Source organism: Malus domestica, chromosome 06 (genome assembly GCF_042453785.1).
Source record: "Malus domestica chromosome 06, GDT2T_hap1".
Lineage (NCBI taxonomy): Eukaryota > Viridiplantae > Streptophyta > Magnoliopsida > Rosales > Rosaceae > Malus > Malus domestica.
In genome coordinates this window covers 1,880,300-2,016,410 of record NC_091666.1, presented here as the reverse complement: position 1 = coordinate 2,016,410, position 136,111 = coordinate 1,880,300, and the positions used below count along the sequence as shown (strand labels likewise).

General features: G+C 37.9%; 7 protein-coding genes, 4 long non-coding RNA genes and 3 pseudogenes across 14 annotated transcripts in view; 11 read left to right on the top strand and 3 right to left on the bottom strand.

The window, feature by feature from the left end:
* Positions 1-25,668: 25,668 nt before the first annotated feature.
* On the top strand, positions 25,669-29,018 carry LOC103436796 (uncharacterized). Its single transcript, XM_008375249.4, has 4 exons — positions 25,669-26,649; positions 27,926-27,981; positions 28,075-28,264; positions 28,564-29,018. The coding sequence occupies exons 1-4, from the start codon at positions 26,056-26,058 to the stop codon at positions 28,915-28,917; spliced, it is 1,194 nt and encodes a 397-aa protein (XP_008373471.4). The 5' UTR covers positions 25,669-26,055; the 3' UTR covers positions 28,918-29,018.
* Positions 29,019-32,258: 3,240 nt separating this feature from the next.
* On the bottom strand, positions 32,259-35,337 carry ACBP2 (acyl-CoA-binding protein). 2 transcript variants are annotated; one of them, XM_008375248.4, is made up of 4 exons: positions 34,967-35,337; positions 32,802-32,919; positions 32,634-32,696; positions 32,259-32,506 (listed from the first exon to the last, which is right to left on the bottom strand). In XM_008375248.4, exons 1-4 carry the CDS (start codon positions 34,976-34,978, stop codon positions 32,427-32,429), a joined length of 273 nt encoding a protein of 90 aa, XP_008373470.1. In that variant the 5' UTR covers positions 34,979-35,337; the 3' UTR covers positions 32,259-32,426.
* Positions 35,338-35,445: 108 nt separating this feature from the next.
* LOC103420150 (probable polyamine transporter At1g31830) lies at positions 35,446-43,667 on the top strand. Of its 2 annotated transcripts, XM_070823937.1 has the most exons (5): positions 35,446-35,852; positions 36,365-36,417; positions 37,214-37,318; positions 42,413-42,580; positions 42,708-43,667. In XM_070823937.1, the coding sequence occupies exons 4-5, from the start codon at positions 42,442-42,444 to the stop codon at positions 43,313-43,315; spliced, it is 747 nt and encodes a 248-aa protein (XP_070680038.1). In that variant the 5' UTR covers positions 35,446-35,852; positions 36,365-36,417; positions 37,214-37,318; positions 42,413-42,441; the 3' UTR covers positions 43,316-43,667. The 2 variants fall into 2 exon arrangements, with proteins under 2 accessions (XP_070680038.1, XP_070680037.1); XM_070823936.1 differs by lacking the exons at positions 35,446-35,852; positions 36,365-36,417; positions 37,214-37,318 and having other exon boundaries at positions 41,579-42,580.
* A 9,811-nt stretch (positions 43,668-53,478) lies between these two features.
* On the top strand, positions 53,479-62,507 carry LOC103409428 (probable polyamine transporter At1g31830). 2 transcript variants are annotated; one of them, XM_070823935.1, is made up of 3 exons: positions 56,960-57,143; positions 57,677-59,160; positions 62,469-62,507. In XM_070823935.1, coding segments are annotated over exons 2-3 (1,443 nt in total). In that variant the 5' UTR covers positions 56,960-57,143; positions 57,677-57,718; the 3' UTR covers positions 62,470-62,507. The 2 variants fall into 2 exon arrangements, with proteins under 2 accessions (XP_028960228.2, XP_070680036.1); XM_029104395.2 differs by lacking the exons at positions 56,960-57,143; positions 62,469-62,507 and adding an exon at positions 53,479-53,660 and having other exon boundaries at positions 57,677-59,516.
* Positions 62,508-68,103: 5,596 nt separating this feature from the next.
* Positions 68,104-70,482, top strand: LOC139197171 (uncharacterized). The gene is made up of 3 exons (XR_011582307.1): positions 68,104-68,233; positions 69,621-69,750; positions 70,391-70,482. It is a non-coding gene; the product is annotated as an uncharacterized lncRNA (long non-coding RNA).
* A 1,367-nt stretch (positions 70,483-71,849) lies between these two features.
* On the top strand, positions 71,850-75,980 carry LOC139197172 (uncharacterized). The gene is made up of 2 exons (XR_011582308.1): positions 71,850-72,154; positions 75,576-75,980. It is a non-coding gene; the product is annotated as an uncharacterized lncRNA (long non-coding RNA).
* Positions 75,981-77,626: 1,646 nt separating this feature from the next.
* Positions 77,627-80,302, top strand: LOC103428164 (alcohol acyl transferase 2-like). Its single transcript, XM_029104393.2, has 2 exons — positions 77,627-78,258; positions 79,223-80,302. The coding sequence occupies exons 1-2, from the start codon at positions 77,818-77,820 to the stop codon at positions 80,123-80,125; spliced, it is 1,344 nt and encodes a 447-aa protein (XP_028960226.2). The 5' UTR covers positions 77,627-77,817; the 3' UTR covers positions 80,126-80,302.
* Positions 80,303-84,376: 4,074 nt separating this feature from the next.
* On the top strand, positions 84,377-87,795 carry LOC114825594 (probable polyamine transporter At1g31830; annotated as a pseudogene).
* A 1,662-nt stretch (positions 87,796-89,457) lies between these two features.
* On the bottom strand, positions 89,458-90,200 carry LOC114825595 (uncharacterized). The gene is made up of 2 exons (XR_003774328.2): positions 90,014-90,200; positions 89,458-89,944 (listed from the first exon to the last, which is right to left on the bottom strand). It is a non-coding gene; the product is annotated as an uncharacterized lncRNA (long non-coding RNA).
* Positions 90,201-97,974: 7,774 nt separating this feature from the next.
* LOC103436789 (alcohol acyl transferase 2-like) lies at positions 97,975-100,489 on the top strand (annotated as a pseudogene).
* Positions 100,490-102,480: 1,991 nt separating this feature from the next.
* On the top strand, positions 102,481-104,928 carry LOC103436790 (alcohol acyl transferase 1 allele RGc-like). Its single transcript, XM_029104392.2, has 2 exons — positions 102,481-102,982; positions 103,911-104,928. Exons 1-2 carry the CDS (start codon positions 102,542-102,544, stop codon positions 104,847-104,849), a joined length of 1,380 nt encoding a protein of 459 aa, XP_028960225.2. The 5' UTR covers positions 102,481-102,541; the 3' UTR covers positions 104,850-104,928.
* A 10,263-nt stretch (positions 104,929-115,191) lies between these two features.
* Positions 115,192-122,505, bottom strand: LOC103420148 (uncharacterized). The gene is made up of 3 exons (XR_003774327.2): positions 122,079-122,505; positions 116,546-120,113; positions 115,192-116,433 (listed from the first exon to the last, which is right to left on the bottom strand). It is a non-coding gene; the product is annotated as an uncharacterized lncRNA (long non-coding RNA).
* Positions 122,506-126,940: 4,435 nt separating this feature from the next.
* On the top strand, positions 126,941-132,310 carry LOC114825566 (probable polyamine transporter At1g31830; annotated as a pseudogene).
* Positions 132,311-134,453: 2,143 nt separating this feature from the next.
* Positions 134,454-136,111, top strand: part of LOC103420149 (uncharacterized) — a 2,894-nt gene continuing 1,236 nt past the window's right edge. The window contains exons 1-3 of the mRNA XM_029104391.2: positions 134,454-134,920; positions 135,318-135,413; positions 135,511-135,559. Of these exons, the coding sequence (XP_028960224.1) occupies positions 134,558-134,920; positions 135,318-135,413; positions 135,511-135,559 (508 nt within the window). The 5' untranslated portion in view covers positions 134,454-134,557. The remainder of the gene's footprint in view (positions 134,921-135,317; positions 135,414-135,510; positions 135,560-136,111) is intronic.

The window sequence follows — 136,111 nt, the reverse complement described above, 5'->3', positions numbered from 1 at the left end:
TATCAGAAATATGAATAGTCCAAAAACATAGAAATTTCAATAGAAATATCGAAATAATATCGATATTTTAGACCATGGTTTGGACTCACCGTTTTTTACTAGATTAGACTGGACTAAGTTTTAGTCCAGTCTTGTGCTTGTTCCCTACCCAGACTAAGTTTAGTGGGATTAGCAAGGACTCTCCTCGACTGAGTCCTTCGCTAACAGGTATCCCAATTCGTATAGGACAGTTAAGCCGCCCTCTAATCCCGTCATCTCCCTTCTCTTTCGCACCTTCGTACATCAACCGTAGCAACTGCAGCTTGCTCCGCCGTCCCCTTCACACCTTCGCCTTTTCCCTTCTCCTTACTTGTCGCATCACCTCGTAGCTGTCCAACATATAAACAATCAACGACGGACCTGTATCGCTAGCAATGGTCTTCGTTCGGTGCTTTTTGATGCGTCGTGAAATCATAGCCCCAACAGCATAAGGAAAAGAAGACAAACAAGTCTACGTTGGATTTAGGTGGCCTAGCTTTCTAATTTCTAATTTCATTTGGATTTTCTAGTCTTTCATGTCGATCTCTGTTGAATTGTAGTTGGGTAGAGATGCTTAACGAACTCAAAGGTGTTTGAACTCTAAATACCTTTTTTCTACATAATATTGATTTCTTAATTTTCATTTGCTAGGTTAGTGGATTGGATTGTCATCTTAGTTTGTGTAATTTAGATTTGCTTCATTTGAAATTTACAACTCTGATTGGGGTTGGATTTTAGGAATATCTTCCGTTTCCGTTTTTTCGTGTTGAATTTCGGTGAATTTCCTTCAGATTTGGGAAATTTCCATCTTGTCATTCATTTCTTTGATATTTGAAGGTTTTTTTTCCTGATATGATGCTGATATGAATCTTTGAAGCATAAAAGTTTGTGTGAATTCATTGATTTTGATGTTGAAATAGATCTTTCAAGGATTTTTTCTGATAACATACTTATGTTGGTTTTTTGGTAAGAGCTAATTCGTAATTCTGATCTGGTCGATAAATACTTATGCTGGCATTCAATTAACATAATCATATTATTTGTTATGTGTTTGTGTACAATATGAAGAATATATTTAGGTTTCGATATGACCGATACATACATAGGTATAGTCATTTTCTCCAACCAAACTGTATAGTGTCTATTATATAAATAATGGGTATTTTGCAATTTAGGATTTGATTGTGGGTTAGTTAATACACCATATTGGTGTATAGAATTCCTTTTTTGTGATTGTTCAAGTCCATTTTTACTGATTTTCATTATCTTACTTCTTAGTTCGACACTGCACTAAACGCTTCACTAAGTCAGTGGCCGACATCCAATCCCCAACTTTTGCTCATTGACATCCAATCCCCACTTCTTATGTTGCGCCGTCACGAGGGTGTCGCGATGCTTGCTCTTTTGTGGCCCAAGTCGGGGGGGGGGGGATTTGGCAACTATAGCTCACAGCCTAGGCGACGCCACTATCGGTGGACATCACGGCCAAAATCGGCGTGTTGGTGGAGAACATGCTCACATTACAAGCCGAGAAGCGAATTTCGAGTCCCTGGTTGAAAAATTGCATTGAATTTGAAGAACTCAAATGAGCGGCAAGTCTTCGAGCTCTGTGGAAATTTCAGTGCTTTCTCCCTCTTTTCTAGAAAGTAGATGTTTGGCTTCATGTTGCCCTGAGAAATTTGCAGGTTGGGTTGGATATTAAAATTGGGAAAAACGAAAAGGGGTTGAGTTTTTGGGGCATATTTGACAGTTTGAGGGGGGAGGGGGAGAGAGAGAGAAGTGGAGTTTGAAAAAGGGGTAATTTGGAAAATGAGGAAAGATTGAAAATCAATGGAAAGATGAGTTTGAAAGTTCGAAAAATCAAGTTCTTCTAATTCATATGAGTGGTAATTCAATAGAAAGATGAGTTCCCAATTGAAAAATTCCAAGGGTTTTCAGTTGGGCTTTTGGGTTCCATTGATTTATTGGAAAGTTTTGTTTTTGGGTTGAGAGAAAGTAAAATTTGAGGGTTCAAATCACATTTTTTAGAGAATGTAAAATTTGGTTGCTAGGTGTAGTTGGATTCTGTAGAAAATTTTGATGTTGGGTTCAGTTTCTTTGCATTAGAAAATTCTGGAGAAAGTATTGTTAACAAATTTTTTTTTTGTCCTTTTTGTCCTTAATTCTGCTTCTTAGTCCGACTCTGCACCAAACTCTTCACTAAGTCAATCCAGCTTAGTCTAGTCTAAGCCAATCCAACTTAGTCTATAAAGCTAATCCAGTTAGAGATAGTCCGGTGCAACAAACGCACCCCAAGGTGCAAATTGGATTAGAAATTTTGATTCCTACCACTTTAAGAAAAAAGTTTGTTTCCAACTTTTAAAAACCCAATTTAAATCCGAAAATTTTGAAATTCCAAAGAATGTTGAAATGAAATTGAAATCTATATTAAATCTAAATTCTACAAAATACTGGAATTTTTATAAGCAATTAAGATGTAATTATTTGGTCATAGCCGTCTCGACAATCTCGTTTACTAAGGTAATGATCATAATTGTATTTTTTTTGTCGCAATTTTTCAGGATTTAATCTTCTTTTTTTCGGTATCAGTTTGTCTATCTTGTTATTTTGTTATTTTTTCTAGTTTTAATTCGTGGTTTTTTTTATTGGAGTTTCAACCTTGAATTATCGAGAATGACTAAGTTCAACCAAATATTGTTTCGATCGGATCAAAGATGACATAGATGTCGATGCAAATTTCCGCCGTCTTTAGTCTTGACAAAAATGCACCTGCAAAACAATTAAGGACCTAAGCCTCGCCCACGAGGTGGGGAGGGGGTTAGGGCAATGGATCTCCAATGCTATGCCTAAGTTAGTTTCTCTGAGAGAGTAAAGTGTTTAGGGTTTTTTTAGGGTAGCAAAAACTTATGAAATTTGGTAGAATATGGCGTATATACAAGGGAGAGGGTCGGTCATAGTGTTAGGGTTTTACCCTACACATGGCGACATCCTATTAGCCAATGTTTATGGAGAAATATTCTCAAGATATTAAATAGAAATAATATATTGAGATAATAGAGTAATTATCCCTAATTGATTTAAATTGAGATTACTTACTTGATTGAAGTCAATCTTCAATTGGGAATATATAAAAAATAGGATTTGGGTAATTAATCATTATCTTTAATGCTTTGACTTTTCCTTGCTAATGGCAGGTGAGTTGTGGGTAGTCGTATTCAACTGCTGAAACCTTCAGGAGTGTGAGTTGCACGTGAGAATACATGAAGGGTCCGCCTAGTTACTGAGGGCAATCTTATTTTTCTTGAACAAAAGTCCACGTGTCGCCTCTAGAATTTTTGGAATTATTTTGGGCTCCATAGTAGACGTAGAATTAATAAATAGTACTGTAATTTTCAGGATATGGAATCCCTAAACTAAGGAAAACTAACGAAAAGTTTAAAAAAAACTTTAGTTTTAATGAAAAATGACAAATAAATGTGTAGTGAATAGTATTAGGAAAAGGTAAAAATACGGTTTTTCGTTAAAAGTGAACAATAGCAAGAGTGTTTCGTTAAAACTCTCAATAAACTAATCATGGATAAATTCAAATGAATCTTTCTTAAATCCAAGCGATCTTTTCATACATGTTTGCATGCTCGTATATGATGGTTTATTTATGTTTCTAGTGTGGATATCAATCTTAACCTTGTTATTGGTAATTTGGTAGACATATTAAACATTCTAGTTAATCTTTTTTAATTTTTCATTTTAAAAGAATTTGAAATAGAAAGTTTTAACGAAAAATCCGTGGTACTGTTCACTTTAACGAAAAACCATATTTTTACACTAAAAAATCAAATCTGGTACTATTCATTTTACCCTTTATTTTGTTATTATCGTTAAAACTCAAAGTTTTCAAGCCATTTTCATTAGTTTTTCTTTTGAAATATTGAGTTCCATGAAATTGCTTGAAAAATTTTAAAATTTTGAAATTTTCGAAATTGAAATGGATGTTAATAAACCAAAACTCTTTGGAATTAATTGTAAGTCATTTCTCATCCAGAAGATTGGAATGGGACCCCTTAATTTCCATCCCATCCGTTCAAACATCAGACTTCAGCTCCTTTAAACTGATCAAATCTAATTTATCATGTCATTATTTTTTTTTAGTCGTGTCATTTTCTTATTGGTTATCACAATGCAACTTTATAATTTTCAAGATCAAATCTTTTGTACCTAAAATGAGTGTGACCTCTTTATGGCTCCAATTAATGATTGAAATATATTAAGTTTCTGACAACAAAGTTAAAAAAAATTAAATTTGTAAAAAAGTGTTAATCACTGATTGGAACTGCAGAGATGTCGCACACATTTTAGATGTAGAAGATTTGATCTCTAATTTTTCTAACTACACAGCACTCTTATCTGATTTGACCCACATTTTATAACCTTTTTTGTTGTGTAAAATGACTTTCAGAACAAATTGTTAGATTTTTTTTGTGTTAGGACAAATTATTTGGAATCTAGGATAGCATTTCTATCTACACCCATCACAAGCTATCGTGTCACGCCTCAGATTTGGTCCAAACAAAATCCAAGTAAGTGACTTTTCACATCATTTTCAAGAATTAATTTTTGTGTTAGGGAAAAGAGATAGCTACAAAGTTTAATATTTGAATATCTTTTTTCTTTTGATATTACTCTTTAGTAATATTTAATGTAGAAATAGACTTTTTTTTATATATTTAGCGAAGTAATTTTTATACATATCAATGTATAAAGGGTTGAGGGTCAGAAAACTCTGAAGCCCCACTTCAAAGGTAACCTTGGGCGCCTAAATTTATACAGCCGGCCCTAATGTGGTGGAACACTCGGTGAGAGTCTGGCTGCAAAAACCAAAGGTACAATTAGCCTATGAAATAATGTTTCGTGCACAAACTTCTTGACATTAGGTTTATATCCCTAATTGTTGCTGTTTAGCTATATCGCATCCGAGTTCATGCACTGATGTATTTACTTACTTAAAAAATGAAATGCACTTGATTTATAAAAATCAATGGTATAAGTTGTAATTTAAACATTAACTATGATATTTTTGATAAACGCAACTGAAAAATCATAGTTGATAGAGAGATTTTCTAGTCTGTTGAGAAATGGCTTGATGAACTAAGCGTAACAAAAAATAAAAAGACGATTTCAAGATAACAAGGCTTATCACTTAGTATTAGGGGTGGGCACTTGGAACCGAAAACCGAAACTGAAACACGAATCGAATCAAACCGCACCGAATGGTTTGGTTTTACGGTTTTGAAACGGTTTCGATTTCGAAACCAAACCGCGGCAAAGAAACCGGTTTGGTTTCGGTTTTGGGTTTTCAAAGACGCACCGAAACCGCACCATATAATAAAATTAATAAATAAATGTTATATTTTAAACTTTTAATTAGTTCAACTAGGTTACTAGACTATCATTATCATCTAGTTTTGAATCTTTAATATGGGGCGAGATGAAACATGTTCTTTGACCTTTTTTTTGTCGGTTGGGGAACCCTTATAGACAAGCTGTTACATTTTATAAATATGTGTTTATTGGGTTGGGAATCATACAAGTTTCATCATGGAGAATACACTAACTCAATGATAGGATTAAATGCACACCATAAAGTAGCACACAAATGTCCTATTGATTTTCCTTATTAACAAAAAGATTTGTCAATTGTAGCATATGAAAATAAGGGTATTTCCCGCAGAAGATTGTTTTATCTAACTACTTAAAATGTCACAAAAACTGGTTGTTGTCCTTACTGACCAGCCACCGAAAAATAATTATTAGACCGACTTACACTTATCTAAATTCTACGAAATTTTATATGCAGATACTAGACACAAGGAGCTATACTCACACAAATGTTTGGGATTTTTGGAGTTGATTTGTTATTTAAATTAAATCAAACAAAAACAGGACATAAACATATATTAAGTAGTTCACAAATTAAGAAAAACGAGTTAGGGGAATTGCTATCCACCACCAAATAATCATGCAAACATGTTATGTTTCATTCAAATTCCTTTTATTTCCGGATGAAGATGCTCAAGTTGGCTCAATGTTAGAACTCAACCTATTACTCTTTCTTACGTAGTATGTTAAGAGAATGACGTTTTCAACTTAACTTAGTCCCTAGCATGTAATCTAGAATGACGTGTTCATAGATTTAACAAGTAGAAATCATTAAGAACAAAAAGAGTTTGAGTCATCACAAGGCATCGTAAGTACTGGCGTTGTCTTACTTATCCTAGAAATTGGTTCACATGTTAATCGCAATTAACAAGTACTACTCTAGAATATATGTATGTCCTCATTCGACAAGGGCATGCACACACATATTCATAGCATTAGAATCCTATATATGCTTACTACGTATGCATCCATAGAAAACAAATAAAGAATTCATCAATGAGACAAGTAGTGAACCAATTTTTATCCATTCATAAAAGTAATTCAACGAAATGTCATAACAAACTTGCAATCATATTCGGGGCTTCAAAATAGCCCCTAACTACTAAAAATTTAGTTACACACAATCCTTAAGTTAAAACAAAAGATAGACATGAGTTTGAGAAGATAGAACCGAAAGAAATCGACCGAGGCCTCCTCCCCTCTTCCTTCCTTCCCTAATGCTGCTTTTAAACTAATTCTTGCTGCATCATTTTCTTCTCCTTAACTCACCCACTAATAGCCATTTAGTGATGACAATAAGTGAGAGGAAATGTGGTAAAACAATTGTAACACTTTAGGTAGCCTTTGTGCCAATTACTCCCTCTTAATCCTCATTTTTAATTCCATTTTCGGCTGACTTGTTCTTGGCTGCATCAGTTTTGGCTGCTAGTTTTATTGGATTTATTGCCTTCAATGCAGTTACAAACTGTTCAGCGTCTTGGAAACCTTTAAGTGTTAAAACGGCCATAACTTCTTCTAGAAAAATGATATTAACAATCCGCGAAATGCTCCAGAAAATAGACATCCGTAGCTTTCCAAGAATATAAGGCTCATTCTCTAATTCATTCTGAGTTGTTCGCAACTTGCTTCCAAAGTCAGCTGATCTGCACAGGCAGTTTTGACGAATTTGTTACTTAATATCCAACTTGTGATATTTTTCTTTTCTTTGCTTGACAAATCCTAGAAAACACAAAAACAAAGTAAATAACTCAAAAATATAAGGAACTAACTAAGAAAAGACAAGTGAATTTGATGTAAAATATATATAAATATGAGCTTATCACTCAAACAAATATTTACTGGATATGTGATTCAAATAAGCAACTCACTTTGAGCCTAAATAAACAAATATTTACTGGATATGTTTATTTCTGTTGTAAGCACTGAGTAATGACAATGAGCATTGGTCATATTGAATTTGAGGGGGCTGGAATAACAAAATAACATTAACACTTTCTTTCTTCGTTTGTTTATTTCTGTTTTGTTGTTCTCTAGTAGATTATGGCATTGAATTATTTTGTTATGTTCTATTTTGGAGCACTGGTGGATTATGGTATTGAATTCAACATGCCAATCTGACAAAAAAAAACTCATTAATATAATATGGCATTGAAATTCAAAGTTAGGATAGTACTTTAGTAAGTATTAATATTAATCAAAGTTAGGACATAAGACCGTCTTAATTAATATATGAGGAAAATAAGACCGTCTTATGCATAAATAAGTGTATATTTTAAATTGTATATTTTTTTCTCAAAAACCAAACCGAAACCGTTTGAAACCGCACCGAACCGAACCAAACGGTTTGGTTTCATTTCGGTTTTGGCTTCAAAATCGCACCGCACAAAATTTCAGTTTCGGTTGTGGTTTCACTCGAAACCGTACTGAACCGCACCGCGCCCACCCCTTCTTAGTATGCGGTATCGTGTTAGACTGATAATTTGCCTGTGGGACCCTATAACCGCACTAACAAAAGGGTATTTAGGTCTTTTCGAACATCATGCAAGAAAAACGATAGAAACTTGCATTTTCTCGTGAAGAAGAAACGCCATGTGCGTTTGCTCACTACCCTTCAAAATAGTTCATGTTCCACCTGATGAAATTGAGGTTTCACCATAAAACCAATTGGCAATATGGAGAGTAGCCCAAGACTATATAAGCATATAGCAAACCTTGTCCCTCACCAATGTGAGACAACTCTCAACACGCCCCCGCACGTGTGGCGGATTTTCAAGCCTACACGTGGACAACAACTGGGTGACGTGGAGCGCATGTGGCCGTTTGGCTTCACACGAGGGCAACCCGCTCTGATACCATGATGAAATTGAGGTTCCACCATAAAACCAATTGACAATATAGGAAGTAGCCCAATACCATATAAGCACATAGCAAACTTTGTCCCTCACTAACCTGGGACAACTCTAACACCACCACCGCCTCCAACTCCCCTCTCTCTCCCTCATTTCTCGTGAAGAAGAGGCACCAAGAGCTACCTTCCACCACCGCCTCCAAACTCCTCTCTAAAGAAACTCACGCATCACATCTTAGTCTGACTTGAAAAGAAAACGAAGCTCGCTCTGTTTTTTGGAAACTGAGTTTTGGACAATCCTCTATCTCTATTTTTCGAAACAGATTTTGAGAATATTTTCTGAGAGAGAATCGATAAGAGGTATCAATGGCGTCAGAACCAAGCAGAACACTGGCGTTGTCGCTGTTCTCGCTTCCTTCCCAGCCACTGGGGCCGCCGTGGATGCTAACTACACCGCTACAAACCTCCGCCTTGGTTCCATTCCAGTAGGAGAAAGCTCCGGGAAAGCCGAGGAACTACGGCAGCATCGCAGAATCCAAACCCATGTGCGCGACATCCTTGGAGCTGCCTCCGTCTAGTGGCGGCGGTGGCGGTGGTGAAACAAAGTTGATGATCATAAGAGTGAGGAGGAGAGCTAGTTTCTGTAATGTTTCCAACAAGATCACATCTCACATATGTGGGTAAGTAACCAAGTATCCAACTATCCATTATTGACTAGCTCCCACACGCTGAATTATTAAATTTGATTAAGTTTTTGCTTGAAATAAATAATTGTACTATTAAGGAGGTTAATTCTCAACCAAAATAACTTATTTTCATACAACAACATTAGGAAATTTTTTCTGAATCCAATCAATCATTCATAATCTAAACTACCTATTAATAAAACTCTGTTTATCAACCCAAATATCATAAAATTACTATTCTAACCCTCTCATCAAAACTACGCAAATAAAAAAACATGAACAATTTAGTAATTACATATATATATATATATATATATATATATATATATAAGAAGTCTTTAAGGAAAGGGATCCCCATTTTTCAAAAAAAAAAAATGAGGACAACTCTTGATCGTTAGACTTGGTTTTAATGAAATTCTGTGGTTGAGATTCTATGACCTATGATTTAATCTCAACCACATAATTCCATTAACATTAAAGTCAAATCTAATGGTTAAGAGGGTGTACCCATTTAAAAAAAAAATGGAGATCCCTTCCCTTAAATTAAAAAAAAAAATATATATATATATATATAATTGAAGTTGTACTTGTTTTATAAGTTTGTACCAATATTTAACTTTCAGTCCAATACAAGAAACATCGAGGACATAGCACCCTCGTCGTCGATCAATTAAAATCACTTAGCGTTGCCCTATTTCCTTCAATTTGGTCAATATCTACCATCGCCAATGCAACTAGTTCATAGTGTCTCACTCACCAATCTACACTCATTGAAAAATTACTCAGAAAACTAATTGATAATTGAAAATTCAAGTCAAAAACAAAATTTGCAACATCAAACACACCAAAACTGCATGTATCCTTCTCCGTGGTCTCATCATCATCATCTTTCTCTGGGGTTTCACCGTCCACACCCTCCGCCGTGGTCTCAGCATCCCACAATACCCTTCAAGGCGAATCGTTTCATCTGTCTATGACTTTCCACTATTCAAGGCGAATCATTTCATCAGTCTGTGACTTTCCACTAGGATGCGAACTGATTTCTCAGAGGAAAGTGTTTGGGTTAAAATTGGAATTTGGGCTCAAGGATGGAGTCGGCCCAACAGAAGGCCCGGACAAAACTTAGGGGGGCAGGAAAAAGGCCACTTGCTTACCTACCCCAAGGACCAAGTGGTGTAGACTAATCAGACTGTACAGCCCATAAAGTACTTTAGGGTGGCATTTATGTAATAAAGCTGATGAGTCATCACTCTCAAACCGTATTCGGGCAAAGCTGCTGCTACAGGAAGCCAAACCAAGTCCTCTATAAAAGGAGGAAGAGAAGACAGGATTAAACACACTCAAACAAACAAACAAATGCAAGCCAAAACTCTGCTCAAAAGCCAGATTTGCCTCCAAACGAAGCTGTAGTCAGCCCAAGCCTTCATCCCATTCGGGACAAGCCTTTATCCCCCGCGGGATAACCTTTTCTTCTAACCTCTGTAATAGCTCTGCTACCTTGTTCAAAACTTGCTGTAATATCGATTCACCTTTTGTATTCTCCTTTCCTCCCTCCCTCTAAGCTTTCAGACCTTTGACAGAAACACAAAGATAGGGACTTGCAAGAAGACCAGCCTTAACTGATAAGGTTTAATCTTGCCCGACCTGCTTTGTTCTGTCTTTGTCTCTTCTTTCTTTAAAAGTCTAGCAATATGTTGTATACTTCCAGTTATATGCAAGTTACTTCTAGCAAAATCATGATGATAAAGCTTTTTCAGTACTTGAACCCGATTTGAATATATCTTCAGTATTCAAATCAGATCCAAGTCTTAAGCCCTCGGGCATGTAAATCTGATCAGTTTAAAAGTCCTTGGCCTCAAGGCATAAAAAAGAACTTTATGTGGACTTAACCCATCCACGAAAATCCTTGATAAACGAGAAGTCCGAAGTTACTTGGGGCGCAAGTAATCGACCTACCTCTTGGTTTTGTTTCTATTATATCATGATTATCATAGAACGCTTAAGTATGGAATGAATTCTGATAGGAAGCCTCAAGGCCTACACCTAAGGCCCCACAAAGGCACTTATTTGGATTCATTCTATTCTGCGGTCTAGTTGGTTTGAGTATAAGAACGGACTCTAATGGGAAGCCTCAAGGCCTACACCTAAGGCCCCACAAAGGCACCTATTTGGGTTCGCTCTACCTCTCAGACTCGGATAATCTGAAATATAATAGTTATAAGACTCCGACAAACATGAATTCAAATATGATATGTTCAAGTACTGGTTTAGTTTAACAGGAAGCCTCAAGGCCTACACCTAAGGCCCCACAAAGGCACTTGTTATATCTAAACACGGTTTCTCGGGCATATGCGTATTCGCAACTAAAACTTGACATCTATTCAACATCTGCCATACTGAAGATGGCAGTGGCACGCCTGAGCACCTACAAAGTTAATCTTGACTGTGAGCCTCAAGGCCTATACCTAAGGCCCCACAAAGGCACCTTTCAAATTAACTTTGTCCTTCTCTTTCAGCACAGCCCGACGAGCCTTGCCCGAAGAGTCTTGCCCGATCAAGACCTGCCCGACTAAGCCCGATAAGAAAGCAGAAGCCCGACATTCTACTCCAAAGGATGCTCAAGGAAGTGGAATGAGTCAGGTTATCACGAGAAATGAGCCAATCATTCCCTTATTCCCATTACTAGAAGAAGAAAGGGATAGGGGAAAGAAGAAGGCGATTCCTGAAGAAAGTCAACCAGTGATAGAGCCAGTTCCGGAGAAGGAGTTTCCCAGCTTCCCATTATTATCATTTAATAATAGGAGGCAGAACGAACAAGAAAGAATAAGGTTCGGACTGCCAGTGATGATGGGAGAAACTAGTGGGAAGGGTACTACTACTACTACTTCAGATAAACCTCCACCCTATAGGCCAACCCCGATGGTCAATAAAGGTGGAGGATCTAACTGGAGAAAGCCCGAACCTAGGAGGGAAGTGAATGCAGGCAATGACCGAAGCCCGAAGATTGAATCAGCTATCATCGGTCATAATGATAATTTAGCCACTCAACAACAAAGGGAAGAATTGGCTGAGTTAAGAAGAACGGTGACTCAAAACGCCCAGCCGCGGGCTCGCCCAGTATTTAGGATTACTTATCAGAAGCCATATCCTGAATATATCGACGAGTTGAATCCATTCCCTCTCAATTTCAAGATGCCCGCATTCCCAACCTTCACAGGTGAATACAGCAGTGTGTCTTCCAGAGACCATATTTTCAAATTCTCTAATCATTGTGTGGCGTATGAAGACAATCCAAACTACAAATTGAGGTTGTTTGGAAATTCATTAGCAGGGTTGGCATCTCAATGGTATTCTCTATTGCCCCCCAACTCTATTGCCAACTAGGGGCAAATGGAGATGGCTTTCCATGAACAGTTCTATAGAATAAAGCCAGAATTGACCATCAATGATTTGGTGGAAGTAAAACAGTATGATCATGAGTCCACTGAAGACTTCATGATGAGGTTCAGGAGGACAAGGATGAGATGTCAATTCCCTATCAACCAAGCACAACTCATATCCATTGCTCAAAGGGCTTTAAAATTACCTTTGAGAAAAAGGTTTTATGATGCACAGTTTAATGAGCTGCAAGAACTCGTGATTGCTGCCACGAAGTATGAAAGGCTGTTGCAAGAAGAACAGCAAGTGAAACATACTTCCAAAGTCCCCCCTTCTACAAAAGCAAGGCTACTATTCACCATGTGGAGGTGGGAGAAACCAGGCCCGAACGCGAGGATGGTCATGAGGAAGAAAATATAGATGTATGTGCTGCTGAGATGACCACACCTTTCAAACCATTGACGATCAAAGGGTTAGTCCAACCTGTCAAGGATTAGAAGATTGTAATGAATGATGGTGGTTTCGTCCCCATGAAACCCCCAAAGTATCAGAGTTATTCGTTCGATTTAACCAAGGCACCGGAGATCTACGAAGAACTGGTGTGGGCAAGAGTAATTTTTGCCCGACAGTGCCAAAAAGATGCCCAAACCCGAAGAACTCAGGGGGAAGAAGTATTGCAAACTGCATTATACCTTCAACCACTCTATAGTTAATTGTGTCCAGTTTAGAGATTGGGTACAAGATCTTATAGTGAAGGGGAAACTGCTACTTGATTCACCCCAGACCAGTATGATGGTGGACACTAACCCTTTCCCGGAGGCTCCTATCAATATGATCAACCTCATTTTTTAAGGAGCCAGGGTTATCGGCTGAGTAAAAGTGCCATGAAGGGACCAGGGGACCAGGGTCAGATTCTAAGGTCGCCAACAATAAAGGTGGAGAAGAAAAACAAGTAGACAAGGGGGCAAAGAATTGCCCGAAGCCAGTTCAAACAGAGCAAAGCAGGGAGCAAATTACATATCCATTCCAATACAAATCATTCTTACAAATCATTCTATTCTAAAAACTTTACATCTTCACATAGAGTGATTATTCTAGAATGATATGTCCGCATGATGGCAAAAATCCTATTAGGTTCGGCCAAGATAGTATGGCTATTTACAAGTTCGGACTTAGCCTGCTCTAACTCCGAAGTTGCTTCTTCTACCCCTTCGATTTGGTGTTCAAGGGTATCTAGAAGAGTTGCTTGTTCTGCCTTAAGGGCAATCAATTGCTCTTCTAACTTCTGGATTTCAAAAGAAACCACTTTAACCCTTTCTTTGGTCTGCATACTTTCTTCCATTAGCCAGTTAACTTGGGTAGAAGAGTTTGATTCCTTCTCCATAAAGCATTTTGCTCGGTTAGCCTGTCTATCCGCTCTCTGGTATTGTTCCCTAAAAGCCCTCGAGTTCTCGAAGAATGAGAGAAAAGAATCGTGCTGAGGCTTGGACAAACGACCAGTTTTGAAAAATTTGGTTATGACCTTCTCAAGATCACAAAGAGCCTTGAGACTGAATGATGCAGTGAATTCTTTCTTTGCCCATTCCTGAAGGATTTGCCGTTGCTCTGAGGATATGGAGGTTGCCGAAGGCTACTTTGAAGATTTCAACCGCGTCTCAAGTCGCCCGAGCGCTTCAAAGAGTTTGGGCAACTTAGCAGGGTCAGAGGATGGGAAAGGAGGAGGGTCCGGCGTGACAGTTCCCTCCGATGAGATAATGCCTATTGAGGGGGCAATATCTGTCTGTTTAGTCTGCTCAACTCCAGAGGGGGAAGTATCAATACCTCCAGAAGATGAATGAGGATGAGAGCGCTTTGATTTACGGGCCAATGGAAGAGGGGAAGTTTCTTTTGGAGCTTGCTGCAAAAACCAAAGGATCAGGTCGAGATAAACTGAACGCAAGTCAAAGAAAGAAATGGGCTCTGGAGAGAAGAAACCTACCTGACTCAGCCCCGGAGTTTCAACAGAGAATATACTAACTCTTTGTTGAGGAGGAGATCCTTCACCACCAACAGGAGAGGAGAGAGCTGTGCCTGAACCTGTACCAGCGTCCTAGAAATATCCAAAGAAGGCAGTAATTGTCAGTAAAAAGGTTACCAGAGGAAAAAGCAAGAAGAAAAATATTCCAATACTTGAGCCTGATCATGAGAAGGAGAAAGAGGTTCATCAACAGCTGGGCAAGCGAACGTTTACGGAATTGCTGCATCTGAAGTAACAGGGATCTCAGGAACTATGGGTTCCTTATCCGAAACAACTAGTGAGAGAGGTGGCTCATATACTGGAGACGGCTGCAGGAAACATGAATAGGAGTTAATTGGGTAGCCATGTGCAGAGTTTCAATAAGGAAATAATAACTTACCAAGGTATCATCCTCATCCACAAAATGCAACATAACTCATGTGGATGGATCAAATTGAGAAGACGGGGTCGCATCCAGAGCAGTAGAAGAAGTCATAGATCTCAGAGGAGGTCCATGACTAGGCAAGGAGGCAGATGCACCAGCCTAGGAAAACAAAATAGAAGGAGAGAAAATACCTTAGCCGTTAGATCCATAAATTGGAGAGATATCCAAAAAGTAGAGAAAATACCTCAGCAGGATTGGTATGGGAGGAGGAAAGGTTTTTCTCTCGGGCAGGTTGTGGAGAAGCCTCGGGTGAAGAGAGTTTTTCCTCTCTTGCAACCTGAGTTAGAGTAATCAAATTTAGAGTTGTATGAAAGTAAGGAAGTATATAATAATATCAGCCATACCTCGAGTTCCCGGAGGGTGGTGTTTCGCAATTCTTCGGCCTTTTTAAGCATAGCGGCCCTTAGTGGTTCCTCCTTAGAAGCAAGGATTGGCCTTTTAGATGCTTGAGGTCCTGTTGATCGATAAAAGGGACAATTAGATAAAGGAGAAAGGTAGCAGTTTGATATAGAAAAAGAAACTCACTTGATGATTGTTGCTTATTTCTGCCTGCCTCAGGAACTGGAGCAGATGGGACTGATGATTCAAGAGGAATAGTAATCCTTGCCCGCTTACTCTTTCTAGTGAGGGTTGGTCTTGTGGTTGTTGGAAGAGGTGTAGAATCAGGGTTTGAATCTTTAGTCATGGCCGCTTTCTTTCGCTTGGGGGCTTTGGTGATTGCCTTGGGCGTTCCTTTGGCTCCTGAATCCCCAATGGATTCTGAGACATCCGTCCCCTCCCCGGCTTCTCGTCTCTCAGCCTCTGCGGCAGCACCATGAAGAACTACAGCATCAGCGGAGTCATTCTCAGATTCAATGGCTTCAGATTCAATATCCACTAGAGCTGCAGAATCAAGCAAAAGTAAGGAAAGATAGACATCAGAGGAGAAACAAAATCAGATGGAAGGAGATATACCTATCAGAAGTAACCGGTTTTTCTCTTTGATCATCTCCTTCCAATTTGCAAGCTCGCCCGAGCCAGGATATGATTTAAGAGAAAGCTGGTTAAAGATACGATCGTGAGCCGCATTCAAGTCTTCTCCATACTTTCTAGTCCATTTATCCTCCCACCAAGAAGAGAACAGCGAGGTATATTCAAAATTAAGAATGACGGAATTTCGGGTTGCTTGACTCATTACATCAAGGCTGCGTCGGGCGGCTAGGAATGTCACTTCAGTTAGGGTTTGTAACCGGAATGAGGTGCCACAATGGACAGAGTCGAAGAATGGGACAGGTATGGCTTGCCTAAATCCTAACTGCCTGCTGTAGAAGTTAGGATGGTACACTTCCAAGCCTCGATCATATCTATTGCCTCGAACCCCCCAGGCCAAGTCTCTCGGTTGAATGCAGCTGATAAACTTTTCCCTGCAAAAGGGTGTAGCATCTTCACCAGGGGCATCTTGGAGGGCTTGGTCAGAGAACCAAGGATATCTTCTCAAGACTGACGCACCCCATTCCAAGTCTGATCGAGTCCTGCAGACTCTGAAAAAGTAAAAGCAGGCAAAGGTAGAATGATCTACAAGGGGAGTTCCAGCCAGAATTCGGGCAGGAGCCACACCCTCTGGGAACTCCACATTAGCAGCCCGAAATTCTGGAAAATACCATTGCAGCCAGATTTGTATCATCCAGATAGGTCCATTCAAGTTGGTCTCGAATGGCTCATCTCGAGTCATTTCAAAAAGAAGGTGATAGAGATGGGAAAGAAGGAATGGACCTGTGGCTACATCATTAAAATTGTGAAGAACCTCTACCAAGGGGATCCATTCTACCCTCACTCCTTTAGATTTATTGGGGAAGACGTGCTTGTTGAGCCAGTATAGAAGAAAGTACATATGCTCTTGATCTTTGTCAGCCCGAGGGGAGCCTGCCCCAAAATTTTCCTTTACGAAAGGAATGAATCCTTTAAAGGAGGTCCCATAACTCTTGAAAGTGGCGGAGTTATAGCTCAGAGGAAGGAAGGGAGAGGATGAACTCGAGCTCCCGGTGGTAGGGGACGGAACCCAGTCTTGAGTAACGTCCACTATCCTGCCCGATGGCCTTAAACCGAAGACCTGGGCCATATCAAGAATGGTGGGAGACATGGGGCCCATACGGAAATCGAAGGTATTTGTGCCCGTATTCCAAAAGAGGAGGGCAGAAGTAAGCAATTCGGGCTTGGAGACAACGGAAGTCTTCGAAAGCATAATTAGTTCATAAATACCGTTACTCATCCATTTCTGCTTGAAGGAAGGCTCTAATTCGTCAACCCACTGGGTCCAGGTAGGATCATTCATCAAGGGTAAGCCTCGACGATGCAATGACCATTTAGAGGAAGAGATGCTCGACCCAGCCAAATAGGGATTTGGGGTAAACCAGTTCTCCCTAGGCATGTTGCTTTCCACTACTGATGGGACCCGAGAAATCCAGGCGGGACCCAATGACTGTACCCCATGCGTCTCAAAGAATAACTCAGAATGCAAACCTGCCCGCGGGCGATGCAGCCCATTAAGTAGACGGCGTAGAGTGGCGATTCCGTCGCCGGACTCGTAAGATGGTAGGGTTTGGCTGGATCCTGAAGCCATTTGATGAAGGTCGAGAGAGAGAAAAACAAGAAAGAAGAAGATGCAACCTTGTCGGGCAACAGAGAGGAATGGTAGGGAGAAGTAGGAAAGTTTTTAATCGCAGAAGGATTTCTTTCTACGGAACACGGAAAAATAAGAAGTTCAATCGCGAGGGATTCGTGGGTTTAATAAGGAGTCTCTTTCAATTAATATTGGCGCCTGGAATTCCAGGTTTAATATCAATTGAAGGTGGCACTGTTTGGGTTAAAACTGGAATTTGGGCTCAAGGATGGAGTCGGCCCAACAGAAGGCCCGGACGAAACTTAGGGGGGCAGGAAAAAGGCTACTTGCTTACCTACCCCAAGGACCAAGTGGTGTAGACTAATCAGACTGTACAGCCCATAAAGTACTTTAGGGTGGCATTTATGTAATAAAGCTGATGAGTCATCACTCTCAAACCGCATTCGGGCAAAGTTGCTGCTACAGGAAGCCAAACCAAGTCCTCTATAAAAGGAGGAAGAGAAGACAGGATTAAACACACTCAAACAAACAAACAAATGCAAGCCAAAACTCTGCTCAAAAGCCAGATTTGCCTCCAAACGAAGCTGTAGTCAGCCCAAGCCTTCATCCCATTCGGGACAAGCCTTTATCCCCCGCGGGATAACCTTTTCTTCTAACCTCTGTAATAGCTCTGCTACCTTGTTCAAAACTTGCTGTAGTATCGATTCACCTTTTTTATTCTCCTTTCCTCCCTCCCTCTAAGCTTTCAGACCTTTGACAGAAACACAAAGATAGGGACTTGCAAGAAGACCAGCCTTAACTGATAAGGTTTAATCTTGCCCGACCTGCTTTGTTCTGTCTTTGTCTCTTCTTTCCTTAAAAGTCTAGCAATATGTTGTATACTTCCAGTTATATGCAAGTTACTTCTAGCAAAATCATGATGATAAAGCTTTTTCAGTACTTGAACCCGATTTGAATATATCTTCAGTATTCAAATCAGATCCAAGTCCTAAGCCCTCGGGCATGTAAATCTGATCAGTTTAAAAGTCCTTGGCCTCAAGGCATAAAAAAGAACTTTATGTGGACTTAACCCATCCACGACAATCCTTGATAAACGAGAAGTCCGAAGTTACTTGGGGCGCAAGTAATCGACCTACCTCTTGGTTTTGTTTCTATTATATCATGATTATCATAGAACGCTTAAGTATGGAATGAATTCTGATAGGAAGCCTCAAGGCCTACACCTAAGGCCCCACAAAGGCACTTATTTGGATTCATTCTATTCTGCGGTCTAGTTGGTTTGAGTATAAGAACGGACTCTAATGGGAAGCCTTAAGGCCTACACCTAAGGCCCCACAAAGGCACCTATTTGGGTTCGCTCTACCTCTCAGACTCGGATAATCTGAAATATAATAGTTATAAGACTCCGACAAACATGAATTCAAATATGATATGTTCAAGTACTGGTTTAGTTTAACAGGAAGCCTCAAGGCCTACACCTAAGGCCCCACAAAGGCACTTGTTATATCTAAACACGGTTTCTCGGGCATATGCGTATTCGCAACTAAAACTTGACATCTATTCAACATCTGCCATACTGAAGATGGCAGTGGCACGCCTGAGCACCTACAAAGTTAATCTTGACTGTGAGCCTCAAGGCCTATACCTAAGGCCCCACAAAGGCACCTTTCAAATTAACTCTGTCCTTCTCTTTCAGCACAGCCCGACGAGCCTTGCCCGATCAAGACCTGCCCAACGAGACTTGCCCGACTAAGCCCGATAAGAAAGCAGAAGCCCGACAGCAGCCCTCAACCGGCGCCGACCTCCCAGGGGAGCTGTGTGCTCGTTGGCCAGGAAGTCATCCCCGACGGAAACTCCTGCGACGAACAGAAAGAAAGTGACAAGACACACCAATTTGCAAGGATTTCGTTCGAAATCCAGAAAAGAATTCGTCGCGTTTATATGACAACCAAATTCTTTCTTAGAATTCAAACAAAATCATTACAAATTGGTGTTTGATTCCTGTTTGCCACTTTCCTTCCTCTGAGAAATTGGTATGTTGCTTGGTGGAAAACCACTTACGGCTGAAAAACGATTCGCCTTGGAGGGTAAGACTGTTGTATGCGATGACTCTGCAGGATGCGACGGTAGACCACAGCAGAAAGTGTGAGCGGCGAAACACCGGAGTAGGATGCAGACAATGAAACCACGGACGAGGATGCAGACGGCGATTCTGGTGAGCTTGATATTGCAGATTCTAATTTTAAATTGAATTTTCAATTATGAATCAGCTTTCTGGGTAATTTTTCAGTGGGTTTAGAATGCGTGGGTGTAGATTGGTGAGTGAAGAATTGTGAACTAGTTGTTTTGGCGATGGTAGATATTTCGGATCCGGCGACCAAATTGAAGAAAATGGGGCAACTCTGGGGATCCAATTGGTCAACAGTGATGCTGCGATGCCGTCAAACGTTTCTCATATTGGGGTGAAATTTGAATTACATTTTTGGTTAATCTCTGTTTACCATCCTCATGTTTCGTGGTTTTCAATATTTTGTACATCAAGTTTTTTTTGTTCCAAAATCATATCTAAAGTCTTAATTTTGGGACAATTTCATACATCTTTTAGTCAAACTATTAATTCTCTCTTTCAGTAATGACGTGGCGCCCATGTAGACAATGACTAGACGCCATGTGTCATTAAAAAAATGAATTAAGTAAAAGTTAAAATAAAACCACATCTTTTCTCCCCCCTGCCCCCCAACCCAGAAGAAGAAGAAGAAGGAAAAAAAAACCCAGTCCCGCACCCAACCCAGAAGAAGAAGAAGGAAAAACACAAACCCAATACGTCCCACCCCCCCCCCCCCCCCAAAAAAACCCAAAAGAAGTAGAAGAAGAAGGAAAAAAAAAAGAAAAACAAAATAACAAAACTCAGTTCGTCCTTAAAAAACCAAACCCAGTTCGTCCTTTTACCCCCCCCCCCCAACCCAGAAAAAGAAGAAGAATAAGAAGAAGAAGAAGAAGAAGGAAAAAAAAAAGAGATGGAGATCGAAAACCAAACTCAGTTGAGAATTTCAAATATTTGATCAGGAACAAATAGAACTACTTCTGGAATTGGGGAAAGAAAAGAGGACCCAGATAACAATTACATGAGAAGAAGGGGGAACCCAAGTCACAACGGCGGGAGGGAGACTTGGCGAACGGATTGCAGAAGAGGATGGAAGAGAGAAGGAAGGGAACGGGTGCAGGTTGAAGAATAGAGAAGGGAGGGAGAGGGTGCGCCGGGGGGGTGGGGGGGGGGTGTTGACGTTGCAGAGTAAAGAAATGGGAAAGGTAGAATACAGGGAAGCTTTTAGGGTTTTTATTGTTTATTTATTATTTATAATGAATTAATTTTTAATTTTTTTTGAATTTTTAATTTCCACGTGGCGTCCAGTCATTGTCCAAATGAGCGCCATATCATCAGTTAACTGGGGACTTAACGGTTTGATTAACGGATGTATGAGAATGTCCCAAAATTTACACTTTAGGTATGACTCTGGGACGAAAATAACTTGATGTACTAAATGTTGAAAACCATGAAACATGAAGGTAGTAAACAGAGATTAACCCTACTTTTTTAATTTTGAAAATTGAATTTAGGCATCGACTCAGGACGAATTGGAACGATGAATTGGCGCAAATTTCAGACGGTCCTTTATTCTCTGGCAATTGAACTAGTGCAAATGAGGGAACAAGTTTCAAAATGGGTTAATTCAGCCTGAGTTTACACGGATTGTAGGATGAGATTTCAAATAGTCTGTAATGTTTGAACAATTTGGTGTTCGCGGTAGTTTTGGGTTATGCAGGAAAGTTCTCCGATTCCGACTCCAAACTCTTGATCAAAATGTTGGTTCAATATTCTCCTTATCCACCCTAATTTCTTTTCAAGGTAAAAATCAGTAATAGCGTTGTTGGATTCGTCACTTGACGAAGAGGAAGTCTCAAATGTACTATGAGACATTCTTGGAAAATTGGGCGAATTGTTACGATTCACGAAAAAACTAGCTTTGAGGCCAATGATGAAAATAGGGTAGTGAACAAGATTGCGAGACTGATCGATCACAATATGATATGAGGATATGAATAAGAGAGTGAGAACATTTATACATTGAAATTGAATGCTTTGACAAAAAAAGAATTTGGTGAATATATAAATATGAAGTACCATTTTTGGAGGAGTGGTAACTTCTCTCCGTTGAATGCCACTATTCAGTTATATCAAATAATCATATCCCTTAGAATGAACTAATTAAAAATATAATTTAACTAGAATCAAACGTATATTGGTAAACCATAACAATACACCAATATTGTTATGGTGTACTTTCACACATGATTATACATACTGTAGAAACCATGTCATCATAATTATATTCCAACAGCAACATGCACTCCAAGAGCAGCACAACCTTCCCCGCTACAGAGACTTGGTGTGTGTTGAGTAATTAGAAGGGTTGAGGGTTAGGTTGATAAAAGAGCAGATGAGATCGAGGGAGTAAGGGAGCGGGTAGGTGATTAATTTTTTTTTCTTCCAAAAATCATGTTTGCATAATTAAACCTGCTTCCAAACATAAAAGAGCAGATGAGATCGAGGGAGTAAGGGAGCAGGTAGGTGATTAATTAAATTGTTTTTTTTTCCAAAATTCATGTTTGCATAATTAAACCTGCTTCCAAACATACTGTTTGCATGATTATGCTTCCTTCCAAAGACCAAACAGTAAATCTTACACTAAAAAAATTTCTGATGGAACCTTCCGGAGTTTTCGATATTTTGAATTTTTTTGTTTCTAAGTGGCGAAATATTGAGATACTTTTCATTTGTGCGAGTTTAAGAATTTACTTTTCCGACTATTCGACTTTTGTGAGTTCTTATTCCGACAAAATCTCTTTAACTTAAACATACTCTATCTTGGAGTCTATCTCCGTAACTACTCGATTTTTTTTTGAACAAACGATATTATCTACACTAAAGGGAAAAGTGGGCTTAACCTCAATTGACTAGTAATAATGTATTTTAAATTCACTTTTGGCGAAATTCTAACCTAAAACTAGACCATAGTAAAGTGACAAATAGATGAGGCTTTTAAGTTAAGGAGATTTTGTAGGGATAAAAACTCACAAAAGTCGAGTAGTCGCAAACAGTGGCGAAGCCAGGAATTATTCGCAGCAGGGGCGAAATTTAAAAAGGTATAAAATGCTCCAAAAGAATTTAGACAATCATTCAAGGTCTCAGTCCAGGGTTTGCAAGAAGGTTGGCCGATAATTCATTCAACTGAGTAAGCTCATTTTATTGAGAAGCTTTGGACTATTCAAAATATTCAAAGGAGGATTTGGAGTTTTATCGAGAAGATTTGGACTATTCGAAATATTCAAAGGAGGATTTGGAGTATTCGAAACATTCAAATGAGGATTTGCGCACTAACCGTATTATTTGAAAGAGGATATAAGTATCGTCCCATTACGTAAATGTATAATGAGAAACGTCCTAAAAGACATTAGGCTTTACGAGTTTGTAGTGCTTTGGTAAATCTAATAGTATGAGATAAAAATTCAAGTGATTACGAGTTTGTAGTGCTTTAAGAAATATTTTTTGAATCTTGTATGAATTTATTTTATATTGTATATGTGTGACTTGAAACTTATATAAAACAAAAGGATATAGTGATTATATTTATATAATAGAGTGTACCAACAAAAATAAAAAAGAAATATAATTACAAAATTCAATAATATAATCTTTCCTTCTTTCTATTTTGTCGATTAGTATATCATTTTGTTTCAATTAGAGTGCTATCAGGATTCTACAAAATGAATGGCAGTAACTACTGCCACGTGTAAAATGTAAACAAAACTCAAAGCACTCAAACGGTGTCATGTAATTAAGTTATAATAAAATAGGGTTTTAACTTTTTCATCTTCTTCTTTCCGATGGTGGGTATGCAGACTCTGCAATCTGCTACCACAACAAGCTTTGCAACTGCAAACATGGCTGTCTTATTAAAGCCGAGATTCGTATAAGACCGGATGTTATAAAAAAAAAAAAAAAAAAGGCAATCAGCTGCTGCTGCTGCGCAAAACCAGATCATCGGAGAACAGGGAAGGGCTGAAGCCTGAACCAGTCGGGTTTTCCAACGAGGGGAGGGGCTGAACTAGCGTTCCAGTTGTGTTTTCCGGCGAGGGGAGTGGCGGCCGCCACTCCTCGCCCTCACGTGGCTTCGCCACTGGTCGCAGAAGTAAGTTCTCAGACTCGCACAAGTGAAAAGTATCTAGAAATTTCGTCACTTTGTAACTCAAAATATTAAAAAAATTCAGCGCCCTTTTCTCCAGAAGGTTAGCCCAAAAAATTTTAGCGTCGGATTTATGAGTTTGGTCTTGAGAAGGAAGTGTAATCATGCAAATCGGATGTTAAGAAAGTTTTAAGATTGGGAATATGGCGAGGCTTTTTTTTTTTTGGCGAGGCCAAGGCTTATTTCTTTCTAGGATAAATTACACTTTATCACCTCAGATTTGAGGTCTATTATAACCTCATACAACATCTTCAAAGCATTTCACTTTCATACCTCACATACTATTTTATTTCAATATAATACATCTGTTACATTTTTCATCTATTGATCCGTTAAGAGCTGACGTGGCAGCCACATTTGTGCCACGTGGCAAATTTTTTTTTATTCATTAAAAATATTATACTAATTTACCCTTAAAAAAAAAAACACACACACACACACAAAAATTGAAACCCACCTCCCCACAACCCCTCACCCCCGTAAACAAACCCAGAAACCTTCCCCCCGACCCGCCTCCTTCTCCTCCACTCTCTTCACCACCCCTCCCATCCAAAAACCCACCCCATCCCACCCCACCCCCACCTCCCCTGCTACCATTACATTACAAAAATACAATCCCAAGTCAAATGTCAGAAAACCCTAATTCAAAATTTCCAGGCAAAATCCAATGTCTTCTGCCTAGTTCACAGAACCCTCGAAAGAACAAATTTAACAACCAGAACCCCAAAATTTGAGCACAAATCAGATAAAAAAAACCCACCATCTGCAAGCTCCAAGCTTTAAAACCTAGCAACCAGAGGACCATGATTTCAGGTGGAGGTCAAGGAGGGCGATGTGGCCTTGGCAGTCGCCGACGATGAGGAGGAGGTGGGAGCTGGAGGGATTGGTGGAGAGGATATCGTGGCAGAAAAGGAGGGCTCGGTAGAGAGCAGATCGTGGCAGAGTGGGACCCACTGCCACTGCCGTTGGTGCGTCTTCTCCGAAAAGGTGGGGTGGGCTTTTGGATGGGAAGGGAGGTGAAGAGAGTGGAGGAAAGGGAGGTGGGTCGGGGAGGGGGAGGGGGGGAAGGTTTCTGGGTTTGTTTGCGGGGAGGTGGGTTTCAGTTTGTTTTTTTTTTTTTTTTAAGGATAAATTAGTATAATATTTTTAATGAATAAATATTTTTTTTTGCCACGTGGCACAAATGTGGCTGCCACAGCTCTTAACAGATCAATGGATGAAAAATGTAACAGATATATTATATTAAGATAAAATAGTACGGTATGAAAGTGAAATGTTTTGAAGATATTGTATGAGGTTGTAATAAATCTCAAATCTGAGGTGATAAAATGTAATTTCCTCTGATTTCTATTTTGCTTAACAATGTGTTATATCCAACTTTGAAGCTTGTTTTAATTCCCGTCATTTGCTACTTGCATCATCCTCTCTGCAAATACACTTGTTTTTACATGTCCCACTCAAAACTTATGGTTGTCAAAAATTAGAATAAGGGTAGGCCAAAAATGGAGGAGAAGACGAGATTAGCAGTCCTTTGTTTTTCAGGGATCTCGTTAAGACATTCTTTTTAATCTCAGTGAACTAAGTTCAAGCACGTAACAAACATAAGACTACACTAATATGTAGTCCGGTCTAATAAAAGTTAGTGATGTTAAACAAAAGCACCTAATCTTTGTTTTTGTTATGAGATAAGTCAAAAATAGGCTGAGAGAATAAAAAATACGTCAACAAGACGGAGACAGCTCTCTTTGAAGCAGGTGGCTTTTCCAAATTACAATGTAGAGCGATATAAATATTATCCTTTCAAACATGAAAAGATGAAAGAGTAAAGCTACTTACATTTACCACATTTTTCATATATCGTTTATACCATTTTTCTAATAAAAATGGAGCCGATAACATACGTGGATTAGCAGTAGTGTTGACTAAACTTGAAAGAATGAACTAAGTTTTATAATGAAGTAGCAATAATATGATTCAATTTGGAAGATAAAAAGTTTAGAAAGGTGAAGACATTACATGACATGTCCTATGCAGCTATGCCCAATCCCAGAACAGCTGAGTAGTGACAAAAGCAAAAAGCTTCCTCTCTTCCAAACCCACACAACCCCAGACCCCAGACCCCAAAAGCTGCTTTTCTTTTGGTACCCTCTCCCTCTCTGAGCTCTCACCTCTGTTACCCACATTACCAGAGTCTTCCTCTCAGTCACAAACACGCACGGACACCCAAAAGCGACTCACTTACCGGTCCAACACAATCCCAAAACCCAAAAGCGACTCACTTACCGGTCCAACACAATCCCAAAACCCAAAAGCTCTCTCTCTCTCGATCCCTCTCCAGTCAGTCATGGCTGAAAACGGGCACAAACTACAACAGCAGCCAGAAGAAGAAGATGACACGAAGAAGCTATTGTGCTCCTACCTTGGCCTGAGCCTGGGCATTTTCCTGGCTTTAGCTCCCGACAACTTCCAGGAGCTCCAGACCCAAGTGGGCGAGCTCTCTGCCCGGCTGTGGCAGGCGGAAGAGCAAGTCAGGCTCATGACTTCCCGCCGGAAAGAGGACTCCAAAGCCAACGCCAGGGTCGTCGAGATCTTCGCCAGCCACCGCAACGCTTGGCAAGCCGAGGAGAAGCGGCTGCTACACCAGATCGACGCCGCCCATCAAGAAATTGGCCACCTCCATGCCAGGATTCTGGAGCTGGAGAAAACCCAGGACGATTCCAGCGCCAGAATTCGGGATTTGGAGAGGGAGGTTGGGGAGAGGGACGACATGATTGGCTTCATGGCCACCAGAGGCGGAGGAGGAGCTGACGCTGAGGCTGTTGACGCCGACCACCACTGTCACCGCCACCAAGGCAAGGAGGAAGTCAATGTCTACGACAATGCCGTCGCCTTCGGCTTCGACTCCCACTTGGTAGCCGATGCTTCCAAGCTCTGGCAGGTTTGCCTCCATTACTTGCACACATTGGGGCTTCGATTTCGTATGGATTAAGACTTTTAACAGTTTGATTATTATGTTGTTAATTTAGCACTTGCATGAACGAAGACAGCAGTTGACTAACTCTTAAGCCATTATTATTAGGCTGTTTTTAGTCATGACACTCGAATTCGATTTTAATCTCATTTTGTTACTTATAACTCAAAAGTTATCTCTTTACTCCTTGAAACTCAAAATTCGCTTCACTTTGCCCTTGAAACTCGATTTTGATCCTATTTGCCACTTGAAACTTAAAAGTCGTCTCTATGAAACTCAAAATTTGCTCAACATTAGATCTGTTAATTTCTTATGTGGGTTTGATTTGGGTGAGCAAGCTAATCAATTTCTTTTTTATTTTTTTCATCTCTTCAATTTCTTTTAAACCTGATTGTTGAATGTTGATGCATGATGGAGATTTATAATTAAATTTATTATACATGTGGCATAGTCTTATTGGGTGTTAGGTCCCACATATGCTTTAGGAGGCGACCTATTAGTTCCAGGAAGAAGAGAGTTCACGAGTCAAAGTGGAATGAATTTTGAGTTTCAGGGAGTAAAATGGTGACTTTTAAGTTACATTGTAGAAATAGAGTTCTAGGGGGCGTAGCTAATAAGCTTTATTATCATTAGCATCCTATATTAGCAAACAAGTTACAATTTGGAGGTGCATCGTCTCCTTCATCACTACCAAACAAGTTGCAATACGGAGGTGCATTGTCTCCTTCATCACTACCAAACAAGTTGCAATTTTGGATTTGGAAGGCATGTGTTTGCTTCCATATGGAAAGCGAATCGTTATCCCGAAATTATGTAACTTGGCATCTCAAGTTCACCACTTTTTTGGCACTCATCGCTGTAGTAAAGTTCCAACACCAATATTCTCTGCAATGATTTGATCAATTGTTCTAGCTTTTTGGAGAAATGAAAGAAAGAGAAGAAAGCTTGTCCTTTTCTTTTCCCTCATGTCTCCTCAAATTTGTTTCTTTGTTCGTACTTCCTGTTTTCTGAAGTGAAAGTTTAACTTAAATTGCTTTTTAAGAGATTCCATCTGAGCAATCAAACGTCAAAGACAATTGGAAACTATTAAAACGCAATCCAGTGTGGTCTTCTTTCACCGCGTTGATGGTTTAGTTCTTTGAAGTTTTTCTTATTAAGGTTATGTTGCGTATGTTCTCTTTTCCGAATTTATCAAATTGGAAAGGTATGTAGCTTGATTTTATCCTTTGTCCTCCTTATGCAGGATGTACAGTATGAATCCCTTGAACCGTTGTATCACATGAAGCATTTTGTACCAAGGTATGTATTTGACAGCCTATTTACTGATCATTTCTAAGGTGGCTAGTTAATGTTCTGCAGCTAATTAAAGATCAACACGTCTTTATTTCATAGGGAGTCGCCTTGGAAGCTAGATGGTGAGTGGACCAGAATATCCTCGAAGCTAAAATTACTTGAACAGGAATTACTGAATTTGGAAACTATTGGAAAGAGTGATCTTTCCAAGGTACCTTCATTGATGAGGAAGCAAACCAAGAGGTATCAAGCTCTTGCGGGGAAGATAGACGATCTGTGCAGAAGAATGGTAGTGTTTTATGTTCCTTGTTTTACTTTTTCCATGCTATTTTATGTCTGCTAATAAGAATTAACGGAAGAATTAGTTAACCATAGACATCTTTTAGTTGATTTCACTTAGTTATCGCTGCACCCCGTGTGTAGGATGAACTAATTCTTCGTTGGGCAAGTACAAGTTCTGCAGTCGCCCCATATTCTACATTTTCTTTATCTGTTTTGAATTGTGGCATTTTCGGTACTTGTCTCCGGGGATGCTTGACAGGCTACAATTTGGGTTGTGTTGCTGGCTAAATTTTCTTGTTTTTACAGCAAGGTAGTGATCCCTCCGAACCCACACTCAGTCCAGAGTTTCGTACACAAAGACAAACAGAATTTTTACTCGAATCATTTAGACTTCAACAGCGTGCAACGGAAACCGGACAGAAGCTGATGGCAGTACAAACGGAGATTGGGAAGAGTTCTTATGGGGACGAGCTGGGGAACCAGGCCAAACACAACACACGACGGTCTTTGGATTCAGTCAGAAACAACTTGAAAGAAATACAAAGAAATTTGGAGATATGGCTGGCCCGAATCATCGGAGATCTTGAAGGTATTCTGGCTAGAGATGGCGCTTCTCGTGTAGGGGAATATTGTATCTCTAGATATCCTTTTGTTCAGTAGATCTGTGGATATGAACTTAAATATTTCTCCCAAATTGTTTTACACTTTGTAATTATCCTGGTTCCTGGTGCAAATGTAATCATTCCACTTTGTTTATGATAGCATCTGTGCATTCCCACGTCCAATGCGCCTCTACCACTATTACTGTTGCCACCAACCCTATTTACCACCATCATCTCCGCCGTCACCATCACATGGCCAAGACAGTGACACCATTATTGTCGTCGTCTTCGTCACCTAGCCATGACCATGAGCACCGCCATCATTCTCGTCGCAACCGCCACCACCCAACAACCATCACTGTCTTCATCATGACTGCCACCACCTCCACTTCCACTAGCATGAAAGCCAATTACCATAATTCATTTATAGATGGATGAATCTAAATACGCATTAAACTTTGTATTAGCTCCTTTCTATTTTCGAGTTAGCTTAATAAGAAACTTCACAAATTCTAAAAAAAATAACTTCAATATTTGAAATTCCTTATTATAAATCAATCTGTGATATCATTTTTTGTAAAAAATAAATAAAATATGAGATCTTTTAGCCTTCGGATTGTATAAAAACACGTCGAAATCGGTAAAAGTATAACAAACTGTCTCTCTATTATTACAGTTCATTCTAAACGACATTTGTTTTAGTTTTTTTTTTATATTTTTTATTTGTAGAGATAATATGTTCAAAATGATGTACAATAGTAACAAGTCTGATCACCAACACAGAATTTTGTGAATAAGTAAAAAAGCGCTTTGAGGAGGAACTTCTCATTCTTAGCGAAACATCATTCATAACATTATATATCTATCTATTTATTAGTCATTGATTAAAAAACATATTTTAATTAATTTTTGGCAAAAATTAATTTTACATGATGATATACAAAAGGGATTTTTGAAAGAAGATTAAAATTTAAAAAAAACCTGGTGTTAGATTAAATATTGATTTTAGTCCCTAATGTGTCCTTAATTCAAAATAATTAATGTGCATTTTATTTAATGTCTCCCATTAAATATTTAAATTTATTAATACACAAATTTTAATTTATTTTTTGACCAAAAAAGAGTTTTTTAATTTATTAATTTTATTTAACATTCTTCAAACTTGAAAAACTCAATTAATGTACCTAAATGTTAGTACTGAAATGTATCTACCTAAATATATGCACCGAAATGTATTAATATTAAATTAATGTACCTAAATATGTGTACCGAAATGTTAGTACCAAAAATGTATTATATTGAATTAATGTACCTAAATGTTTGTATCGAAATGTATGTACCGAAATGTGTGTATCTAGATGTATGTACCGAAATGTATTATAATGAATTTAATATACCTAAATGAAGATGATGAATTACATCGAAATATATTGTATAACAAAAATTAGTTTATCTAAATGTTCACAACAAAATATATTACGATGAATGAAATGAAAATAAAAATTATAATGAAATAAAATTAATACATTAAAAATTAGAAAGAAAAAGATAAATAATTAAAAAAATCAAAATATAATTAATAAATGAGGTTATTAATGCATCAAGGGACTAAAATTAGATTTTGATCTTACTCATGGTTTTAATAAAAAAGTCATCTTTGCCAAGGATTAAAATGAAGTTTTCTATATACAAAATTAACAATTTCTATCATAAGCACAAAATTCTATTAATCGAACGAGTAATGCTATTCATATCATGTTGTTGTACCACATTTTCATACTATGTTAGGTGACATTTGATGTGAACAGTTATATTATTTGAATTAATCAGATTTTTAAATTTAGTTCATTATTTAATAAATTAATAATTAAGAAAAGCTAGTTAATTAAATGACAGTATACGAGAAGTCTTTCTCCTTCATTTCCTTGTGTTTTGCAAATTCTTCTAATGATATGTCTATTCACATCAGATATCACCTACGGTAGTATAGAAATATAGTATAAAAACATGGTATGAATAACATTACTCTAATAAACCTGAAGATGACTCTTCTCGTTCAATTTACCCAGTAGGAAATGTGGACCACTACCCTGTTTCCCAGTTTTCGTTATCTTCGAAACAGTTATCAGTTGGATGGATGTTGACCCGTCAATCCTATCTTTCCCTTGGGAATCGACCAGTCCAACTACCTTCTTCCGGTTCAAGCTCTGTTATCTTTTTGGTAGCTGCGTAGCAATTATTAACAATGCTTAACATTATCCTTCGCGGATCACTTATTACTACGATCTAATAGTATTTTTCTTCACTTGTAAGTGAGAGGTTTAAAAAAAAAAAAAAAAAAATCCTCCGAAAAAAATTGACCAAAAATACAAATATCCTTTGGACTGTGGAGAATGAAACCCTTCATTTCTCCTTACCCTAAACATGTCATTTGTGATTTTTATACGTATCAAACCACGATTTACACAAAAAAATATGTAAGAGGGAAGAAATGACTCGTTATAAGGAAGGATCAAAGTAATGTTCGTTTTGTATTAGTGTACTTTCACCCGTTTTGCCAATGTAATAAGCAAGTTAAGAACAATGTCAGCTACTATTCGCTCTGAAGAGTTGCCCTGATCAACCCAACGTGGCAATCTTGATATTTTAGAACTTGGAAACTGCCTTCAGCCAGTGTTTAAAATATCGATGACAGTATAAGTGAAAATATCGATATGCAATTTTATGAAAATATCGATGGATATCGGTTGCTTTTGATGAAAATTAGAAAAAAATGCAATTGAACGGGTATATCAACTCATTCAAATTTAGACAAAATTAGAAGAAAAATAATAAAAAAATTAGAAGTTTGAAATTTGCAATGAGTTTGGCAAAGTTTTTGGAGTGAATCGGTAAATATCATTAATTTTTATTTTTTTTCCTATATCTTGCCGATATAGGGTGAAGTTTGTACACTTCCCCCTTTCCAAATCAATCCTTGCTTTTTTGGATATTTTGACGAAAATATTGAACACTACCTACAACATGATAGAATTTCACCTTAGTTACAAAGATGCAGCAATATTGATGGACGTGCAGGTTAATGTAATTGTGTGTATAAACAACCTAAAAGACAACTTTTTTCTGTTTAATCAAATACGGAGCGGAGATTCGAACTTATCTCTTCCAAAACTGGGAAAAGTATCAGAGTCCAAAAGCTAGTCCGTTACAAAACTAAGCATACTTAGAAGCATAGTAAAAGGCGCCTGGCCTTTACCATAGTGGTAGAAAGGTGTTGAGTTCTTACATGACGGCGTGAGTTCAAACCCCGTCGGTAGTTAATCTAACATTTAATCTAACAAAATTTATCGTTTAACAAAAAAACAAATGCATTAGTAAAAGCAATTTGGGCAACTAAAATTCACTAACACTGCAAACTCCTTCAAGCATTGTAAACCAACAATAAGTAAAACCATTCTACCGAAAGTATCTCGTAGATTTAACATTCACACACATTTAGATATAAGAGAGTACCAGTACGAAAGAGTACAATGTTTATTTTGATTCAAACACCATCTAACAAAAGCATCAAGTAGAAGCTCCGGCTTCTCCAAGCAGGTGCTTCACCTTCGTGATGTAGTCGCCCATAGCTTCCTCCTTGGATCTCCCTGCCAAAACGAAAAATTATACGTTAGAATTATTCTAGAACACACGGAAAATTATACCTTAGAATTATGCAAGATTATACGACGAAGATTTACATATAATAGAAAATGATATGCTCAGAAGTATCACCTTCAACAGCCTTCCATGCATCCCACATTACTCTGTCCTTCATATTGAACATTCCCGGGCGGCCTGCAAGTCAGCCACAAAGAAACTCATAAATGAAAAATTTGTATTGCAAGTGAGAGAACGAAAAATAGCAGATTCTCAAAATTTTCAAGGGAGCATTATACTAACTGGTGCTCACTGCTCCAACAGTGGCTTGCTTGTAGAGTCCATAGAGATTGAGCTTGTTCTCATTGGTTGTTGACTTTGGAAGGGTCTTGGCTTTCTCAGCATGTTCATCAAACTCCTCCTGCATGACCCCCAAATCATCAAATGTCATACAAAACAAAAACTTTCATCGTTGTTCCGATTAAAAGCATATAGAACAAAGTCATAGAGAAACTTTATAAACACGGATGCTAAGAACGCCAAAAACTGTGGAACTTCAGTTGACTAACAAGTAACCATCCATCATTGACAAAAGAAATCGGAGGATGAGCAAATGAAAATAAACGCTACGCATTCAACAAGTGGAGATTTTATCACCTAGAAGGTAGATATGCATTCCACATGTGCACATTGTGTTCAACTTTACTGTCAATGTAATACTAGTCAAAACAATGAAATTCTCTTGTAATTGATTACATTAGGAAGCAGATCATACATTCAGACTATTGTGAAGTGACAATTTATTGCCGCAAAAGCAAGCTTATAACTAGCCAGATCTATAACTGGACGTGTTTAACTGAACACAATACGCTTTACTTCCACGATAAATTTAGACAGTGTTCCAGATTTAGACAGGTATAACTAACTCACAATTCCCAAATCAATAAACATAAAAGGACCCGACCATATACCGAGCTTCTTTACTCTCTAGCCTTAAGAGTGTTCCAAAGTCGAAGTTGCCTACATTTGACACTAAAACTTGCTCGGCTTCCTCAAGCAATTTGGGATATGCAAACCCCATTCATTACGATAATTTTGAAAGTCATAGACATGCTAATGCAACACGAAGTATATGGAATTATGAATAATAACGTTATAGGTTTAATGTTTTAAAAGGTGAAGGCGAAGTCAAGGAGTTTCATGGATAGCCCCGCCTAAGTGAAAGCATTGAGGTGTGAGACGAAGTCACACGGAACCTAAAGTTATATATATATATATATATATATATATATATATATATATATATAATATATTATAATCAACAATAAAGTCAAAATCAAACATTATGGAACAATAATAAACAGTTGAATTATGAATAATAACGTTATAGGTTTAATGTTTTAAAAGGTGAAAGCGAAGTCAAGGAGTTTCATGGATAGCTCCGCCTAAGTGAAAGCATTGAGGCGTGATGCGAAGTCACAAGGAACCCAAAGTTATATATATATATATGTTATAATCAACAATAAAGTCAAAATCAAACATTATAGAACAATAATAAACAATTGAATTATGAATAATAACGTTATAGGTTTAATGTTTTAAAAGGTGAATGCGAAGTCAAGGAGTTTAACGTTATATATATATATATATATATATATATATATATATTATAATCAACAATAAAGTCAAAATCAAACATTATAGAACAATAATAAACAATCAAATAAAAAATTTATTCACTGTAGGTGAGATACCCTAACAAACAATAAAAAAGCCCCAGCTGACGCTTGAGGCTCCTCAGGGGCTTAGGCGCGCCTCGACCAAGCCAAGGCAAGTTTAAGCCTACTTCAGCTGGGCAGATGCGTTTTCCTCACCGTCCCCCGCCTCGAAGGCCGCCTAGGCACGCCTCAAGACTCCTTTTTTTAAAACACTTATCAAATGATGGCTTTTGATAAATATTGTTTGGGAAGCTCATTGGAAACTAGTAGATTGGACTTTAGATTTCAACCTGCTTATCACAGATCTTAGACACTGCGTCATTTCACATTCAGTTCAAGAAATCAAGCAAGCAGTAAGGAGGGAAAATAGTCGAAAACCCTCATTAGACGGCTATCTGTACGTTAATAACATCCGGATTTGAACTAATTGGTGTCACAGTGATAAACACTAGTTACAACTTACAAGAGCTCTGATCTACTATACCAGGATCAAAATCTTGATCCCAAATAAACGCAAAACAAGTAAAATACATAAATTAAAGAGAACCCACGATAATTAACTATAATTCTGGCTGCTTTACCTTGACCAATTCATAAAATTCAAAACAAACAAAGTAGAACACAGATCTGAACTAATCACACCACTGAAACCCAAGAAAAGTAGCAAATTTAACGACAAATGGATGATCTTTCATTGATAATATGAGATTGAATCGATGTTTATGGGAAGGGGAGAGAATGAGAGCATACCTTCAAACCCATCTGGTTGATCTGCAAGACGAATTCTGGTTCGCTTGGATAAACGTTGGAGTGTGAGTGGCGTGTGTGATGGGGAAGGAGGTGGTAAGCTGTAATATATAAGCATTCAGATTCTCCCTTCACGTTCTCCTACTATTTAATTAAGCGTAAAAGTAGATGAAAATTTTAAAATAAATCTGCAAATTACTTTAGTCTAAAGTAGGAGGGAAATTTGCACTATTTATATGAACAGTGTTTTGGACCACATTTCAGTTTATTTACAAGATAGCCACTCGGATGCTGTTAACCCACTTTCACTTAATTTACAAAATTGCCACATTTCATGTTTGACTCGGCGAGAGAGAGGGGAGGGGAACATCACGCCTGACAAATTGGAGAGAGACAATTGCTCTCATTTTTTACTCGGAGACAGTTGGGTGTGCCGCTGGCGAGCGGAGAGAGGGGGACAAAGCAAATAAATTATCTACTATATTTATTTCTACTGAGCAATATATCTTTGCACCTAGTAGGCTTTCATTTCGATATAGCCTTTCATTTTGTTTTATATAGGTTAGGCTTCTTTTTCACCATTAGCTATCTTCTGAGCATTGATAGTTTAATAGCACTTGGGAATTCAGCGCAAATAAATTATCTACTCTATTTATTTCTACTGAGCAATATATCTTTGCCGAGTAATATAGTTGCCCGTTTCTCTGTTTCGATTTTATCTGATAAGAACTCATAAGTTGCCTATGTTTAAAGCTACTTCATTTGATTGGTGCTTTGGTTTGTGTGGTTTACCCAGAAGGAATCTACATTGTAAGAAGCTGGATTCTGGTGGAAATTGGACAACTTTGTGGGGATTTCAAGGTCTTTCTGAGAGGTGAATGTTTAGAAGGTAATATATTGTGTGTGTTTATATATTCTCATTGCCATGTAATATTTTGTGTTTAATACTTTTTATTCTCCTTTATTTTTTAGTTGATTCTTACCCACTATCACTCTGCCCCAAACTTAAAATGCCTAAAATCAAGTCAAAACTTACGAAAACTCACATATATCACTATCTTTTTTGCTATGTTAATACCAATCTATGAGCATTTAACAAATACCTTCCTCGCTGCCAGTTTTGATTGTTGTTCACTTTTTGCACCAGTGCATACCAAAAGTACCATAGAGATTAAAATTTAAATATCTTAACCAAAGGCATCCAAGGTATGATGGGTGCATAACTCAAAGATTTAAAATCATAAATGTGAGCTTTTTCAGTAGGTGTGTTTTGTAATTCATCATATTTGTAAATTTCCTTTGTTTTTTGGTCTATCTTTGGTCATTTAGCTAAAATTTCTTTAGATTTGCTCTTTAAATTTGAAAGTCTCTAAGTTGCTAACAAATCTACATTGTTTGCAGATTTTATAAATTTGGATCATTCAAGAAAGAAGTTGGTTTCATCCTGTTTTGAGGTATATAATTATACGCCATCATTTTTGTTCAAAGCCTATTTAGCTATCTACCTTTTTTAATTTATATTTGTGAAGCTTTGATGCTTAGATTTTAAATATATAATTCAATTTTTGTCGTTTGAGCTTACATTGGAACTGAGTTTCTTTCTATTTAGTGTGCGTATCTGTATCTGTTTATTAATGTCAAGGCTGAGATAACTAAGCATCCATTGAAGTTTAACGAATGCTTATATATACATTTAAGATTTGAAAGGAATGAAATTGTTTTCTTATTTAGTAATCGCTATATATATATACACACACACACACTTTTGGTAGTGTGTCATTACCATATGCTTTTGGTCCAACGATTCTAACCTATATTATATCATTTATATACTTTTGGTAGTCTGTCATTGCCATTTACTTTTGCTGGAAATGATGTATCCCTCCTTGCTTTTACTTCAACTACTAAAATCATCTGCTACCCCATAATTTTCACCAACCGTACTCCACAGTGAACCATTATTTGCTCTATTTAACCTATTCCTTCTGAAACCAACGTTCTCACACTCTTAACCCCTGTACTAATTCAGAACCGACTGGGATACCTCATGCTTGCTTTGGGCCTTTAAATTAATATGGTGACAGATGATGCATTCCCATTGTTAGCAGCTTTTCTTTCGTGAAATGTAAATTTGTCGTACATTAAGTCCGTTGAACTGTCACAGGTAGAGTCCATTGCACTATCGCAGATTGGGTTACTTTTTCTGTGTCCATTTGGTTGTGCTTCAAATTCTGACTCTCAGTCTCACAGATTTGTTGTAGCTTAGATCAAAGTCTCATTACAACGTCGTGATCTGCTCTTCTTGGTGCCTTTGATCTAGGGGTTCGGACCTATTGCATTTGAATCAAGGCTTTGGTATGTCACCTAAACTAAGATGCATTGCTTCCCCATGCTTTCTGTTTGAGATAATGCAGATTTATAATTTTTCAATTGATTGTTTCATTTTATCAGCTTATGTCATTCGTTTGCTCTTTGCTTTGTTTCTCATTCTTGGTTATCTCTGTGATCCTTTGATACTTCTCAAGTTCATTGGTTTCTTTGTTTTTGTTGGTTTTAATTTAGTCTCAACCGTTCTATTATTGTTCAAAGGTGCATTGGTGTCATTTGTGATTTTGCTTTAACCAGGTGTTCCTAATTCTTAGTCAAATGTTGTTAGCCATTTTATATGTTTTTTTGTCAATTGCTTTCTTGGTTGGTGTTGTTGGTGTTTTCGTTAGGTTTTCCTAAGAGTCAACCCTCTCATCCCTCCCAAAGTACTTTAATGAGTGCTATTAATAACTTCTCTCTCCGAACAAACCTAACTTATATCCAAAAAACTCATAGCTTCTATATTTGAGTTTTAAAAATCTTTTACAATGTTATTTTAAGACCTACAAGCTAACTATATTTTTCTTTCTAAAATACATAAATATTAACATTCTATTTAATTTGTCATTCAGGGTTAATAAAATGGTGAAAGAGATTGATCGAAGCGAACAACAAATTCTAGGAGGCGTTTTGGTAAAAAATTTAAGGGAATTGATTAAGGCTCGACACGATGAAAATAATAAAGGAACGATAAAGAAATATTCCGATACTACCCCAAGACCCAATTTGCTTCAACACCTCATGTTCTTTGCTTTGCATGTTTGTGCTTGGAAACTTAGATGCTAGAATGAGAACAAAACAGTCTTTATCTTTTTGGTCAACTACTCAAACATGTACCTAACCGAGAAGATATATATTTTGTCACCTTGGCTACAAGGGCAACATGTCTGTGAACTATATGTTACTTCTGTTTCTTCTATATATTAGGGAACTAAAATGTTTCATTTCGTCCTGTTAATTGTACAATGCAGTTCAAGGTGATGCATTCAAGCCCCGCAGCATTGCGCGGGCATTTTTTCTAGTTGATACTAATAGAATAAGCACGTGACTAATTTAATAAAATCTATCGTTTGACAAAAAAAAAAAAAAAAATCAACACTTAAGCAATAATTTATTTATTAACAATCACATTGTCAAGTTGCTACCCCACGACATAAATCCAATTTTGACATTTTCAATATTTGATGTTGGAAAAAAAAAAGAAAAGAAAATATTTTGTCTTCAGTTTTCTAAGCAATAATAGAAAGGAAAGTAAGAACTGATTTAAGGTGATGGAAAAAAGTTTTTTATTTTATTTATTTTATATATTTTTAAAAATGGAAAAAGCATATTCCGTGTGATATTGATGGATAGATTTGAGGGATTCATGAATGGGTTTGGGAATTGCTATCTACTTTCTCAGGGTTTGGCATCCTTTGAGATGTGGTGGTGATATATGTTTGGTTTATGCCGCTTCAAATTAGGATTTTTCTTTTATATTTTTTTTTTTTGCTACCTTCGTGCCTATGTATGGGATTCTCATTGTATCTAGAGTTGCAATTCTCTTTTTGCTTGAGCGTTTACTTTATCGATTGTTTATGAGAAATCTTTTGGTCTATCTCTTGCTTGTGCTAGTTTTTTAATGTAAGTAATACAAGTACGTTATTGACCAAAGTTACTTTTTTAATTGTAGCTACTAACTACTACCTCTAAATTAATACAAGTACGTTATTGACCAAAATCATGACAGATTGGCCCCCATATTTAATACAAGTACGTTATTGACCAAAGTTACGTTTTTAGTTGTAGCTACTAACTACTACCTCTAAATGCCGATCCATCTACCAAAGATATTGCACATTGTTTTTAATTTAATTAATAAATAAAACAAAAAGGTATTGCATGTTTGACAAGTTTTTGCATACGTGTTTTGTTGGATCTAAATTTCTGCATTTTTACGTGTGAATGATAAATTTATTATCAATTTATTTTCTCACCGAATTTAAATATATCATCTTCTAAAAAAATATAAAATAGAAAAACTTGTATCTAAATCCAAAGGGGATTGATATTTTTGGGAAAATTTGTTTGCATAAATTCCGCATTGGTGCGTCTGCGTCCCTAACCTAATGACTATTTTAAGAGCATAATGTGTGCACGCATCAGATTCCCCGTACAACTAAAGCACCTTTACACCACTAATTCACACTGATTTAATGCTGTACAACAACCACCTGAAATTCGGTATCTACTTTTTGAGGTTTACTAATACGAAAGATAAAGAGAAATGTTATTGGCGTTTTAAAAATTTCACTCTACATTTCTCACACATGTATTTTTTAATTCTAAATATAGAAAGTTTGGAGTGTAGAGTGATAATTTTGGAGTGCCAATAACAATTCCCAAGATAAATGATGAGTGAATTCTCTTAAAACGGGATTTTTTTTATGAATTTTTTTACCGTTTACAGTTTAACGTCAATTATTGTGTTAATATTATAAAATATTGTGTTAAAAATATGAAGTGACAGAGAGATTAAAGAGTTCCATTTTTTAGAAAGTCTCTTAACATTTTTCAGAAAAAATTAGAGGTCATTAGGTTTTAGAGTTAGACCAATTGAAGGTTTGGTATGTGGACTAAAATTCGTGGTATTGGTTTATGAATTCATTAAAACATGAAGTATGATATACTTTCGGGTGCTAACACTAAAATTTTCGTCTAAAATAAAGAGTTTAATGGGCAAATAAGATAGGGAAGTTTTTAAACCAAAAAGACTATTGTTTAACACCATGTCGAGTTCATAGACCAGTACTTAATGATTTTAGTGAAATGATTAAAGCTCTAATTGGATAAAATCAATGTAATAATGCTCCAATTTTCTCTTTCTAGTAGTATGGGTGTATACCATACATCAACACATTCGTGTTTGTTAGGGTTTTTAACGAACATACAAAATGTTTCATTAATTCGATTATGCTGTACAACAAAAAATAGTAGAATTTTCATTGTTTTGTTGGAGCTGACTTTGTTATTTTCCTATTGGATGACAGAGCGAGTATATTTTTTTTTTCTCAAACAACGTATTGCTATTAGTACATTTCAAATTTTGTTTGTTATGTTAAAACTTTTATTTATTTTTTTATTTTTATTTTTATTTTTATAACAATAATACTATTTGTAAGCAAAAAATTGACACATTTTAACACATCCTCTATATAGATGAACACTCTCGTTGAAACGTGTATCAACATGTATATTGATTTTGTGTGTATAATTAGCGTTGTCGTTATGATAAATATAGGTTCTTTTACACACAAAATTGAGTCAATATTCTCTTTGGATCTTTGTATCTGGTGTCGAAGAACTTAGAGATCTAAACCATTGAAGAGAGAGAAAGAGATATCCGGACCCTTGGTTTGTGTGAAGTGGGCATTATTTAAATTTTAGAATGAGTAATTTAGATCTCCGAGTCCTTCGGCTCCAGACATAGAAATCCAAAATGGATCTCAATTCCACAAAATTGTCTTCAAAATGAAAAGTAGAGTTAATGGCCCTAATGACTGTATCTATAAGAGTTCAAACTTGAGTTGAAATCTAAACGCTTTAGGGTTGCTTTTGTTTAAGGGAATTGTTATTGGCACTTCAAAAATCTAATTCTACACTCCAAATTTTCTATATTTAAAAAGAAAAATACATTTATGAGAAGTGTAGAATAAGATTTTTAGAATGTTAATAACACTTCTCTTAAATAAAAGCAGCCCTAAAGCATCATCCTTCACAACCCCCAGCCAATTTGTTCCTCAGAAAAAAGAAAACTTACTAAAACCTTGAGTTGCACGACAAAGTATATAAATTGATAAACAAACAAAGTCTTCCTACTCATTTAACTAAAAAGTTATTCCACTCTCTGCCCTGGTCAAATCCCACCGCCACCTGCCTCCACAACCCCCAGCCAATTTGTTCCTCAGAAAAAAGAAAACTTACTAAAACCTTGAGTTGCACGACAAAGTATATAAATTGATAAACAAACAAAGTCTTCCTACTCATTTAACTAAAAAGTTATTCCACTCTCTGCCCTGGTCAAATCCCACCGCCACCTGCCTCCACAACCCCGGACTTGGATTGTCTGCCCTCTAATTGTGGTGCCCTCCGTGCCCTCATGTTTTATGTGGTCACGGTTAAGCTACGTCAATATTTTATATTATATTTTTATAAAAATAATAAAACAAAAAGAAATAATAATATAAAATGTTGACGTGACTTAACCGTGACCACACAAAACAGGAGGGCACGAAGAAGGCACCGAAATGGGAGGGCAGACAATCCAAGTCCCACAACCCCCAGCCAATTTGTTCCTCAGAAAAAAGAAAACTTACTAAAACCTTGAGTTGCACGACAAAGTATATAAATTGATAAACAAACAAAGTCTTCCCACTCATTTAACTAAAAAGTTATTCCACTCTCTGCCCTGGTCAAATCCCACCGCCACTGCTGACTTGTCGGCTGTCTCCGCTGATGTGTAAAAATTGGAGCTTCCTTTGTTCTTCAATGGTGGAAATTAGCAACCCCAACCCACCTGGAATTCAATGGCGTAGCCAGGAATGACTTGATGGGTGGGTTAAGCTAAAATTATTACTATGAAATCAGTTTTTCAATCTTTTGTTATCTACATAAAATTATATAATAGTAAACCTGAAAGTAACAATTGAAGCAAGAAATTTATACTATGTTTTCTAAGCTTCTAACCTCAAAACTTTCAAGTGAATAAAATAAGGAACAATTTGTAGTATAAAAGTTTTAACTTATTACTTTTAAATTATAACATTGGTTAAAGTGATGAATTTATTTAACATTTATTAGCTCTTATTTTCCTCAACAGTAGCATTCAAAATTTTCATTTCCCAAGTAAAATAACCAAAAGATTAATATTTAACATTGACAATGCTTTGTATCCGGTTCTGTTTCTGGACTATTTGAAGTCGGCAATCCCAGTGTTAGGTGGTGGCGTTCCAAGAGTTGCAGCGGTCTTAGTTTTGACATTGTTGCTCACTTACATGAACTATAGGTGTCTGACCATCGTGGGTTGGGTTGCTGCTCTTTTAGGAATTTTCTCAATCATTCCTTTTGTGGTTATGGGACTTGTGGCAATCCCCAAGGTGAAGCCCTCGAGATGGCTAGTTGTAAATCTACGCAATGTGGACTGGAATTTGTATCTGAACACTCTTTTGGAATCTCAACTGTTGGGACTCGATAAGTACACTTGCCGGAGAGGTAGAAAACCCAAAGAAAACTCTCCCAAAGGCTCTGTTTTATGCTTTGATATTAGTTGTTCTTGGATATTTCTTCCCGCTCTTAATGGGTACTGGGGCTGTTCCACTCGACCGTGAGTTGTGGACAGATGGATATTTCTCAGATATCGCTAAAATTATTGGGGGAGTTTGGTTGAGATGGTGGATCCAAGGGGCTGCAGCAGTGTCGAATATGGGGATGTTTGTTGCTGAAATGAGCAGCGACTCCTTCCAACTTCTTGGGATGGCAGAACGAGGGATGCTCCCTAAGTTTTTTGGTAAGCGGTCTCGTCATGGAACCCCAGTGATTGGCATTTTGTTCTCAGCTTCTGGAGTCCTTTTGCTATCTTGGTTGAGCTTCCAAGAGATTGTAGCTGCAGAAAACTTCTTGTACTGTTTTGGAATGATTTTGGAGTTTATATCATTCATACGGTTAAGGGTGAAGTACCCAGCTACATCTCGGCCTTACAAGATACCCTTTGGAACAGTTGAAGCCATTCTTATGTGTATTCCTCCAACTGTACTAATTTGTGTAGTTTTGGCTCTTTCAACACTCAGGGTCGTGATTGTGAGCCTCGTAGCTATCTTGATCAGCCTTGTGATGCAGCCATGTCTCACTTACGTTGAGAGAAAGCGGTGGATCAAGTTCACCGTCAGTGCTGACCTCCCAGATCTTCACGGTGCTAATCAGGAGAGTGTTGGCTCCATAAAACTTTAGTAAGTCCTCAAAATATGCAAAGCCATTGTATCCTCAATCCTGTAGGTCGTTGGTGTCGTTGGTGTTGAAGCGATGACCACGCTCAAGTCCATAGCAGATGTTGACTGATAGCTAGTTATCATCTGTGTTTTTTAAGACGATCGTCGATGGAAATGTTTGATTAGATATTGAACTATCTGTAACATTAATTGACTAGGGAATTATGTGAATTTGGTTTAAAAAATATCATGCTTGAAGGACATTTGCAGAAACTTTGAAATGTAAGATGCATGTTGTATTAAACTTAGTATTCAATAATGTTTTATTATCTATCTCTTGCTGCAATGGACAGCAGAGTTTATATACACTGTTACATACACGCATGTAATAAACAAATGCAACACAAGTGGTGTCCTTGCTGCCCACGATGCAGCAACCAGAACACAGGTGCAGAAACCATGTGGTAGTCTAGCTGTCAAGGAATGTTGTATCCATGTGCAACATTCCTTCTGTCTAGGCTGCACAACTAGTGAATTCTTTTTCCTTTAACACTCCCCCTCAAGTCGGAGCGTGAATGTCAACAACGCCCAACTTGCCTAGATGTGTATGAAAAATAGGCGCACGAAGTGGCTTAGTAAACAAGTCTGGGACTTGTTCTCCTGTTCTGACATAGGAAGTTTTCATTTCTCCCTTTTCAATCCTTTCACGAACAGTGTGGCAATCGATCTCAATATGCTTTGTGCGTTCATGATACACAGGGTTTGCAGCTATGTGTAAAGCCGCTTGGTTGTCACAAAATAACCTTGCCGGTTGGGGATGCTTAACACGTAAATTTGCCAGTAAATATCGCAGCCAACTTAATTCACAAGTAGGTGCAGCCATAGATCGATACTCCGCTTCAGCGGAGGAACGAGCTATTGTAACTTGCTTTTTTGCTTTTCCAGGACACCAGTGACTTTCCAAGGAAGATACAATAACCAGTAACTAATCGACAGGTAATGGGGCAACGTGCCCAATCTGCATCACAGTAACCAATTAAATGCAATTCACTTTAGGAAGAGAACATTAAGCCTTGTCCAGGGGCTCATTTGAGGTATCGAAGAAGTCGATACGCTACATCGAGATGGTGTTGTTGTGGATCTTGCATGAACTGACTTAACGTGTTGACAGTGTATGCTATCTCTGGTCTTGTGATGGTCAAATAAATTAATTTTCCAACCAAGCGCCTATACCTTGCAGGTTCATGTATTGAAGTGCTACCTACGGGAATTAGGACCAAATCGGCCTCCATTGGGACCTTCGTGGGTTTGGCGCCAAGAAGGCCAGCCTCCTTCAATATGTCCAATGTATATTTTCATTGACATATTGTGACTCCAGCTTTCAACTGTGCGACCTTAACTCCAAGGAAATATTTCAGAGGTCTAAGATCTTTAATTCGAAATTGACTGTTGAGGAAGGCCTTTAGGTTCTTGATTTCTGCCTCATTGTTGCCTGTAATCACCATGTTGTCAACGTATAATAATACAATAGTGAGTGAAGTACCCTTGACTTGAGTGAACAGAGAATAATCTGCCTTGGATTGGCAGAAACCAATGGTACATATGGCTTTAGAGAATTCTCGAAACCAGCTTCTGGATGCCTGTTTAAGACCATATAGAGATTTGTGGAGTTGACATACGACATTCTCCCCATGTCGATGACAACTCGGAGGAGGCAACATGTAGACGGCCTCATGAAGTTCACTATGAAGGAAGGCATTTTAAACGTTCATTTGATGTAAGGGCCAATTGCAGACAGCAGCCACAGTCAAGAGGCAACGCACAGTAATGAGTTTGGCTACTGGTGCGAAGGTCTCCTTGTAGTCGATACCTTCATGTTGGGTGAAACCTTTGGCAATAAGACGTGCCTTGTAACGTTCAAGAGTGCCATCAGATTGTTACTTGAGTTTGTAAACCCATTTGCAGCCGATGGGTCGTTGTCCTGACGGAAGAGGGACAAAACTCCAGGTTTTATTGTCTTCTAGAGCGGTGAGTTTGGCCTTCATTGCTGCAACCCAGTGAGGATTTTGACAAGCTTGCTCATAGGTAGTAGGCTCCACCAAGTGTGAAATATGAGAAATAAAACGCTGATATCCAAGAGATAAGCAGGAATAGGAAACGTACTGATGCAGTAGGTATCGTGTGCTGGACATGGACCGAGAGAGGGATTTTGAGGGCGTGAGCAAGGTGGAGTGATGAGCCACATAATCTTTGAAGTGAGCAGGTGGTTTGGTGGGACGAGTGGAGTGACGTATTGGAAGAGAGTTGCGGCAAGTGATAAGTGGCAGGTTCATGTGGTGTGTCGGTGGTGTCAGATTCATGTGGTGTGTCGATGTTGGCAGGTGTCACGGGGAGGCTTAAGTGGGGTCGAGAAGCTTCAAGGTTGGTCGGTGGGAAATACTCAGGTTCATTATGATGGAATGTTTGAGCAAGCACCGTGGGATGTGGGATTAATGATGAGTTGGTGTCATGTGTGGGATGAATAATAGGAGTAACGTGCTCATGAATAATGGGAGTTGGTGTCATGTCAGTTTGGTCTATGATTGATGAGGAATTGTAAAGGAAAACGTGCTCATGAAATACTACATCTCGTGAAATAAGAAATTTTTGTGTGGCTAGATCATATACCTTATATCCCTTTTGGCCAAGAGGATAACCAAGGAAAACACAACGACGAGCACGGATGTCAAACTTGTTGGTGGGTGTGAGATTGGTCGCATAGCTTAGGCATCCAAAAACGCGTAAGTGAGTATAGGTTGGTGGTGTGTTATGCAAAAATTCGTATGGAGATTTATGAGAGAGCAAGGGTGTAGGTAAACGATTGATTAGATAACAAGCGGTTTGAATACTTTCCCCCCAAAACTCTAAAGGTAAATTGGCTTGAAAGCGTAATGCATGACCAACATTCAAAAGGTGCCTATGTTTGCGCTCAACGACCCCGTTTTGTTGAGGAGTGTGGGCACAAGTATGTTGAAAAATGGTGCCATGAGTGTCTAAAAATGCATGCATTGATACAAATTCACCCCCATTGTCAGCACGTAAAGCTTTAATTTCTCGATTAAATTGTGTTTTGACCCAAGAAAAAAATGATTTCAACAAGGCTTGTGTATCGGATTTAAAACGTATGAGATGAACCCATGTGAAGTGAGTAAAATCATCTACAATAGTTAGGAAATAATGTGCTCCGGTGTGTGTATGAACTCTGTGTGGTCCCCAAATGTCACAATGAATCAAATTGAAGGGTGCAACCAATTTTATGGAACTTGAAACAAAAAATAAGTGAGTTTGCTTTGCTAAAGGACAAACCTCACAAACATGCTTGGAATCAAATATGATTTTTGGGATGACTTGGGATAAAGAGTGAAGAGGGGCTGATGATGGGTGTCCAAGGCGTTGATGCCAAAGTCCTGAGGTGCGGTTAACATGATTAACTAGGTGAGGATTTTGGCTTGATGTGAGGTAGTAAAGCCCATCAAAATGCTTGCCCAGGCCAATCACCCTCTTCGTGTCCATGTCCTGCATAACACAAAAATTGGGATAGAATGTCACTTTACAATGCAAAGCTCTTGTCAATTTACTAACAGACAATAAATTGACACGAAACTTTGGTACGTGAAGAACTTTATCAAGAGAGAGATCATGCGACAATTTCATGGAACCGATATGTTTGATTTCTGCTTGCTCCCCATTTGGTAAGCCAACGTACTCATGTTGAGCATCAATGATGCTGTGTGTTGGTAGTGAATGTGATATATGGTCGATTGCTCCGCTATCAACAATCCAATATATAGTCGAGTGTGGATCTGTTTGTGCTATGTTGCATTTGGGTGAGAAAATACCTGTTGCATTTGCAAGTGGTTGATCTTTACCGTTCTTATTGTGAAGGAGAGCCATGAGTTGACTGTATTCCTTGGTTGTGAATGTTGGATTGTTGGCGGTTTGTGATTGAGGTGCTCGTGACCATAGCCTTCTGGAGTGCTAGGTGACTGATCGGTTTGTCTATAAACTGCAGGATTTGCAAGAGTCTTTCGTGCTGGAGGTGCTCTATATTCAGTGCCATATGCAGGCTGAGCCAATGGTTGGCTTCCATAACCAGTTTGAGCAGTTGACTGCCCAGTTCTCTTGTTGTTTATGATGGATGTGATTTCTTGATATTGGGTATCAGAAAGTGATCTACGCCAAATAGAATGATTATCTCCATCGGAGACGAGAACGTGAATAGAAAAATGGATTGGATGCTTTTGGCTTGTATCAATCTTGTAAAGCTGATTTGGTTGCTGCCTGCTTCCTCCTTTATTTTCTGCTTTGGTGGCACTGGTTTGTGTGAAGCTGAGTCGGCGGAGCGGTGACGTAATGAATGCGTAGCAGGTAATGCAGCGACGATGGCTGTGTAGTAGCTGTGCGATGGCAAGGCAGTGAGTGTGCAGCTTGCAGTGCAATGGTTGTGCAATAGCAGGTGTCCCTGTGCATAGTATAGTAGCGGAAGAGTGAAGGTAGAGCAGAGCAAAGGATTAATCCTGCTCTGATACCATATTAAACTTAGTATTCAATAATGTTTTATTATCTATCTCTTGCTGCAATGGACAGCAGAGTTTATATACACTGTTACATACACGCATGCAATAAACAAATGCAACACAAGTGGTGTCCTTGCTGCCCACGATGCAGCAACCAGAACACAGTTGCAGAAACCATGTGGTAGTCTAGCTGTCAAGGAATGTTGTATCCATGTGCAGCATTCCTTCTGTCCAAGCTGTACAACTAGTGGAATTCTTTTTCCTTTAACATGTTGTGACTTGTGGGAGGGATGTACATTGCATGTCCTTCCTTGGAAATGACATACAAAAATAAGAAATTTCACAACTCCTATAACTTCTGAGTTCTAATTTTATAATTTCATCATTTAAAATTTCATGTTTAAATCCATCAATATGATTCAAACGTCTTGAATCAATATATTAAAGGGGTGTGCTATCCACACACCCCAAATTACTTCTCACACACCCCTTGTTAATTTCTGTCCGTTGATCTTCTTTAATTCATTCGATCTGACGGTCGAAAATTAAAAGGGTGTGTGAGAAGTAAAATGGGGTGTGTGGATATCACAACCCTATATTAAACTCATATAAGAATCATATTTCTATCGTAGGTTATAAAATTTGAGTGGTTGTTAATGCCAAAATCTAGTGGAGTTGACAAACAGTGGTTTTAGGGGATAAGGTGGTTCTAGGGGTTGTTGCCTAGTTTGATAGAGGGCTTGACAGGTTGGCATGTGGGTGCCCCAACTTGCGGAAGCTTGTGGTGATTGAATTGCATAAGTACAGCGACAATGAGCTGCGTGGGATTGTGGCGTGTGAGAATTTGCAGGTGTTAAAGCTGGTTGCAAATGTAGAAGGGTTTAGGTTTGGTGCTTCGATTCTTCTGGTTCTGTCTTGGGTAGTGAGGAGAGAGAGAAGCAATGAGATTTTTTTTTTTCATTAAGTTTAATTTTGTTCAGATAAAAAATTTCTTAATTTATAATATTTAATGAATTTTTCAATCTAGTTGGCTAGGGGCTTTGTCCCTGCCACCTTAGCAGCTAACATATAAATTGATAGACAATGAGATAAAGGTCTAACATTGCAACAAATTCGTAAGTTAATATATGACATTCTAATGTTAAAAAATAGTGTATGAGTTTGCTATGTGACAAACATTGAAGTAGTAAGATGTAATTTTATCCAAAATTAAACAAAGAGCAGAAAATAAGAGAGAAAATAAGGAAATACTCAACTGCATGCCAAATTTGTGAGTGCTTTATTACTGTCTCCTTGTCCTTAGTGCATGGCCTAGAGTAGGGAACAATGGATGAATTAACTAAGCACCCCGTGGCGGTTGGGTGACTCAGCGGTTGCAGACGAATTTTAGACTTGTGTTTTATACGGCACGTTTTGAGTTCGTTTTCTGACGCTGGCGAATCGCACAATAGTGATCAAAAGAGGCTTAAATGTCTCAGTGAGTCTTTTCGACCTCTAAAAGGGTGGACTGCCTAGCTGGTCCCTTTTTTTTTTTTTTTTTTTTAAGTGCAATAGCAAAACGACAAATTCATGCCAAAGCAAGATGGAGAGAGAGAGAGAGAGAGAGAGAGAGAGAGAACAAAACAAGTCCATCAACTTCCTTATATAAGTTGACAAAAATTTTTACTTGAAAGTCTCAAATCTATGAGCATATAGCTTCAATTCCTACTGCTACTCATCATGATGCTGCACAAAGAGAAGGAGAAGCCTAGAAGGAATCTGATTCCTGCTCCTGCTGCTGCTCAAGCAGAAGCAGAAGTTTGTCCTCCATCTCATGATTCTCATCCTAATTCACACCCTAAGACTACCGAGTGTAACTCTGACGCCACACTTGAGACCTAACCAGGTATGAGTCTTATATTTTTACTTTTCATACATTCTTCTGAAATTTTGGTCGTCAAATTGAAGGAATTGAAGAAGATCAATGACCAAAAATCAACAAAAGTGTGTTAGAGATAAAAATGAGTGTGAGAATAGCACTACCTAAGAATAACTTAACATAAGCATTACATTGGACCATGCTTTGCTATTGAAAGAAAAGTAGCACTTGCTGCTGCTGAAAAACCAATCACAAACGGGCACGTATTTGAATAATTAAAAACTATGATTTTGTTTAAACAAAAATTAAAAACTATGATTGGACACTTTGTGAAACCCCGTCCTCTATTTATCGTATTTTTTACTATCAGATTTATGAAATTACCATTGTACCTTTGAGTTGACTTTCGTTGACGATCTCATCAAAACATGTAGTTTTAATTTAATTAATTTATTTGTATCGTACTCATCATCATGAATGCATAGGCGTGAATAGATTCGAATTCTGATGTATAACGAAGATTCTACGTTCAAACCGTCAAACGTTTTCAGATATTTTGTGTTTTGTCTTATGCATTCTTATATTACGAACCAAGGAGACCCACTTGGGATTCTTGTCCCCTTAACCTTACCCAATCCAGATACTTCTCCCCTACGTTTCAGATTTTCTTACTTTCTTATCTCTCTCATCCTCACTTTCTCTCCCTTCCATTTTAACTCTCCTCTAGCCTTCTCTCTCCGATCTCCTTTCCTTTCTCTCTCTGAGTTCACTCTCATAACAACAACAACAACCCCAAGACTTAAGGCTTGGATGTTGGACCTCAAAACCCTAGGCCAAACTCGATACTTCAGCCGTGACAATCACGGTGCACCATTCCCCGACAAATTCCAATGACTTTTGTGAATTTTCCGACATGGTTAAATTCCTAGAAACCCTTGGGATATGTTTTAAGGTTAGATCGAGGCTTGTTGTAAGTTGTTTAAGCTTGTTAAACGCATAAATAGCTCATAGTGAGTTTTTTTACTAGCACTGCCACTTTCGAGGCGTTTTCTGGCAAATCCACGGTGAGTTAGCCATCATGAAATGTACCATTCTCTTTATCCTATTAAGAACTACAACTTTCATTTTTTGTATCACTTGATTTGGTTGAGCATTGAAGAAGTTATGAGCGCTTGAAAGTTTGCCCAAAAATTGGCCGATCCACGGCCTGAAATCGGGTCGACCTGACCCGATAACCCTAAAACTCAGATCCAAACCCAACTGCTACCCGACCTAAACCTTTGGGCCATGCTACCGGCCTAACCCAAAGACCCAGTCTACTGAGCCAAGCCCAAACCCAAACCCAAACCCTTGACCTAAGCCTATAAACCAAGCCTAACCCAAATTCTAGTCCGCACGTAGGCCTGCGCGTGGAGCACACGCGCCTCTACAGGAAGTACTGTGCTCTGCAGCCTTCCACAACGGCGCCGGCGACCCAACTCGGCGCGTAGCGGTGAGTGGCGGTCTAGGCTGCTGCTCCATGGCGACGCGTGGAGGTACCCGAGGTTCCCCCTTAGGTTTTTTGACATCCTAAATCCATTTATGAAGTTAGTTTTCCAAAATTCAATCGTTTTAGTATAGTTTTATTAATTGGTCCCTTTATGTGCTTAGATGTGTTTGTTAGTGGCGTTTCCGTCTTCCTTAGTTCGCAAGGTTCTTCAACGACGGAGTATCTGTGGGTGGACCCCTTCTAAAATGCATGATTTTACTATTAGAAATGAATACATGAAAAACATGATTTTTATGGATACGTTTTATGAAATGTTAATGAGAAAATTGGATTCATGCTTCACTAAATTTATGCTTATTTAGATATTCACGAATATGATTTAAGATATGATGTTTGAGCTATTGAGTTCCGTTGATATATATATATATATATATATATATATATATATATTTTTTTTTTTGGAAATATTATGTTCATGTTTTTATTGTGCTTATTAAGTGGTTACTTATACTATGTGCCTAAGGGCAAATGATATCTATATACGGCTTCGGTTGGGTGCTGTAGGGGCCTACGGGCAAATGATATCTATATATGGTTGCGATCGGATGATGTAGGGGCCCACAGACGAATGAGGGCCTATGGGCAAATGATATCTATATATGGCTTCGGTCGAGTGATGTAGGGACCTATGGACGAATGAAGATATTTATATGGCTTCAGTCGGGTGATGTAGGGGCCTACGGGCGAATGAAGGCCTTCGGGCGATTCTAATACCACTATTAAGCACACTATATATGATATATGTTTATGAAGTTTTATGGCATGCTAGGATTTTCGGAAAACCTATTACCTATTATACTATTGAGTTTTCATAAACTTTGGGGGTTAGTATATTGATGAATAACTGTTTTAGTATTACTTATATATCAACTTGATCCACTCATGTTTTGTTTTGCGCCCCCTCATGACCTAGGAATGAGGCATACGATCCGAGCTACGAGGCATTCCCATATCAGTGACTTTGTGTCCTTCTCTCCGCTTAGACATTCTTCTTTTAATAGCACCTTCTGTTACACCTTCCACTTGTATTTTGAATTAGTAGTATGCTCTGATCATGTCGTGCATTATCACTATTATTTTGTTGGCAGTTGAACTTATTATATTATTTTGTGAAGGTTGTATTTGAATATTATATTGCGTAGTTTGAAATTTTTATGCATGTTTCACATGTCCTCGACATATGCATTCATAAAATCGCTTGTGTCACCTCCGGTGTCGGCCAACACGTGGCCATCCCGTTGTCCTTCAGACACCGGAATCGGGGCATGTCATACTTAGTCCATTTGTGACTGGAATCGTGGTTCCATTACAATTGGTATAATATGGCTTACCTTGTTCTTGCTGAGCTTGGTACTCGGTAGAGGTCCAAAGGAAATTGGCTTAGCAAATTACACCCCACATTTACATTCGTTTTATTTCACCATTGTAGAGTAAACTTTATGATGAAAATTCTCTCCACACACTTTTTTTTTTCATGTGTGAACAATTGAGATTTAAGTAATTAAAATTTAATTAAATTTCAATTGTAACACGATTAAAAAAAATGCGCTGTTGAGCAAAACCGATTCTCTTATACACACATTAAATTAAGGCTTTTTAGCCAAAATAGTCACCGAGATTGGCATAACTCCTCACTTTGGTCCCTAACATAGAATTGGTTCCTAAGTTTGTTTACCATCAATCATTTTGGTCATTATGTGAAAAATCTCCGTTAAATAAAGAAAAAATAACAAAGTCTATTGTTTATTAAATTGATGGTATTTTAATCATTTTGATCTTTATTTAACAAAAATTTTTCACGGAATACTAAAATGATTGATGGTGTGTAAAGTTAGGGACCACTCCTATTAATTTCAAATCTCAATAATCAAAATGACGAGTTATGTTATTCTCAAAGACCATTTTAGATATAAAAAAAAAAAAACCTTAAATTAAAGTCCGTAAAGATCAGTAACGTTATTCATGTTCACAAATATTATAGCACTTTCATTCAGTCTCTTTAATAAATTGGATTTGATTCATAATATCGTATGTCAAACTCATCAGTATTATATAGTGCGATGATGAATGAAATAAACGTGTCTTTCCAACAAAAAAGGTCGAAAAAGTGGGAAATTTTAAGGGAAAACTTTGAACAGCATGCCAATTTCGACTTCTTAAAAAGTTGATTTGGAAATATGTACCTATATATATACATGTATATCGATCAGATAGGCAATTAACCAAAGTAGTCTTGTTCCTACTGCTGGTGCTGCTGCACAAGGAGGAGGAGAAGGAGCAGAGCAGCGGCAGCAACTCTCTCTCTACAAGTATTATTCCCACTGCTGCTGGAGAAGGAGAAGATGCTGCTGCTTCACACAATCAGACTACCGATCACCGTAACTCTGACGCCAGCCATGACCAGGTATACATGAGATTAATTGTTTAATTAATTCTGGGAAAATGTGATTACCTTATCGTTTCCGTTTACAAAACAATTTTTCTGTCTTTCTGGGTGGACAGTCGTTCCTCTTCAACATACTGCGTTGCTGTGCCATCATTTTCCATGGTGTCTCTCTTTTTTTTTTTTTTTTTTTTTCTGGTCAATTTCCATTTTCTAAATTTCTTGGCTCATCTTCTTTGCCAACTGAGATAATGTGATAATTTTAATTTAATACAAATTCTGAATAAATCCAAATGGAAAGGATACGTTTGGGTGAAACAAATAATAAATACACACATTTTTTGTTTTAGTTTTTGGCATTCACTTTAAATAAAACAAATGAAATCAATCGACAATATTAATAATAACACTGTGTGAGGGGTGATAAAAGGAGTGTAGTTATCGGTTCCCTATAAAAAATCTGCTTGCACTTTACCCTACTTGATGTTTTTTACCTTTACCGACAAAAACTATTTATTTTGAGCATGGATTTTTCTGATCTAAGTTCCTCTTGTTTTTACCATTTATAATTTTCCTTGGTTAATAGTTTTATCAATATTCGCGGGTTCCCTTATTTTCTTTCTCTCTCATAGAGGAAATATGATAATTAGGTGGTATACTATAGGTATATGCATAATAGAACTCCTTCTAACATAAATGCAAAAGGATAATACTTGCACGTATTCAACCATTTACAAATAACATAAATTTATTGTATAAATATTATAATTCAAATTTTAATAATTTTTGTAAATAATATTCAAATAATAATTATAAAAATTAAACTGTTCGAATTAATAAATTTATTAAGTAAATATACATTATTCGTAAAGGCTGGAATACACCCCATTTCTCATGAGATGAAAGTATGTGTCATACCCTGATGACTATTTTAAGAGCATAGTGGTGTGGATGCATCAGATTCCGCGTACAAACTAGGGCATAAGCTAATTCATAAAGATTTATGCTGTTCGGCAAACAGATGCTGAATTGGGCATCTATTTTTGAGATGGAAATTGATTTTCACGTCTATTTTAGCCTCTTGTACATTCTTGTTTAATTTTGGCTGTTAATTTTGTTTGATTGATTCAGACGATGACAATATATAAAGAGGTGTGTGTAAGAAGTTAAAAAGTATGTGTAAAAATCACTTCCTCTTTTGAGATTTTAAAAAAATATCTGTGTATACTATATAACAACATCTGTAACTATTAAATTACAGTTTGACTCTAGTCCACACATACAACGCTTTATATAAGAATTTTCACTATCCTTGTTGAAATGACGTTTGTGACTACTAATAGAATTTTCGCTATCTTTGTGTTTGGGCCGAAGGTAGGATCATCCTCGGCCCGGGAAGCCGTGCGGCGAGAGGGCCATGAATCGTTCAACTCGTGGGCTTCCAAGCCTAGGTCGGATAGATCATAACGCAAGTCGAGTCCTAGTACAATGAGGAGTCTTGGTGGGATCAGTAACCTAGAAAGCGACTTCGGCTCAGTTAAGGACTAGGTTCACAATCCTAGTGAAGATAGGACTGGTCGAGGTGGTGTTGATCCGGAGAGGAAGACCTAGTCCGAGTAGGATTTTAACTCGAATTCAAGATACAACGCTATAAATAGGGGAAGTTGTGCGTCAGAGAAACCCTTGCAAATCAATACAAAATTGCCCTGCGCAAATTCTCACAACTTGTGATTTTTCTTTTTCCTTTTTCGCTGACACATCTTCCGTTGGCATCAACAGCACTGTGGAAGCAACCGGTGATATCTTAAGTCGGCATAGATAGCTCTGTCACCGTAGAATCAGTCGGTCTCGCAGTATCTTCCGTTAGCATCAACAGCACTGCAGCGAGAACGATTGATTACCTATCCAAGTCTCGGTCGAGAAGGATTTCTGAATCCTTGTTGGTCGAGGTCATCTCATCAGCCTTCTCGGCGAAGTGAGGTGTCACAAGTAATTACATTCGGCACGTTGAAAGCCGAATTTGATATTGAACTTCGTAAAAATAGTAACCTTGTCTTCAGGTTCGAGAGCCCAAGAGGCCGAGACGTGTTCCTTTCTCGGCCGCAATCGCAAGACGCAGAGGTCAGCCGCGCACCCAACGCAACATCAATAAATTTACTCCTCGGCCAGACTCGGCCGACGAGTTGGCACGCCCCGCAATCATCGAAGGACGTAGTTAGCTTATAGATTACTCGGCCTGCGCGCCACGTAGGTTTTGTAGTTTCTAGGGTCAACACTTTGTTAAAGCTTTTACATGTTTAACGCTTACACTCAATCCACTACAATAGAATTTTCCCTATCTATGTTAGTGCTTTTACATATTATGTTCCACAAAAGCGTCATACAAAATGAAGTCTTTAAAAAGTTAGCTGACGTGTTGAAGTAAATGAGTTTAGACTCCTTAGAGTTGAAGAATATCTACATTGAAGACGATTGGATTTTAGCCAAAGCAATATAGTTTTAAAAAAAAAAAACCACGGTAAAAAAAACATGTGGGTGTTTAGTAAACTGCTTAAAGTATTTTTAGCAAAAAAAAAAATAAAAAGGGTAGTATTCACAATATAAAATTTTCATTAAATAATACCATTCTCCTATCTTCTATAAAAAAATTAAAAAAATGTTTTTTTTTTTTTGAAAAGTATAGGCAGAGCCGCTTTTATTTTCAGCCGATATACATCCATGATTTTGAAAAAAAAAGAGAGTTTTTTTTCCATCTACCAAACAATTTTCTTTTAAAAAAATTTGAGCAATCTCAAACCAATCCCGGATCTGCCACAATAATTTGTATTGAACTTCTCATTTCTATTAATTAATGAAACCTTTTTGTTAACCAAAACATGATGAAAAGATGGTGAAAAGACTACTTAGTCTTTTATCACACAAAAAAAAGATGGGCAATAATGTAATTTCATAGATCCAAATTTTTTTTTATTGAAACCTCATCTACAGATGATGTTAAAATACCTCAAATATTAAAAAAATATAACCAAAAACAAAAACCTCCCACTTCCCCACGTTCTATCTCTCACTCTCTCATTCTCATTTTCTAAAAAAATATGTTCATACATACAAAATGTGTAAGCAAATGCTAGTTAATTACTAATTAAAATCAAATAAAAAATGCCTAACTTACAAGTGAAATAAACTTTTTTTTTTTTTAAGAAAGTGAAATAAACTTTTTGGTAACTGAAACTAGCACGTGGAAAAGCATTAAAAGGTTGCATTTTCTCTTCTATCCCCCTTTTCTCATGAATTTAAAAAGGACTAAAATTTAAGACCTTGAGTTGCACGCACAATAATTTATATGCCTTCACTCGAAGCCTACCGCCACTGCTGACTTATCGGCTGTCTCTCCTCCCTGGGCCGCTGATGTGTAAAACCTGGAGCTTTCTTTCTTTCTTCTTCAATGGCGGAGATTGTCTACCCCAACCCAGCTGAAATCGTTGCCTTGTTTTCCTACTCCTGGTTTGTTTATTTTTCTTTCTTATGATCATCTATAATTATTTTTTTCTGTTCAAACATCTAATTTTGTTGCACTTTGTAAGCGACTCTTCCAACTTGGTTGTGTATTTTCATGTTACTGTAATTACCCATTTTTTTTATTTTGATTTATGTTGCTAATTAATTTCTTTAAATTGAAAACAACTCCAGAGTTGATTAATCTGTGAGTTCAACTTGGTAGATTAGGCAGAAGTTAGTGTTGAGAGAATGAATCCCATGGATTGATGGGACGTACTCTCCATATTGCCGATTGATTTTACGGTGAAATCTCAAGTTACTTCAGTTAGTGTCACCAGATTTTGAACCCCCGTCCTCTTAGTTTACTGTTATATAATTTACTGTAGAATATCACTTTTCAAAATTGGAACTTTGGTTTTGAACTTTTGATTGACGAGGATAGTTAATTAATGTATGCTCTTGTATATATAAACACCTTCAAAGTATGCCAGTGAAAACCGAATTAATATTGTTATGTTGAAAAATTATGAAAAATGCAGAAACTGAGGACCACAGAAGAAAATAGGCAATCTTCCATTGAAATGGGAGAGTCCAACGGCAACGGCAACGGCAACGGTGCTGAATTTGTTTCAGTTGGTGAAGTACATTCCCCTAGGCCTCGGGTAGACAACTTCAAAAAACTCTCACTTCTGCCTCTTGTCTTCATCATCTTCTATGAGGTATCTGGGGGTCCATTTGGGGTTGAGGATAGCGTCCAGGCCGCTGGTCCGCTTCTAGCCCTCGTCGGGTTCTTGGTCTTTCCACTCATTTGGAGTGTTCCGGAGGCCTTAATTACCGCGGAGATGGGTACCATGTTCCCTGAGGCTGGGGGTTATGTTGTTTGGGTTTCGTCGGCTTTGGGTCCCTACTGGGGGTTTCAGCAGGGTTGGATGAAATGGCTAAGCGGGGTTATTGACAATGCTTTGTATCCGGTTCTGTTTCTGGACTATTTGAAGTCGGCAATTCCAGCGTTAGATGGTGGCGTTCCAAGAGTTGCAGCGGTCTTAGTTTTGACATTGTTGCTCACTTACATGAACTATAGGGGTCTAACCATTGTGGGTTGGGTTGCTGTTCTTTTAGGAATTTTCTCAATCGTTCCTTTTGTGGTTATGGGACTCGTGGCAATCCCCAAGCTGAAGCCTTCGAGATGGCTAGTCGTAAATCTACACAATGTGGATTGGAATTTATATCTGAACACTCTCTTTTGGAATCTAAACTATTGGGACTCGATAAGTACACTTGCCGGAGAGGTAGAAAACCCAAAGAAAATTCTCCCAAAGGCTCTGTTTTATGCTTTGATATTAGTTGTTCTTGGATATTTCTTCCCGCTCTTAATGGGTACTGGGGCTGTTCCACTCGACCGTGAGTTGTGGACAGATGGATATTTCTCAGATATCGCTAAATTTATTGGGGGAGTTTGGTTGAGATGGTGGATCCAAGCGGCTGCAGCAGTGTCGAATATGGGGATGTTTGTTGCTGAAATGAGCAGCGACTCCTTCCAACTTCTTGGGATGGCAGAACGAGGGATGCTCCCTAAGTTTTTTGGTAAGCGGTCTCGTCATGGAACCCCAGTGATTGGCATTTTGTTCTCAGCTTCTGGAGTCCTTTTGCTATCTTGGTTGAGCTTCCAAGAGATTGTAGCTGCAGAAAACTTCTTATACTGTTTTGGAATGATTTTGGAGTTTATATCATTCATACGGTTAAGGGTGAAGTACCCAGCTACATCTCGTCCTTACAAGATACCCGTTGGAACAGTTGGAGCCATTCTTATGTGTATTCCTCCAACCATACTGATTTGTGTAGTTTTGGCTCTTTCGACACTTAAGATCGTGGTTGTGAGCCTTGTCGCTATATTGATCGGCCTTGTGATGCAGCCCTGTCTCACTTACGTCGAGAGAAAGAGGTGGATGAAGTTCTCCGTCAGTGCTGACCTCCCAGATCTTCACGGTGCTAATCAGGAGGGTGTTGGCTCCATAAGACATTAGTAAGTCCTCAATATACATGCAAACCCATTGTATACTGACTACTGCAGTCTACAGGACGTTGGTGTTGAAGCGATGACTGCTCGCTATGGTATACAATTGCATTGCTCGAACACAGATCCAGAGAGGACATTTGCAGAAACTTTGAAATGTAGGATGCATGTTGTGACTCGTAGGAGGGATGTATATTGCATGTCCTTCCCTGGAGGTGACATACAAAAATAAGAATTTTCACCAACTCCTAGTCTCCTATAACTTCTGAGTTCTAGTTTTATAATTCCATCATTTCAAAATTCATGTTTTAATGCATCATTTGATTCAAAGATCTTGAAATTATATTGAATTCAGAATTGCCAAATCTTTCTTGCAATCAAGGTCTAAAATATCGATGATATCGGAAATATCGATAGTCCAAAAACACGGAAATTTTGATAGAAATATCAGGATATTATTGATATCGATAAAAATTGAATAAAAACCACGGAAATTATAAGAAAAACTTGGAAATTTTTATTGAAACTATGCAGGATGTTTATTTAGTCAATTATCTATTAGTTTATCACAAAAAATTGGAAGGAAATGCATTGCATGATGGATTTAACTGATTTAAGTTGATTATATAGCGAGTTGGCAAACATTGTGAGTGTAAAAAATATGTAGTAATTAATGAAAGAAGTGTAAACACACCATAATCATTTATATATAATGAATTAGTACAATATTTTACAATTTATACATTGCATGATAACATACGAGACTGACTTAGTACCACATAGAGTTGTTATGAGGTTTAAAATTTTCACTATCTTCATCATCTCTATGTGTAGAGTATGTGTATTTTAGCATATTTCCACAAAAAACATAAGTGATATGGTGGTCAAGGTGTTGATGGAGTAAAATGGGAGGGGTTCAAATCCCCTTGGTGTTTTTTTAAATATAGAAATTTATCCTAGATAATAAATATTAGCTTGCAAGCCTTGCAGACATCTTAACGACCATATAAATATTACAGGTTGAATATGTAATCACAAACACATCTGTAGCGAGTTGGATAATCCCAAGTGTAGGGAAGTTTTTTTTATTGTATTTTTAATTTTTTTAATTTTTCATTTCACTTGTATAATGACATATGACGTATGTGCTCATATTCCGAGCACACCAAAAAACATCTTTGTATTGAGAAAGGAACAAATAAAAACGAAAAAATCATTCACATTTAGAGTCGTAAATCAATATACCAGCACTTGAGACAGAGATTAGCGAATCCACCAAATCGCAAAAGCCCAATCGTGTTGTGCCTTGGCATTTTCTAGCTAGAGCAAACCTTCAACTTTCTGAAAGATATCAAACTAGTGCAGATTGAGATGGTTCCGGCATGTTTCACCACAACAATGATTGGCATTCAGCAATCTCTTCAACGATTTAGAAGCATAAACTTGTCAAGGAACATAAAGCTTTTGCAGATCCCACTTCCCCATTCAATTTCTTGTTTCGAGCTCTGTCCTTCAAACCGAGTTAGGGAGGAAACTGAAAGATGATGCAGCCAGAAAGAGGACGAGAAAAGAGGACAGGTTGATCTCATGGATCAATCCCATGGCATGTTAAATTCCTGGTTGTTGGTGATAAGATGTAGTTTTGTGGTTTGATAGCTATAAGATGCCGTTACCTTAAAGTACGAAGTCAGAAATAGCACTGCAACTCTGCAAGAAAGCACAATTCTAGTCCCACATCAGCCAGCTGAAGAATGTAGGAGAGTTAAGACGTGTACAAAACTGAAAGCCCAACACTACCACATGCATAGCTTAATCGGTCTACGAGGGCCAATGGTCCACACAATATTATTGATAATATTGATAATATCGTGATATATTGACGATAATTAGATGGATAATTGTAAAAATATCGTCTTCTCACAAAAACGATATTATCGGTGAAATAATGCCGATAATATTGATATTTTATACCTTGCTTGCAATTGAAAAACTCCGTAGTTCTTTGAATTTGCAACACATTTTTCTTTTTGACAAAGCGATATTCCTTATGTACGAGAAATTTGAACTCAGGTGAAGGAGCAGACAAATTGAGTTCCCTCCAAATATGCACAAAACACATCTTTATGGTGTATCATTATGGTGTTTCAAGTACCTTCACTGTTATTAAAACAATATACCAAATACAATGTTACTCATGATGCACTGAAATAATAATAAAGATTGTTGAAGATATAATGTGATTCGTTAAATATCATCTGTACATTTTACTTTGCATCAAATGTAACGTTCTAGTGTAGATTTTGCAACTTCACCTTTTAGTTAGCAAATAATATCCAACAAAAGAAAATGATAAAATTCAATGAAGGTTGATACAATTATTATTTTTTATTTCTGTATTTTGTTAGCCCAAAATTTGCATATAAAATCCCGTACATATAAATAGACACCTGTCAAGGCGCCAACTCCATTTTCTTAGAAAATTTGAAATTTTCAAAACACAGAGCCGAGAGAGGAAAAACTGAAAGAAGACGAGTAAGCGACCGGAGAGATGAAGAAAAGCAGCGGAAGCGGAAGCAGAAGCGGAAGTCGAACCCGGAGATGCTTAACCGCGAACTTTCTGGAAACGCGGTTACAATTTCCAGTGGTTTCTTCCCCTGCAAACCAACCGTCACCGAAATCGCCAACTTTCAATACCAGCAGCAAGCGCAAGAGGGCGGCCGTCGCTGCCGGAGGAGGAGCCTTGGCCTCTGTTGCTGCAGCGCTCATGGAATCCCCCAAAAGTAACGCTTTAGCTTCGATTCCTGATCTCAGGCTCCTCGCCTCCTCTTGTCTCCACGATCTCAAGCTGCATGTCGACCGCTCCCACTCTGAGATCCTCAAGGATGTTGATTCCTCTCAATCTCGCCTCCACAAGCGATTCAAGGTCTCTCTCTCTCTCTCATATTGATTCTCTGTTGTCGTACTTTTGCATTATTTAGTCTCGGAGTTGGTGGATTAGTGTCTGTTTGGTTGCCGAGAAAATACCTGAGAAAACAGAAATTTGAATTTTCGCCAAATAATAACATTATGTTGATTTAATCTCACTTTCATATCATAATTAAATCTCATTACTGTTATAAGGTCTGCTAAAGCAAAATAAATGTAAATCCAATTAATTCTTAATTATAATTAAAACTTAATGTCTATTTAATATAAGGTTTTGTCTGCTGTATGATGAACTAGTACTCAGGGGTAGTAATAGTTAGGGAAGAGGAGCATTAGAATTCAGTCTAGGGCACGATTTTTTCACCTAATTATACGTCTCTTTGTGCCGTCAGATCCAGAGCCAGGCATGCCAACAAGTGTTGGATGAAGCAGATAAGGAATACAAGAAGATGACCCAAAGGATTACTGAAAGTCGGGAAGCAATGGCGGTATATTAATCTAGTCTTTCTTTGTTTCGTTTACTTACTTCTGATTGTATGTTTGTAGTGCTTATTCATCAAGTGCATCCTACTGCTTTTTTATCAGGCTTCATATGCAGAGTTCATGGCAGATGCACAGACCACCACTTCTCGTGGTATGTCTTCAGTTTAAAACCTCTCTGACATGCTTAAAATATGTGGATTTTTTGTAAGTTATGTCTGTTGGATTTATCCAATATAAATCAACCTTTAAGTGGTCTACTACATGTAATAGGAATGTAATATTGGAGAATAATGTTAATTGTGATTTGATCTCTTAAAGATATCAGTCCTATATAAGGTGTCTTATATTGGAAATAGGATTGATGGAATCCTTAATTGAATATGATTATGATACTTGACTTGGAGGCTAATAAAGTAAGTTTAGGTTTCCTTTATGGATGGAAACCCTAGCTTTTAGCCTATATAAAAACACCGGTCCCTATAAGCCCTAGAACACACAACATAATGCTTCCCATAAAGTAGTTGTATTCGGCTAGGAGTTTATAGAAGATCATGGTGTTGCCGTGCTCTGCTACTTTTGTGCTCAACTTCCATGGTCGCCATTGGAATTAGGTTAGTCACTCTTTCGTTTGTGTGTTAATTGTATAACCTTATAAGGCTAACAATTGGTATCAGAGCCACTGGTTATATGATTAAAACCTATTAGGTTTGAAGTTTGATTATATAATATCTTTTCTTTTGGACTGCGATTTTTTAAATCCAAATTGTGATTGCATTCGGCAACATCACCATGTTGGACTTGCTTGAAAACTGCATAGTACGGTTCTGCATATAATTGTATATACTTGGCATATTAGTATGATATGCACGGCACATGTTTTACATCAATTCCTATTTGGTCTTAGAGACCGAAATTATCAGTTAAATTAAACAATTACATAATTGGATAATCTGTTTTTGCGAGTGGTGCCAGTTGAGTTCAAGTTTTCTTCCACTGCCACCACCCTTCAATTCCAAATGTGGGCTTTTCTAATTGAAGCACTAAATGATGATATTGAATTAACTATAAAAAAGGAAGATTAAAATAGTTGGTTCATTATTTCATGGAATTGTATAATTGGAATTACCATGGTGCTTAACGTTTTCTATTTCAATGTTCATATTAATGTTTTGGTTCAATTGAAATAGTCATTTTGTTCTAACCATGCACCGGAGAATTTGAGTTGATCAGCAAAGCCAAATGAGGAGGTTCATATATGCATCGCATATGAGATCCTGATGGAGGTCGGTTCTAACCTTGCACTGGAGAATTTTGAGATATATCACTCATAAATTGGTAAACTAATAATTGTTGAATGGTAGGTTTTCAAGCACTTCAAGCTTCCTTTCTTGTATTCAGTTCTCATAAAGAAAGATTGGAACAGTTTGCTTTGCTCATCTTTACTGAATTAATTATGACTGGAAGAAGATGGCATGCTTTAAGCTTTCTTTCGATATTCATGCCAATGTTTTGGTTGAATTGATTTAGTGGTAGATACAACTTTTTGGCTAACGTTGTTGTCAATTTTGTAAGCATATAGAAATATGTACTTCTGTACTAATCTTGCCAAGGAAGACTATGAAGCATCTCAAGTCAACAAGCTCGGTAAAGTCTCCTATCAAAGCAAACAATATTGATCATTATATGTGTCAATTGCGAATTAATTAGTTGATCATGCATATGGTTAGTTTTGACTATTAAGTTTTAAACTTGGTTATCAAAACAAAGAGAAAATATATGTTTTGAACATGATTAATTCTGCATATAAGTGGCATACAGAACGAGGGAAAAGTAGATTTTTTAAGATATGCCAAGATGCATGCATATAAAAGTGCATATATATCTTGCTTGTTCGTGGCTTTTCGTTAGTAATATGCATGAGTGAGCCTATTGGCTGGTCCCAGCAGCTCCAGTCACTGCTTCCAGGGTGGAAAGGCAACAAGGGGACACTAAGCACCCCTCAAAATATAATTACATACCTTATAAGGTTTTTGGAATTACTTCTTAAACTCCAAATCTTTATTGCCTTTGTTATCCATTTGAATAAGGACTAATATTGTTTGCCATGAATTGCAATTGCATAAGTGCCAGCAATTGTTTGATCAAGCTAAGTATACGTAATTTTCTAAAGCCAATTATGTATCTAGAAGTTCACATTGCATGTGTAAAATTGTCATGACACCAGTATCTAAATGGTATGTATATGGTAAACATGCGGAGAAGCATATGTAAAAATGCATAAATTATTTTATTGTTTGAGACTATATTTTGTACAAATAGTCTGGGTGTTTCGGCATTAGTACAAGAGTTAGTCTATTGCTCTGTTTTTCATGGGTAATAACTAAAATGGACATATGGCATGTTTTATTAAAGGGATTGGGTTGTCCTAACACAAATGTGTTGATTAGTAATGCAATATACTAAGCATGATGGGGGATTAATTCAAGTACGGTTTATAATGATATTAACTCCATGCGGAATTTGCATGACTAATCAAATTAGTTTTGTCTACAATTTTGCTTTCCTATCTCAGTATAGTTATTTAATTGTACATGACTAATGCATAACTTATGGATTGACTGAGAATGACAGAAAGCATCCAATGACAAGAATAAGGGTATAATACAAGTGAATAAGGTTTGTAGTAATTATGTGACAATTCTCATTTGTATTTTAACTATTTATTTGAGAATTGTGGTTGGTCATGTGATTATAAATACGTTTATAAAGAAGTGGTGAACATATGAAGGCATAAGGTATGTATTTCATTCAGAGCATGTGACTAAATTGATAAGCATAAGTCTTCAAACTTGTATATAGTTTATTAGTTTTTCCCATGCCTAAAGAATTTAAACAATGCTTTAATCAATCAATTTTTATGTGCCATAAGGGGAGAAGAAAAGAAATTAATCAAGGCTAATGTATGGCATGTATTGGAGATGTTTCTTTTGGAAGAAAAGAATTTTGGTAGTTCCTTTATTTAATTTGGTATTTACAAGGCTAATGCACGATTTTGATGCTAATGTTTTAGGAGCCTTGTATTACGGAAAGAAAGGTACAAAAGAAAAGGAACCCGTTTGACTTAAGAAAACATTTGAGCAATTTAGTTTTTAAATTAAAGGAATGTATTGTTCTTTTGCATTACATAAAGTATTTCTATTTCAAACAATTGACTCCATAATGATAAGTATTGACATTCTTTTGGTGGAATAAAATTTGTTCTATATGTGATTAATCTCTTTCAAGTATGTTGTCAGGTTTCTTGAGATTAATTTAATGTCAAAGGGAGTCATGAAGGAATTAGTGTCATTTGTTGGCAAGACTCAAAACTCGAATCAGGTTATCATAATTTTGTCACTTACAGTTAATTAATCCATGTGACTTCTTGTATCGTTTCAGGGCGGAGTTGATCAATGCCCTTTCAACTAAGCAAGCCGCAACGGCTTAGTTGACGATGAAACTGTGTTTTTGAGTTACTTCGGTCAATTTTGCATCTTAATTAGAATAAAAGGGATAATCTTCTTGCCTACAGGTGTGGATTACTTCTTTTAGTTTAATTGAGATGGCATAGTATGAGTTTTATTTCACAGAAGTTGTGAAAACCTTCATCTTGCCTACAGGTGTTGAAGTTTTTCATGAAGGAACTTTTGTGACATAAAATCTAGTCCTAGAAACTAGTTAATTTTCTTGCCCACAGGTGTAAATTAATTTAGTTTCATGAAGTTAATTGGGATAAAGTTCCATGCCATTAGGGACAAATATTTCCACAATGAGCCCCATAAAAGGTTGTGGTTTGAAGGCATGGAAATCGGTTGCATCATGATGTATTTTGTATCTCTTTACGAGACTAGTTGATGCAAAGTATTGGACCCATGAAGGTTAATCAAGGATTGCTAAGGTACGCATTGTTTAAGTCTTATGCTTGTAAATCTTTTCAATTTGAACTATGATGTCTGTTTAGAGGATGAAATGTGACTACTAAAGTTTCCTTTGGACATTGAAATTGAAATGATATGAAATTGAATTTGTTATGGATGCATAAATTCATGATAGATGCACATAATTGTTTCTGGCAGATTGTGTGTCTTGATTTAAATCGGATGAATGACATGTCTAATGGTCACCAAATGACCTGAATTTTGGATATGTTCAACAGATAAATGTCTTCTATGTGTCTGCAAATTTTCGTAATTTTCTGCCATGTATGTTAATTATGGTGAATTTACTAGTAACCCATGATCGTATAGACAGTTTTACTGGCAGATTGTGTTAGTCTTTTTGAGACGTGACTTTAGACTACTATTTTGACCCAAAACGGCTCTATAATTTTATTTTATGAAGATTAGTATGTCTATTTTGATTAGTATAAATTTGGTAGCAATCAAGCTTATAAATTAATTATGATTAATTCTAAAGTAAGTGTAACTCGTTGCTGAAATTCTGTTTGACAACTTTATGTTGGTTGAGATGTCTATTTTATTATGTCTAAAATATAGAGCAATTTTCTTTAGGAACATCTTTGAAAGAATATATTAACGAGTGTTTGCCCAAGTGGGAGAATTAGTGAACGAAAATTGGGCTTCACACTCATTAACTTATTTGCAAGTATAAACTCTGAAAACTTAGTGGGAGTTGTTCTAAAATTTTGAGCATTAAGTGGACTTGCATGAATCTATTAAAGCATTATTCTATCTTCCATGAATTTGTGTTACTTGAATGTCTATAATATGTTTAAGTTGCATGAATGGATACTTGGTATATGCGTACATTTTCTATTACTTGCAATCATTTGGATTTCTTGGTTGATCATTTATTTTGGGGCTCATAAGGACTTAGCATAAATGTGGACTTATTAATACATATAAGATGGTTGTTGGATACATGTTTTGTGTAACAGCAGTGAATGCTTTCAAGCTTAGTTGTACCTTTCATTGAGGTAATACGCATTCATTGACTAAGTAAGGTTACTCCCAAAGGCATATTTTCAAAAGTATGATTTAAGTATTGATTTGCAAATTAAGTAACGATGTTGCAGATCAGTGGGAGTTTGAGTTTCGTGTTAGTAATGCCTTACAGTTGCAGATGACCTATAAGGTATGTATAGAATCCATATATTCATTTTAATCTCCAGTTGGATTCATTAAGTCACATTTTTTCGTGTGCTAGTCAATCATCTGATAAAATATATATAAGATATCAAATTGTTAATAAATTGCATATTAAATGGCATGACATGGTTTATGTACTACCTCAGTTGTGAGGATTTCCATCTTGCCCGCAGGTGTTGGAAATCACTATGAAAGTAACTGGTATGGTGCATAGATCAGTGTCAGAAACATATTAATTCATCTTGCTCACAAGTGTTGAATTAATTTGTTTTATGAAGTTTTTGGGATATTTTAGTTGGACATGTGCCTATTTGGTATTTTCAGTTGTGTTCGTTGGCTACAAACATTGTTTGTATTATTACTGATCTAATGAAAGTGATGCATGATTGTTTTGGAGAAGTATTCAGACCTGCAGGTTATGGTGGTTTCATTAGATGAAGGATATCTGCATTGGCAGATTTAAGGCTTCGAAGAAGCATAAAGTGTAACTTGTGAGTTACAATAAAGTGGACCTGAGATGATATAAAGTAAGACATTTTGGTTAATTTAAAGTTTATTTAAAGTTTCATCTCTTGATCATAATTTGTGTTTCATGTGAATGAGGATCTTAGCATGTGTGATTATGAAGGTTCTGGGTTGTGTCAACCCTACAACCTTGTTAGTTCCATGTTAAGAAATGCATTTGACAGAAATTGCATTAAGGACGAGATGTAATCACTCTTACATGGCCACTAAAGTGACATTAGTCTCCAATCTCAAGTATAAACGTGAATATTACATTTTGTAGACCAAGTGGGAGAATGTTGGATTTATCCAATACAAATCAACCTTTAAGTGGTCTACTACATGTAATAGGAATGTAATATTGGAGAATAATGTTAATTGTGATTTGATCTCTTAAAGATATCAGTCCTATATAAGGTGTCTTATATTGGAAATAGGATTGATGGAATCCTTAATTGAATATGATTATGATACTTGACTTAGAGGCTAATAAAGTAAGTTTAGGTTTCTTTTATGGATGGAAACCCTAGCTTTTAGCCTATATAAAAACACCGGTCCCTATAAGCCCTAGAACACACAACATAATGCTTCCCATAAAGTAGTTGTATTCGGCTAGGAGTTTATAGAAGATCATGGTGTTGCCGTGCTCTACTACTTTTGTGCTCAACTTCCATGGCCGCCATTGGAATTAGGTTAGTCACTCTTTCGTTTGTGTTTTAATTGTATAACCTTATAAGGCTAACAATGTCTTGGTAATAATGTCGTACTGATGGAGTCTGGATTCAATCATCTCTACTAACCAACATTCTATGTTGCATTATCATCAAAACATTTGAGAGACGTCGTTCATTTTGAGGGTTTGACGAGTGATTATTGTGTCCATATGTGGAAATCGTTTCTAATCTCATGTTCGAAGTGATACAGGTTGGATAACATTTCTTTATCTGTTAAGTTTCACATTGCTATTAAAACTATTGGGGCGATAATGGCTAACTATTTAGTGTGCTAACTTAGGTTCTTCAGTTTGTTAGCTGTTTTGTTTTCCGTTTAGTGTCTGGCTTTCCGTTCTCTTCGCTGCTCCCTTTTAATTAGTTCCTGGCCCTACGCTGGAGCTTGTTCAGGTGGGGTTTTAGGCTCTGTCCCATTTGAGTTTTCTTGTTTGCCTAGTTGCCTTTGTTATAAGAAGTGAATCATTGATCAAAAACAAGATATTGTATAACTGCGGAGAAGAGAAAGAAGATTGAACAAACAAGAAAAGAGTGACAAATAATAAATTGCCTCCTATGAGTCATTAATAAGATTTATAAGTGCTTGGTAACAAACTAACAATCTAACTTGAGCCAACAATGTATAAACTACTGTTATTCATTCTGAGTACTTTTTCTCTGGGTTGTATTTCATACTTTTCAGGTTGCAAAACATGAATCGCTGAGCTTTCGCAGTCCTTTGAGAAACAAATTGATGCTTTTCGCAGCCGTTATGGCATTTCAACAAATTAGCAATCAATTGTCCATGCAATATTATCTACTGAAAACCTTAGGTGAGTGTTCTACTTTTTAAAACTGTTTACTGCTGGTGGGATAATTCAGTTTTATGTGTTTTTAAGCCTCTGATTACGCTGTTTTGTTTTGCTGCATATACTATACATAAATTTACATTCATTACAAACTGAACTAGATTTGAGAAAGAACAAAAGAGGAGAGAAAGTAGGTTGTCAGTCTTAGAGTATCAGATGGATGCTCGTGATTGGATATTAATAAATTGCTAGAACAAGGAGACATCTTTTAATAGATTCAAAGGAGTTCAGATGCTTGTGCTAATTCATCTATTTTGGTGGAACATTGGTGGATCAATTAATCTTCAGACCCGTAAATGTTGACCTAACAAGCAAATATAACACTTAATAAACAGCCTCACAATTCATATCTCCAAGTTCGAGTGAGAAATACGACATTACTTGCATATCTCCACCTATGTTTGAGTAAGAAGTATGACAATACTTGCGTGTCTCCAAACTAGACGGAGACAAGCGATTTGGGGAGGGGAATCGAATTCAGTTTCTATTTCAATATAACCAGCAAAAGTATTTATATGAATTATGATACGCTGTGCTCGTTCATAGTTTATTGCCCTCGTACCTTCATACGCAGGTTTTTTACATTGTTGGTTTGTGTTTTCAGGCATGTATAGTGGTGACGATAGCAATCGAGACTCCGACGAATCTTGAACAAGAACGACTGATTGGATCAAAAGGGATTTGAAACCATAGCTTGTTGCGGTTTCATTACTAAACAGAAAACTGCATTTCAAAGTATATTTGTGGTTACATGATGAAACACAAAGTCATTGGGTTGTGAACTTGTGAATGAGTGGTTGAATGTTACGCTAGTAAATAATTTAGACCAGTGCTTAGCTTTGTGCCTAATGTGCCTATCGAGTTAAGCCCTAAATAATTAATTAGTTCACAAAGTTTCCTCCCAGGGCCCGCGTGCCAGCGAGAGGCCTGGCCCGAGCTGGCCTCTCCTACTCTCCCTCGCTCCTCTCGCCTGCACGGGCTGTGCCCAGCGGCCTTGAAGACCCGACCCAAGCCGGCCTCCCTGCGCCCCAACACGCCGATCCCCTTGGCCCAGGCCAGCTGACCCTCTTGCCGCACCACCAGCAGTCCCATGGCATCCTTGCCACGTCACTCATGCCTTCTCGGCCCTTGCCAAGCCAATTTTTCAAATCCCAAGACTTCCAAAAGATTTCAAAAAGAAAATTCAATTTTTTCTTACTTTGGTGTGGCATAGAGAAGAACAACAACCAGAGAGGATTCTTTGCAAGCGCAAGAGAAGAAGAAAGCTTGGGGAGGGGGAAGAAAATTTTCCTTTGGCTTGTTTTCCTTGTTGGAATAATGATTGCTCTCCAAATTTATTTAATCCCCTGCTTAAGGCAAAATTAAATAGGTATTGGGGGCAATTGGTTTCCTTTTCCTAGAAGAAGTCTATTTGCAAAACCAAAAAGGAGATCAAGTTCAAATTGGGAAACAACTTTACAAGCCCAAGCGGTTTGGGATTTCTACGCCTACTATCCTTTTCCTGCGTGCAGCTTAGTAGGTGGGGGGGGGGGGCATTTGTTGTGAAATCATATGCCTGGATTTCACTGTTATAATCTACGTGTTTATATTATTGAGATTTTATACTATTTTTTAGGAATTTATATTAATTTATTTGAATTTAGATTTTAATTAAACCAGTTACGAAGTTTGAAGTTTGGAAATTAATTATTTAAAATTCGTTGACCTTTCGAGGTCATAATTAATGTTTTCAAATAGATCTTGAAACCACGAGAGCAGAGGCGAAAGCCGTTTGCAAGTCCGGATTATAATGGTATAGTTATGGACATTTGAAATCGTTCACTAAACTATAGTTTTTAATTAAATAATTTCCACTTTGTGGGAAAGAGGTCAATCATGTAAGAGTTAGTGTGTACCAATCAGAAAAAAAATGGAAGGGACCAATTAGAATAAAGGTGGGGGCAGCTAATCAGGAGGAGGACCTCCCTCTTCCTGTCGACCACACCCACAACAAAACCAGTTTCGACCCGATTCTAATTGCAGCCAATTTCTACCATTTTTCAGGCGAAATTCACCAATCCAACACCTATAAACTAGTCCATAACCTCCCCTCTACCACCTCTACCCAAATTTGAGGGCTTTTAGGCCCAAAATCGTGAGGAACTCCACCGGAGCATTGGAGGTGCTCGACGGTGATTCCGCCGTTCTAGCGAGTTACACCACCCATCACCACTCTTAATCAACTCCCCTTAGACCTAGGAACAAGACCCAATCAGTTGTAGGGGCGTCGGAACACCGAGGAAGGAGAATCGAAGCTCACTCATTCTAGGGTTCCAACAGGTGCGAGCCAAATTAGGGCCTTTCCCGGCCAAATTGGACTTGGCCACAGGTATAAAACTTGCTTTACTCATTGAGATTTTCATTTCTATAAAATTTGGTAATTTTTGGAATTAGTTGAATTTTTTGGTGATTTGGGACGGCCGGCCGATGTGTGCGGCAGCGCATGGAGGTGCGTGGGCTGAGGCATCCCTGACCTTTTTAGGCTAAATTTGATATTCCAATTTCATATGTGAAGTCCAAATGCCGAAATCTCATCGTTTGAACATAGTTTTATTAGAGACCTCCAATTGATTATTATGTGAATCGATGATCCAACCGTTGGATTATCATCAAGCTTTAATATATTATAGAACATAATATTTGAGGATATTAGGAATTTACGGATTGGGAATCCGACATACGGATCTTTCCAAATTGGGTTTGTAAGTTCGTAAAATAAAACGTCAACCGTCACCTAATTCTAGCAATTGGTGGAGATCCGACTGTCGGATTGCAATGAGAATTTAATATGTTGTTCTATGAGCATAATGTGGACCTTTAGAAGTTACGGATCTGAAATCCAACATACAGATCTTCCGGATCGAATTATGTAGGATTGTGGACCTTACCGTTGACCGAGAGTCAGACTTTTGGTCAACATGTCTCGAAAAGTTCTAAATACTAACATGAGTACTACGGGAGACTTTAAGTGAAGTCTAGTGGGCCTACATTGGTTAGAGAGTGACTTGAACATATGTGATATGGCTATTACCTTGATTTCTTATATTAGTATTATTTGTGAATATGACTTGGTTTTATAATGTGATTTCTATTGAAATGTGATTTTATATATTTAGCCATAGACCTATGTTTATTAAACATGATTTGGCTTGTGTACTAATGATGATTATGATATGTGATTTGACGTGCATATTTGAAATGTGATTGATTTGCATAGATGGTATGATACGATGAAATGTGAGGGCTAGTAATGGGCCGTTAACCCATTGCCATGGGGTTTGTTGCTCCGAAACTTCTTTCATATCCCATTTCATTATTTCATTTCTCACTTTGTTGACCATTCTAATTTAATACTTGTGATTTGTTTCATTTCGTTGATCCATTGTAAATTGAGCACTTAATTCATGAGTTGTTTCTTTGAGTCGTTGATCTGTTCCTTGGTCCTCCGCAATTCTGTTGAGTGATGGTTTGAAATCTTATCCACTTGGATTCCGTTGAGTGATGGTCTAGGATCCCTTCTACTCCGCGATTATGTTGAGTGATGGTTCAGAATCGTATCCACTTGGATTCTGTTGAGTGATGGTTTAAAATCCCTTATACTCTACGATTCTGTTGAGTGATGATCCGGAATCATATCCTCTTGGATTCCGTTAAGTGATGGTCCGTAATCCCTTTTACTCTGCAATTCCATTGAGTGATGGTCCAAAATCGTATCCACTGACTTGTTGGTTCCTGGGATTTGATATCAGTTTCAGAGATGTAGGCTTTGGTCGAACTGTGTCGTTCTAGTCCTGCATTTCAGCGTATGGTATGTGTTAGTGATTGGGGTGATTATTGGATGATGTTAGAATTCATAGGTATGGGTGAATGGCAAGATGATTAGAGAATATGATTGTGCTTCGTCGTTTGTTCTTTGACATATTGCATGATATGCATTGTGGTATATCGTTGAGACATAACGATTTATGTGATGATTGTTAGAGTATAGTGAAGGATGAACTACGAATGGCTTGATCCCTGTTTAGGGTACGTAGGCAGTCTAACGAGGAAGTTAGATGCAGCCATAAAGTGTACGAAAAATTACTATGCGATTTGATTCTCGAGTTGTGATTTGCCATATTTCGGAGGCGGGGTATGTTGAGATACGGATATTTGGTGACGTCATGTGTCGATCATGGACGTATGTCGGGATCGGGGAGTGACATTTGTGGAGCCTAAAATAATCTCAAAAATTCTAAAGGCGACACGTGGACTTTTTTCTCAAGAAAGACAAGATTGCCCTCAATAAATGTGTAGGCTTCTCAGATGCTCCCACGCGTAGCTCACACCACTGAAGGTCTCAGCAGCTGAATTCGACTGCCCACAGCTCACCTGCCCTTGGCAAGGAATTAAAGATAAGGATTAATTACCTAAATCCTATCTTTAATACATTCCCAATTGAAGATTGACTCAAATCAAGTAAGTAATCCCAATTTAAATAAATTAGGGATAATTACTCTATTATCTCAAGATATTACCTCCTATTTAATATCTTGAGAATATTTTGAGAATATTTCTCCATAAACACCTTGGCCAATACGATGCCGTCATGTGTAGGGTAAAACCCTAACACTATGGCTGGCCTATAAATACCCCATATTCTACCAAATTTTCAGAGCTTTTGCTACCCTAAAAAAGCCCTAAACATTTTATTCTCCTTAGAGAAACTGACTTAGGCATCAGAGATCCATTGGCCTAACTCCCCCCCCCACCTCATGGGCGTGTGAGGCTTAGGTGTTTGATCAAAGGTGTTGATTGTTTTGCAGATGCATTTTCGTCAAGACTGAAGACGGCGGAAATTTGCATCGACAATGTGCATTCATATAGGAAACGAGAATCACATCATTGCGTATCTTGAAGATTATAATATCAATTTACTTGCCTAGTTTTAAGAAATAAACCCAATTTGATTTTATTCTAGTAATTCCAGTTTCCTTTATTCTAGGCTGTTGGTTTCATAGGAAATAAGGCCTATCATTCATCTTTGCTTGGCTATAAGATGTAAGCATTAAAGGTTTAAAGCAAAGTTCTTAAGTGCTAGGTTAGAAGAGTGATCTTAGTGAAACACTTCATACCTTTCATATTATTCATCATATTCATTTGTGTGAAGACGTTGTGTCCATCTATGTGACGAAGTTGAGTGCAATCTCTTGAGTCGTGAGAAGAACCTGCTGAGTGAGTCGTGTTCATCCAAAAGAGAGCAAAAGAAAGATTGTGTGCTATAAGATTAAAAGTACCATAGAAAACTTCAAGTTTAGTAGATGTCGGTCTTGTTGAGTCTTGTAAAAGTACTTATTTCTTAATGGTTCTTTAATCGGTTGTGTGCCCATGAATTATATTGTTAGTCTTTTGTTCTTTTTTCTCTATTTCATTTTGTTCTTCACTGTTACGTAGTATGATTGAAATCGTACTTGAATCCTCGTTTGGAATTTTACTTGAGATTATTTATCTATTGGGTTTGGGTTCCTCGACCCAACTATGTTTTCAAAGTAGATGCTATATCACTAAAATTCAACAACACCTTTGTAATTGCTATAACAAGATATCATCTGATTCACTAAAAAACAAAACATGTCAAGAGGAACCATCACTTTATTAGAGATCATTTGTACGTTAGATAATGTGATTGAATTACTCTATTGCAAATATGAGGATCAAATAGTTGATATATTTACTAAGGGTACGCTAAAAGAGAGTTTTGTATACCTCAGGGATTTGCAGGTGTCAAAACTAGAAACAATTTGAAGGAGAGTGTTGATGCCTAGACTGATTTCTAGCTTCCAATTTTTTGTATTAAACAAAAGTAATGGCTTAGTTTTTTCTGAATTTGTAACGGCCAAATATGTTGACTCAGTCCAAAATTACAAGTGTAGGGCTGAGATAGGTTTGCTTTGGTGTGAGGTTTAGAGTTGCTTTGGTGTGGGTCCTGAAGGCTTTTGTTAGCTAGCTAATTTAAATGAGATGTAAGGTGATATTGTGACCAAAACCTAAATCATTAAGGTATGTAAGTGACGTTTAAGCTGCAATGTTCTGCCTTAAGCCGTCACTTTTCTCTGAACTCCTCGTGGGTTTGTTTCTATTTTCTTCAATAAAATACAACAAGAATGAATCATGTATTTGAACATGCTGAACACGAAATTTGACAAGTTCAATGTTCAGAAGTTAAGCACCGAACATAAGAGTTGAGGATTAGCCGATAACCATGAACATGGAAATGGAGGTTCGATTAACCAATGCTAGCTGAACCCGCTTGCGATCTTCTCCTCCAAGTCGACTCCTGACCCTCATGCTACTGTTACAAAGTCTTGATACAATTTGGCTTCTTAGTGATGGAATTTTACATATTGTTGTATTCAACTCCAATGAATATAAGAACACTCGAGTCTAGTTTGGTTTGATTTCTTCTAAAAATTGATGGGGAGGAACAATTGGATGGCTAACCACCAACTTAAATGAACTCAAATAAAGACATAATTCACAAGAAGTTGCAAAGAGATGCTGGTTTCATGTATAATTAAGTTGAATTCTCAAAAGAGTGTGCATAGCTTGATGAATATTGGAGGAAAGTGGGTTCGGCAGCCCCATATTGAAGGGGAGGTTTTTGGATGAGAAGATATACCGTGTAAGATGGAGAATGATTTGGAAGGGGTAATTTTGGGAGATTTGGTGAGTGCGGAGAGTAGATGTTAAGTTTTTTAAATCTTGTAGAGTAAAAAGAGTTCCTTGGGTGAGGAGATAAAAGTTGGGTGTAATCAGAAGCTCCAATTCCATTTTAACAAACATAATATTGTCTTTGAGTCATATCTTTAACAAACATAATATTGTATTCAGTGAGTTCTATTTTGTCAAGTGATCGAATTATTTGTTCCATTTTGTTTTTGTACATATTTGCTTAACAGTGAAATGTTGAGAGTATGGATCTCATATTAGGTAAGGAAGGACCTTACATGTGCTTATAAGTAATTGAGTTGCTCTTCATATTGTCAATTAGTTTTATGATGAAATCTCAACTATTTTTTTTTAACAAACGACATTATTTACACTGAGGGAAAAATGATGGGCTTATACTCACAATGGACTAACAATAATGTGGTCTAAATTCGTTTTTGGCGAGAATTGAACCTAAAATCTCACTTACAAGTGAAGAGGAATATCACAAAACCATAGTACTAAGTGGCGATGGAATGTCAACTTTTGTCATGGTACAGACCAAATTGTCTCATGTGTGAAGTCCAACACTTGCTTCATCATAACAAACTTTTATCATGAGATAATTGAGGAGTACAAATCCTCTCTAGATTTAAAAAAAAAACTAAGCCTAAGGATCAAATGATCATAACTGTTTAAATTTGATCAAATGACTACAATTATTATAACTTTTAGAGAGGTTTCTTATTTGTAACTGTTGGATCAAATTTCAACGGTCCAGATTATTTGATTCTTAAACTTAATTTTTTTAGATCCAAAAAGAATCTGTACTCATAATTGAGTAGTCACCAGTTCAGTCAAAATTTATATGCCAGTCATTATAAAACAACAATGTTTTCCTTTGTAGCAGACGTCTCATCGATGTTTTACAATAATGATAGGTTGGGGCAGGTACGTAGTACGATGTTGGCCTTTTTCCTTCCATCCCTATCAAAGGTTTTCTACCGCACACCTGTCCTCCTATCCTTGTGGTGTGACTGTTAAACGGTCCCATGCACAACGGGCGGAAACTTGGACGGAATCTCTCAACAACATGATTTTCTTTGCAACGAACAACATTTTTAATAGAAACGAAAAGAATCACATTCACAGCTGGTGGAAACTTGGACGGAATATTCGGGAACCCTAGAGCGTCTGCATAACGCTATATAAGTACTGACCATCAACTTTTAGTTAGCATGTATACCACAAAATAAAAGTTCCAAATCCTTTGATTTTTTGCTGGTTCTTAAGCTCGTTACTGAAATGATGCCATCCTCAGTACTTCAGGTGAAACGATTGCAGCCGGAACTTATAACTCCAGTAAAGCCAATGCCTCAGGAAACAAAGTTTCTCTCAGATATTGACGATCAAGAAGGTTTGAGATTTCAGGTTCCAATCATCATGTGTTACAAAGATAACCCTTCACTTAATAAAAATCGTAATCCCGTTAAGGTGATTAGGGAAGCCTTAAGTAGAGCATTAGTGTATTACTACCCTTTAGCTGGAAGGCTTAGGGAAGGGCCTAACAGAAAGCTCATGGTTGATTGCAATGGTGAAGGTATCTTGTTTGTCGAGGCTTTTGCTAATGTCACACTTGAGCAACTAGGAGATAAAATTCTACCCCCTTGTCCACTCTTAGAGGAGTTCTTATTTAATTTTCCAAGCTCTAATGGAATTATTGGTTGTCCGTTGCTGCTGGTTCAGGTGAGTCAGAGTCAATTAATTATCAATTACATGTTATTTAGTTTTTCGTTTTCATATTTGGTCATAGCCATTAATTCTTTACAAAAAATTGGAAGTAGGTTAAGGGTATGAGTAGTGTTTTTTGCGTTAAGGTCGCATACACACGCAGAAGATTTTTTGTAAGAAATTAGTGCAATCAACAACATATGAAAATTTTAATGACAAATAAGGACATAAACAAGAAAGCACTAACAATATTGTAAATAAGTTGAAGTTTGGTTGCACCGCAACTGTTTTTAACTTTTTTCATAAAATTGACAACCCTTTTCATAAACGAAAATTTATCATACTGCCACTACACCCAAACTTGAACTTATCAATGATACTACCACACCTCTTTGTTCTTATGATTAAAGAAAGTCATTAGGTGGTTTTGGAAAGAAAAGATTATGAGACGCTTTTCCTTATTTTTCAAAACTAATTTTTCTTCGACAATCCTTATGTTTAACCCTATACATTCCAAAATTTGTATACACACCGAATAGAGGAAATTATATTTCTACATGGTATCTGCCTAATTAGGTCCTAGGTTTTCTACCAATCTCACATCACCTTTATTGTGTAGGTTTTCCTTTGCCGTTCTTCTTCTAGGTCTTTTGCCTGTCGTCATGTCGTCCTCTTTGTCTTATGTCTAAATTTTTCTCTTCAATAAGCGTTTTGTCTAATTCCTCTATATTTAAAGACTCTTTCAAGTAACCATAACATGCACAAGACTCTTTCAAAGAGACTCCATCTTTCTTGAATTTTATTCCTAATTTTTAAGAAATTTTTGTTTCCTAATTAGATCATCTAATTTAGATGGTTTTTTTTTTTTTTTTTTTTTTTTTTTTTTTTTTTTTTTTGTCTTTTCTTTTAAAGAATTGTTAACTAGCATGAATATGATGATCAAGAAAAAAGTCTAGTAACTAACTTTTGCAATATACAGGTGACCTGTCTTATATGTGGAGGTTTCATACTTGCATTGCGCCTAAACCACACAATGTGTGATGCACCTGGATTGCTCCTGTTCCTGACTGCCATTGCGGAGATGGCAAGAGGCGCACATGCACCATCTATTCTACCAGTGTGGGAGAGAGAGCTCTTGTTCGCTCGAGATCCACCAAGAATTACATGTGCTCATCATGAATATGAAGACGTGATTGATCATTCTGATGGTTTATACGCATCCAGTAACCAGTCAAACATGGTTCAACGATCTTTCTACTTTGGTGCCAAAGAGATGAGAGTCCTTCGAAAACAGATTCCACCCCACCTAATTTCCACTTGCTCCACATTTGACTTGATCACAGCTTGTTTGTGGAAATGTCGCACTCTTGCACTTAAAATTAATCCAAACCAGGCTGTTCGCTTTTCATGTCTTCCCTTGGGATACTATGGCAATGCATTTGCATTTCCAACTGCAGTTTCAAAGGCTGAACCTCTATGCAAAAATCCACTGGGATATGCTTTGGAGTTGGTGAAGAAGGCTAAAGCTACCATGAATGAAGAATACTTAAGATCAGTGGCAGATCTTTTGGTACTAAGAGGGCGACCTCAATATTCATCGACAGGAAGTTATTTTATAGTTTCTGATACAACGCGTGCAGGTTTTGGAGATGTCAATTTTGGATGGGGACAACCGGTATTTGCTGGACCCGCCAAGGCCTTGGATTTGATTAGCTTCTACGTTCAACACAAAAACAACACTGAGGATGGAATATTGGTACCAATGTGTTTGCCATTCTCGGCCATGGAGAGATTTCAGGAGGAACTAGAGAGGATTACTCAGGAACCTAAGGAGGATATATGTAAGAACCTTAGATCAACTAGGATCATGTCAATGATGTAAGTGTTAAACGTAATGCAGTTTCTGTAATGTAGAGTTATGTCTCTTGGAACTAATCCAAGAGTTATAGCTGTTATCAAAAGGTCTGAATGTTATTAAAAAATAGCCAATAATAAGATGGCCTAGTGTTGTAATAAAAAATTGAAAGCAATAAAATTAAATTTCAGTCGCCGTTCAAAAGTCATCCTCCATATATATTCTCTTGTATTCTTCCTTTCTGCAGTATAACTGAAAATTGCTGATCTTTCCTCCAACAGTAAGAATCAAATTGCCCATATGTTAGACAATTTAGTAAGTTTTCAATGGATTTTTTGAAGTATCATGAAAATGTCAGGAAGTTTGAGCCTTTATTTCCTCAAACCAATAAGAGCACAATGATATATAAGCGATCGAGAACACAAAAGTAAACTAATCACACACAATGATAGAAGCCTTGCTTACTGTAGGATCATATGGAGCAACAATTACAACCACTCAAATATTCTTCCCACCCACTCGTAATTTATGGTTTTGAGATCTCCTTGACTCGTTCATTCTAGTTAAAATTTTCAGCCCTATTTTGTTAAAAGTTTGTTGAACTTGAATTGAGTTGAGACTCAAATTAAAGTAAAAATCAATCACCACCACGTTTAACATTTAGCACGACGAACATAAATTGGTCGGGCAAAGCTTAATAGCATCGTACAAACGTATGCAAGACAAAAACTTCGTCGCGCAAAATCTGTCGTGCAAAGATCATGAAGAAAGACTTTGCGCAATGAACAAAAGCATTGGTCGCGGAAAATAAGGTGTGATGGTTCCTCATTCGTCGCACCAAAGTTTTAGGAACGAATATGTTCGTCGCACAAAATGCCAGGATACAAACTTGGGACGACTAATATTCGTGTCTAAAAAGTTTGTGCGATGACATATTCTTGCGCGACGAAAGTGAGTTATTGCAAAAAAGTATGCACGATGAAGCTATTCGTCCCGCAAAAAAAAAAACATTTTTTTTAAATTATATTTTTTTGTTCTGGGTTTAATTTTATAATAAAATAAAAAAATAAAATAGAAATAAAAAAATGTAACGAATTTATTTAAAATAAAAATAAAATAACAATAAAATGTATGTACAAGGAAAATGTTTTAAAAGTTAGGGACTAAACAACTAAGAAAAAAAAGGTGGAATAATCTACAGGGTCGTCGTTCACATGTAGATGGAAAGATCGGGGCAAGAAGGGCTCGGGGTTCTAAGGTTGAAGGGGCGGAGTGCTTGGGTTGGAGGGGCTAGCACATTGACAAGGGACGAATATCTGGGAGTCTAATGCCAAACTACTGAGGGCCTGTACAATTAGTGACATCTGGCTCTTATACAAGGCGAGCTCAATCCTAAGGTCGGCCACCTCTACTGTCAAAACTGTCACCTCACCCTTCGACTGGGAGGATGAAAAGGCTCAAGGTTCCCGCCGTCGAGCATTCCCCATCCCCCTACAATACGTCCTCAGCCTTCATCCGAGAGTCTGATCCAAGGTGTCTGTAAGGATCTGAAACCTCGTATCCTCGGGGGGGATCCACAGACTCAAGCAGAGTCTCGAGAGGAAGCTGGGAGGCAGACTCCTGAAGAACCAATTACCTCTTCCCCATCATCGTCGCAAGTTTAATATAACATGAAATATTAATAATAACATTTAAATAATAACCATGATACTTGAATGCGTAAGATAGTAATTATAATTGAAGAATACTTGCGGATCAAACTCCGCAAGTTTAATATAAAATGATTGCAGAGCCACATCCAATTTTTTCCCGATCCTCAAACTCCTTTGGGCAACCCTCCTCAAGAGTGACTTGCGGATCATCAAATGTCTGAAAATATTGCTGCATGTCTCTTTTCCACTGCTTGTACCGTTCAGTGAAGAGCCTGTTGATGTACGCCAACATATTGTCGTTGATGTCGTCGAAATTGTAATTCGTTTGCAATGTAACAAATTAATTACATACATTAAGTAATATAAATATATAAAATTTAAAGAAAAAGCAATAAAAAGGCATGATACTTATCGACAAATAAGTGCGCACCTTCATCCTCACCTCGTTTGACATTGCCTTCCAAGACTTCTATGGCATAGGGCAATAGGTCCAAACGACGTGACCAATGTCATGGGCCAATGCGTTATGTTTCTCCAGCGTTGGTGTAGCCTGATGTCAGTCATTGTGTCCGATCGTGATACGTCCGTTAGTCAGTTGGGTGACCTTCACCTTCTTCAACTAGCGACACGGTCCGCGGGTATTTTTCTTTGCTGAAAAAAATAAAAAAAGTCAAACAAACACTACAAATTATACTAAAATTTCGGCAGAACCTCAAACTCCCTTAAAGGTATAACAATTCCCAAATCCTGGACATTGTAATAATAATATATGATATCCAACAACAATCACAATTAGGGGTGGACAAACGGGGCATGGACCCACTGGTAGGGGCGGGTTTAAGCGGTTCGAGGCGGGTCCAATTTTTTTTTAAATTTGAAACGGGACGGGGCGGGGCGAGTCCTAATTGTTGAGGAAACGAGTCCTCGACCCGGACCGTTTCCACCATCCAAAAATTTGTCTGTCTCTCAAACAATACTCTCAATCTCTCTCACTTACTCTCCCTCTCTTTCATATATATCCCTCAACTCTGCAATTCACTCTCTCGCCCCTCTGCAACTCACTCTATTGGGATTTCTATACTGAAATTGCAAAGTGTCAAGCAAATAAACATCAATAATTTGATAAACTAACCGCTATAACAGCAGCATCCGTCAGAAAATACATGAAGTCACCATCATATCAAGCTGCACATAGACTTGGTCAATATGCAAGTGACAAGTGAAAAAAAAAATAATATCCCACCGGTGGGAACTGGACTCATGATTTGCAAATGGTGGGTGCAAAGTGTGAAATTCCAACCTGGCTTGCACCAAACAACGCCCTTATTGCTTTTCCATTAGCTGTAAGACTTTGTTCAATGATATGTGTGAAGTTTTTGATTTTCCTCTATTGATTTGAGTGAAAAGAATACATTATAAAGATGTACAATGACCCTTCATATTCCAAGGTATAGAGAATACTTCCAATTTCTAAATACAATGAATAAGAATAATTAAAGAACCATACAATTAATTACAATCATATAAACTGATAAATGGGAAAATTATCTTTAACTAACTGCCTTTACTAAGAGTGGCTCCAGCGGGATGAGTTGCTCGAGGGACAGTGGACGGAGCAGGGCTTGATTGCCTGAGGGAGGAAGCTCAGCGTTGGCTGGCGAGGGAGCCCGAGCAGGCCCGAGGGAGAGGCCCGTGGATTCGTGCCTGCCCGAGCGCCTGAGGTGGGTCTGACGTCAGACGCCTTTTTAAATTTTTTTTTCGATTTGGGCGACATCAGCCATCTCTCCTTTGCTTTTCTAGGCGACGTCTCTGGCCTCATCTCCACCTCCATCCGCTCCGCCCTCAACTGCCCCCTCAACTATGCTCGATCCTACCTCACCGAACTTCACCCCCTCTGCGTTCGCCGCGTTGTCTACCTCGACTCCGACCTCATCCTCGTCGACGACATTGCCAAGCTCTCTGCCACTCCCCTCGGAAGAGGCGCAGTCCTGGCCGCCCCGGAGTACTGCAACCCCAACTTCACCTCCTACTTCACCTTTGCCTTCTGGTCCAACCCCTCTCTCTCCCTCACCTTCGCCGACTGCCACACCTGCTACTTTAACACTGGTGTGCTGCTCTGCTGTGTGTCGGAAGTGCAGCAAAAAAAAAATGGTAGAAGTTTCTAGGAAGACATTTCAAAAGGAAGAGATAAATTAATAATATAATATTAATTTATACAAAATAAGTAATATAATATTAATTATAAATAAAAAAAAATACTAATAGTTTATTACCTAGTGCCAGGGCTATTGAAGTGCAACGGTGGATATGCAAAAGGCGATTACTATTCATTAAGGGCAGTTACTGTTCACTGGGTGGATAACATAGTGTATTGCCTGGGGGGGGCCTTTCCCACGGTGGAACTGCTCTAACAATACGAGTAGCTTCTTGAAGTGCAGCTTTACATTGTGGACCTGCAGACTCCAAGGTGAAGCCCTCGAGATGGCTAGTTGTAAATCTACGCAATGTGGACTGGAATTTGTATCTCAACACTCTCTTCTGGAATCTCAACTATTGGGACTCGATAAGTACACTTGCTGGAGAGGTAGAAAAACCAAAGAAAACTCTCCCAAAGGCTCTGTTTTATGCTTTGATATTAGTTGTTCTTGGATATTTCTTCCCGCTCTTAATGGGTACTAGGGCTGTTCCACTCGACCGTGAGTTGTGGACAAATGGATATTTCTCAGATATCGCTAAGATTATTGGGGGAGTTTGGTTGAGATGGTGGATCCAAGGAGCTGCAGCAGTGTCGAATATGGGGATGTTCGTTGCTGAAATGAGCAGCGACTCCTTCCAACTTCTTGGGATGGCAGAACAAGGGATGCTCCCCCAGTTTTTTGGTAAGCGGTCTCGTCATGGAACCTCAGTGATTGGCATTTTGTTCTCAGCTTCTGGAGTCCTTTAGTTATCTTGGTTGAGCTTCCAAGAGATTGTAGCTGAAGAAAACTTGTTGTACTGTTTTGAAATTATTTTGGAGTTTATATCATTCATACGGTTAAGGGTGAAGTACCCAGCTACATCTCGTCCTTACAAGATACCCGTTGGAACAGTTGGAGCCATTCTTATGTGTATTCCTCCAACCATACTGATTTGTGTAGTTTTGGCTCTTTCGACACTTAAGATCGTGGTTGTGAGCCTTGTCGCTATATTGATCGGCCTTGTGATGCAGCCCTGTCTCACTTACGTCGAGAGAAAGAGGTGGATGAAGTTCTCCGTCAGTGCTGACCTCCCAGATCTTCACGGTGCTAATCAGGAGGGTGTTGGTTCCATAAGACATTAGTAAGTCCTCAATATATATGCAAAGTCATTGTATACTGACTACTGCAGTCTGCAGGACGTTGGTGTTGAAGCAATGACTGCTCGCTACCGTATACAATTGCATTGCTCGAACACAGAGATCCGGAGAGGACATTTGCAGAAACTTTGAAATGTAGGATGCATGTTGTGACTTGTGGGAGGGATGTATATTGCATGTCCTTCCCTGGAGGTGACATACAAAAATAAGAAATTTCACCAACTCCTAGTCTCCTATAACTTCTGCGTTCTAGTTTTATAATTCCATCATTTCAAAATTCATGTTTTAATGCATCATTTGATTCAAAGATCTTGAAATTACATTGAATTCAGAATTGCCAAATCTTTCTTGCAATTGAAAAGCTCCATAGTTCTTTGAATTTGCTACACATTTTTCTTTTTGACAAAGCAATATTCCTTATGTACGAGAAACTTGAATTCAGGTGTAAGGAGCGGACAAATTGAGTTCCCTCCAAATCTGCACAATACACATAATTAGGGGTGGGTTCGGTTTAAATCGGTTCGGTTTTTTGCCAAAACCGAAACCAAACCGAAATTTCGGTTCGGTTCGGTTCGGTTCAATTTTTTTTCGGTTCGGTTTTTTCCGGTTCGATTTCGGTTCGGTTTCGGTTTTTTGTTTTTATTTTTTTTCAAAAAATGAAAAACATTGAAATTTTAAATTTTAACATATCCAACACAATCATAACATAAACATTCTAACTAGAATAAAAAACAATGAAAATAAACATTTAAAGTTGAACTAAAATCATCAATCAAGTCTTTCAAAGTCCAAACTAACAACCTCACAACACAAAAATCACACAAAAATCGTACAAATGACTTAGAAAAGTTAAATTGTATGATGTTGTTCAAAGATCAGTGTTGTTTGCTTGTAACTGCATGTTGACAACTTGATTAGTAAAGGTAATGCGTGGATGGATTTATTTAGTGTGTGTTGGATTCTTTTCCATCACAAATTACCCAAGTAATCTACCCGAAATAAATGTTTATGGATTATGTTACATGTTATATGAGAGTAGATTTGGAAAAGAAAGCTGGCGCAGAAGTAGACAGTGCTATGGAGATGGATGTAGGTACTTCGAGAAGAGGTTTGGTTCCGGAACCTTATATGGGGGAGAAATAATAGGTTAGGGTTTAGAGTTTTTATAGGCATTTTTTTAATATTTTGAGCTTAAAGTTTGGCAACACATTGGGTTAGCACATTTTAACTTACAAATTGGGTTTAGAAAATAATACCCAAAACAAATAATTAAATAAAAAAATTAATTTAATCAATTCGGTTCGGTTCGGTTTCTAGATCACTAAAACCGAACCGAACCAAAAGAATTCGGTTCGGTTCGGTTTTTTCAATTCGGTTCGGTTCGATTTTTTCGGTTTCGGTTCGGTTTGGTTTTCGGTTTTTTTCGGTTTTCAGTTTTTTGAACCCACCCCTACACATAATTATGGTGTTTCAAGTACCATAACTGTTATTAAAATGATATACCAAATCCAACGTTACCCGTGATGCACCGAAATAATAATGAAGATTGTTGAAGATATAATATGTGTTTCATTAAATATCATCCGTACATTTCACTCTGCGTCAAATGCAACGTGTACATTTTGCAACTTCACCTTTTAGTTAGCAAATAATATCCAACAAAAGGAAATGATAAAATTCAATGAAGGTCGATACAATTATTATTTTTTATTTCTGTATTTTGTTAGCCCAAAATTTGCATATAAAATCCCGTACATATAAATAGACACCTGTCAGGGGGCCAACTCCATTTTCTTAGAAAATTTGAAATTTTCAAAACACAGAGCCGAGAGAGGGAAAACTGAAAGAAGACGAGTAAGCGACCGGAGAGATGAAGAAAAGCGGCGGAAGTGGAAGCGGAAGTCGAACCCGGAGATGCTTAACCGCGAACTTTCTGGAAGCGCGGTTACAATTTCCAGTGGTTTCTTCCCCTGCAAACCAACCGTCACCGAAATCGCCAATTTTCAATACCAGCAGCAGGCGCAAGAGGGAGGCCTTCGCTGCCGGAGGAGGAGCCTCAGCCTCTGTTGTGGCGGCGCTCATGGAATCCCCCAAAAGTAACGCTTTAGCTTCGATTCCTGATCTCAAGCACCTCGCCTCCTCTCGTCTCCGCGATATCAAGCTCCACGTCGACAGATCCCACTCTGAGTTGGTGGATTAGTGTCTGTTTGGTTGCTGAGAAAATACCTGAGAAAACAGAAATTTGAATTTTCGCCAAGTAATAACATTATGTTGATTTAATCTCACTTTCATATCATAATTAAATCTCATTACTGTTACAAGGTCTGCTAAAGCAAAATAAATTTAAATCTAATTAATTCTTAATTATAATTAAAACTTAATGTCTATTTAAAATAAGGTTTTGTCTGCTGTATGATGAACTAGTACTCAGTGGTAGTAATAGTTAGGGAAGAGGAGCATTAGAATTCAGTCTAGGGCACGGTTTTTTCACCTAATTATAAGTCTCTTTGTGCCGTCAGATCCAGAGCCAGGCATGCCAACAAGTGTTGGATGAAGCAGATAAGGAATACAAGAAGATGACCCAAAGGATTACTGAAAGTCGGGAAGCAATGGCGGTATATTAATCTAGTCTTTCTTTGTTTCGTTTACTTACTTCTGATTGTATGTTTGTAGTGCTTATTCATCAAGTGCATCCTACTGCTTTTTTATCAGGCTTCATATGCAGAGTTCATGGCAGATGCACAGACCACCGCTTCTCGTGGTATGTCTTCAGTTTAAAACCTCTCTGACATGCTTAAAATATGTGGATTTTTTGTAAGTTATGTCTTGGTAATAATGTCGTACTGATGGAGTCTGGATTCAATCATCTCTACTAACCAACATTCTATGTTGCATTATCATCAAAACATTTGAGAGACGTCGTTCATTTTGAGGGTTTGACAAGTGATTATTGTGTCCATATGTGGAAATCGTTTTTAATCTCATGTTCGAAGTGATACAGGTTGGATAACATTTCTTTATCTGTTAAGTTTCACATTGCTATTAAAACTATTGGGACAATAATGGCTAACTATTTAGTGTGCTAACTTAGGTTCTTCAGTTTGTTAGCTGTTTTGTTTTCCGTTTAGTGTCTGTTTTTTCGTTCTCTTCGCTGCTCCCTTTTAATTAGTTCCCGACCCTACGCTGGAGCTTGTTCAGGTGGGGTTTTAGGCTTTGTCCCTTTTGAGTTTTCTTGTTTGCCTTGTTGCTTTTGTTCTAAGAAGCGAATCATTGATCAAAAACAAGATATTGTATAACTGCGGAGAAGAGAAAGAAGATTGAACAAACAAGAAAAGAGTGACAAATAATAAATTGCCTCCTAGGAGTCATTAATAAGATTTATAAGTGCTTGGTAACAAACTAACAATCTATCTTGAGCCAACAATGTATAAACTACTGTTATTCATTCTGAGTACTTTTTCTCTGGGTTGTATTTCATACTTTTCAGCTTGCAAAACATCAATTGCTGAGCTTTCGCAGTCCTTTGAGAAACAAATTGATGCTCTTCGCAGCCGTTATGGCATTTCAACAAATTAGCAATCAATTGTCCTTGCAATATGATCTACTGAAAACCTTAGGTGAGTGTTCTACTTTTTAAAACTGTTTACTGCTGGTGGGATAATTCAGTTTTATGTGTTTTTAAGTGTCTGATTATGCTGTTTTGTTTTACTGCATATGCTATACATAAATTTACATTCATTACAACCTGTACTAGATTTGAGAAAGAAAAAAAGAGGAGAGAAAGTAGGTTGTGAGTCGTAGAGTATCGGATGGATGTTCGTGATGGGATATTAATAAATTGCTAGAACAAGGAGACATCTTTTAATAGATTCAAAGGAGTTCAGATGCTTGTGCTAATTCATCTATTTTGGTGGAACATTGTTGGATCAATTAATCTTCAGACTCGTAAATGTCGACCTAACAAGCAAATATAACACTTAATATAAACAGCTGCAGAATGCATATCTCCAAGTTTGAGTGAGAAATACGACATTACTTGCATATCTCCACCTATGTTTGAGTAAGAAGTATGACAATACTTGCGTGTCTCCAACTATGTTTGGGTAAGTTCCAGTAAGAAGTATGACAATACTTGTGTGTCTCCAAACTAGACGGAGACAAGCGATTTGGGGAGGGGGAATCGAATTTAGTTTCTATTTCAATATAACCTGCAAAAGTATGTATATGAATTATGATACCCTGAGCTCGTTTATAGTTTATAGCCCTCGTACCTTCATATGCAGGTTTTTTACATTGTTGGTTTGTGTTTTCAGGCATGTATAGTGGTGACGATAGCAATCGAGACTCTGACAAATCTTGAACAAGAACGACTGATTGGATCAAAAGGGATTTGAAACCATAGCTTGTTGCGGTTTCATTACTAAACAGAAAACTGCATTTTCAAAGTATTTTTGTGGTTACATGATGAAACACAGTCATTGGGTTGTGCATGAGTGGTTGAATGTTACGCTAGTAAATAATTTAGACCAGTGCTTAGCTTTGTGCCTAATGTGTCTATTGAGTTAAGCCCTAAATAATTAATTAGTTCACAAAGTTTCCTCCCAAGGCCCTCAGCCCAGCATGCTAGCGAGAGGCCTGGCCCGAGCCGGCCTCTCCTTCTCTCCCTCGCTCCTCTCGCCTGCAAGGGCCCGTGCTCAGCAGCCTTGAAGACCCGACCCAAGCCGGCCTCCTCGCGCCCCAGCATGCCGATCCTCCCGGCCCGAGCCAACCCAAGCCCCTGGCTTAGGCCAGCCGACCCTCTTACCGCATCACCAGCAGTCCTGTGGCATCCTTGCCACGCCACTCACGCCTTCTCGGCCCCTGCTCAGCCAATTTTTCAAATCCCAAAACTCCCATAAAAATTCAAAAGAAAATTCAAATTTTTCTTACCTTGGTGCGGCATGGAGAAGAAGAACAACAATGAGAGATGACTTTGCAAGGGCAAGAGAAGAAGAAAGCTAGGGGAGGGGGAAGAAAAATTTCCTTTGGGTTCTTTTCCTTATTGGAATAATGATTGCTCTCCAAATTTTTTTAATTCCTTGCTTAAGGTAGAATTAAATAGGTATTGAGGGCAATTGGTTTTCTTTTCCTAGAAGAGGTTTATCTCCAAAACTAGAAAGGAGATCAAGTTCAAATTGGGAAACAACTTTACAAGCCAAGCGGTTTGGGATTTCTACACCTACTATCATTTTCCTACGTGCAGCATGTGCCTGGATTTCACTGTTATAATCTACGTGTTTATATTATTGAGATTTTATACTATTTTTCAGGAATTTATATTAATTTATTTGAATTTAGATTTTAATTAAACCAGCTACGAAGTTTGAAGTTTGGATTTTAATTATTTAAAGGTCGTTGACCTTTCGAGGTCATAATTAATGTTTTCAAATAGATCTTGAAACCATGAGAGCATAGGCGAAAACCGTTTATGAGTCCGGATTATAACAGTATAGTTACGGACATTTGAATCGTTTACTAAACTATAGTTTTTAATTAAATAATTCTCACTTTGTGGGAAATAGGCCAATCATGTAAGAGTTAGTGTGTACCAATCAGAAAAAAATGGGAGGGACCAATTAGAAGAAAGGTGGGGGCAGCTAATCAGGAGGAGGACCTTCCTCTTACCGTCGACCACACCCACGACAAAATCGGTTTCGACCTGATTCTAATTTTGGCCAATTTCTACCATTTTTCAGGCAAAATTCACCAATCCAACACCTGAAAACTAGTCGATAACCTCGCCTCTACCATGTCTACCGAAATTTGAGGGTTTTTAGGCCCAAAATCGTGAGGAACTCCATCAGAGCACTGGAGGTGCTCGACGGCGATTCTGCCGTTTCAGCGAGTTACACCACCCATCACCACTCTTAGTCAACTCCCCTTGGACCCAGGAACAAGACCCAATTAGTTGTAGGGGCGTCAAAACACCGAGGAAGGAGAATCGAAGCTCAACCATTCTAGGGTTCCGAAGAGTGCAAGCCAAATTGGACTTGGCCATGAGTATAAAAGTTGCTTTAATCATTGAGATCTTCATTTATGTGAAATTTGGTAATTTTTGGAATTAGTTGAATTTTTCAGCGAGTTGGGACGGCCGGCCACCGTATGCTGCAGCGTGTGGCGGCGACACGTGGGCCGAGGCACCCTTGACCTTCTTAGGCTAAATTTGATACCCCAAGTTCATATGTGAAGTCCAAATGACGAAATCTCATCGTTTGAACATAGTTTTATTAGAGGTTGCCACTTGATTATTATGTGAATTGACGATCCGATTGTTGAATAATCATCAAACTTTAATATATTATAGAACATAATATTTGAGGATATTAGGAATTTACTGATTGGGAATCCGACGTATGGATCTTTTCGAATTTGGGTTGTAAGTTTCGTAAAATAAAATGTCGACCGCCACCTAATTCTAGCAATTGATGGAGATTCGACTGTCAAATCGTGATGAGAATTTAATATGTTGTTCTATGAGCATAATATGGACCTTTAGAAGTTACGGATCCGAAATCCAACATACGGATCTTCCGGATCGAATTATGTAGGATTGTGGACCCTACTGTTAACCAAAGTCAGACTTTTGGTCAACATGTCTCAAAAAGTTCTAAATACTAAAATGAGTACTACGGGAGACTTTAAGTGAAGTCTAGTGGGTCTACATTGGTTAGAGAGTGACTTGAACATATGTGATATGGCTATTACCTTGATTTCTTATATTAGTATCATTTGTGAATATGACTTGGTTTTATAATGTGATTTCTATTGAAATGTGATTTTATATATTTAGCCATAGACTTAAGTTTATTAAACATGATTTGGCTTGTGTACTAATGATGAGTGTGATATGTGATTTGACGTGCATATTTGAAATGTGGTTGATTTGCATAGATGGTATGATATGATGAAAGTGAGGGCTAGTAGTGGGCCGTTAACCCATTACCATGGGGTTTGTTGCTTCAAAACTTGTTTCATATCCCATTTCATTATTTCATTTCTCGCTTCGTTGACCGTTCTAATTTAATACTTGTGCTTTGTTTCATTTCGCTGAGCCATTGTAAATTGAGCACTTGATTCATGAGTTGTTTGCTTGAGCCGTTGATATGTTCCTTGGTCCTCTGCGATTCTGTTGAGTGATGGTCTGGAATCTTATCCATTTGGATTCCGTTGAGTGATGGTTTGGAATCCCTTCTACTCCACGATTCTGTTGAGTGATGGTTCAGAATCGTATCCACTTGGATTCCGTTGAGTGATGGTCTGGAATCCCTTATACTATGCGATTCCGTTGAGTGATGGTCCAGAATCGTATCCTCTTGGATTCCGTTGAGTGATGGTCCAGAATCCCTTCTACTCCGCGATTCCGTTGAGTGATGGTCCAGAATCGTATCCACTTGGATTCTGTTAAGTGATGGTCCGTAATCCCTTGTACTCTGCAATTCTGTTGAGTAATGGTTTGAAATCGTATCCATTGACTTGTTGGTTCCTTGGATTTGATATTAGTTTCAGAGAAGTAGGCTTCGACCGAATTGTGTCGTTCTAGCCCTGCATTTCGGTGTATGGTATGTGTTATTGATTGGGGTGATTATTGGATGATGTTGGAATGCATAGGTGTGGGTGAATGGCAAAATGATTAGAGAATATGATTGTGCTTCGTCGTTTGTTCTTTGAAATATTGCATATTATGCATTGTGGTATATTGTTGAGACATAACGATTTATGTGATGATTGTTCGAGCATACTGAAGGATGAACTACAAATGGCTTGATCCTTGTTTAGGGTACATAGGCAATCTAACAAAGAGGTTAGATGCAGCTATAAAGTGTATGAAAAATTACTATGCAATTCGATTCTCAAGTCGTGATTTGCCATATCCCGAAGGCAGGGTATGTTGAGATACAAATATTTGGTGCCATCACGTGTCGATCATGGACGTATGTCGGGATCGGGGCGTGACATTTGTGGAGCCTAAAATAATCTCAAAAATTCTAAAGGCGACACGTGAACTTTTTCTCAAGAAAGACAAGATTTCCCTTAATAAATGGGTAGGCTTCTCATATGCTCTCACGCTTAGCTCACACCCCTGAAGGTCTCAGCAGCTGAATTAGACTGCCCATATCTCACTTGCCCTTGGCAAGGAATTAAAGATAAGGACTAATTACCCAAATCCTATCTTTAATACATTCCCAATTGAAGATTGACTCTAATCAAGTAATCCCAATTTAAATAAATTAGGGATAATTACTCTATTATCTCCTATTTAATATCTTGAGAATATTTTGAGAATATTTCTCCATAAATACCTTGGCCAATAGGATGCCGTCATGTGTAGGGTAAAACCCTAACACTATGGCCGGCCCTATCCCTATAAATACCCCATAATCTACCAAATTTTCAGAGCTTTTGCTACCCTAAAAAAGCCCTAAACACTTTATTCTCCTTAGAGAAACTGACTTAGGCATCGGAGATCCATTGGCCTAACCCCCCCCCCCCCACCTCGTGGGCGTGTGAGACTTTGGTCTTTGATCAAAGGTGTTGATTGTTTTGCAGATGCATTTTCATCAAGACTGAAGATGATGAAAATTTGCATTGACAATGTGCATTCATATAGGAAACGAGAATCACGTCATTGCATATCTTGAAGATTATAATATCAGTTTACTTGCCTAGTTTTAAGAAATAAACCCAAATTGATTGTATTCTAGTACATAATTCCAGTTTCCTTTATTCTAGGCTGTTGGTTTCATAGGAAATCAAGCCTATCATTCATCTTTGCTTGGTTATAAGATTTGAGCATAAAAGGTTTAAAGCAAAGTTCTTGAGTGCTAGGTTAGAAGAGTGATCTTAGTGAAACACTTCATACCTTTCATATTATTCATCATATTCATTTGTGTGAAGAAGTTGTGTTCATCTATGTGACGAAGTTGAGTGCAATCTCTTTAGTTGTGAGGAGAACCTGCTAAGTGCGTCGTGTTCATCCAAAAGAGAGCAAAAGAAAGACTGTGTGCTACAAGATTAAAAGTACAAGAGAAAACTTCAAGTGTAGTAGATGTCGGTCTTGTTGAGTCTTGTAAAAGTACTTATTTCTCAATGGTTCTTTAATCGTTTGTGTGCCCATGAATTATATCGTGAGTCTTTTGTTCTTTTTTCTCTATTTCATTTTGTTCCTCACTGTTACATAGTATGATTGAAACCGTACTTGAATCCTCTTTTGAAATTTTAGTTGAGATTATTTATCTATTGGGTTTGGGTTCCTCGACCCAGCTATGTTTTCAAAGTAGATGCTATATCACTAAAATTCAACAACACCTTTGCAATTGCTATAACAAGATATCCTCTGATTCACTAAAAAAAACAAAACATGTCAAGAGGAACCATCACTTTATTAGAGATCCTTTGTACATCAGATAATGTGATTGAATTACTCTATTGCAAATACGAGGATCAAATTGTGGATATATTTACTAAGGGTACGCTAAAAGAGAGTTTTGTTTATCTCAGGGATTTGCTGGTGTCAAAACTAGAAACAATATGAAGGAGAGTGTTGATGCCTATACTGATTTCTAGCTTCCAATTTTTTGCACTAAACAAAAGTAATGGCTTACTTTTTTCTGAATTTGTAACGGCCAAATATGTCGACTCAATCCAAAATTACAAATGTAGAGATGAGATAGATTTGCTTTGGTGTGAGGTTTAGAGTTGCTTAGAACAACTGGGGTCTTGAAGGCTTTTGTTAGCTAGCTAATTTAAATGAGATGTAAGGTGGTATTGTGACAAAAAATCCTTGAAGTATATAAGTGACGTTTAAGTTGCAATGTTCTGCCCTAAGCCGTCACTTTTCTCTGAACTCCTCGTGGGTTTGTTTCTATTTTCTTCAATAAAATACAACTAGATTGAATCATGTATTTGAACATGCCGAACACGAAATTTGACAGGAAGTTCAGTGTTCAGAAATTAAGCACCGAACATAAGAGTTGAGGATTAGTTGATAGCCATGAACATGGAATCGGGGGTTCGGTTAACCAATGCTAGCTGAACCCGCTCGCGATCTTCTCCTCCAAGTCGACTCCTGACCTTCATGCTGCTGTTACAAAGTCTTGATACAATTTGGCTTCGATGGAATTTTACATATTGTTATATTCAACTCCAATGAATATATGAACACTCGAGTCTAATTTGGTTTGATTTCTTCTAAAAATTGATGGGGAAGAACAATTGGATGGCTAACCACCAACTTAAATGAACGCAAATAAAGACATAATTCATAAGAAGTTGCAAAGAGATGCTGGTTTCATGTTCCTTATAAGAGTGTGCATAGCTTCATGAATAATGATGGAGGAAAGTGGGTTCGGCCACCCAATATTGAAGGGGAGGTTGTTGGATGAGAAGATATACCGTGTAAGATGGAGAATGATTTGGAAGGGGTAATTTTGGTAGATTTGGTGAGTGCGGAGAGTAGATGTTAAGTTTTTAAAATCTTGTAGAGTAAAAAGAGTTCGTTGGGTGAGGAGATAAAAGTTGGGTGTAATCCGAAGCTCCATTTCCATTTTAACAAACATAATATTGTCTTCAATGAGTTCTATTTTGTCAAGTGATCGAATTATTTGTTCCATTTTGTTTTTGTACATATTTGCTTAACAGTGAAATGTTGAGACTATGGATCTCATATTAGGTAAGGAAGGACCTTACATGTGCTTATAAGTAATTGAGTTACTCTTCATATTGTCAATTAGTTTTATGATTCAATCTCAACTATTTTTTTTAACAAACGACATTATTTACACTGAGGGAAAGATGATGAGCTTATACTCACAATAGACAAACAATAATGCAGTTCAAATTTGCCTTTGGCGAGAATTAAACCTAAAATATCACTTACAAGTGGAGAGGAATACCACTAGACCGTAGTACTAAGTGGCGATGGAACCTCAACTTTCGTCATGGTATCAGACCAAATTGTCTCATGTGTGAAGTCTAATACTTGACGTGCTCCACGCCACTTGGTTTGTGTTATTCATGTGGTAAACTTAAAAATTTGACACACATGAAGATACATATTGGGAGTATGAATTTCACATAAGATAAAAGAGGACCTTGCATATGCATACAAGTGATTAAGCTGCTCCCTATATTATCGATTAATTTTACGGAGCCTCAACTTTCTTCATCATAACAAACTTTTATCATGAGATAATTGAGGAGTACAAATCCTCTCCAGATTTAAAAAAAAACTAGGGATGTATTCAATTGGGAATTTGATAGATTTTAATGGATTTATAAATCCATTAATTTTTATGGAGTTTAACTAATTTGTAGATATTCCATATAAAATTTTGATTCAATTCCCTTAAAATCTCATGGGAAGAGGTGAGATTTGTAGATGCTTAAAATACACTACAAAATCTCTCAAATTCCCTCAAATTCCTCAACTTTTCTAAATTTTTTAAATTCTAATTCTAATATAATACACCTGGAATGTTATAAACTTTTTTAAAATTCTAATTGAATACACCAGGGTTTCTAAGAATTTTAAGAAATTATCTTAAAATCCTGATTGAATACACATTGAATTTTAGAGAATCACTTAAAATCCTAATTGAATACCCCCTGGATTCATTAAAAGAATTAAAATCCCTCAAAATCCCAATTGAATACACCCCCTAAGCCTACTGATCAAATGATCTTAACTGTTGAAATTTAATTCAACGGCTACAATTATTATAACTTTTAGAGATATCTCTTATTTGTAGCTGTTGGATCAAATTTCAACAGTTCGAATGATTTGATCCTTAAACTTAATTTTTTTAGATCCGAAAAGAATCTGTACTCATAATTAAGTAGTCACCAGTTCAGTCAAAATTAATAATAATGTGAAACAATATTCTCCCGTGCTTATATGCCAGACATTATAAAACAACATTGTTTTCCTTTATAGCAGACGTTCGATGCTTCACAATAAGGATCCGGCTTCTCTGCCCTCCCACTTTCTATACATTCTTATTCCTTCCTATTTTGTACAGTTACGGTTAAGCTACGTTAATATTTTATATTAATTTTTTTAAAAATATAATAAAATAAAAAATAATAGTAATATAAAATGTTAACGTGATTTAATTGTGACTGTACAAATAAGAGGAGATAGAAATATATGAAAAATGAGAGGCAGAGAAGCCGGGTCCAACGATAACTGTAATTGCGGCAGGTACGTACTACGATGTTGGCCTTTTTACTTCCATCCCTATCAAAGCTTTTCTACCGCACACCTGTCCTCATATCCTGTTAGTATTCAGTTTTCTGATGGTGAAATAATATTCAGTATTAATGTATATGCATGAATCTGTGGTGTGCACTGTGAAACGGTCCCATGCACATAACTCTCAACAACACGTTTGTCTTTGCAGTCCATGTTGATTGCGTGATTTAAGCGTTTCTTTCTAAAAATTAACAACATGTTTAATGGAAAAGAAAAGAATCACATTCACAACGGATGGAAACTTAAGGGTGCGTTTGGTACGCAGACGAGACGGAACGAGACGGGACGGGACAGGACGGGACGGAACGAAGGTGTAATTTTTGAAAAAGACATGGGGTATATTTGTCTTAAAATGGTAAAACATTGTGTTCCACAGACGTGGAACAAACCCGTTCCAGGGGGGAGGTGAGACGCAAAAACACCCAAAATATGTCCCGTGGAACAGCCCGTTCCACCCATTTTTGGCGCACCAAACGCGGGACGGAACGCCTCGTCCCGTTCCGTCCCGTCCCGTCCCACATACCAAACGCACCCTAAACGCAAGATTCGGAACCCTATAGCATATGCATAACGCTATATAAGTACTGACTATCAACTTTTAGTTAGCATGCATACCACAAAGTAAGAGTTCCAAATCCTTTGATCTTTTGCTGGTTCTTAAGCTCGTTACTGAAATGATGCCACCCTCAGTACTTCAGGTGAAACGATTGCAGCCGGAACTTATAACTCCGGAAAAGTCAACGCCTCAAGAAACAAAGTTTCTCTCAGATATTGATGACCAAGAAGGCTTGAGGTTTCAGCTTCCAGTCATAATGTGTTACAAAGACAACCCTTCACTTAATGAAAATCGTAATCCTATTAAGGTGATTAGGGAAGCCTTAAGTAGAGCATTAGTGTATTACTACCCTTTAGCTGGTAGGCTAAGGGAAGGGCCTAACAGAATGCTCATGGTCGATTGCAATGGTGAAGGTATCTTGTTTGTCGAGGCTTCTACTGATGTCACACTTGAGCAACTAGGAGACAAAATTCTACCCCCTTGTCCACTCTTAGAGGAGTTTTTATTTAATTTTCCAGGCTCTGATGGAATTATTGGTTGTCCTTTGCTGCTGGTTCAAGTGAGTCAATTAATTATTAATAACATGTTAATTAGGTTTTCGTATTCATATTTGGTCATAGCCATTAATTCTTTACAAAAAAATTGAAGTAGGTTAAGGGTAAGAGTAGTATTTTTTGAGTTAAGATCACATACATACACCGGAGATTTTTTGTAAGAAATTAGTGCAATCAACAACATATGAATTTTTACTGAAAATAAGGACATAAACAGGAAAACGCTAATAATATTGTAAATAAGTTGAAGTTTGGTGGCATCGCAACTGTTTTTAACTTTTTCATAAAATTGGCAACCTTTTTCATAAATGAAAATTTATCATATTGCCATTACACCCAAACTTGAACTTATCTACAATACTACCACGCCTCTTTGTTCTTATGATTAAAGAAAGTTCATTAGGTGGTTTTGAAAAGAAAAGATTATGAGACGCTTTTTGTTATTTTTCGAAACTGATTTTTCTTCGACAATCCTTATGTTTAACCCTATATATTTTAAAATTTGTGTACACACCGAATCGAGGAAATTACATTTCTACATGGTAATAGGTCCTAGGTTTTCTATCAGTCTCACATCACCTTTATTGCATAGGTTTTCCTATGCCGTTCTTCTTCTAGGTTTTTCGCTTTTCTATCTTCTATAAGCATTTTGTCTAAATTCCTCTGTATTATAAAGACTTTTTCAAGTAACTACAACATGCACGAGACTCTTTCGAAGAGATTCCATCTTTCTTGAATTTTATTCCTGATTTTTATGAAATTTTGGTTTCCTAATTAGATCATCTAATTTAGATAGTTTTTTGGGTCTTTTCTTCTAAGGAATTGTTAACTAGCACGAATAGGATGATCAAGAAAAAAGTCTAGTAACTAACTTTTTCAATATGCAGGTGACCCGTCTTAAATGTGGAGGTTTCATACTTGCATTGCGCCTAAACCACACAATGTGTGATGCACCTGGATTTCTCCAGTTCCTGACCGCCGTTGCGGAGATGGCAAGAGGCGTAATACATGCACCATCTATTATACCAGTGTGGGAGAGAGAGCTCTTGTTTGCCCGAGATCCACCAAGAATTACATGTGCTCATCATGAATATGAAGACGTGATTGATCATTCTGATGGCTCATACGCATCCAGTAACCAGTCAAACATGGTTCAACGATCCTTCTACTTTGGTGCCAAGGAGATGAGAGTCCTTCGAAAATAGATTCCACCCCACCTAATTTCCACTTGCTCCACATTTGACTTGATCATAGCTTGTCTGTGGAAATGTCGCACTCTTGCACTTAAAGTTAATCCAAAACAGGCTGTTCGAGTTTCCTGCATTGTCAATGCACGGGGAAAGCACCACAATGTACGTCTTCCCTTGGGATACTATGGCAATGCATTTGCATTTCCAGCTGCAATTTCAAAGGCTGAACTTCTATGCAAAAATCCACTGGGATATGCTTTAGAGTTGGTGAAGAAGGCTAAAGCTACCATGAATGAAGAATACTTAAGATCAGTGGCAGATCTTTTGGTACTAAGAGGGCGACCTCAATATTCATCGACAGGAAGTAATTTTTTAGTTTCTGATCTAACTCGTGTAGGTGTTGGAGATGTCAATTTTGGATGGGGACAGCCGGTATTTGCTGGACCCGCCAAGGCCATGGATTTGATTAGCTTCTACATTCAACACAAAAACAACACTGAGGATGGAATATTGGTACCAATGTGCTTGCCATTCTCGGCCATGGAGAGATTTCAGCAGGAACTAGAGAGGATTACTCAGGAACCTAAGGAGGATATATGTAACAACCTTAGATCAACTAGGATCATGTCAATGATGTAAGTGTTAAACGTAATGCACTTTCTGTAATGTAGAGTTGTGTCTCTTGAAACTAATCCAAGAGTTATGGCTGTCATCTAAAGGTCTGAATGTTAATATAGATAGCCAATAAGATGGCCAAGTGTTGTAATAAAAATCTAAAAGCAATAAAGTTATGTAAATTTTAGTTCCCATTCAAAACTCATCCAGTCATCCTCCATATATATTCTCTTGTATTCTTCCTTTCTGCAGTGTAATTGAAAACTGCTAATCTTTCCTCCAACAGTAAGAATCAAATTGCTCATTTGTTAGACAATTTAGTAAGATTTCAATGGATTTCTTAAAGAACCATGAAAATATCACGAAGTCTGAGCCTTAATTTCCTCAAACCAATGAGTGCAAAATGATATATATGCGATCAAGAACACAAAAGTAAACTAATCACGCACAATGATAGGATCCTTGATTACTGTAGAAGCATATGTAGAAACAATTACAAGCACTCAAATATTCTTCCCACCTACTCGTGATTTTGGGTTTGAGATCTCCTTGGCTCTTTCATTCTAGGTAAAATTTTCAGCCCTATTTGTATTAAAAGTTTGTTGAATTTGAGTTGAGACTCAAATTAAAGTAAAAACCTACTCGTGGGAACGACTTCATACTTGCTCTTACTATGATTAATTGGGTTTGCAAGTTAAAATTGCAAGTTAAAATTGGGTTTGCTTATATGATTAATAGGTATTTCAAGTTCACATCATCGAGCAAGTTTCACTAATTCAAGTATATAGCTTAAGCGACCTACCAAACCGAAAACATAATAAAGTAAATTACAATGTTCACACAAAATTGAACAACAAGAAAGTCACATGCCCAAAAAAAAGTCTATGTAGCCAAGCCGTCAAATCCAAAATGAAAAGAGGGAAGCAAAACAATGTTTGCATATGAAATTTCAAGCAAGTAAACAGGCTGAGGAAAAACAGGGCATGTATATGCCCATCAAGGCTCTAAATAAAAAGTTCCATGTAATTTGTTAGTTCCTTGTGTTTGGGTTTATATTTGACTTTGGGCTTTGTTATAATGGAGGCCCAAAGATGCAAAAGCAAGGAAAAGTCTGGACTCAGACAAGCCAATAGGTATGAGAAGAATTGGAAGCTATTTCAACATAGGCATAGGCCATATGCCTATGATTGAAGTGATGGGCAACAAAGGGCACCTCACCACTAACCAAAAAACACTTTTCAAGGGTATGGATGAGTAAATAGGTGATGACTCACTGCCCTCCGAGAACTATCAGCTAAAGGCAAGGCTTGGACAGTTGGGCCATATTGTCTATAAAAGTATAGAGGGACACCAGAGACAAGGACACTCAGCCAATCAATCAAAAGACATACAAACTTTGCTCTCAAACAAGTTCGTACCCAGAAAGTTGCAATTTGTCCAGATTTTGTCCTTTTTAGCTGTAGTTCCCTTATAGAAAGCCATCTTTTGTCGAGTTTAGAAGCTCTGCTACATTCCCTTAGTGTTGTAACATCGATTCCCTCTAGTAAAACCTATTTACTTTTCATCCCTGACAGTATACAAACCCCTGAAAACACAAAGTAAAGTGGTTGCAAAAGTTCAACCTTGCCTGACAAGGTTAAATGTTGCCCGAATCTCTTTTGTTTGTACTTATAAATAGTAGATTTGTTGTTTAATGCATTTTTCTTCATGTATTTAAGTCATTTTCGACTGTTTTCCACTCAAAAGTTTCATCTATAATCAAATCTGGATAAGTTAATGAACTTGTTTTCATTAAAGCAAACTTTGATTAAGGAAATGGTTGGAAGAGCCCTGAACTCCCTTCATTTTGGACATACAATGTTATAAGTAAAAGTCATTATTTACAAGGCAGGAAAATAACCTTATACAGACTTAACGCATCTATGACAATCCTTTGATAAACAAGAAGTCTAAATAACTTGAAGCACAAGTAATTGACGTAATTCACACCTATACAACAATCTATTATACAAAAAGATAACAGTGGCACGCTCAGATCTTTTGATAAACAAGAAGTCTAAACAACATGTTTAATGGAAAAGAAAAGAATCACATTCACAACGGGTGGAAACATGGACGGAAGATTCGGGTACCCTAGAGCATCTGCATAACGCTATATAAGTACCGACTATCAACTTCTAGTTAGCATGCATACCACAAAGTAAGAGTTCCAAATCCTTTGATCTTTTGTTGGTTCTTAAGCTCGTTATTGAAATGATGCCATCCTCAGTAATTCAGGTGAAACGATTGCAACCAGAACTTATAACTCCGGCAAAGCCAACGCCTCATGAAACAAAGTTTCTCTCAGATATGGACGACCAAGAAGGTTTGAGATTTCAGGTTCCAATCATAATGTGTTACAAAGACAACCCTTCACTTAATAAACATCATAATCCCGTTAAGGTGATCAGGGAAGCCTTAAGTAGAGCATTAGTGTATTACTACCCTTTAGCTGGAAGGCTTAGGGAAGGGCCTAACAGAAAGCTCATGGTCGATTGCAATGGTGAAGGTATCTTGTTCATCGAGGCTTTTGCTGATGTCACACTTGAGCAACTAGGAGAAAAAATTCTACCCCATTGTCCACCCTTAGAGGAGTTCTTGTATAATTTTCCAGGCTCTGATAGAATTATTAGTTGTCCTTTGCTGCTGGTTCAGGTGAGTGAATAATAATATGTTAATTAGTTTTTCGTATTCATATTTGGTCATAACCATGAATTCTTTACAAAAACTTTGAAGTAGGTTAAGGGTATGAGTAGTGTTTTTTGCGTTAAGGTCGCATACACACGTCGAAGATTTTTTGTAAGAATTTAGTGCAATCAACAACATATGAAATTTTTAATGACAAATAAGGACATAAACAAGAAAGCACTAACAATATTGTAAATAAGTTGAAGTTTGGTGGCACCGCAACTGTTTTTAACTTTTTTCATAAAATTGGCAATCATTTTCATAAACGAAAATTTATCATATTGCCACCACACCCAAACTTGAACTTATCTACGATACTACCACGCCTTTTTGTTCTTATGATTAAAGAAAGTCATTAGGTGGTTTTGGAAAGAAAAGATTATGAGACGCTTTTCATTATTTTTCGAAACTAATTTTTCTTCGACAATCCTTATGTTTAACCCTATACATTGTAAAATTTGTATACACACCGAATAGAGGAAATTATATTTCTACATGGTATCTGCCTAATTAGGTCCTAGGTTTTCTACCAATCTTACATCACCCTTATTGTGTAGGTTTTCTTTGCCGTTCTTCTTCTAGGTCTTTTGCCTGTCGTCATGTCGTCCTCTTTGTCTTCTGTCTAAATTTTTTCTTCTATAAGCGTTTTGTCTAAATTCCTCTATATTTAAAGACTCTTTCAAGTAACTATAACATGCACAAGACTCTTTCAAAGAGACTCCATCTTTCTTGAATTTTATTCCTAATTTTTTTGAAATTTTTGTTTCCTAATTAGATCATCTAATTTAGATGGTGTTTTTTTTTTTTTTTTTGTCTTTTCTTTTAAAGAATTGTTAACTAGCATGAATATGATGATCAAGAAAAAAGTCTAGTAACTAACTTTTGCAATATACAGGTGACATGTCTTATATGTGGAGGTTTCATACTTGCATTGCGCATAAACCACACAATGTGCGATGCACCTGGATTGCTCCTGTTCCTGACCGCCATTGCGGAGATGGCAAGAGGCGCACATGCACCATCTATTCTACCAGTGTGGGAGAGAGAGCTCTTATTTGCTCGAGATCCACCAAGAATTACATGTGTTCATCATGAATATGAAGACGTGATTGACCATTCTAATGGTTCATACACATCCAGTAACCAGTCAAACATGGTTCAACGATCTTTCTACTTTGGTGCCAAGGAGATGAGAGTCCTTCGAAAACAGATTCCACCCCACCTAATTTCCACTTGCTCCACATTTGACTTGATCACAGCTTGTTTGTGGAAATGTCGCACTCTTGCACTTAAAATTAATCCAAAACAGGCTGTTCGCATTTCATGCATTGTCAATGCACGGGGAAAGCACCACAATGTACGTCTTCCCTTGGGATACTATGGCAATGCATTTGCATTTCCAGCTGCAGTTTCAAAGGCTGAACCTCTATGCAAAAATCCACTGGGATATGCTTTGGAGTTGGTGAAGAAGGCTAAAGCCACCATGAATGAAGAATACTTAAGATCAGTGGCAGATCTTTTGGTACTAAGAGGGCGACCTCAATATTCATCGACACGAAGTTATTTTATAGTTTCTGATACAACGCGTGCAGGTTTTGGAGATGTCAATTTTGGATGGGGACGGCCGGTAATTGCTGGACCCGCCAAGGCCTTGGATTTGATTAGCTTCTACATTCAACACAAAAACAACACTGAGGATGGAATATTGGTACCAATGTGCTTGCCATTCTCGGCCATGGAGAGATTTCAGCAGGAACTAGAGATGATTACTCAGGAACCTAAGGAGGATATATGTGAGAACCTTAGATCAACTAGGATCATGTCAATGATGTAAGTGTTAAACGTAATGCACTTTCTGTAATGTAGAGTTGTGTCTCTTGGAACTAATCCAAGAGTTATAGCTGTTATCAAAAGGTCTGACAACAACAACAACAAAGCATTTTCCCACTAAGTGGGGTCGGCTATATGAATCCTAGAACGCCATTGCGCTCGGTTTTGTGTCATGTCCTCCGTTAGATCCAAGTACTCTAAGTCTTTTCTTAGGGTCTCTTCCAAAGTTTTCCTAGGTCTTCCTCTACCCCTTCGGCCCTGAACCTCTGTCCCGTGGTCACATCTTCGAACCGGAGCGTCAGTAGGCCTTCTTTGCACATGTCCAAACCACCGTAACCCATTTTCTCTCCTCTTTCCTTCAATTTCGGCTACTCCTACTTTATCTCGGATATCCTCATTCCTAATCTTATCCTTTCTCGTGTGCCCACACATCCAACGAAGCATCCTTATCTCCACTACACCTACGTGTTGATGCTTCACCGCCCAACATTTTATGCCATACAGCATTGCCAGCCTTATTGCCGTCCTATAAAATTTTTCCTTGAGCTTCAGTGGCCTACGACGGTCACACAACACGCCGGATGCACTCTTCCACTTCATCCATCCAGCTTGTATTCTATGGGTGAGATCTCTATCAAATTCTCCGTTCTTTTGCAAGATAGATCCTAGGTAGCGAAAACGGTCGCTCTTTGGTATTTCCTGATCTCCGATCCTCACCCCTAACTCATTTTGGCCTCCGTTTGCACTGAACTTGCACTCCATATATTCTGTCTTTGATCGGCTTAGGCGAGGACCTTTAGATTCCAACACTTATCTCCAAAGGTTAAGCTTCGCGTTTACCCCTTCCTGCGTTTCATCTATCAACACTATATCGTTTGCGAAAAGCATACACCAAAGAATATCATCTTAAATATTAAGTTTGTGATCTTCGCTAGATTGCTCCGATCATTAGTGTTGATAAGTATGTAAATGGATAGAGACAGGAAGCAAACACAAGATGTACGTGGTTCACCCAGATTGGCTACGTCCACGGAGTAAAGGAGTTCTCATTAATTGTGAAGGGTTTACACAGTATATAGGTTCAAGCTCTCCTTTAGTGAGTACAAGTGAATGATTTAGTACAAATGACATTAGGAAATATTGTGGAATAATGATCTCGTAATCACGAAACTTTTAAGTACCGAAGTGTGGTATCGTCTTCACTTGCCTTATCTGTCTCATAGGCAGATGTGGCATCTTCTTTGGAAGTACTCTTCCTCCCTCCAGGGGTGGTATCTTTAACTGGTGGAGATGCACAAGGTAATGTATCAATTTCACTTGACGCTTACTTGTAGTTTCAGGCTTGGTCAAGCGCGATACAAACCATGTAGTAGGAGTCCCCCAAGTCGCCGAGCTAGGGGGTCTGCTGAAAGAGGTGACAGACAAGGTAAGCAATCAGAGCTCCAAGCAATCAGTCCCAGATCAGAAGCTTTGATTTCGAGTTCCGGCTGATTGTTATCCTTCTCCTTATCTTGCAGGTAGCATGAAGGATAAAGAGAAGAAAATGAGAAAATGTGATATGAGATACTTTTGCTTTTGAAGAAGTAACTTTCCACAGGCTTATTCTTGAACTGGGCTGGAGGGTTTTGTTGTTTCCACCAGAGTATAAGGCCGACTGAAGAATTTGAGGGTCAAAACAAGTCCATCAAATCTAGAGTACGTTCGACCCTGCTGATATGGGATACTTTTGCTGTTGACAAAGTAGTGGATGTATCGGCACGTGTTCTGTTGCGCTTGTCTCCACATGCTTCCTTGTATCATTCTCACTTGCCCTATTTGTTCCTCAGACAGATGTGGTATCTTCTCGGGAAGCATAAGATGTTGAAGATGAGTACTCGAGAGCAATGGGGTTCCAGGCAGTCAGTTCCGGACTGGAAGCTTGATTCCAAGTGCTGACTGATTGCTCTCTTTCTCTTTGTCTTGCAGGTAAGAACAAGGCCAAAGGAAAAGACAGGAAAAAAGCATGATATGGGATACTCTTGCTTTTAACCCTGATGATATGAGATATTCTTGCTCTAGTGTAGCTTGTTTGCAGAGGTATTCTCGGGGGGGAGGGGGAAAGAAAGCTGAGTATTTCGAGAGGCTTCGTTGGGAGTGCCCTCTCAGATATGAGGAAGGGTTGAGCATTTTTGCAGGTCTGCCTGTCCGTTGAGGATGGAGGTCGACATATATATAAGTCTCCTTAACAAGGAGTAATACTATTCTTTTACCCTGCTTGGTCATAGCACGGTAGTGGGAGCTGCCAGCTTCACGTGTTTTAACTCTGTCAGAGCACTTTGAAAAAATGGTGTGTGGTATCTGGAAAGCTGATGTTACGTGTGAAGATTACAGACAAGCTTTATCCAAGGAGATCTGGCTCTTGAAGTTGAGAAAGCGGTGTGAGGATTACAAACAAGCTTTATCTAAGGGAGCGGTGCCTCTTCGGTTTTCGAACAAGCAATCCTGTCGGGGATCTATCTTTCGAGATTCGGAGAACGGTGCTTCTTCGATTTTTGAGAAAGCAATCCTGCTAGGAGTCTGGCTCTCGAGATTCGGATAGCGGTGTCTCGTCACTTTTTGAGAAAGTAATCGTGTTGGGAGTCTGGCTCTCGAGATTCGGAGGACGGTGCCTCTTCGATCTTGAAGCAAGCAATCTTGTTGGGAGTGTTTTCTCGAATGTGAGTAAAGGTTAGGCCTGCTTGCTAGTCTACCTTGCCACGGAGCATAGAGGTTGACCCACAGGGACTTTCCAATTATCCAGCAATGGTCCTGTTCCTTTACCCTTGTGGGTAATAATATGGTAGCTAGACCTTCAAAATTTACGTGTCTAAACTTTGTTAGTGCTGTTTCTTTGCTATTCTTTTACCCTTCTTGGTCATAGCGATGTAATAGGAGCTGCAAGCTTTACGTGTCTAAACTTTGTCAGAGATTTTTGGCAAAGTTATCTGTGGTACCCGTGAGCTGATGTTGCGTGTGGAAAGTGAATGATTGAACAGTAACATTCACGTGCTTTCTACTTCACTAGAAATCTTCGACAGAATGCCCGTAATTTCCGCCAAGTTGAGTGTGCATGTGACAGGTGCTGACAAGGCTGAAAAAGCAGGTGCCTCTTCGATTTCTGAGATCGGCCTTCGTGGTCTCTGAGCAGCCCAGCTTTTGAGAAAGCAAGCGCCTTTTCGATTTCTGCGATCGACCTTCGTGGTCTTTGAGCAGCCCAGCTTTTGAGAAAGCAAACGCCTCTTCGATTCCTGAGATCGGCCCTCGTGGTCTCTGAGCAGCCCAGCTTTTGAGAAAGCAAACGCCTTTTCGATTTCTGAGCAGGCGCCTCTTCGATTTCTAAAGCTCCATCGAGTGCGGATTTTTATAGAGGCTGGTATTAAGTTCCAAAGCACACTTGAATCTCCACCAGTAGAAGCTCCCTTCTTGCATTTCTAAGATCTTGATTTGTCCGACTTCTTTTCTCTTCAACACCTTTGAAAATGTTTGGCCCCTCCGACCGTCGTTTTGACTTGAACCTTGTTGAAGAGGCAGTCACGCCTTCTCCAGACAACATATGGCACCCATCATTCGTATCCCCTACTGGTCCTCTTACCGTTGGGGATTCCGTGATGAAAAATGATATGACCGCTGCGGTGGTGGCCAGGAACCTTCTCACTCCCAAAGATAACAGACTACTTTCCAAACGGTCTGATGAGTTGGCTGTTAAGGATTCTCTGGCTTTCAGTGTTCAGTGTGCAGGTTCTGTGTCTAATATGGCCCAACGCCTATTTGCTCGAACCCGCCAAGTTGAATCATTGGCGGCTGAAGTGATGAGTCTCAAACAGGAGATTAGAGGGCTCAAGCATGAGAATAAACAGTTGCACCGGCTCGCTCATGACTATGCTACAAACATGAAGAAGAAGCTTGACCAGATGAAGGAATCTGATGGTCAGATTTTACATGATCATCAGAGGTTTGTGGGTTTGTTCCAAAGGCATTTATTGCCTTCGTCTTCTGGGGCTGTACCGCGTAATGAAGCTCCAAATGATCAACCTCTGATGCCTCCTCCTTCTAGGGTGCTGTCCAGTACTGAGGCTCCAAATGATCCCCCTCCGGTGCCTTCTCTTTCTGGGGCTCTGCCGACTGCTGAGACTTCTCCTAATCAACCTTTGTGAATGCTCCCTCTTGTTTGTTTATTTTGACTCGTGTATATGTACATATTTGTAACTTCTTAGAGATATCAATAAATAAGCTTTGTTTCATTTCAACGTATTGTGTTAAATACACCAAAGCCTTCTTCACTAAGTTCTTTGAATTTTTCTTTTGTTGAAGCTTGTATGTTGAAGCTTTGTGAGTGGAGCATGTAGGTTGAGGCAGTGTTCCCTTAATCATGAATATCGAGGCGTTACGAACCATTGTCGCCAAGAACAATTATCAAATAATGTCTCAAAATTTCTATCGATAGAACATGTAACTTACATAAAATACATCCCTAAGGATGTTTTAGAATGATTTGAAACCCATTGACCAAAAGTCAACCGTCGGTCAAAGATCGACGGTAGGATCCACAATGCTACGTAACTCAATCCAGAAAGCTTGAGCCTTTATTTCCTCAAACCAATAAGAGCAAAATGATATATAAGCGATCAAGAACACAGAAGTAAACTAATCACACACAATGATATGAGCCTTGCTTACTGTAGAATCATATGGAGCAACAATTACAAGCACTCAAATATTCTTCCCACCCACTCTTAATTTAGGGTTTTGAGATCTCCTTGGCTCGTTCATTCTAGTTAAAATTTTCAGCCCTATTTTGTTAAAAATTTGTTGAACTTGAATTGAGTTGAGACTCAAATTAAAGTAAAAATCAATCACTACCACGTTTAACAATTAGCATGACGAACAGAAATTGGTCATGCAAAGCTTAATAGCATCGTACAAATGTATGCGTGACAAAAACTTCGTCGCGCTGAATCTGTCGTGCAAAAATCACGAAGAAAGACTTTGTGCGATGAACAAAAGCATTGGTCGCGGAAAATAAGGCGTGACAGTTCCTCATTTGCCGCACCAAATTTTTAGGAACGAATATATTTGTCGCACAAAATGCCAAGAGACAAACTTGGGACGACTAATATTCGTGTCTAAAAAAGTATGCGTGACGAAAGTGAGTTATCGGAAAAAAGTATGCACGACGAAGCTATTTGACACATCCCGACCCAGATTGTCCACTAGGACTCCGAATCGGGTTGTGCTGGCCAACACCTGAAAGGTGACGAAGTCATAAAGTGTAGTAATGTGGAATATGTGAATAAATTTAAACCTAAAAGTGCCTAAATACGAGAGTGCGCTGTGAGCGGGAATGAATCCATTTCACACGTGATGTCAGAGCATAAGTAAAGTACAGTATAGTGGATTGAAAATCATACCATCGAAGGTAATCTCCAATACCAAGACTTGCCACGAATCCTCGTCAATACGAAAACTCTTCTACTAGAAACTTGAGGGATAAAAAACAAGAGTAAGTGGGCCTGAAAATAAAACTTTAATAAAGACCTTCTAAACGATATAACCCATCACTGTAATACTTGTATAGTGTCCAGGAAATCATTCTACGTATAAGTATGAAATCAAATGTAAATCAACAGGAAATCCAGAAATATTCTAAATCACTATATATCGGCAACAACATAATAAAATCAGGTGCTCATCAGTCTATGATAACCCATGAGTCGGAGTTACCTAACGCAACCTGTACGACTAAAAAATCAATCTATGATAACACATGAGTCGAAGTTGCCTAGTGCAACTTGTACGACTTATAGGCAACCTGTACGACAGTGTCGGAGTTACCTATTGCAACCAGTACGACAATGTTGGAGTTGCCTATTATTGCAACATGTAAGACAGTGTCGGAGTTGCATAAAACACTAATATAGTCATGCCATAACTCAATCATTTCAAATAACACCATAAACTAACCTAAACTTACCTGTACATCTCGCGTTCACCTTAGCACTTCAAGGCATTCACAACAATTATATGTAGGTAACATGCATATGGTTATACCATGATGCAATCTAAAACTCAACCATATCACAGTATTTTAGAATATATAATATATATATATATGACATGGCATAAAATGCATAAATCAATTTAAAAGCGTTTGTGGAACTATCAATTATATATATACGATAAAAAGGAAAAGACCCACTCACCTGAAGTCTGCGCTACAATTCTCTAGCATGAATATCGAGGCGTTACGAACCATTGTCGCCAAGAACAATTATCAAATAATGTCTCAAAATTTCTATCGATAGAACATGTAACTTACATAAAATACATCCCTAAGGATGTTTTAGAATGATTTGAAACCCATTGACCAAAAGTCAACCGTCGGTCAAAGATCGACGGTAGGATCCACAATGCTACGTAGCTCAATCCAGAAGATCCACACCTCATATTTCTGATTCGTAACTTCCAAAGATCCACATTATGCTTCTATAATATCATACTAAAATTTCATTAAGATCCAACGGTTGGATCTTCGCTAATTGCTAGAATTAAGTGGTAGCCGATGTTTTATTTTACAAGCTTACAAACCCAGTTCAGGAAAATCCGCATGACAGATTCTCGATCCGTAAGTTTCCTTGGTCTTCAAATATTACGTTCTATAACGTACTAAAGTTTGGTGACGATCCAACGGTCGAATCGTCGATTCTTTTAATATCCAAGTGGTGGTCTCTATCAAAACTATAGTCTTACGACGAGATTTCGTCAATCGAACCTCACATATGAAATTATAGTAAACAAATTAGTGTAGGAATGGCAGGTGGGGCCTCGGCCCAAGCGCGGCCCCGACTCACAGGAAAATTATACTATTTTTAAAAATTCCCAAATTTTACAGGCATGTAGAGAAAATCAAGGGGAATAATTTTTATACCTGGGCCGAGGTCTAATTCAGCCAGGAAGTGCTCAAATTCGTCTCAAACCTGCCGGAAACCCTATAAAGGGTGTGCTTTGATTCGTCGATTCCGAAGCTCCGTCACCCCAACCACCGGTTAGGTCTTGTTCCTGGGTTCGACGGAAGACTAATGGTATTGGTAATCGACAATGGTGGCTTCAGAAATGGTGAATTGCATCTGTGTAAACCAGAAACTCAACGAGCTCGATCTCGGTGATACGAGAACCAAAACCCATCAAATTAGGTGGAGATACAAGCTGGAAGGTCGCTGAGTTGTATACATGTGGTGGATTGCCTTGCTTTGCTGGAAAAACGGTGAGAAAGCCATCAGAAAACATGGAGGAAACAGGTCGAAGGTTGGGTCACGGGTTGTAGGAGTCCAGGTTGGTCCCTCTCCTTCTCAATCTCATCTCCTTTGTCTCCTTTCCATTCTCCTAATTGGATAGCTCCTTCTTCTTCTTCTCTTAATTGGGCAAACCATACCTCATTTCCACTCCTCCGGTTTAGGCAGTAACCCTCCCTTTCCTCCTTGTTTCTTCTACTCCCCAACTCCCTTATTTTTCCCACTCAGCCACACACATATGGCATAAAAATCATTTAGTAATAAAAATAGTGTTTTATTCAAAATACTTTCGGGTTTGTAACTCAATAAAACTTTAACCGTAACTCCAAATTCACTTCTGCTTGTGCCTACACGTCTATATTGTCGAGTACTTCAAGAATACATAAGGGAATATTTTGTACGTCTCATTATACATTGGTCAATGAAAGTCAACACCCTCGCCTCTAAGGGCATTTTCGTAAAATCACGCTTCTAAAATTTATAAAATTCTAAAATTAGGGACGAGTTGTCACGTATTTGTCACGCAAAAAAAAATTATATTTTTTGTTATGGGTTTAATGTTATAATAAAATAAAAAAATAAAATTGAAATAAAAAAATGTAATGAACAAAAAAATAATTTATTTAAAATCAAAATAAAATGTATGTACAAGGAAAAACTTTTAAAAGTTAGGGACTAAACAACTAAGAAAAAAAGGTGGAATAATCTATGGGGTCATCGTTCACATGCGGATGGAAAGATTAGGGCAAGAAGGACTTGGGGTTTTGAGGTCGAACAGGCGGAGTTCTGGGCATGCTCGGGTTGGAGGGGTTAGTACATCGATAAGGGACGAATATCCAGGAGTCGAATGCCGAACTGACCGAAGGCCTATACAATTAGTGACATTTGGCTTTTATACAAGGCGAGCTCAGTCCTTAGGTCGGCCACCTCTGTTGTCAAAGCTGTCACCTCACCTTTCGACTGGGAGGATGAAAAGGCTCAAGGTTCCCGCCGCCGAGCATTCCTCATCCCCCTACAATACGTCCCCAGCCTCCGTCCAAGAGTCTGATCCAAGGTGTCTGCAAGGATCTGAAACCCCGCATCCTCTAGGGGATCCACACACTCAAGCAGAGTCTCAGGAGGAAATTAGAAGGCGGACTCTTAAAGAACCAACTGCCTCTTTTCCATCATCGTCGCAAGTGTAAAATAACATGAAATATTAATAATAAAATTCAAATAATAACCTTGATACTTGAATGCGTAAGATAGTAATTATAATTGAAGAATACTTACATGAAGGGACTCAGTCAACTCATCCCTAGGTCGAACATAAACGTCTGCAAAGACATCGATCTCTGGGAATTTTGAAGCCCCCGTGAATAGAACAAGATAAGAAAAATGTTATTATGAAAGAAAAATTAATACAACTGACATATTAAAAATTTAATATGAAAAGCTTTATTATTACCTACTGTCGCGCCTCCATCCTATATGAGAGGATCCTCGAACCCTAATGATGGAGAAAAGTCTTCTTCTCCCGATTGATCTTGTTGGCTTTCGTCTTCTTCTGTTATACAAAAAATAAATGTATTAGCTCTAATTTAAATGAAATTTAAAAACAATCATTAAATATTAGTAAGAAAAGTAAAATACTTTTAGACTTAATATAAAAAATGTACCATATAGCCGGTGTAACGCCCCGTCCCGAATTATTTGCTTTATTTCGGGAAATAATAATATTAGTGATAGGCCCAAACTAAACTCCGGTTTAGTTTGCTACTATTTCTTTTATTATACTTCTAAATCTCCAAACAATTTAATTTCTATAAAATTAACCATGTTTTTCATTACCATAACAATCAATTATGTTATCAACTTAATTCCCCAAATTCTTCTATCAAGCAACCTCTAATTCAAAGATTAATTCTCGAATATTTAATCTTATTGGTATTATGGGTGCATCTAACATCTCGTTAGACTGCCTACGTACCCTAAACAGGGATCAAGCCATTCGTAGTTCACAAATTCCAATTCTATTAAACTTTGATATTTCTACACATAACTAACAATCCCCATCTAGCTTCAAACAAGTGTATTACATTAAATACGTATTAAATTTATTTCCAGAACATCAAAATTAGCTTAAAACTACGGCGTCGGTTCCCTGGGCACGCGTCGCTGCCGGTGGCGGTCGGCCGCCTCGATTCGCTGGAAAATATCAACTATCTCTAAAAATTACCAAATTTTACTGAGAAATTAGATCTCAGTGAGAGGAACAACTTTCATACATGTGGCCAAACCCAATTTGGTCGGGAAACACCTCAAATCGGCCACGAACCGCCTGAAACCCTTGAATTTGGGTGTGTTCAATTCGACCTCAAAGTAACTCCGACGCCCCTAAACTTGTTTGGGCTTTGTTCCACACCTCAAATGGAGTCTAATGGTGGTGGTAATTGTACCAAATCATTTCAGATTTGGTGGATTTCAAGCAAGAAAGGTCGCGACACCCACGGGTATGTTCTTCCCAAATACAAGACCAAATTTCATGATTTTTGGGGTGTAATAGGGAGAGGGAAGGTCGTGGAGGGGTTTCCAAGTGGTTGTTTGACACAATTCACCGGAAAAATGGGTGAAATCCCGTCAGAAACATGTATGGTGCCGAACCGGGTCGAGTCACCAAGGCCCGGGTCCCGATCTCCCGTGTCTAATTTCTCTCATTTCTCTCCCTGTTCTCTCTCCCCCTTGGTCCTCCCCCTTCTCTTCTTTCTGTCATTTTCTTTCAATCCCAACCGTCCATTTTGGTTTCTTCCTTTCATCTCAGCCACACATGTGGCATGACACATGGCTCCAGATTTTCTGGAGCCTTCTAAAGATGTTTAAAATTACCAAATTTATCCCCGAATTTAAACGTTAATAACTTCTCCACTCTAACTCTGTTTCACGAATAGTTTGGGCCTACGCGTTCGTAAGATCGAGCTTTATTCAAAAATATAAATTTTTACCTTGAAAGGTCTACGTATTTTAAATAATTAATGTCCAAACTTCAATCCTCGTAACTAGTTTAATTTAAAACTAAAATTTTATGAATTAATATAAATTCTCAATTCTTCTCATATACTTATAATTTTGAATACCTAATTCATATATTTAAATTTTTCAGGGTATTACAGCCGGGCTCCTAAAAATGACTGCAGAGCCACACCCAATTTTTTCCCAATCCTTGAACTCATTCGGGCAACCCTCCTCAAGAGCGACCTGCGGATCATCAAATGTCTGTGTGCATGTCTCTCTTCCACTGCTTTTACCTTTCAGCGAAAAGCCTGTTGACGTGCGCCAACATATTGTCGTTTATGTCGTCGAAATTGTAATTCATTTGCAATGTAACAAATTAATTACATACATTAAGTAATATAAATATATAAAATTTAAAGAGAAAGCAATAAAAAGGCAATATACTTACCGATAAATAAGCACGTACCTTCGTCCTCACCTCGTTTGGCATTGTCTTCCAAGACTTCTATTGCATAGGGCAATAGGTCTGAACAACGTGACCAATGTCGTAGGCCAATGCGCTTTGTTGCTCCAGCGTTAGTGCAGCCTGATGCCAGTCATCGTATTCGATCGTGATACATTCGTTGGTCACTTGGGTGACCTTAGCCATCTTCAACTAGCGACATGGTCCCCGAATATTTTTCTTTGCTGAAAAAAAAAAACAGTCAAACAAACACTACAAATTATACCGAAATTTCTGCAGAACCTCCCCTAAAGTTATAACAATTCCCAAACCCTGGACATTATAATAATAATAATATATGATATCCAACAACAATCACAACTAGGGGTGGACAAACGGGGCATGGATCCGCTGGTAGAGGCGGGTTTAAGCAGTTTAGGGCGGGTCCAATTTTTTAAAATCTGAAACGGGATGGGGCGGGGCGAGTCCACGTTAGTTGCGAGGAGGGGCGAGTCCTAATTGTTGAGGAAACGGGTCCCCGACCTAGACCGTTTCCACCGTCCAAAAATTTGTCTATCTCTCAAACAAAACTCTCAATCTCTCTCACTAACTCTCCATCTCTTTCATCTCTATTCCTCACCTCTACAACTCACTCTCTTGCCCCTCTCTCGCCCCTCTGCAACTCACTCTATCGGGATTTCTATACTGAAATTGCAAAGTGCCAAGCAAATAAATATCAATAATTTGATAAACTGAAAACGGAGTGACAAAACTAAGAAAGAAGTAACTTTTACCGCTATAATAGCAGCATCCGTCAAAAAATACAGGAAGTCACCCTCAATATCAAGCTGCACATAGACTTGGTCAATATGCAAGTGATAAGTGAAAAAAAAAATATCCCACCGGTGGGAACTGGACTCATGATTTACAAATGGTGGGTGCAAAGTGTGAAATTCCAACCTGGCTTGCACCAAACAACGCCCTTATTGCTTTTTCATTAGTTGTAAGACTTTGTTCAATGATACAAGTAGCTTCTTGAAGTGCAGCTTTGCATTGCGGACCTGCAGACTCTTAACAATATGAAAATCTAGGTTTTTGCAGTGAAGATTTGATAGAGAATTATGAGAAAGAGAGACGAAGAATTGTAAAGTGGGAAAACTTTTATTAATCGACTGAAAAACAAAGCACAGTAGCTATATATACATTTTCCAATCTTAGCTTCTTAAGTATGCTACTACTAAGATTACATATTAAGAAATCAATCTACAAGTGACAAGTGTACAAATGATAAACTGACATATGGCAACATCTCTATTATTACCCCCCCTCAATCTTAACCAGGAGCACCAAGGTTAAGATTGGAATAATGGCGAATGAAATCTGGACTATGAAGACCCCTGGTAAACACATCCGCAAGCTGAGCCTTGGTAGGAATATATTGCACCAACAAATCACCCTTTTGAACTTTCTCACAAACAAAATGATAGTCCGTGTCGAGATGCTTAATCCGAGGGTGAAAAACATGATTAGTACTCAGAGCAAGAGTAAAAAGATTGTCACAATGTAAGAGAGGTGGAGAAGGAACAACGACATACAAGTCACACAGTATATTTCTCAACCAACACACATATGCTGCACAATGAGCAAGGGCCTTATATTTAGCTTTAGTGGAGCTCCAGGAAACTGAAGATTGTCTTTTAGATTGCCAAGACACATGATTTGATCCAAAGAACACCACATAACCGGTAATAGACCAACGAGTATTAATATCCGTAGCCCAATCAGAGTCAGAATAGGCTGTTAAAGAAGTATCAGAAGTAGATTTATACGCCAATCCACACTGCAAAGACCCTTGAATGTATCGGAGAATTCTTTTGACCAAGAAAAAATGAGAATCAGTCGGTTGACTCATAAACTGACAGACAACATTGACGGCATGAGAAATATCGGGTATGGTAAATGTGAGATACTGCAGTGCACCGACAAGACTTCTATACAAAGTGGGATCAGCTAAAGGAGTGCGTTCAGACTTCTATACAGAGTAGATACAGGTTTACAATGTTCCATACCTGCTTTCTTAAGAAGCTCCTTAGCATAATTGGTTTGATTCACAAACAAATCCCCATTTGCTTGATACGAAATATGAAGACCATGAAAATATATAAGAGCACCCATGTCCTTAAGATCAAAATATTCACCAAGTTGATCAATTATAAGCTGAACCTGATCATTAGTAGAACCCGTAATGATAATATCATCAATGTATAATAGCAGAACAACAATATGAGTCCCATCATGTTTCACAAATAAACTATCATCTGAAGAAGACATTTGAAAACCCAAGGAAGGTAAAACTCCAGTAAATTTGTGATGCCAGGCTCAAGGAGCCTGTTTGAGACCATACAATGAACTTGACAAGCCTACAAACATGAAAAGGATGACAAGGATCCACAAATCCCGGAGGTTGCCGCATATAAATTTCCTCATGTAATTCTCCATGAAGAAAGGCATTTTTAATGTCTAACTGGTGAAGAGACCAGCGTTGAGAAGTGGCCAAAGCCAAAATAAGCCTCACTGTAGAGTGTCGAACAACTGGACTGAAGGTTTCAAAGTAATTAAGACCTTGTTCTTGAGTCAGCCTTGAGCAACTAGTCGTGCTTTGTGGCGTGCAATCGTGCCACCAGAATTTGTTTTGACTTCATAAACCCACTTACATCCTACAACAGAACGGTTGGGAGGAAGTGGTACCAAAACCTAAGTACCTTGAGATTTAAGAGCATTAAACTCATCTCGCATAGCTTGCTTCCATAATGAATTCTGAGATGCAATGCGAAATGTCTTTGGTTCCTCCATATGAAAAATGTTAGCCACAAAGGAATAACCAGCATAGCTAACATCAGTATCATTAATAGACAATGAGTGCAGTTCTAAGGGCTCAAGAACAAAATCGGAGGTAAAGATGAAGCAGCTAAGTCGTCGTACCCAGTGCACAAGGCTCCCGCTTTACGCAGGGTCTGGGAGAGGTGAATGTCGGCTAGCCTTACCCCCATTTATGGAGAGGCTGCTCCCAAAAGGTAAAAGTACCTAATGCTGAGTGGAAACAAGGACAGGTAACAACTCAGGTGAAAGAGGAGGAGTAGCATTGGAACGAGCTATTAAAGATTCAGATTCCTATGATGAAGAACCAGATAAACCAGAAGACATTGGTGAATCCCCCTGTACCTTGTGAAGTAACTTGTGGTAGTGTAACAACCAAAGGAGGATGCAATTTGGAATCTGAACTGATGGAGGAAGAAATAACTAAAGAACTAGACAGCTTTGCAGAAAACATATGCTCATCATGAATCATATGCCTGGATATGTATAATCTCTTGGTTGCCAAACTATAGCAAATAACCCCCTTATAACCAACAACATAACCCAAAAAGACACATAATAGAGTCCTATGGTGAAGTTTATTATTGGTATAGGGCCTGTAATAAGGATAGACAGTAGACCCAAATATTTTCAAATGTCCCAAAGTTGGAGACTTCTTATATAACTTGAAGAAAGGAGAAGACATTTGAAGAGATCTAAAAGGCATCATATTAATGAGATAAACTGCATGTGCACAAGCATGGTACCAAAAGACTTGTGACAAACCAACAACAGACATAAGAGTAATAGCAGTTTCCACAATATGTCTATTGCGCCTCTCAACAAATCCATTTTGTTGAGGAGTATAAGGACAAGAAATCCTATGAAAAATGCCTTTAGAACTCAAAACTGCTGAAATTGTTTACTAACAAACTCCGCACCACCATCAGATTGTAAACATTTAACAAAACCGCCAAACTGAACTAATATAAAAGTATAGAACTTCACAAAAATGGCAAAAACATCTAATTTATTGAATAATGGAAAAATCCATACAAACTTAGTACAATCATCCACAAAGGTTACATAATACCTAAACCCTTCAATAGACTTTACTGGTGAAGGACCCCAAATATCAATATGGATCCTCTCAAAAGGTACTAAACACCTAGTGGACTCAGTAGGAAAAGGTAACCGGGACATTTTTCCATTTATACAATCAAAACAGATACTACATTGCTTATCAACTATAGAACTAAGCTGAGACTTATTTTAGTGGGGTGGCCTAACATCTTATGCCACACAGAAGACTTGATCATTTGCCCAAGAAAAGCTGAAGAAGTTGCACACTGCACAGGAATCTGAAACTGTTTGAACACAGTATAGAAACAGAAAACTTCAACAGTAAGTTTTCTTGATTGTATTGAATCAATAATTCAGTTGTAGAGATGTGAATATATATAGCCTTAGCTGCCTTAGGCTAATTACAAGAATACCCTCAACTACCTTGACTAACTACAGTTACTAACAAAACTGATTACATTTAGCTTTAACAAACTATTTAACAGTAACTATATTTGATGACTTGTCATTCTCCCTAATACACAGGAATCTGAAATAGCTTATTTGGCTTACTCCTGCCTCTGTATAGTATCTCCTTTGTTACCTTGTCCTGCACAAAAAACTTAGTGTCATCACAAATAAACCAACACCAGTTATCCTTGCACAGTTGTTTAACATATAATAAATCTTCAGCTAAGTGAGGAACATGAAGAACTTTAGATAATTGAAGAGAATGAGAAGGAGTTTTAAGAACTGTAAAACCAATGTGCTTTATTGTCAAACCTTGACCATTCCCAATTTTAATTCGATCTAAACCATCAAAAGGAATGGGCTAACTGAGATTAGATACATCAGAAGTCATATAATGCGAGGCACCAGTATCCACAATCCAAGCATCTCCAGTTGGATAAAGGGCAACAACATGAGCATTCATGGCAGTCATATTAAAAAATGATGGAATAGGACCTGGAAGATGTGAAGTAGAACCAGGAAACAGAGCAGAAGAGGAAGAGTAAACATATTTCAGCATGTTATTGAAGGCAGGAGGTGGAGCATGGCCTTGAAACGCATAATTCCCACGATGGTAACATTCTAAAGCAATATGACCCCATTTACCACAGATTTGACATGCAATGACGGTTGAAGATGAACTTGAAGACCGATAATAGTAGTTAGGAGCGGTATGACCTCTCCGTTGACAAATCTGACATTCAGGCTACATATTAAACCATGAATCAGTATTTCCATTCCACTGACCTTGTCTAGAACCAGAATTAGAATCTCTACCCTTATGAAAATTGGACCTGAAGTTACCATTACCCCTCTGTTGATGCCCATTATATGATCTGTAATTAGATGAAGGTGTTATAGACATAAAACATTGAGATGAATTACCAGCAGAAAAACTAGACTTAGAATTACCAACAAAACCATAACCATATCCATATGGAGAAAACTGAACTGGAGGTGGCATAGGTAATGAGTGTTGCTGCACAGGAGACACTTGTAAAAAAGGTGGATGCTGAACGAGAGGAGCAGGATAAAAAGATCCAGGACGAATGGTTCCAACAGTGGCAGATGAAAGACTATCAGTAGAATGAGAATTAGAGGATGACCCCTATTCAATATTAGTTTGAGAACTAGAACCCTGAACATACATGGCAGCCATAGAATTGGACAAAATATGCTCCATACATTCAATATCCCTTTCGGTATTCAACAATTGGGCTCAAAATTCCTTCAAAGAAATAGAAGACTCCCGAGCTAAAATGACTGTTCTAATAATAGCATATTCACGAGGAAGACCAGCAAGAGCAGCAATCATCAAATTGTTATCAGATACAACTTCACCAACAACAATTAATTGATCACGAATAGATTTCAGTTTAGACAAAAATTTATCAATACTATCACCCCCCCCCCCCCTTCTGCATTGTCTGCAATTCAGTCTTAAGCATGTTAATTTTGGACTTAGAAACAATAGCATATCTATCCTCAAGAATGGACCAAGCATTATGAGCAGTTTTGCATCCAAGAACATGGTCTATAGCATCATCCGATAGAGTAGCAATTAACAAGCTAAGAAGAGCTAAATCAATTGTCTCCCAATCTTGAAAATCAGAAGAAAGTTCTTTAGTAACCCCAGTCTCAAGACTAACAACAAATTTGGGTAGACATACAGATGTACCATCAAAATGAGCAAACAACTTGTATCCCTTAAGCACCAACTTAAATTGAAAAGCCCATTTAGAGTAATTGTTATCAATAAGACGAATAGTTAACATTCCCAGAATACTTTCAATCTTAACAGTAGATAAACCCATCTTTCAAAGAATCACAGTAATAACAGAGAAAATTTTGATTGGCAATAGGCCTCTGAACAATCAATTGGTAGTGACTTCGGTCTTCACCAATTTACAAACGACATCAGTCTTTCACAATATATCAATTCGAAAGAAAATTGAAATATGCAAGATTTAGGGCATCGACCTTTATCAAAATCTAAGGCATCGGCCTTCATAGAATCAACACAAATCAAACAATTGATGAAGAAAAGCAAGCGAATAGTACTCACAAACTGATGACGCAGCACGAAGCAAAGAAAGGTTACCAGCGTAATCCTTGTAGAACAAAGTTTACTAGAGTCCACCAGTTGATAGAAATCCGAAAGGATAATTTGATTAATTGATAAAAAGATGTCCTTAAATAAGCCTTTTACAACCTCTTGGAAAACTCAAAAGACTTAAGAAATTAAAATGAAAATAACTGACATATAATAAAGCCCTTGAAACCCCAAAAGACTCCATTTATTAGTAGGCTGCTGTCTTGATGACTTTCTGCAAAAGATGGCTCAAGCCACTTTTGTGGGAGAATTATTTTAACACGTTTCTGCGAAAAGTGGCTCAAGCCACTTTTATGGGAAATTAATACCCCTTTTATGATTGCACCCTTTTGTCTTCCGACGTTCCATCTCCTCCTCGATCCATTCCGCCATTTGTTCTACATCAGTCCCCTCCACTTCAGAAGAACTCGACCCCGAGTTATGATCAGGATAAAGAACTTCATCATCATTGAAGGTATACAAATCAGCAACGTTGAAAGTATTGGAAATTCCCATAGACTCCGGCAAATCAATAACATAGGCATTGTCATTAATTCACTTGATAACTTTGAATGGACCATACTTTCGTGGCTTTAACTTGCTATAAGTTCCAACAGGGAATCGTTCTTTTCTCAAGAACACCATGACAGAATCTCCTTCCTTAAACACTTTCACCCGCCGATGTTTGTCCACTGCTTCCTTATACTTAACATTGGTTTGTTCAAGCCGTTGCTTGACCTCATCACGAATTGCCACCACATCTTCAGCCATATTTTATGCAGCAATGCTAAGTCCATGTCCCCTAGGTAGCTTCACCAAATCACCACATGATGAGGAGTGGCAGTGTAAACAATGGAAAATGGTGACTTACCAGTAGCACGATGCACAGCACTATTATAAGAAAACTCCATCTGAGGTAGGGCATAGTCCCATTGTTTTGTTTTTTCTCCGCAAATGCTTCGAACCATGTTACCAAGAGTCCTATTTGTGACCTCTGTTTGTCCATCAGTTTGGGGATGTGCAGTAGTACTTCGATTCAAAGTAGTCCCAAACATTCTCCATAATGTAATCCAGAAATGACTCAAGAACTTGGTGTCTCGATCAGAAGTGATGGACTTAGGTACCCCATGCAATCGAACAACCTCCCTGAAAAACAGTTTGGCTATGTTTGATGCATCAGCGGTTTTTCTGCAAGCAATGAAATGAGCCATCTTGGAGAACCTGTCAACCACCACAAAAACTGAATCCATTCCCCTTGGTGTTCGGGGTAGTCCAAGCACAAAATCCATAGCAATGTCCTCCCAAATATCGTTAGGAACAGGTAAAGGCATGTAAAGACCCGTATTTTGGACTTGCCCCTTTGAAACCTGACAAGTGTAACACTTCCTCACAATGGCTCCAACATCCCGTTTCAATTGTGGCCAAAAGTACCTTTCTTCCAAACTTGCTATCGTCTTGTCACGACCAAGATGACCACTTAATCCTCCTCCATGCAAATCTCGAATAAGCTTTTCCCGCAAGGAAGAGATAGGAACACATAGTTGGTTACCTTTGAACAGAAAACCTTCGTTGATAGAGTAATCTGCCATAGGTTCATGATTGATGCATTTCCTCCATATTTCCTGAAAATCATCATCGGTTGTATACAACTCCTTTAAGCACTCGAAACCCACAACTTCTTGGGAAAGAGTGATTAGCAATGATGCTCGTCTACTCAAGGCATCGGCAACATAGTTTTGAGCTCCAAATTTGTGCTTGATAACAAATGGAAATTTTTGCAAGAATGTTACCCATCTGATATGCATTTTATTAACATGCTTCTGATTGTTAATAAACTTCAAGGCTTGATGATCCGTGAATAACACAAATTCTTTCTGAATGAGATAGTGTTCCCATTGTTTTAAAGCTCGAATCACCGCATAAAACTCCTGATCATAAGTGCTCCATTTTTTACGGGCTTCACTTAGCTTTTCAGAGAAAAAAGCTATAGGTCTCTTCTCTTGGGAAAGGACAGCACCCACTCCCACTCCACTTGCATCACATTCGACTTCGAATACTTTCTCAAAATTTGGAAGAGCTAACACCGGAGCAGTACAAAGCTTCACTTTGATCAAAACAAAGCTTTGTTCTTGTTCATCTCCCCAACGGAACTTGCCTTTCTTCAAACATTCTGTAATGTGTGCAGTGATGGTGCTGAAATGCCGCACAAATCTCCGATAAAAAGTAGCCAAGCCATGGAAACTCCTCACGTCGGAGACGGACTTCGGAGTTGGCCATTCTCGGATGGCCTTGGTCTTCTCATCATCCACTTGAATACTATTTTCACCAACCACAAATCCTAGAAATAGCAATTTACTTGTACAAAATATGCATTTCTTGAGATTCATATACAATTTATTTTCTTTCAAAACACCCATAACGTGTCTCAAATGCATCATGTGTTCTTCTCTGGTCTTGCTATAGATTAAGATGTCATCAAAGTAAACCACAACAAAGAGACCAATAAAGGGACGAAGAACCTGATTCATAAGCCTCATGAAGGTACTCGGTGCATTAGACAATCCAAATGGCATCACTAGCCACTCGAACAGTCCATCCTTGCTCTTGAATGCCGTTTTCCACTCATCTCCAGGCCTGATTCGAATTTGATGGTAGCCACTGCAAAGGTCAATTTTTGAAAATAATTTCGAACCTTCAAGCACATCTAGCATGTCATCTAACCGAGGTATTGGAAATCTGTATTTGATGGTAATTCGGTTAATAGCTCGGCTGTCTACACACATACGCCATGCTTTTTTCTTTTCCTTGTCTTTCTTTGGAACCAATAGGGCAGGTACTGCACAAGGGCTCATACTTTCTCGGATAAACCCCTTTCGCAGCAAGTCTTCAATTTGTTCCCTCAAAATCTCATTTTCTGCAGGGCTCATTCGATAATGGGGAAGATTTGGTAGGCTAGCTCCAGGTACCAAATCAATTTGATGTTGGATGTTCCTCATGGGAGGAAGCTCGTTAGGTAACTCGTCAGAAATGAGTTCATGAAATTCCTCCAATAATTGCTGCACTTCTGAAGAGATTTGTTCCTCTTCTTTGTTTTCTGTCAATAGTCCCTTCATCACGATCGGAAAGAAAGAATCTGCTTCTTTTATGGCCCCTTCAATCTCCTGCTTATCACTAATTAGAGTGAGGAAACTAGTATTCTTTGCTTTTGGTACTTCAGAGGGCGAAACAGGAGCCATCGCAATCTTCCGATTATTCCAAGTAAATAACACCACATTTTCTCGACCCTTCAATGTCGAATCCACATCAAACTGCCACGGTCTCCCTAATAGTATATGACAAGCATCCATATCAATAACATCGCAAAGTACTTCATCACAGTAATGCTTACCAATGGAAAGTGGGACACGACAAGTTTCTGTGACATAGACGGAAGGTCCTTTGTTTACCCATCCAAGTGAGTATGGGGTGACATGAGGCTCCGTTGGTAGCTGTAAACGCTCCACCACTTTCTTGGCCACAAAATTTTCACAACTTCCATTGTCTACAATCACTTCGCAAACTTTGCTGTTGATGGAGCAAAGAGAACGAAAAATGCAGTGTCGTTGCCCATCCTCTTTTGGTGTTAAAAGAACTCGATGCAACACCAAAGCGAGACGATCCATTCCTTCTTCAGTTGCGAATTCAACGCCTTCATAGTCATCATCACCAACTTCTTCTTGGTCCCTTTCAGCCTCCAACAAATTGGCTTGTCTCCGTTCAGGACAAACGTTAGATCGATGCCCGATTTTGTTGCAACAATAACAAATGTCTCCCATAGGCTTGGCGTACGGATTCTCCCTTGGAGGTTGGTTTCTATTCTGCCCCTTGTTAAAAGTTCTGCTACTCCCTTCATTTGCTGCTCGAGAAGAAAAACTTGAAGGTTTCAATTCTCCCGAACTTTGTGGCACAGATTTTCCTTTGTCGGTGGATGAGACAACATGGTTTTCAAAATGCTCCGTCACGTTCCTCCGGAAAGAGGTTTGTCGCCTTTCTTTCTCTATTATCTCCGCCTTCAAGGCCATGTTAATGGCCTCTTGCAAACTCCACAGATTTTGCAGCCCAATCTTTTCTTGAATGGAGGGTTTCAATCCATTCACGAACCTTGCAACCCTTTGATTTTCTGTCTCCATCAGATTGTTTCGCTCCGCAAGTCTCATGAAATCATCCGTATAATCAGTCACGTTTCTGTTGCCTTGGACGCAACTGATGTACATACGATACAAAAGCTGTTCATAATCCGCAGGTAAGAAACGATCCATCAAGAGTTGCTTCATTTTTCTCCAAGTGCGGATTCGATTCTTTCCTTGCCTCTGCCGAGTATTTTGTAATTGATCCCACCAAACAGCGGCAGTTGCTTTGAGACGGAAGGCCACCATCTTCACCATCTTTGTCTCGGGAACCTCCATGACATCAAAGAATCTTTCTACTTCAACTAGCCAATCCAGGAAATCTTCGATTTTAAGGTTTCCTGCAAAAGTTGGAATGTCGGCCTTAATCCGAAAGTCATCAAAGTTGTTGCGGTTTTGATGGTTTGGATTGTTAGCTGCATGTGGTTCCACATCTTTTTCTTCGGATTCCGATTCGCTGTCTTGAACACGGAGCCTAGGAACTCGTAGATTATTGACTCCAACAGCTCTATGATTATTTGGACCGATGGCTTGGACCAACATCTCACGAAGTTCTCCAATTTGAGTAGTCAAGTTTGTAATCTGTTCAGCTTGAGCATCCAAGTCTGCTCGAGTGATAGGGGCAGGTTCACGATCACGATCACCCATGGATAGATAGGATAATCAACGATGCCAAGACGGGAGAAACCCGCTCTGGTACCAATTGACGCAGCACGAAGCAATGAAAGGGTTACCAGCGTGATCCCTTGTAGAACAAAGTTTACTGGAGTCCACCAGTTGATAGAAATCCCAAAGGATAATTTGATTAATTGATAAAAAGATGTCCAAATGATTACAAAGTCATGGCTTAAATAAGCCTTTTACAACCTCTTGGAAAACTCAAAAGACTTAGGAAATTAAAATGAAAATAACTGACATATAATAAAGCCCTTGAAACCCCAAAAGACTCTATTTATTAGTAGGCTGCTGTTAGGCCTGGCAAACGGGTCGTGTCTGTCGTGTTCGTGTCGTTTTCGTGTAACACCTGTTATCTTAACGGGTCGTGTCGTGTCACACCTGTTATCTTAACGGGTCCTTAACAGGTCGGGTCACTTTACCCAACGGGTAAAGTGACCCGACCCGTTATGACCCATTATGACCCGTTAAGAAAAATATATTTTTTTCTTAAATTTGCACATACCACACATTACCACATAAATATTACTTCAAAACATTAAAACATATTTGTCATTTAAGTACTACATCTACACTCGAAAATAAGAGCCTAATAAAAAAAACATCCATACACTAGTCTATTACAAAATATTAAATGTGCAAGGATATGCAAAATGAAAGAGTTTTTGTTTTCAAGGTTGTGAAGCCTTTCTCAAAAGTTTAAACCTTGCCAATAGAACTCAAAGTTTGAATGTTATTTCTTTTACAAAATCCTCAATTTTCATCGATCATCATGGGGAAATTGTATTGGAACTTTGGCTTGATCTATTGCCTTCAAGAGTTCTGTTGATGATGTTTTCAGTAAGGTTTTCTACGTCAGAACTCTATTCCGCATAAACTAAGTATAGAAAAACCAAACATTAAAAACCATTCAAATTATACAAACAAGATTGACGGTTGGATCATTGAAATTAGTTTCATAGAATTTGTATCTCATCCAAACCATAGATACTTAGACTTTATTTATACTTTCATTAAGTATAACATAAGATTTTGTGGTATCCACTTGTGTAAATATTTTAAATTGACGATCGAATTCATTCATTGTATTCGTATAGGGTCAACAAGTGTGGTTGTAAAAAATCATCAAAATCGGAGTTAAAAAAACCGTTAAATCGTGATTTTTTGTTTTATAACCGTCGAAAAGTTTTGTCTCATTACTTGATCTCTGAATGTTTGTTTTTTGTGATTTTTGGCGTATGCGATCTCGAAGCATATACAAACAAGTTTGACGGTTGGATCGTTGAAATTAGTTTCATAGAATTCGTATCCCATCAAAACGATAGATTCACTAACACTTACAGTTTATTTATACTTTCATTAAGTAAAACATAAGATTTTGTGGTATCCACTTGTGTAAATATTTTAAATTGACAATCGAATTCATTCATTGTATTCGTATAGGGTCAACAAGTGTAGTTGTAAAAAATTATCAAAATCGAAGTTAAAATAACCGTTAAATCGTGATTTTTTGTTTTATAACCGTCGCAAAGTTTTGTCTCATTACTTGATCTCTGAATGTTTGTTTTTTGTGATTTTTGGCGTATGCGATCTCAAAGCATATACAAACAAGTTTGACGGTTTGATCGTTGAAATTAGTTTCATAGAATTTGTATCCCATCAAAACGATAGATTCACTAACACTTAGAGTTTATTTATACTTTCATTAAGTATAAAATAAGATTTTGTGGTATCCACTTGTGTAAATATTTTAAATTGACGATCGAATTCATTCATTGTATTCGTATAGGGTCAACAAGTTTAGTTGTAAAAAATTATCAAAATCGGAGTTAAAATAACCGTTAAATCGTGATTTTTTGTTTTATAACCGTTAAATTTTTTTGTCTCATTACTTGATCTCTGAATGTTTGTTTTTTGTGATTTTTGGCATATGCGATCTCGAAACATATACAAACAAGATTGACGGTTAGATCATTGAAATTAGTTTCATAGAATTCCTATCTCATCCAAACGATAGATACTTAGAGTTTATTTATACTTTCATTAAGTATAACATAAGATTTTGTGGTATTCACTTGTGTAAATATTTTAAATTGACGATCGAATTCATTCATTGTATTCGTATAGGGTCAACAAGTGTAGTTGTAAAAAATCATCAAAATCGAAGTTAAAATAACCGTTAAATCGTGATTTTTTGTTTTATAACCGTCGAAACGTTTTGTCTCATTACTTGATCTCTGAATGTTGGTTTTTTGTGATTTTTTGCGTATGCGATCTCGAAGCATATACAAACAAGTTTGACGGTTGGATCGTTGAAATTAGTTTCATAGAATTTGTATCCCATCAAAACGATAGATTCACTAATACTTAGAGTTTATTTATACTTTCATTAAGTATAACATAAGATTTTGTGGTATCCACTTATGTAAATATTTTAAATTGACGATCGAATGTATTCATTGTATTCGTATAGGGTCAACAAGTGTACTTGTAAAAAATCATCAAAATCGAAGTTAAAATAACCGTTAAATCGTGATTTTTTGTTTTATAACCGTCGAAAAGTTTTGTCTCATTACTTGATCTCTGAATGTTTATTTTTTTGTGATTTTTGGCATATGCGATCTCGAAGCATATACAAACAAGATTGACGGTTGGATTGTTGAAATTAGTTTCATAGAATTCGTATCCCATCAAAACGATAGATTCACTAACACTTAGAGTTTATTTATACTTTCATTAAGTATAACATAAGATTTTGTGGTATCCACTTGTGTAAATATTTTAAATTGACGATCGAATTCATTCATTGTATTCGTATAGGGTCAACAAGTGTAGTTGTAAAAAATTATCAAAATCGAAGTTAAAATAACCGTTAAATCGTGATTTTTTGTTTTATAACCGTCGAAAAGTTTTGTCTCATTACTTGATCTCTGAATGTTTGTTTTTTGTGATTTTTGGCGTATGCGATCTCGAAGCATATACAAACAAGATTGATGGTTAGATCGTTGAAATTAGTTTCATAGAATTCGTATTCCATCAAAACGATAGATTCACTAACACTTAGAGTTTATTTATACTTTCATTAAGTATAACATAAGATTTTATGGTATCCACATGTGTAAATATTTTAAATTGACGATCGAATTCATTCATTGTATTCGTATAGAGTCAAAAAGTGTACTTGTAAAAAATCATCAAAATCGAAGTTAAAATAACCGTTAAATCGTGATTTTTTGTTTTATCACCGTCAAAATGTTTTGCCTCATTACTTGATCTCTGAATGTTTGTTTTTTGTGATTTTTGGCATATGCGATCTCGAAGCATATACAAACAAGTTTGACGGTTTGATCGTTGAAATTAGTTTCGTGTATCCCATCAAGTTCAATGGTGTGTGTATATATATATATATTTATTATGTAGATTTAAATCTATTTATTTTGTACTTATAATTATTATAGTTTTTTTAGGGGTATAAAATTTAATTTAAAATTTAATATATATATATATATATAGTTATTATAGTTAATATTTTGGGGGTATAATTATTATAGTATATATAATTATTATAGTTAATTTAATATATATATATATATATATATATATATAATTATAGTTTTAAACTTTTTAGGGGTATAAAATTGTTAAATTATTATATATAATTATTATAGTATTTTTTAGGGTTATAAAATTATTAAATTAATATTCTGCTTATCGTGTATCGTGTTACCCACGTGTATACCCGACCCAACCCGTTATCTTAACAGGTGCTTATCGGGTTACCCGATAATACCCGATTCGTTATCGTGTCGACTCAAACACCTGTTAATTTTGAGTCGTGTCGTGTCGGGTTATCGGGTCGTGTCAGTAATTGCCAGGCCTAGCTGCTGTCTTGATGACTTTCTGCAAAAGATGGCTCAAGCCACTTTTGTGGGAGAATTATTTTAACACGTTTCTGCGAAAAGTGGCTCAAACCACTTTTATAGGAAATTAATACCCCTTTTATGATTGTGCCCTTTTGTCTTCCGACGTTCCATCCCCTCCTCGATCAATTCCGTCATTTGTTCTACATCAACTGAAGACACCAAATCGCATAAAAAAGAGCGTACAAAATCCCCCAAAGAAAAACCTAACTCGCAGAACTTGATTTCTCCTGAAAAATTCTTCAGCAATGGAAGCAGCGAACCAAACCAAATCAATCAAGAAGTCAGCAATTCCACAGAAGAATCACTGGCTCTGATACCATCTTAACAATATGAAAATCTAGGTTTTTGCAGTGAAGATTTGATCGAGAATTGTGAGAAAGAGAGAGAGAGAGAGAGAGAATTGTAAAGCGGGAAAACTTTTATTAACCGACTGAAAAACAAGGCACAGTAGCTATATATACGTTTTCCAATCTTAGCTTCTTAAGTACGCTACTACTAAGATTACATATTAAGCAATCAATCTACAAATGACAAGTGTACAAATGATAAACTGACAGATGGCAACATCTGTGTTATTACAGACTCCAGGGTGAAGCCCTTGAGATGGCTAGTCGTAAATCTACACAATGTGGACTGGAATTTGTATCTCAACACTCTCTTTTGGAATCTCAACTATTGGGACTCGATAAATACACTTGCCGGAGAGGTAGAAAACCCAAATAAAATTCTCCAAAAGGCTCTGTTTTATGCTTTGATATTAGTTGTTCTTGGATATCTCTTCCCACTCTTAATGGGTACTGGGGCTGTTCCACTCGACCGTGAGTTGTGGACAGATGGTTATTTCTCATATATTGCTAAAATAATTGGGGGAGTTTGGTTGAGATGGTGGATCTAAGGGGCTGCAGCAATGTCGAATATGGGGATGTTTGTTGCTGAAATGAGCAGCGACTCCTTCCAACTTCTTGGGATGGCAGAACGAGGGATGCTCCCTAAGTTTTTTGGTAAGCGGTCTCGTCATGGAACCCCAGAGATTGGCATTTTGTTCTCAGCTTCTAGAGTCCTTTTGCTATCTTGGTTGAGCTTCCAAGAGATTGTAGCTGCAGAAAACTTGTACTGTTTTGGAATGATTTTGGAGTTTATATCATTCATACGGTTAAGGGTGAAGTACCCAGCTACATCTCATCCTTACAAGATACTCGTTGGAACAGTTTGAGCCATTCTTATGTGTATTCCTCCAACCATACTGATTTGCGTAGTTTTGGCTCTTTCGACACTTGAGATAATGGTTGTGAGCCTTGTCAATATATTTGCAACACATTTTTCTTTTTAACAAAGCGACATTCTTAATGTACGGGAAATTCGAACTCAGATGTAAGGAGCGGACTGTTGGAAAATAGTTATTTATTTAGTGTTTAGATTTGGGCTTAGCCCATTAGAATTAGGTTTTCGTTTCCTTACTTATTAGAAACCAGGATTAGTTTATTATAAATAGCATGCTTGTTATTCAGTTTAGAATAAATCATTCACAATGTAACATCTTGGAGTTTTATAACCGTTTCGGCATTCTCGTTTATTTAATAATATTCTATTTGTAATATTTGTTCGTTGCACACTTTGATATTCAACTTGGTATCAGAACAGATTCGATCCTTCGAGTTCGATTGTGGTTTGTTTTGTTTCGTACTAGATTAGGGTTTTGTCGTTGAAAAAAAAATTTTTTGGAGTTTGTTTGCTTTGCACCCGCACCGCAGTGACCATTCTCCGTTAGTTGTCAAAAGGAAACCCAGAACCGGCACCGTACTTGCACCCAGTCACTATCGCCTACCCGCCTATTGAATTGCGATGATCACGTCGCATCTGATTGGTTCCGCCCAAAGTCCGCATCGTCGCCACTGCCTGACCCACGATTGCGTCTGACCGCTGCTCTCGCCCACACCAAACTTGTTACGCACCACCACTATCTCGCACCAGCCTACTTGAACCCTTAAACCCGTCTGCCCTACCACCGCTGCTGCTCAACCAGAGAACCACAAACTTGGATTGAGTTTGTCTTCGCCCTGTACTCTACTGCAGTTTCGAACCCACTGGAACAACCGCTGCACCAGAATGCCATCACCATCGGACGCTATCACCACCACTTACCGTCTGCAACCAAAAGTCTTGCCGTCGCTGTTTGCACTTGTTCGCACAGAAAAAGAAAGAAGAAGGAAAAGAAAGAAAAAAATAGAAAAAGAAAACAGGAAAAAAAGAAAAAAGTATAGAGCTCACAATCTGTTGGGCTATTATGATTTGTTTGAAGGCCATTGGTTGGTCCTTGTTGATTGGAGCCTGGATTGTTCGTTTGCTCGCTTGCTCATCCGCTTGCCTTGTCGTGTCCGCCTAACAGAGCTTGCCTTGTTCCGCCTAACAGAGCTTGCCTTGTTCCGCCTAACAGAGCTTGCCTTGTCTTATCTGTCTAACGAAGCTTGCATCCGCATTTGGTTATTGGTAAACTCATGATGTATTGGTAAACTCATGATGTGTACCACCATGAGTTTGATGAGGTGTTGGAAAATAGTTATTTATTTAGTGTTTAGATTTGGGCTTAGCCCATTAGAATTAGGTTTTCGTTTCCTTAATTATTAGGGACGAGGGTTAGTTTATTATAAATAACATACTTGTTATTCAGTTTAGAATAAGTCATTCACAATGTAACCTCTTTTAAGTTTTGTAGCCGTTTCGGCATTCTCGTTTATTTAATAATATTCTATTTGTAATCTTATTCGTTGCGCACTCTGATATAACTGGGTTCTCTCTAAATCTGCACAAATCACATCATTAAGGTGTTTCAAGTACCTTAACCGTTATTAAAACAATATACCAAACACAACATTTTAGGGTTAGTTACAATACCCGTGATGCATCGAGATAATAATGAAGTTGTTGAAGATAAAGAATCTGTTTCGTTAAATCTCAGCTTTACATTTTACGTTGCATCAAAACGTAGCGTTGTATTGTAAATTTCGCAACCTCACTACCTTTGAGTGAACAATTGATATCCAAAATTTGCATATAAAGTCTACAGAGTAAACTGTCGATTTGCCCCCTGAACTATCACCCAACTTTCGATTTGCCCCCTGAACTTTTTAATTGGAAAATTAAGGACTTAAACTAATTTTTTTGGCCAATTTGCCCCCTGCTATTAATTTTTCATTCATTCCATCCAAATTTCTGTTAAATGGAAGCATATGCACAACATGTGTGGGTAGTTCGGTCACTTCATTCTTTAAAATAATTGAAAACCTTAGATTTCTAAAATATAAACCTATGCAAATATGTGTGATTCTATAGCTTTTCTATCTGAAGGTCTAGTGAAATGACGCTTTTGTCCACAAATGAGAGTTACGTAGTTTGCACATGATGAGATGAGAGTTAATGTTAATTTGGATGAAATTTATGAAAAACTAACGGTAGGGGGGAAATCGGCCAAAAAAATTAGTTTAAGTCCTTAATTTTCTAATTAAAAAGTTCAGGGGGCAAATCGAAAGTTGGGTGATAGTTCAGGGGGCAAATCGGCAGTTTACTCAAAGTCTACATATAAATAGACACCTGTCAAGGCGCCAACTCCATTTTCTTAGAAAATTTGAAAATTTAAAAGACAGAGCTAAGAGAGGAAAAACTGAAAGAAGACGAGTAAGCGACGGGAGAGATGAAGAAAAGCGTGGGAAGTGGAAATCGAACCCGGAGATGCATAACAGAAAAGTTTCTGGAAACGCGGTTACAATTTCCAGTGGCTTCTTCCCCTCCAAACCAGCCGTCACCGAAATCGCCAATTTTCAATGCCAGCAGCAGGCGCAAGAGGGCGGCCGTCGCTGCCGGAGGAGGAGCCTCAGCCTCTGTTGCGGCGGCGATCATGGAATCCCCCAAAAGTAACGCTTTAGCTTCGATTCCTGATCTCAAGCACCTCGCCTCCTCTCGTCTCCGCGATCTCAAGCTCCACGTCGACAGATCCCACTCTGAGATCCTCAAGGATTTTGATTCCTCTCAATCTCGCCTCCACAAGCGATTCAAGGTCTCTCTCTTTCTCTCTCATATTGATTCTCTGTTGTCGTACTGTTGCATTTTTTAGTCTCGGAGTTGGTGGATTAGTGTCTGTTTGGTTGCTGAGAAAATACCTGAGAAAACAGAAATTTGAATTCTCGCCAAGTAATAACATTATGTTGATTTAATCTCACTTTCATATCATAATTAAATCTCATTACTGTTATAAGGTCTGCTAAAGCAAAATAAATTTAAATCTAATTAATTCTTAATTAAAATTAAAACTTAATGTCTATTTAATATAAGGTTTTGTCTGCTGTATGATGAACTAGTACTCAGTGGTAGTAATAGTTAGGGAATAGGAGCATTAGAATTCAGTGTAGGGCATGATTTTTTTCGCCTAATTATACGTCTCTTTGTGCCGTCAGATCCAGAGCCAGGCATGCCAACAAGTGTTGGATGAAGCAGATAAGGAAAACAAGAAGATGACCCAAAGGATTACCGAAAGTCGGGAAGCAATGGCGGTATATTAATCTAGTCTTTCTTTGTTTCGTTTACTTACTTCTGATTGTATGTTTGTAGTGCTTATTCATCAAGTGCATCCTACTGCTTTTTTATCAGGCTTCATATGCAGAGTTCATGGCAGATGCACAGACCACCGCTTCTCGTGGTATGTCTTCAGTTTAAAACCTCTCTGCCATGCTTAAAATATGTGTATTTTTGTAAGTTATGTCTTGGTAATAATGTCGTACTGATGGAGTCTGGATTCAATCATCTCTACTAACCAACATTCTATGTTGCATTACCAACAAAACATTTGAGAGACGTCGTTCATTTTGAGGGTTTGACGAGTGATTATTGTGTCCATATGTGGAAATCGTTTTTAATCTCATGTTTGAAGTGATACAGGTTGGATAACATTTCTTTATCTGTTAAGTTTCACATTGCTATTAAAACTATTGGGGCGGTAATGGCTAACTATTTAGTGTGCTAACTTAGGTTCTTCAGTTTGTTAGCTGTTTTGTTTTCCGTTTAGCGTCTGTTTTTTCGTTCTCTTCACTGCTCCCTTTTAATTAGTTCCCGGCCCTACGCTGGAGCTTGTTCAGGTGGGGTTTTAGGCTCTGTCCCTTTTGAGTTTTCTTGTTTGCCTAGTTGCCTTTGTTCTAAGAAGCGAATCATTGATCAAAATCAAGATATTGTATAACTGCGGAGAAGAGAAAGA

Coding starts and splice junctions, on each gene's coding strand:
- LOC103428164 (XM_029104393.2), top strand. CDS start 77,818: ATGATGCCATCCTCAGTACTTCAGGTGAAACGATTGCAGCCGGAACTT. Junction 78,259..79,222: donor GTCCGTTGCTGCTGGTTCAG/GTGAGTCAGAGT, acceptor TGCAATATACAG/GTGACCTGTCTTATATGTGG.
- LOC103409428 (XM_070823935.1), top strand. CDS start 57,719: ATGGGAGAGTCCAACGGCAACGGCAACGGCAACGGTGCTGAATTTGTT.
- ACBP2 (XM_008375248.4), bottom strand. Junction 32,697..32,801: donor TGTTGGAGCAGTGAGCACCA/GTTAGTATAATG, acceptor GCTGACTTGCAG/GCCGCCCGGGAATGTTCAAT. Junction 32,507..32,633: donor TGCATGGAAGGCTGTTGAAG/GTGATACTTCTG, acceptor TCGTTTTGGCAG/GGAGATCCAAGGAGGAAGCT.
- LOC103420150 (XM_070823936.1), top strand. CDS start 42,364: ATGAACTATAGGTGTCTGACCATCGTGGGTTGGGTTGCTGCTCTTTTA. Junction 42,581..42,707: donor TAAGTACACTTGCCGGAGAG/GTAGAAAACCCA, acceptor AGTTGTGGACAG/ATGGATATTTCTCAGATATC.
- LOC103436790 (XM_029104392.2), top strand. CDS start 102,542: ATGATGCCATCCTCAGTAATTCAGGTGAAACGATTGCAACCAGAACTT. Junction 102,983..103,910: donor GTCCTTTGCTGCTGGTTCAG/GTGAGTGAATAA, acceptor TGCAATATACAG/GTGACATGTCTTATATGTGG.
- LOC103436796 (XM_008375249.4), top strand. CDS start 26,056: ATGGCTGAAAACGGGCACAAACTACAACAGCAGCCAGAAGAAGAAGAT. Junction 26,650..27,925: donor ATGCTTCCAAGCTCTGGCAG/GTTTGCCTCCAT, acceptor CTCCTTATGCAG/GATGTACAGTATGAATCCCT. Junction 28,265..28,563: donor ACGATCTGTGCAGAAGAATG/GTAGTGTTTTAT, acceptor TTGTTTTTACAG/CAAGGTAGTGATCCCTCCGA.